Genomic DNA, 144,179 nt, shown 5'->3' on the forward strand with positions numbered 1-144,179 from the left:
ACAGTACAGGGCTGTGTCCAGCACCTAACAATCCAGTGAATTATTTTTTTGTACCTTTACAACTCCCCACAAACATATTAAATAATAATTCAAGTGGTTTAAAAAGCAATTCTTGTGGTCTACAGAAAGTAAAGGCTACTTTGTCTTTGTAGTTTCAAGTTAATATTAAATGACTTGCCAGGAGCTACCTTAAATGGGTCCTGGCAAAAATAGCAGATGTTACCAGACGCAGAAAAAATGTCTTTCTAAGCCATTAAAAAAGTCAAGCAAGGTTTTACTCAAACCTACCTGAGCCAAACATGCTGTAATTGAATTTTACCCAGAAAAATTGAGAGTTTTAAGAAATCTTTGACCTGTACCAGTTGAAGCAAAGTCAAACACTGTCACGCCTATGATTTCCAGTAACACAAGAAGAATCACCAAACATCCCAAGTCTCAGTGGTTGTAGAGAAGCCTGTCTGCAGAGGCCAGCAAGTCTTTAATAAATCAGCCACAAACACAACATGGTATTTTAAATATACAGTAGGAACATTTATTTTAACACTTCTAAAAGATATTTCTCCATGCCTGATGATTTGATATAAAAATCAAACCCATCATACTTTCCCCTTCAGTCTCTCTACATCAAGGGCAATCAAAATTTGTACAACATGAATATTTGCTTCTGAAACAAAAATTACAAATTAAGTGATAACAAAAATACACCAATCAACTGGACCCTAAACGAATTTCTAATGAATTTTTTCCCCTTTCCCCCAATCACCTAGAGCTTCTTTCTTCAGCCTCATTCTGCTCCTTTTCCTTTCTTTGCTTGGCCATGAACTTCTGTTAAAAGCAATTCATAATATAAAATATTTATTAGATGTTGCTTTGCTGTGTTACAAATGTATCTAATATATTTCACTGTATTTATAATTTAAAGAGCTTGATCCTACAGAATAAAGATTAGAAACACAGTGCCTTACATTAACATTCCTTCCTTCCATTTGTGAATCATCTGATATTTATGATATACTTATGCATTATCTTGATGCCTGGGGACTCAGTGGTCAAGAAGATAGATAAGGCCCCTTACCTCATGGAGCTGACATTCTAGTAGGGGAAGAGAAACAATAAAAGAATAAACAAGATAATTCAGGGGGTGGTGGTAAGTACTATAAAGGAAAGAAAGACTGTAAAGCAAATGAGATTGACTGCTTTTTGGGTTGGGAGGAGTGTTCTACTTTAGCTAGGTCTTTCTTTGTCAAAGGCCTTTCAGGGAAGCTGTTATTTGAGTTGAGACCTAAAAGATGAGGAAGAACCAGCTATACAAGGGGGGCTGGGAGAGGGCAAAGGAACAGCAATATAAAGGTGCAAAGGCAGCAAAGGGGCCTTTCGTGTACGAACAACAAGAGAGCCAAAAAAGCTGAAACACAGTGAGCAATAACAGCGAGGTCAGAGAAGTAGGAAAAAAATCAGATCATGTAGGGCCTTACAGACCCACAATAAGAAGTTTGCATATTATTCCAAGTGTAATATGAAGCCAGTGGAAGATTTCAAGTGGAAAAGTGACATGTTAAGAGCACAGGTAGCACAGCACAATGTTTAAGGGCATAAGCTTAGAATAAAACAAAGGTAGGTTCAAATCCTAAATCTGCCACTAACTAGCTATGTGATCTTGGGGATTAGGTACTCTTTAATCCTGTTTCCTCATCTTCAAAATTGGAACTGATAGCATCTACCTCATAAAATTGATTGGGGGACTGAATAAGCTTCCAGCAAATAACAGCTCAATGAATGTTAGATGAGTGTCTGTGCCACAAATTCAATACAGAGGATATATATAAAGCAACTCTCAAACATTCAGGAGGAATCAGAACCACTGTTTCAATTATGGCTAATGATGATTCTCTTGAGTTCTCATCTAAATGTGTCCCAAAGACATGTACAACTAAAAACAGGGGTGGTAGTAGTGAGGAAATGGATTAAATAAAGTTAAGTGGATTCTTTGGCTAGACAAGTCTGAAACTTTAACATGTTATGTGTCCATGACTCTGCAAGAGGGCATCAGAATATACAGTTTCCCACACTTTAATGGAGTGTCACATGGGACTAGTGATATACAAAATCTACTCTGGCAAACGCTGCCAGAGGAAAAGGAATAAAAACTAGGAGTTACTGGCAAGATACAGTGAAGGACATGAATAGTACTTTGAACTTAAGAGGAATAAACAAACCTTAAAAAGTTCTTCCAAAAGGAAAGAATGTACATTTTGTGTGGACACTTCAGTAGTTTCACTATAATACCACCACCTGAAGATTTGATGAGTTAAAAATAAGAAATATCTACCTCTGTATTTTGCTTATGACGTGTACTCCTGCAGTGATTTGTCATTGCTTTTTCACCTGAGTAGAAGAGGGAACAAATTGGACAGAAGAATCCAGCCTTCGGTACAAGAAAGTCTAAATCTAGAGGACAGGAAGAGAGAGGGGGAAGAGGAAGGAAAAAAATTAACGATAATTTATCTAGAGCTGTGTTAATTTATCTGAACATGATAAACATACTAAGCACAGTATACATTTATGTACAAACATAATACACACTGTTATGTATCTAGGGATCAAGAGCAATTAAGCCTCTAATCACAAAACAGAAGTCTTTATTTTTAAACAAATTCTGTAATATTCCAGAGCTTCCAGGAATGGCAGGGAATTCCTTCAGAATAGCAGTTCACTGGAAAAGAATCTGGTAGTCTTTGAAATAAACCTCTTAGGAATCCACTGTTAAAATAAAACAGGGAGAAGAGGCAAAATGATAATCAACTGTCTGCTTGAGGAATACAATGGGTAAACAAATAAGGTGCCCCTTAGCTCATCTGAGCTGGCCATGAACAAAGTTTGCTAGCTAAGCTTTTCCATCATGTCCTACTCAACTGGAATTTCTGCCTGGGCAAGTATAACTCAATTCTTACCAGAGCAACAAAGAGAGTACATATCCCAGACTTCACGAGTGCAATAAAAATATCTTTGTCAGGTAAAAACACAGCTTAATAAACTGTTCTCAGAAATGCCAGTGTGCAAAGCTTGCTAATTTCCACTCTAATCATCTAAGCAAGGTCATTGCATTACTCATCTAAACAACAGAACACTTATTACGGTTCTGAATTTTTATTTCACATGGATAAGGAAAAAATGTCATTTTTACTTTACCTTCAGGGACATCAGGTGCCACTGATTTCCCCAAAGAGTCCTCAATCTTCTTGCGTTTTCTTTCTGGTTCTGAATCCATTAATCCAGATTCTTCATCGACTAAAGTCATTAAATTTTTCAAGGAAAAAAAAAGTTATTCAAAATAGATTTATAGATTTTATACTAAGTGATGTTATCTGAAGCTAACATCAGATAATCTCTGCCTTCAAAGATTAATCTATGAAAAAAAGATTAATTTATGGATCATCTCTCTAAGTAAACCTTTCTTGGTTAATCCCACCCGACTATTCTTCCAAGAGTCTTTATATAAGGAATAAATGGGTAAATCTGTTCAACCTTATTAAATAGATTCAAGGATATGGGACTAAAGCTTAGCAGCATATTTTATTTACACATTGTTCAGGAAAAATTTTAAAGGTAATGGAAGAAGTTCAAGTTCTATATTACTGGCAAGAGTTAACATGTGTATGAAAAAGTGCTGGGGTGGGAGAAGAGTGTGGATTGAGGAGAAAAGGACACGAGCAGAGAATAATTCTGCGGTCCTGTATTGAAACCCTTCCAACCAAGAAAAACACTGAATCACAAGTGAAACTACAAACATTCAAACTCAGCAAAGTGAATTAACATGTAAGAAGCACTCAATGTTATCAGCAAAATGCCTAACAGGATCTCGGGGGAAGACAAAAACAAAAACTGGTTCCAAGCAATTCTGGTTACCCTCAGCAGCTGAAATACCTAACTGTTGTAAAGCACTGGACAAATCTCTCTCACATACATATCATTCATTTAGCTTTTATCTCGTGTGAGACAGGCAGGTCAAATCATTATTATCCCTATTTCTTCACAGATGGAGAAAAAAAAACCAAAAGAGGTAAGAAACTGATTGTGTCCAACGATGCATAGCCAGTAAGTGACAGAGACTTGTGACTTCAAGTTCAGTGCTCTCCCCATGTAACTGGGCTACTCTTTCCCAAATCTGAGGGGATGGTTAGAAACTATGAATCGTTATTTACTGTTCTCTTACTCCTTGCATTCTACCAGTCATCAAGTCCCAAAGAGTCGATTAAAAAGGCTGTCTCGCTTTTCTTGACCTGATGCTTAAAACAGCCTCCAGTGTCTTGCTACAACCCTCAACAGAGTAATACTTTCTCAAACACATTTGCTGCTACCACGCCAAAGGCACCTTTATCTAATAATAACAACAATAATACACATTATATATAATTACATAATTATTTAAGAGATTAAAACAAATATTTTAAGTTTAAAATTATTTAAAAAATGACTTTTTCTTAAGCTAGGTTCTTTCATCAAATATATTGTCTATTAATGAAAATAAATGGTTACAAAAGCAGTAAAGAAATGATTCTTTTTCTGTTCTTCTGTTGAGATGAGGCAGTTCTAAGCAAGCTGGTAGCTGAAGTTGCCCTATCACAACAGAAATCCCGAGTGGGGAAAGCCCTCATGAAATTATGCTAGAAGCATTTGTCAGTTAGTAAAACCATTGACTATGGCTTGGTATCAAGGAGAGGTTAATGGATAACAATAAACAAAGGAGGAGTACCCACTTAGCCAAGGGAGAGAGCATCAAGAAAGAGTACATAATCAACAGTAACAAATGATGCAGAGAAGTCAAATAAGACTAAATTAAGAAGAAAAAAACTTAATCCAGTATGACAACAAGCAGAAGGGTTTTAGGTTTTTATTACACCTGTTTAGGAAATGGGAAAGGAAGGAGGCCTAAATAAACTGTGGAGCAGCACTGAGGATCCAGCTGAGAGCTAGGTCAATGAGATTCCACTGAATCACAGGTGGTAGTTTTTCCTTAGAGAACACAGGATACAAAAGCAGGAGGGCAATGAGGGTGCTGTTTTCAAGGAGAATGGTACTAGGGATTTAGGATTTTGCTATGAATATATGGACACAAGGACAAATACTTGTTAAGTAACTGGAGTATTCTAGATACTGTTCCCGATTTCTTTCAACATAAATTGTATTAATGTTATTAAGACATCTTATTTAATTCATGGCTGCCTGCTTAGCAGCATCCACAAAGCAAGGGATCTGCTACACAAACTAAAGCTAGTTAATAAATAATTTTTACTTGATGCTGCAACATGGTCAGAATAACCTTTCGTAGATCATTTCCACGAAAATTTGTCACATTCTATTATAATAGGATCACATATTATTCTCTATTATCCCATTCCATTATGTTCCATTATCTCTATAATTGCAAAGATAAAAATCTTTATCCAGATCTAATCATTAATGGGCTGCCTTCCCTCACTCCCTCAACTCCCATCCCTGCTCTGTTGACTCTTTTTCTACTTTTCTTCTTAGACAGTAGATCTTTGGAACTTTAACCACCTCCTCATATTGTGTTACTCTCCCCCACTTCTATCGATCCTGCTTTACCTTCACTAATTTGGAAGGCCTCTTCATCTTTTGCTGGTTCTGCCGTAACAGCTTTTTCTGATGGTGGCGTTTTCCCAATTCTAACTCTCTTGGCTGGCACTTTAGCTTTAAAGAGAAAGTCTAATTTATTGCTACAGTAACAGTGTTTAAATTGCTTTTAACTCTGAGTAACAACTTTAACACCTTTTTTGCAAACAAGATAGATATTACTCAAATTTGGGAAGGAAACCTATTTCTAATATAAAATAGAAGAGTTCTGTTTTTAAAAATTCAGCACTAGTCTAAGCATTCTCCTTTTATTTTCCCACTTACCCTGATCAAAACTCCACCTTCCCACCTGCTTTTCTCAAGGAGCCTACACACATTTTTCTATTTTGTTCAAGACTGTGGGACCTTGCTAGTATTTTTTATTCTTAGTTTGGTTAAATCTTTCAAGATTTTTGTATTTGAAATTATTTTGATCTCCCTAAAGTACTGAAAGTGAGCTGACCTATTATTCTATACCATCAAAATATTACTTAAAAGTGAAATGGTACCTTCACAAATGTTCCCAAATCCTAAGTCTAAGCAAAAACTAGGAGGCAGGCTGGTATAAACAGCCTTCTACTTATCAAAAGCTGTATTTTCTCAAAAATACAAACATATCATTTTCATTCCAATTCTAATCTGGGTATTTTAGTTTGCTTTCTGGCTTTGTTATCTTTTCTTGAGATACAGTAACTTGGGGTAGGGTCTGAACTAAGAGAAATTTGTGAAACTTGAACATATTTCTTTGGAAAGTATCACTTGGCCATAACTATCTGTTGGCTTCTTATGTCAATACACAGTGAAATTATTGGTAATGCTGTAACATATATTTAAAAAAATTTTTAATGTAGTCCCCTCATAAAACAAAAGCTACCACTTCTGAATATCTACCTGCTAAGTGTCTTTCAATCATGGTTTTCAGATCTTCTTCCATAACATTCTCATTTACTGGACCCACTTGGGACAAAGCTTCAAGTTTTGTCTTCTTTGTGTCCATAGCTCTCTTTTTTCTATCCCCTCTTTTATCGGTGGGATGGTCATGTTTGCTTTGTGTTAATTCAACTTTTAAATCATTGTCTCCATCTTCCTCCTCTCCAACTTCATCAACAGTAACAAAATTAAGCTCTTCTTTAAGGTTGTTAAAATCTGCCAGAGAGTCTTCATCCTCTTCAGTTACTTCATCTAATGTCACTAAATGCAGATCACTGCTGTCATCCTGTATTTCATCTACAGTAACTAAAGCAGAAGGGTCTTCAGGCATATGAGAAGAAATGAACCCAATGGAATCCCTTCCAGTATTTTCCTCATCTCCTTTAGTATTTAAAGCAGCAAAACTTATGTCTGCTGACTCATTTAAAGGTAGCTCTTCCACTTCTCCAATTTCATCCACAGTTACCAAGCGTTCCTGTTTGAGAAGATCTTGTTCTTCAGCCACTGACAGTACAGTAACATCTTTAGGTTCACTGTGGGAAATGCAATCATCTTGATCAATTAACTCATCTAATGTAAGAAGTGAATTTGAATTTTTTACCATTTCTTCCATATTTATTTCTTCTTCATCAATTACTTCATCCACAGTGACTAGAGCTTGTGCTATATGTGCAGCTGCATCTTCTTCTTCCCCAATCTCATCCAATGTTACAAAAGATAATTCTCCCTCAACAACACGAGAAGCAGAGATTTTCCCCTTCTTCTTCTTCAAGTTAAGTTCAGAGGAAGGGGTATTTTTGAGAGCTTCTTTCCTTTTTCCCTTCAGTGGATTCTGCTTGGCTTGAAAAGGATTCACTTCTTCTATAACTTCATCCACAGTAACAAATTCATCCAAATTAAATGGAAATAAGGGTTCCTGTTGGAAAGGTAAAAAAACTCACAGAATTGTGAACAACTACTGATAACTGGCTAGATTCCATACAGTCTCAATAAATGTGCATGACATATCTATCATTTGAGAATTTCAGTATAGAGATGTTTCCAAAAGCTGAAATTAGTTATTTTTCAAAGCCCCACAAACAAATCCAAAGAGTAAACAATGCCAAAGGTAAAATCCTAACAATATCAATCTAATTCCACCTTTACTTAATTTCAGTAAGATTATAATTATTTCCTAAATGATGTGCGAATTGGAAATATGATGTACAAAAATACTACATTAAGAGCATTTATCAAACAATTAATATAATATAAAGAATTCACTATTCCATACATTAAATGATATCTAGCAAGTGTTTTGGAGACTTCATGGACTACTAAAAGCACCTCAAATGCAACTAGAAAGTTAATAGCTAACTAGATTGTTCCATCAATCAATTTATATACATATTTTAAGATGTGTAATACTAAGATACAGGCACATTTTGCTTTATTGCACTTTGCTTTATTGTACTTTGCAGATACTACTTTTTACAAATTGAAGATTTGTGGAAACCCTGTGATAAGTCTAATGGCGCCATTTTTCCAACAGCACTTGCTAACTTCATGTCTCTGTGTCACATTTCAGTAATTCTCACAATATGCAAACTTCTTCATTATTATTATATTTGTTATGGTGATCTCTGGTCAGTGACCTTTGATGTTACTACTGCAAAAAGATTATGATTCACTGAAGACTCAGAAGATGGTTAGCATTTTTTAGCAATAAGGTACTTAATTAAGGTATGCACATTTTTTAAAGACACAATGCTACTGTACACTTAATAGAGTACAGTATAGTATAAACATAACTTTTACATGTACTGGGAAACCAAAAAATATGTGTGACTCACTTTTATTGAGATATTTACTTTACTATTCTGGTCTGGAACAGAACTTGTAGTATCTCTGAGGTATGCCTATATAAGATTTATATTTTGAGAAAGTCATATGGAAAATTTATTACTAAGACTTAATGACAAATATGACTGCACTTGAAAAAAAAATATTATCTGTAATTTGAAAAATGGTGCCAATTACTAATGAAAATAAATTCCTGGCAGGCCTCCTACACATTTAGTACACTATCAATGGTCAATTACTAGTAAATATAATAATGGCATTATAATACATACCCAGTAAATTTAGGGCAGGAGGGGGAATCTGTAAGCAACTGTACTATCAATTTATTAAGCCATGGAAGAACCATAATCCTTACTTCTGCTTCTTAAACTACTAACATTTCTCCTTGCCCTAATAAAACAGACCCAAATTTATGCCCTACCAGGGGAAAAAAGTAAAATAACTGAGAAAATATTCTATGAATAACAGAAATCTAAAATATCAAACAGCCAAATATATTGTAACATGTTTATTTGGCAGCAGAAGTCAGTACCAAGGAAGTAAATCTTAAAGCCCATCTAGTTAGGATAAATTGAGCCATACCAAAAGGATAACAAAATGGAGAGGACTCAAGTCAAATGTCAACCTCCTTTACATAGATCATTTTATTCTGTGTTACAACCCATTCCTACTGATGTGAGACTGGACGTGTCTTACTACTCTAATCCCCTTTCCATCCCTGTGTAACTTTTTGCCCCACACCAAGAACAAACTATTTAGCCTAGCTCAAGGTCAGAAAACGAACTGGCGGTGGGGTCAAAAATATACTATCTCATTCCTGTCCCTTGCTCTATATCAAACTAATTATTACAGGAGAGACACAAGTTACAAGGTGGACGAACTCTTTTATGGAATGATGGAATAGATGGGTCTGTGTTAGTAGATTGTTTCTTACCTCTTTGGGTTTGGAACTTCTACCAGTGGTGCTTTTAGAAGTCTTAGTGTTTTGCCCAGTCAAAGTCTGAAATATTAAATAAGAAATACAGAATTTACAACTAGGTTATTAATGTTCTTTAAAACACAAAAAGAATTCAAACAGCAAATATTACCCAAACACATTCAATTATACAAATATTTAACAGGTATACCAAGCTAAGTCAACAATCATTTAACAGTATAGGCATCATCTCCGTAAGCTGTAGTTAAATTCAGTTTTACTGTCTAAGTTGGGCCATCAGTAAGCTGATAAAGGGAGCTTCAATTTAAAAGAGAAAACTGTTTCCCACTTCAGGAGCAGAGTGCTAAATCACCTCAGGAGATTCAATGCAGAATTTTTTTTTTTTTAAATACAAAGTTTTATTTCTGACCACACTTTATCCAAATAATGCTTTCACACCTGTTAATAAATTACAGACTTGAGCTTATTATTCTAAGTGTCTACTGGCTTAAATCAATGGAGTCATTTAAGAAAGGGAAAAGGGAGCTTGGGGGCGGAGGGAGTGAGGAGATGACAGCATAAAACAAGATTACACCTCCTACGCCTTAGCTACAACAGAGATAATCACTTCATAGATTCTCTGAACATTCTTCCTACCCTCCTCACCTTATTGTTGCTGTCATCCCGTTTCATGGCAGAAGGTTTAGCCTCTGTTTCCTGAGACTGTTTTGTAATATCCCTGTAATCCAGTTTAGAATCTTTGCCTTGCAGGGCTGAGATCCTTCCACTGCCTCCTCTGGTGACACTGCTCTGAGTGGGTTTCAATTTACTGCTGTTTTCAGCCAAGCCTGATCTGGCACTTGTAGGTTTAAGGAGACCCAATTCCTTGGCTGAAAGTTTCTTTTCAGCATTTATTTGATCTCTGAGTACAGATTTTAGAAAACTTTTCTGGTTTTCAGATTTTGAAGCTGTAGCTTTTGCCTTTAGAGAAGAGACCATACCAGCCTTGATGCTTGATTTACTGCTAGATGCATTTGATGCAGGCAGCATACTAATTTTACTAGTTTCATCAGACTTATTGGCCTGAACCACTCCTTTATTTGGGCATGCCTTGGTCACTGAGTTTTCTGCAGGCTTTTCTTTCATTGCAACCACAATCTTTTCCAACTTCTCTGCAACCATCTTATCATCATTCTTTTCAGCCTTCTCTATTCGTATTTGCAGATCCATTCTGGTTTCCTTGGTATTTAATTCATTCTCCTCCTTTTCATCCATATTACTTTTTGCAGAAATTCCCTTTGTGCTCACTGCCTGCTCATCCCCAGTGGAAATTCCAGGTACTAAGGCCACAACACAAGTAGATGGTACTATTTCTGAAACAGTTTCATGTTTGTCTACTTCAGCTACAGCTTCTATCATAGACTGTGTAATCTTAGAAAAGAAATCTTCTGCTTCAGATGGAGAGTCTTCTAGAATTCCTTTGATGTTCCTTTCTTCTATAAATGCACTATCAGATGATGATAATTCTGTTTCAGGGTTAATAATTTCTGCCTCTTCCTTCTCAAAGTCACTGGCATACACCTGCTGATTTAAAACAGACTGCTCTCCATTTTCAGTGAATAAGTCAATACTGGCTGGAGTGGATGCTACAAGAGGAATTTCCACTTTGACCTCCTCTCCCTGAGTTTCAACTTCAAATGTTTCAATAGCAAAGTCAGAGACACATAGTGCTTTTTCTGGTTCTTCCTCACAAGGCTCTTCCTGTTGTATAAAAGTTTCTATTTGAATGCTGGGAATAGATTCTTCTTCAACCTCACTAGGTTTAACAGAGGGACTATCAGCTGCTCCTTGCACCTCACTTTCATCAATGGGACGGTTTTTCAAGTCAGGGCTAAAAGTATTTAAAAACAAAAAGAACACAAACAAAAACACAAACAAAAATCAAACTATGATGAGAATTCAACCATCATAAATAGTCCTGTCGATGCTAATTGTTAAGACTTCCTGATACAAGAGCAATAAGCATTGGGAAATCCAGTCAATCAGCATTATAATGGTTAAGAAGTTTTGATGTAAATATACAAATAACATAAAATTTTAAAAAGATCCTCCACTGCACTAAAGATTTCTTTTTAGTTCAGAGGAAATTATGGCAATATTATGACCACTGATACAATCATTTTACTCATATAAGTTATAATCATTTTTTTTTCCTTCTGTGTCAAGTTTGCCCCTGAGACCAGAAGGCTGAATGTGAATTTGAGACATCTCAAATTATTATTAGGTCCTATCTCCCCAACAGTGGTAACTGAAATAATAAAATATGTTTATGGTTCGCGAAACTAATGGTCCATGCATTAAAATTTACAATTTTATAAGTGAGCCTTACCTAAAAGGAACAGAAACTGATAGGCCACAGTTATCTTAACCACGTCACCTCTTTCTTTTGGATGTGAAACAGATTTGTTTTCAATTTCCCAAGAACTGTATTTATTAGTAATACTTAAAAGAAAACTTTCTTTGGAAATGTCTTTTAAATACTCTGTTGGAGATTTAAAGTTAGAGGCAAAGCTGATACCATCACCTTAACATAAACATGTATTCTTATTATAAAGTATGTGCCTTTGGCTATATCACAAGAAGAAATTTGTTAAAAGAAATCCTTCCAGTTACAGAGACTAATTTAAGATTCTAATACACAGCTTAAAATCTTAAGTAAAATTATTTAGAAGAAATGGAGGAAATACATGGCAAATACATGCAACTGATCTAATTCATCAAGGTCCTCCCAAATCCAACATAAAAATAAAAGTGTGCGATACAACTATTTTCACTGAGACAGAGACAGAATAAACTGTTTTTATATTAATGCTCCATAGATAAGAGATTATCCTGAATAGTAATAAGGAAAATCTTAGCTTCTGAAGACACATCCAGCACGCTGTCAACACAATAATGTTTAACAAATACATCTGCTTAATTACATTAGAAGGTACAGCTTGGAAAAAGACTCCAGAAAGTGATCCTGCCATATCAATATCTCAGTGTTGACTTTTTCCTCCTACTCTTCAAGGAAGGAGGGGATGAGACATCCCTTTTGATATGCTTCTCAAACGGTGGCTATATACTCTTTAGTTACTGCAAGATGGTGTCCATGTCCTGAGACATTAATAATATTTCAGAAGTTTGGAAAAAGTGCTACCACATCAGGGTCTAATCATATGAGCCAATAAACTATTCCTCCCTCCTCCAATGATGGTAAGTTTAAACTTCCAGAGGAGAAAACTTTTCTAAGAGATCAGAGAAACACGTCTTAAAGAAAAGCCATTAAGGCAAAGAGTTTGAGGAATTTATTTAAGTTAAAAAGTCAGTAACCATAGACCTTTATCAAATAATATTCTAGTCAACTGTATAAGCTATCCTTTGTATGCTGAAAGGGTTTAAAGGTTTGTATTTGAAATGATTCACATCCCTTATATTAAAAAATACCAATGGGGGCTTCCCTGGTGGCACAGTGGTTGAGGGTCCGCCTGCCGATGCAGGGGACATGGGTTCGTGCCCTGGTCCAGGAAGATCCCACATGCCGCGGAGCGGCTGGGCCCGTGAGCCATGGCCGCTGGGCCTGCGTGTCCGGAGCCTGTGCTCCACAACGGGAGAGGCCACAACAGTGAGGGGCCTGCGTACCGCAAACAAACAAACAAACAAACAAACAAAAAAAACCAATGGCTGATTTTTGGTGTTCCAAATTCTTAGGAAAAGTAAAAAAAAAAAAAAACTTGCTGCCAAGCACAAGTATGACAAAGAAAAAGTTGTGATATTCAGTTAAAGCAGTTATGTAAATATTATTTCTCAAGAAATAAGCTTTCATTTTTAAGTTACAAGACTCATTTCCAATAATGAACATTAAATTCAAACTCCTGCCTCAGTACAGAACTGCATATTAACCCTAAAGGCTTTACAAACTAGAGCTATACAGAAACACCAATTTACTGGGCTTTAGAAGGAGAACAATGGAGATTTTGATTCCTGGCTCTAGGATATAGCAAGTCCTCCCCCTTCACCACATTTAAAGTTTGTCAGTAAATTTAAAAAGCTGTTATCTTTTATATAAAATGAATCACTATGCAGTTTCACACTTGAAACAGACAGCATGAACCTACTTAGGAAAATGGCTTAATTCCATATTTGTTCTTGTGTGCCAGTCTTTTAAAATTATAGTGCTTTCTTCATAGGATTTATTTTCCAAAAATTAGTACCTAGTTTTCTGGCTGATATGGTAAAAACCTTCAGTGTTCATCAAGTTAGCTTGGAAAGTCAGTTTGAGACGTCAAATAAATGAAATTATTAACACCAGAGTATAAAAAACAGTCTTTTAAAAGAACAAAGAAAACAAAATCATATTCTGGAAACTGGACCGAAAAAGGATTCCAGGAAGGCTGGGTTCAGGATAGGGTTATCTAATTTCCCACTCCCCTGTCCTACCCCACCCCTCCATAAAACCAGGGTTTCAAAATCTTCAGAGAAGGTATATGGTAAAAGCTGGACATGAGAACAAAGGTTAACACCATACCATACACTTTCTGAGAAACTTTAGACTGAGACATAACACTGAAGATCAGTATTTATTTCAGAGGGCCACTGAGTACTGCCCAACAGTATTAATGAACTGGTGAACATTTATTTCCTCTTGCACCCTTACTTGGAGCCTTAATCATATGATAAATAAATAATGTTCACATGGGGGTTGGTTAAAACAGGGAAAATGTAGAATTTTATTAAATTATTAATATATCCATGTGAGATTTCTTTTAAAAAGGAAACAAATACTCTACATTAACTATAAACAAGAGGATCATGTTAACGAATTAGCATCCACAAGTGCTTAAAAAAAAAAAAGGACCAGTATTTTCTCAGGATCAGCTTACTCCAATAAAGAAATGTGAAGTATTCAGCCACATCCCATGTCTTTTTTCTCTAATGTCATACAAGTCAGAAAAAAACTGCAAAGTGGGAATTAAGAAATTATTAGTGCTAGAACTTTAAAAATTAATAAGATTAGACAACTATTTGTAAATTCATTAAGACATATCTGATTTTAAAAGATAAGTGAAAACAGTGAAAGAGAAAATGACCAAACGCACACAATAACTATGCTTTTGGACGTGAAAGAAACTGTCAAATGAAATATATAAAATGGATTTTTGGAAGAGCCTACTTAATTACCAGCCAGAGTTACTACAGCCAAACTGCAGGTCTATCTATACTACTACATGCAGCATTGTTACTTATTCAGCCCTTTGCGGGCTTTTGTAGCAAACACTGCTTGCTGTTGGTTATTACTTCTTAGGCATGTAAATATAATTGGTATGCTGATGTGCAACTTAAAAAAGTCTGTGTGGATACATATAGCCAACCTATTGCTTAAAGTTACCGATATATTTTAATGTACTCATAATCATCTTTATCATTTAAAAGTCTCATTTTATAAAAATTAATTACTGAGAAGAAAAATCTATAAGACATCCTGTTTTTCAGGCATCTTATAATTAGGCAGTATATCAAATAAAATAAACTTTCCATATTTAAACACTCAAACTCCTCTTTCAAACTGATAAGCTCTTACTACACTGACTAAGAAATAAGGGTAAACCACTTAGTATGAAAGACAGAAAGAATTCTCTATCAGTGATTCCCAATGAAGAACAGTAAAAGGGAGGTTATTCATTGGTGGGACAAGGGTGGTGATAAGTGTGGTATTCATCAGGATGAGGAAGTCACTACGAACAGAATATACTATATGTGGTCAAAAAAAGTTGTGAGTTACCAGTTTGTATAGACTCTGAAGAACAACCTTTCAACCTCTGAAAATATAAAGCAGTGTACATATTATTTTGCTTTATACCAAAATACACACTAAATATTATCTTTCTGGTTTTAAAAACTCAATGAAAATTTAAAAGGATTATACAAACTTAAAATTTACACTGTGCCTATTTTGGAATAGAAAAATCTAACAAGAATATAATACTGATAACAGAGTTGAGCTGTTCAAGAGTCTTAGCAAAACATTTCATAAAGAAGGCAAATTTATATATTTAATTCAAACTGTGTGTACACATTCACTTCTCCTAAAAAAAAAAATCAGTAAATATCTGAAAGAGACCAAAAATAATAACAAAAAAAGCCCCTAGGTCAAACAGAGCCCTCCAAAAACCCCAAAACAAAAAACACCCTCATAACACTCATAAAAGATACAAACTTTCTGTTACTAGTGAACTACCATAAAATACAGAAATAATATTCAGTAATTAGCTACGTACTATAAAAATTGTTAGCAAACTTAAAGCAACATACCTTTTTTTCCCTAGTTCTGGGTCTTTCTCAGCTTCAGCCTGTAATATAATTCCACATTTTATTGGAGGTTATTCTACTGGATTTAAAATATTTAACTCATCAATGCAGTGTTTTCAGTTCTTAAAATCTAAGCTAAAAAAAAAACCCCATACCTTAAAAATATATCAAAACAGATAGTTTTCAGTGTCCACATAACCATCAGCTTCTAGAATTTTTTTCCCATTTTTAGATAAAGATCTCTAAATAAGATTATACAGAATAAATGACACACAGAAATTAATGAGAAAAATAAGTTTCCATAATGTTTATAATAAATAAGAAAATTTTAACTTTAAAAGCCTGGAAATACCACCTTTTGCTAAGAATAAAAACAATCAACCTGAAATATCAACATATTTTTTGTGCAATTATTATTTTAAAAGACTTCTATTTATGAGAGACTAGTTGACTTAGAAAGCTTTCTACTCAAAACACATAGAAGTGCTGGACAAAATTTAACAATAATCCTTTTAAACATGAATCTGAACCAAGAAAGCAATGTCCTGGGGCCCAAAATGAAAGGAGGAATTAAAATTCAGTGCTTATGTACCAAGCACTGATCCAGGTACTTAGGATACATCACTGAACAAACAGCAAAAATATCTGCCCTTTAGAACTTATATATACTAGCTGAAGGCTTTTTCTGTGGGGAATCGTGTGCTGAATTGAGAATTATCTTTCTCTAGATTTTCTCAGATTAAAAGCCGAGAATTATATTGTATAGAAACTGAATAATATTTCTAGAGAGGTTCCCAGTGGGGTGTTGGAGTCCCAGAGTAAAGACCTTCTTTACTAGGGTATCTGGTAAGGTATCCAGTCTACACTGTAATGGTATATAAAGAAAATTAAAGATGGCAGTTGATAAGTCCCATCCACAGTGCTTACAAGCGGTCTTCTCATTCACGGGAGAAACTTGTTAGAGGAAACCGAAACCGAAACCAACCTATATGCTAGTAGAGAAAATCTATACCAGATACCTGTATTAGCTAACCTGCTTCTTTATTCATAAATTAATAGAAAAGAAAAACAAATGCACAAGAGAGAACAAATTAAGGATACAAAACTGACTCAAGATATTTCAGAGAACTGCTTTAAAAACAACTCTAAAGAATACTCTCTAAAAAATTTTTCTAAAAAAAAATTCAATAGGATATAGCATCCATAATATCAGTACAGGTGCTACTTCCAGAAAGACAGAACATTAAAATTTGAAGAGAAGAAATATTCAAAGATATAAGAGGAAAATTTTCCTCAGGTGAAGAAACACACTAATTTTTAGATTTCATAAATTCAATGAATAATCTAAGCAGGATATAGGAAGTAAGTCCCACACCAAGTTAAAACCTTGCTCACTGCACTAGCCATACTGATCCCTCCTTGGAATTCCCGAACCACCAAATATGTCCTTAAGGCCTTAGCTCTTGTTCTCTCTAAAAACCTCTTCTCTTTGATACCTTAGTAGAGTTCGCTCTCTTACTTCTTTCTTTCAGGTCTCTCAAATAACTCTTTCTCAGAGGGGCCTGACCACTCTAAAATTACACATATCCCCCTGTACACCCCGCCATCCAGCACACTCTATCATTTTTTCTTGATTTTTCTCCACAGCACTTCATAGCACTTTTTACCACCTCACACTACGTATATATACGTGTGTGTGTGTATTTGTGTGTGTGTGTGTATATATATAAAATAAGCTCCTTGAAGATTGGGCCATTGACTCCTCTGTTTACCAATGTATTCCAAAGTCTAAAACAGTGCTGGCATAGAGAAGGAATTAGATAACTATTTGCTAAATGAATTAGGAATAAACGCTAAAAGGTTTCAAAGAGAAAAAAAAATTACATAGAGGTAGGATTGGAATCAGCCTTCTCCTTAACAACACTGGTTAAGAAAAACAAAACAATAAAAGCAAGAACAATCTGAGCACAGAATTCTCCACCTGGACACACCATCAATGAAACATGTAAGAGAAAAATAAAGTCATTTCTAAATATGCAGGGATTTAGAAAGTTTACTGGCCATACATACTTTCTGGGAAAATTATTTGACAATATATTCTGGCAAACAGAAAGTAATCCAAGAGAGTAGGCGATACAGAGTCCAAGAAATAACAGAAGTAACTCAGAAGAGCAATAAAAAGAAAATCAAAGGTATATAGATGCTTTACAAAGCAAATGGCCATAAATTTAGAAGAGGGTGTCAGAAGGATAGCTCTAAGAAGAGAGCATATTCTATTCAATAAATAGTAATTAAGTTATGTGACCCGAGTAACATGAAGACAGTCTTCTTTTTTCCTTTCGACAACAAAAAACAACTCCTTAACTGTACAGGGAAGCCATAACCCAAATACTGAACAAAAACACAGCATCATTTTGAGAAAAGACTGCGAGTATAAGAGAGTCACTTCCAAGTGTGCAAATTACACGTATTTCTTTCTTTATAGAACCACTCTCATTACTAAATTCTGCAGTAAATATCTTCATAATCAAGATATCAAAAATGCAGGTACTGGGTTTCAGTACTTAGAATTATGCCTTCATACTCTGTATGCAAGGTAACTATAGTTATAGAATTAAAGGTTGTAACGTATTACATGTAGAAGTAACATTACAGGTAACGAATATGGGGGGAGGATATTGAACAGAGGGTAACACAGGATACTAATTAACTCATTATAAACATGGTAAATTAAAAACTGTTATTAAAAAAATCTGGGGGCAGGATTTATTTCCACCTCATAGTCTAGCTTAGGCTTTCATTACCTCTCATATAGACTATTACAACACCTTGAAATTAGTCCACCTGCCTCTACTATCCAATTTATGATTTGTTAAATGGATATAATGGACATTATGTGACATGCTCAAGATTACAAGGCTAGTTTATCAGTGGTTGAGCTAATAAGTCTTTTACAATAAGTTAAATGTGCTCTTCAAGAATGAGGTTGAGTTAGGATGTGGGAAATAAAGCATTAATTTAGGCAGAAGTTTCATATAATTTCCACTTGTTTCATTTTCTTTAAGTCTAAGAATTTGGGACCACAATTCTGGAAGAAAAATTTCTGTGTAGCCTGTGTTTACTGTAATTCTGAACATAGTTGAAAGTAGTAACTTGAAACATACCACAACACAAAGTTTTAAAAATACAATGTTCTGTTGGGAAAAAAAAAAAGTTAAAAACTTCAAAAAATTTTCTTCTGAAATCAGGTTAAACAAGGCACATAAATTTGTGCTTAAGGACTTCCCTGGTGGCCCAGTGGTTAAGAATCCGCCTGCCAATGCAGGGGACACGGGTTCGAGCCCTGGTCTGGGAAGATCCCACATGCCACAGAGCAACTAAGCCTGTGCACCACAACTACTGAGCCTGCACTCTACAGCCTGCGAGCCACAACTACAGAGCCCTGTGCCACAACTACTGAAGCCTGTGTGCCTAGAGCCTGTGCTCCGCAACAAGAGAAGCCACCACAATGAGAAGCCCGCATACCATAACGAAGAGTAGCCCCCGCTCGCTGCAACTAGAGAAAGCCTGCACACAGCAACGAAGACCCAATGCAGCCAAAAACAAATAAATAAATTTATTTTAAAAAATAAATTTGTGCTTAAATCAGTATCATGATGCATTCATTTACTTATAGGTGATCTATTTAATTTGGATTTAGATGGTGGAATTTTCTCTTTCTTGAGCTAGCACAAGAGTTTGGCAGATTAACAAAAACCTGCAGACACCAAATATAAGGCCCTATTTACCTCTTGCTATTGAGATACAATGAAACTATTAGAAAGAGAAAACATCTGAGTTTCAATTTAATTCTTTCAAAGGTAAACTATTCATAGTTTTCAAAGATTACTACTGTGCAAGCCAAGAACCTGTAAAACCTTCTTTCTTATAAAAGAAGAGAGTATAATAATTTAAACAAGTAAAAGAAAAAAACAAACTTAACAGGAGGAAGTCAAAACGGACTCAATCTAGACTGCATTCTGGAGATAATCATGCTATGTATATGGCATCACTCTGCACATATGTCCATAGTAAGCATCAGAATGAATATGCTACATTTTCTAAAATTACCTCAATTTATTCTCATTTATACAAATTTATACTGTTCCATAAATCATGAAAATTGGAATAATGATTGCAAAATAAATTCTTAAAAGAAACAGTATCTAAACTCAGAATGAGTTTGACTACTGTCCAAGAATAATTCTCGAAATCAGCTTCAGAGTGTATCTTCTAGCTTTGGGAGAATGATCTTTATGCTTTCCTCATATTCTAAAAGCACAGAAGTTGATACAAAATAATCTTACCTCTGATGAGTCTAGCTTTGGAGATAATGTGCAGATCAATACATGGTTACCTATGTTCTGTGGATTTTGCTTCAGAAAGCTGTACATTGACTGAGCAGATTCAGGACTATCTAACTGAAGAATTGCCTTTGGAAAAGACAGAAAAGTATTAATTACTAGTTCCTAAAAAAATTAAAAGTACAATTACCATAAGATCCAGCAATTTCATTTTTGAGTATATACTAAAAGAATTGAAAGCCAGAACCGGAACAAGTATTTGTACACCCATATTCATACCAGTATTATTCACACAGTCAAAAGGTAGAAGCAACCCAAGTGTCGATCAACAGACGAGTAGATAAACACATGTGGTACATGCATACAATGGAATATTATTCAGCCTCAAGAAGGAAAATTCTGACATATGCTACAACACATGCTGGAAGACATGCTAAGTGAAATAAGCCAGACACAAAAGGACAAAAATTGTATGATTCCACTTATATGAGGTATCTAAAGTAGTTAAATACAGAGACAGAAATTTAAATTGTAGAATGGTGGTTGCCAGGGGCTAGGAAAAGGGGGGATGGAGAGCTGTTGTTTAATGGACAGGGAGTTTTAGTTTGTGAAAATGAAAAAGTCCTGGAGATGGATAGTGGTGATGGCTGCACAACAACATGAATATATTTAAATGCCACTGAACTGACACTTAAACATGGTTAAAGAAATTTCTTAAACATGTCAAAGAAATTAGTATCTACTACTTGGTCAATTAGGTATTTTTTATGAAGCAAATACTGTCAACTTTGCTATAAAACCCTTTCTACCTTTCTAGGTAATACATGGTTGACCAAAATCTAATTTTCATGGACACGTCTGAATTAAATAGAGAAGATAGAGGGCACAGAAAACGTAAAGGGACTTTAGAAATACCTGGTTGACACCCTTTCATTTTATAAATAAGAACTAAAAGTGTAAACCAACTTAGAAGGTAGTTAAGGCTAGATGAACATAAGTCTGCACTTCCCCAAAAGATAATGCTCTTTGCACGTATTACCCTTCTCCCTTGTGCAAGTTTTTATTTCCCCTTCAAAGTAAGAGTTCTTCCTCCTTCCTGCCAAAGCCCAGGAGAAAATATGATGGTATATCATAATTCTGCTAAGAGGCTGAATAATGTTTATAGGTGCTTCAGTTCAGAAGCTGAATTAAAAGTTACAGACCAGGGGCTTCCCTGGTGGCGCAGTGGTTGGGAGTCCGCCTGCCGATGCAGGGGACACGGGTTCGCGCCCCGGTCCGGGAGGATCCCACATGCCGCGGAGCGGCTGGACCCGTGAGCCATGGCCGCTGAGCCTGTGCGTCCGGAGCCTGCGCTCCGCCACGGCAGAGGCCCGCATACCGCAAAAAAAAAAAAAAAAAAAAAGGACCTTGTTACCTTGTTTTTATTACTCATGTATACGTGGTGATCCACTTTTCCAAACTGAAGTCCAACACAAAGTACACACTGAAGTCCATCTTCTGGTAAGTTATCAAGATGTACAAATCGATCGTAAATTTTATCTACATTTGCCTGTAGTTTTTGTTTTTGTTTTTTTTAAAGAGACAGCACAGAAAAAGAGAAAAACAGCTAAAGTATCAAAGTGTAAAACACAGATTAACAATTTATTTTTCAGAGGTCAGGTAATGTCCTCTCCCAAGAGTAAGAAAATGACCATATAGGTAAAGATAGTGAGGTCTTAGTACTAGATGTGAATAATCAGTGAAACAATATACTAAAAAAGGAAGTATACTCTTTCTTCTATCAACATAATATGTACCCAAAACACTTAATATACCGAATATTTACCCAAGTCAGTTAACATGGCTCCAGAATCTAAAAAATATTGCACATTAGGACTCCTTTACCCTCTATTTCTTATTTTTACCAAGAGAAGACTCATCTGACATCTCCATCACCTCAGTATTTTAAAGCTAGTGCTAAGATTTTCTTCAATTCTTGACAGGTGAACAATAAAACAACCAATGTTTCTATCAATTAAACAAGTGTACAAAAGCATTTAAATGCAAAACTCACCTCTGGGTCATTTTCTCTAATCAAGGTTGTAAATATAGCTTCCTAGAAAGGCAAACAGAGGAAGATTGAAGGTGTAAGCTCTTTCTTATTTGTATATTTAATTCGTCAAGATTTACTGATATAATAATCTATATGAATAAGCATTAAGAACTATTTCATAAAATGAGAAGTAAGCAAAATTTCTGTTCCTTCCAACAATCTTTCCCTCTTCCTAAAACAAGTTATCTAAGTCCCACCCTACCCACAGACTTTAATTCTTCCTAATCCCCTAAGTACATTAAAGACTAATAAGGTGGTACCATTTAGGGGAAGACACTCAAATTCATATACAAGGAATAAGAGATTTAATTTAGCAGACAGTAAGAGAATTCAAATTACACAACAAAAAGTCAGCTAAGCAAAATAGGGGATGAGGAAGAACAGAGATGTAGGCTAGTAAAAAAAACATCACAGGGTATTAAGTGTATAGTGATTTGGTGCTGCTGAATTATATAAAGAGGCCAAGACTGGCACAACACAGGGATGTCAAAGCTGGGAGAAGCTAGCTGATAAAAGGCTTAAATGTTTAGAAAAGGAACTTTATCTTATGAGACTATGGTTCTTAAATTTTTTTTTCTCTTCGACACTACTGATATATATAAGACCACCCCAGCAATTACATCACATTAGAATGATTCTCAGTGGAAGGCTTTTTCAAAATACATGCATTTTCAATGTACATTACAGCACTATTTACAATAGCCAGGACATGGAAGCAACCTAAATTGTCCATCGACAGAGGAATGGATAAAGAAGATGTGGTACATGTATAAAATGAAATATTACTCAGCCACAAAAAGGAACGAAATAGTGACATTTGCAGAGATGAGGATGACCTAGAGATTGTTATACAGAGTGAAGTAAGTCAAAAAGAGAAAAACAAATATCATATAATATCACTTATATGTGGAATCTAGAAAAATTGTACAGATGAACTTATTTGCAAAGCAGAAACAGAGTCACAGATGTAGAGAACAAACATAGTTACCAAGCAGAGGTGGTGGGGTGGGACGAACTGCGAGACTGGGATTGACATATATACACTATGTATAAAACAGATACCTAATGAGAACCTACTGTATATCACAGTGAACTCTACTCAATGCTTTGTGGTGACCTAAGTGGGAAGGAAATCTAAAAAAGAGTGGATATATGTATAACTAATTCACTTTGCAGTACAGCAGAAACTAACACAATATTGTAAAGCAACTATACTCCAATAAGTATTAATTTTAAAAAATACATGCATTTCCACCTTCCTCTAGAGATTCTAGCATCTCTGTTTCATGCCTCTTAGCAGTAAATGTTTGTAGGCCACACAGAAACAATGAAGGGTTTCTAAATCAGTTTAATTTGAAGAGGTTTGAATTGTATGCCAGTCTCATGACTTTGGGAAAAAGGTTTTGAGGGAGATAAAACTGAAGGTAGAGGATATAAAGAATAACTATTTTAGCCGGCATTTTAAAGAGGTGAGGCAATGGTGAATGGGATGAAGAGGGAACAAATTCCAGAAATATTCAGGAGTTAAAACAGACCAGACCTAGTGACCAGCAGGTTATGAAAAATGAGAGGAAAAAATTATAAAGGTAACCTCTGGAATTCCAGTTTGGATGACAGATAATGGCAGTGAGATAAGAATAGGGTTCTTTACAGACTACCGTTTTCAACTTTTTTTTTCCATTCCAACATACATGAGGGATTGGATTCCCTCAATATGGAGGTAACTCTCAAACAATGAGATGGGCAACTATGGAGAAATATAGGAAGATGCTTTCTCAGTGTTTGAGAGAAAATATGTGACCCAAAGAAGAAAACTAGAAAACATAATGGACTATAATAAATCTGTTTTAAAAATTTAATAATATTCTAGTGAATAAGATGGTAAGTCCATTATTTACCTCGTCTTTTAAATTCATGTTGTCAGGAGCCATACTTATTGAGAGTTGATTCCCATCCAGTGATATTGGGAAGCAGGTATAAAATTTTACCATAGAATCTGCAGATTTTCTGTTTATTTCTATAAATGCCTTTTAAAATACAAATTATAAGAATGAAAAAATAAATCTTAAGTTACTTTTTCTTAAAAAAATTTAATACTTAAAGAGTCAAATGAATTGAATAACTTAGTAAATGTTTTTAAGATAAAAAAAGCATTCCTTAGAACATTACGACCATAACCAATAAATAATGAATGACTGAACTCATAAGGTAATACTAAAGAGAAATAAGAAGGGACATTGTAGTAAATGACACTAGGGAAATCTTATTTATCTTATTCATCACTATACCCTTTGTACCTAGAGCAGTATCTAGCATGTAGCAAACATTTAATGAACATTTACTGAGTAAATAAATTTAATGATGGACAAAATATGAGAAATATGAGGAATGAAAGAATCAAAGAATCATGTAATGGTTACCAAGTTATTTTTTATTTTGTTGTTTTCATAAGTGTCAAATTGTAACTCCATACGTTTTGGTTTTAATTTTCATACCTGGGTAAGTAAAGAGATTGAACATTCTTCCATATGTCTGATAGTTAATGAGGTGGAAATAGTCCATATTTTTATTTATAGTTGTAATTTTTAAAAATAAATTCTCTTTATGTCATTTGCCAATTTATTTATTAAACTTTTAATATTTTATAGCATGTTTATATGAACCGTGTTTCTCATCTTACATAAATATTTTAAATTTTTAATTTCCATTTTGCTTTATGTTAATTTTAGTTTCACAAATGTTTATATGACTGAATCTGATATTTTTCCATATAACATCTAGAAAAATATTAAATCTCCAAATAATTAAATTAAATTTCCAAATAATTCTACTCAACTCTAATCAAAACTGGGCACAAATAATCTAGATTTTCTGTATTTGGATTCTATATTTATCTACATACACATCCACTTTGGTATATGATGCAAAGTATGAATCTGAATTATTCATTCCCAGGTTCCCACAATTTCCCCCTATTTTAATGTATCATCACATAAAATTCTTACATTAAAAAATGTATTCTTATTCTTGTCCATCTCTAAACATTACAAATAATGTGCTTTTTAGAAAACAGCTTTATTGAAATACAGTTAACATATCATAAAATTCACCTGTTTAAGTGTACAATTTAATGGGTTTTAATACATTTATAGAGTTGTGCAACCACTCAAATAATCTACTTTTAACATAAGGTAAAACTGCATATGACTACTTACACTTACTCTCCCCTCCTACTTTGTTTTCTTAAGCACACTTGCTTGACTCTCAAAAATCTCTAGTGATCATTAACTCCACTCCTTCCTATAGTAAGAACACTACTCCCCACCACTCTAACGGTGTTGTTTCCATTATTTAAACTTCCCTGAAATTCACTTCCTATAAAATACCTTCCAAAAGTTGTTCATTATTAACAATATTTTGTTTTGTTTTTAAATTACAAAAGCAATATATACTCATTATAGAAAACTGAAGACATACAGATAAATCTAGGTTGTTCTAAATACTGATGACTTCACTAGTCTGAGTCTGAAAATGGTTATTTCCCATTTGAGTATAACGGGTAAAAAAAACAAACAGAAATACTAGTAAAGAGTGCTCAACAAAATTTTAAAAGTTGTTTAAAAAACTTTGTATTAACATATTACAGACGTAAAGTATTTTCTGTTAAACTAAACGTTTGAGCATAACTTCAATGGGGAAATCCATCCTTCCCAACGTAAAACTACATCTGATTAGAATAATGTATTTTTAAAATAAAGGATTATCTGTGTTTTATATTTTAAAAATGCCTTAACTTGAGACAGCTTATTCTGAGGTGCTGCTCTTAAACCCTTTCGTCCTAGTTTTGTGAAGTTAATGTTTTTCAAAATGTGCTTGCGGACAACATGAATTCACAACTATTTTCAACTCTTACCTTTTTATGAGATGATAAAATCAAAATATCCTTTAAACCACCAAATGGTTTTACTAGGTTGTAAACTTCTTCAATAGAATATCCTTTATTAGGCAAATCAGAAATAAGTACCACACATATTTCTTCTGTTTCCTTCAAAACCAATTTAAGAATTGACATTAAAACTTAACTGCTGTTATATTTACTTAAATTTATACTGCAGATCATATGTTATGTTAGTATTTAAATTGTATTTAATACTAAATCTGATTAATTCAGAAGGCTGGTCTAAACCACAAATTAAAAACAAAACAAAATGCACTTTTCCACTCTTCTAGTACACAGAATAATTCAGTCATACCATCTGTCATCTAGTCAAGGTCTTCAGTTCTCTTCTGCAACCACTGCTTAAAAATAAATTTAAGAACACAGGTTTGCCTGTCTCTGACTACAGCTCCTTCCTTTCATGTACTGTTGCCATTCCTGTGCCTTGTGATGCTAAGATCCCCATGGTCCAAATTGGTGCATATTCTTTTATCTTACTGAGTAAAATAATCCCTTGCTGGCAATATAAAAAAGCTTACCTAGTCTCTTAGGATCCTTACCCCATAACCCAATCCCCACTACAAAGTAAATACTTTCATTTCTGCCTTCTCTTCTCTCAGATCTATTTTATTCTTCAAGATCACTCTCATAAATGCCAACTTTTCCTTTAGTGGATGTTGGCGAAATCCCCAAAGGCATAAATGTGGCAACTTGCAACTTTTCTTTTGGTGGGGGAAGGTGGGAAATTATAATTTTCATAAGCTAGTTGAGAATGATTTTTAACTAGCAAGTAAATTGTGTTCAAAAATGATTCCTGGGCTTCACTGGTGGCACAATAGTTAAGAATCCGCCTACCAATGCAGGGTACACGGGTTCGAGCCCTGGTCCAGGAAGATCCCACATGCCGCGGAGCAACTAAGCCCGTGTGCCACAACTACTAAGCCTGTGCGCCACAACTACTGAGGTTGTGTGCCACAACTCCTGAAGCCTGTGTGCCTAGAGCCCGTGCTCTGCAACAAGAGAAGCCACCGCAATGAGAAGCCTGTGCATTGCGACAAAGAGTAGCCCCCGCGCGCCACAGCTAGAGAAAGCCCGCGTGCAACAACGAAGACCCAACGTAGCCAAAAATAAAATAATAAATAAGACGAATAAATTTATATATGTATTAAAAAAAGATTCTTTCTAAAGTGCAGTAAGTAAATCTAAGATACTCTACTGGTGTTTTACAATATTCTTCTTAAAACAAAACAATAAGTTAACATATACTACTTACTTAGTTACTACTTGAAGAATGGAGCAACCAGTCTAAAATAAACTTACCCTGAGCACCTGAAGGATCTCAAGATCTTAACCAGTAAAGTCTAAATTAATGAAATCTTAATATATTCATAATAACAGATATAAGCACATGAAAACAATAAAGTGAACTTTATGCCCTTCAAATAGAACTGCAAACTCCACTTGCTCCTCTAAAAACACAAAAAATAAATGGTATTCTAAATACTAACATATCTAAATACTAACATATCTCTAATTTGCTTCTAAGGAAAAAGAAATTTCACAAAATTCCATGGGTTCTAATTTGACAACCTGTTATCTATTCAAAAACCCAACTGGCCTAACATTTTCTTCTCAGTGAAAAGTAATCCTCAATAACATGTACATTTATTGATAATCTGCACCTAAATTTTTGTAACTCAAGATTTTTTTTAGCTCAAACCATATTTTAGAAGTCTCCAATGACCAGGATTTTTCACCATACCAAATCTGTGTATTTTTTACCTAGGTTTATAGTAAGAAAAATACATTGTGTCAAAATTTCTTAAGCTTTATAAAAATAAGTAAAATATAAAAGCTGACCTTGTTAACTGGTTCATTTTCTGTAGCCTCCAAAGCAGCTTCTTAAGATACAAAATAAAATAAGAATTCATGCAGATATACTTTATTTATCAAGATCCCACTTTATTCCACAATGGATTAAATAGTAGCTACATGAAAATGTATACAGTGGGCAAAAGACTAGAGAATTTAAGTAGGATATAGCTACATAAGTAACACTGGCTTTTCAATAATACATTCAGCTTTATTCTTTCTGAGAGCAAAATTTCAGACTAATCAAGAGACAAGGTGAAGATGTGAATCATAATATTCCTAATTTCACTTAGGTATGACTCTGGTATTGAAATATATACGTATATATATATATATATATATACACACACACACACACACACACACACACACACATATATATATAATATATATATATGACACAAAATTATTTTCCTAAAATTTAATTTTCTATCTTTAAACATAAAAGAACAAAATAAAATTTCTATTAACCTACCTGAAATAGTTTCTTTAGCACCATTTTCAGTGGCTTTGACTTCCACACTCGTCTTTATTTCAGAGTTTTCTGCATGAAATAGTCTGCTTTAATAGTCTAGAAAAATACACTAATATAATTAAACTAATGAATCTAGAGAGGAACTTAAGCTAGTTTATTTTGTTACTTCAAGTCTCCTTAGGCTGACCTGATTTAAGACAAAGCTAATACAAGTTTTCCTTTGAAACACCAAATAATCCTTTTGAAGATTTTTAAGCAAAAAATTTTATTTCAAAATATACCTAGAGTGTATACTAATAGGATTTAATGAAAAGAAAGCACTGCATGACAGCATTTCAAGCTTACCTGGTACAATCACAGGTTTATTGGCGTCTTTGTATTTGACAATTCCAGCCTTTTTGACTTCTAGAGACTTCTTTCCACTAGATTTTGCTTTTAAAAGTAGAGTTGAACCATTATTCTAAGGGTCTATTCAGTCATTTAGCATGTTTCATACTAATATATTAGTAAATAAGTAGTTCAACTTCATTAATAAAAGCAGCTCTTTTCCACATATTTATTTCCATTTATTTTCAGTGTCTGTTTACCAATAAGATTAAAAGCAAATTTAAACTGAGATACAACTTTTGTTGAGGGCTATTAATGATTCACAAATTATGAAATCCTCATGTGGCAAAAGTACACCATAATCACACACATAAAAATCATTATTTTATAACTTCCACAAAGATTCTTTAAAATTACATTAGTCAATTGGAAAAATATATTAATAAACGGATCATGTTATTTTCAACATGTTACAATTTAGTGTTCCATTTCTTTATGGAGGATACATCCTTGTAACATGGAAAGAAAATCTTTAAAGTAACAAGTATCAGAGGAATTTTACAAGCTGGGGAAGGTAATATGAAATGACAGCTCTAAAAAAATGAGTAAAAAAAAGATTAAACGGGGGGAAAGTGGCAGAGCAACCTATGATTATATGGCTGTCAGAAATGTTTCCTAAACAAAAATGTAACCGCAATGGCAGATACTGTCAAAGACCAAATCATCAAAAAACACAAGTCCTGGGCTTCCCTGGTGGCGCAGTGGTTGAGAGTCCGCCTGCCGATGCAGGGGACACGGGTTCATGCCCCGGTCCGGGAAGATCCCACATGCCGCGGAGTGGCTAGGCCCGTGAGCCATGGCCACTGAGCCTGCGCGTCCGGAGCCTGTGCTCCTCAACGGGAGAGGCCACAACACTGAGAGGCCCGCGTACCGCCAAAAAAAAAAAAAAAAAAAAAAAAAAAACACAAGTCCTATGTGTGTCAGGTTCTAAATATCAAAGAATTATTTACTAAACTTTTCAAGATGTTATTACATACTACAAATTAAAACTTGCTTTTGATATCATATTTATTACATTCTTTAACGCAGAATTAAGAATAAACTTAATATAACCTCTCTTTTCCAACAGTCTTACCTGTTTTGATTGAAGCTTTATTACCTTTAGCAGCTACTGTTACCACAGATTTTACAGAACCCGCTGATTTCCCTAAATCACAAAAGCTTAGTCAAAACTGATTTATTTAACTAGTATCAACAATTCCCAAAGAACCTCACAAAGAATATAAGAGCAACAAACTATATTTTATTCAAAACAAAATGCTATCATCTTTAGGAACACAGGTCATTTGCTAAATTAGAAATGATAATTTCTTTAGGAAGAAAAATATCATTGAAATAAGAATTCACCTCCCCTTTGGGGTACTTAAAAACAGCGTTCAACCAAGTTACACAGATCTCTAAATGTGTGTATCAACTTAGTAATTAGAAGCAAAATTACTAACCTCAAGGATAAAAACACAATCCCATGATGCCTTTAATGGCTCCAAAAGCAGTTATATTGAGGACCTCCCAGCTCATGCTTCCTTGGCTCCCAGTTGATTAAAAAGCAGTTAAGAATACCTACATCATTGTCAGGCCACATAAAGACTATTTTGACTCATTCCTAATGGGCCCTATCTGAACAGGATTATTTAAACTGTCTGACCCTTCTTTCTACATATGTATATTACTGTTGCTTATATTCCAAAATGATGCTGTTTATAAAGACTGTGATCATCTAAGTGTCACTAAAAAGATTACCAGAGTCAAAAACCTCTGCATTCAGAGAGCAACAGGAGGTTTAGCTCTGAAAATCAGGATGCCCAATGAGCAAGGTAGTATAAGGAAAAAGCCCAGGATCACAAGTCAGTGAATTCAAGTTGAATTCCAAGTCAAGGTGTGAAGGCTGGGGGAATTTACTGATTTCTGTGCACGTTTCCCCATTTATAAACCAGGGTGGTAACTGCCTTAACTACCTAACAGGACCTTCTGTGAGAATATGACCATGCTTTTGAAGTTATTAAACAAAAAGAATTACCGACATCTGCAAAATTTAATCAGAATAGTTTACAAATCCACACTTTATATCCAAAGACAGACCTTAATTACTGCTCATAAAGAGAAATACCAATCTTTATAGATTGTCACTCAACCAGTCATTTCTTAGTAATTCCCAAGTTTTGTCACACTGCAGTAACCTTAGCCCCATGAGCTCTTAAGGTGTTTCTTTCACTATCCTGTGTTACTACCACAAGTCGATTCACTGTACTACTTCTAGTTGGGTACCAGAACTTAAGGAAAAAATATCTAGAATTAATTTCCAACACTCAAGGGGGAAGCTACTGGTTTTAGCACCCACTCCCCCAGATTTCCACCAATGACTCCTATAAACTTACTATTAAAGTAATATCAAACTGTTTGCTAAATAAGTGCATCTTCAAAACATGTTTTCTAGCCACACCTGACTCCCTCAGATTACTGCTTCTAAGAAACTACTATATGATAATTATGGATCTGCCACCAACAGTGGTTCAAGACCGCCTCCTGTCCTTCCTACCATTATAAAGACAATGTAATACATTGATCTCTATCCTCTTAAAAAGATGACTCTGAATTAACCGGCATTTCGCAGAAATGGGAGGAAAAACAGAAATGGGGATAATGCTAGAGGAAGGAGAAAAAAATTAATAATTACTTTAAAATCCACTATAGCCCATAAAAATGCAAAGAGAACATAATTTGCTGTAAGTTTGTTTATAAAAGAAAGTAAACAGAGAAGACCTCAATAAGAGAAAGACGGAAATATCGCCAATATTCATCATGAGAAACAGTTTGCCAGTTAAATTATTTTATTTTGATAATCACTGCAAGGAAAGAGCATTATCTACTAAACTTGCTTTCTCAAAACTTCTAGATGACTATAAATTTCACAGATTGGTATATACTCAGCACACACTGTGTCACATGAGATCCAAAACTACTGATAAAGACTGCTTAAATAATTTAAAGTTAACATGTTTAGGATCCTAATATAGAAAACATACCTGAAGATTTATTTACTTTGGCTGCAGATGTCTTGGTTTGTCCAGGTTTGGCTAAAATAACAAGAAAAATATATCAGTATCACATTACAAAAAACATCACTTAGATTTAGGAAAGAGCTAACTTAGCATAATTTTGGTAAAAACACTGCAAGAAACATCCTTACACTCATCTTTGTATGCCCATGGAACTATAACTATAGGCAAATTCTTAGCCATGGACTTGCTGAGACAAAGGGACAGATTTAAATTTTAACAAACATGAAACTGTCCTCCAGAAAGGTTGTACCAATTAATATTCATCAATAGTATACAAGAGTGGGGCTTCCCATTTCCACACAAACACAGTATGTAAAAGAAGTTATTAATCACTCCAATCTGAGCTAGAAACTAGTATGATTTAATCTTTGTTTCTTAAATTTTAAGTAAAGCTGTGTCAATTTTCATATGTGTAAATTTATCTCTATTCCTTTGTGATCTGTCTATTCTTAATATCTGCCAATTTGTCTTTTGGGTTTTGAGGGTTTTCTTATTAGAGTTCTTTATACATTAAAATTAATTTGTATCATATAGGTAACGACCTTTTAAAAAGTTATGAGAAATACTTATACAAAAATATTTTCGTGTAATCAATGTCTTCCTGATAGGGGAGGACTTTCTCATTCTGAAATTAAAAACAAACCAAAAAACCCTCCACATTTTCTTTCAATACTTTTAACTACTGTCTATGTATCATGTTAAATCTCTGATCCAGCTGTAATTTATTTGTTTATTTATTTGGCTGCGCTGGGTCTTCGTTGCTGTGCGCAGGCTTTCTCTAGTCGTGGCGAGCGGGGGCTGCTCTTCGTTGAGGTGCGTAGGCTTCTCATTACGGTGGCTTCTCTTGTTGCGGAGCACAGGCTCTAAGCGTGTGGGCTTCAGTAGTTGTGGCATGCGGGCTGCAGAGCGCAGGCTCAGCAGTTGTGGCGCACGGGCTTAGTTGCTCCACTGCAATGTGGGATCTTCCCGGAGCAGGGCTCGAACTCGTGTCCCCTGCAGTGGCAGGCAGATTCTTAACCACCGCGCCACCAGGGAAGTCCCTTGTAATTTATTTTGATACTATAAACTATATACTTTACAAAGAGGCTAGTCAATTTAATGAATAATTCATCTTTTCCCTGCTAATCTGAAATATTACCATAATGATTTACTGATATTCCATATGCTTGGGGGAGTATTCATGGAATCTATTCTGTCCTACTGATCTTTTGTCTATTTATGCAATTATATGAAACTATATGAATCTTTTAACTTTGTAATATATTTTAATATCTGTTAGTGCTGTTCTGTCCTAATTACTCTTCCTTTGCAGAATTTTCTTGTCTATTCTATGTATAAACTTTATTATCAGCTTATATAAATTCAAAAAATCTTTACTGGTATTAGGTTCCTAATATTTATCTTTTAATATAAGAAAAAAAGGCATATTATAATGGTGAAAGGCTTTCTATCCAAAAATGAGCTGTTTTCTCATTTAAGTCTTATTTTATGCCTCTTAGTATTTAAAAGTTTTCATAGCTTCTACCTTTTTTATTATAAATGGAATATTTTATTAGTATATTAATATTTTATTAGTATATTAGTATGAATGGTTCTTTTTTATGTAATAAAGCAATTAAAACTTTATAGTAATTTAGAGAATTAAGATGGCTAATTATTTAATAGCATTTCAATAGATTCTATTGGGTTTTCCATCATACGTATATATTTGCAAACAATAATGTTTTATCATACGTTCCAATTTTTATGCCTCTTGACTTGTAGTGCACCAGCTAATGGCTATTAGTTTTAGAACAATATTTATTTTAACTCATAGAAGTGATGTTGAGTATCCCTTGTTTTGGTCCCAACTTTAATGGGAATGCTTCTACTGTTTAACTCTTAAGCATATGCTGGCTTTTGACTTGATATATGCGTATTTGTTATGCATATAAATAAATAAAGTATGTATACACAAACACACTATCATATTAAGGAAGTAGTCACCTACTTTAAGAGTTTCTCAGCATTTATCTCCCTCTATTTAATATAGTAAATGGAATTGACAGATTTCCTAATTTTGAACCATCTTTATACTTCTGACATGACCCTCGTCCCCCTCTTGGGCATACTATGTTATTCATTTAACATACTTCCAGACACTAAAATTTTACTTAAAAACTTTACATCAAATATTCAGAAGTGAAACTGTTCTATAATTCCAATTTAGTATGATAGCTTTATCAGCATTTTAAAACATTTCTCTAACTTTTAATTTTGAGATTACTGTATATTCACATGGAGTTGTAAGAAATAATAGGGAGAGATCCCATATATCCTTCACGGACTTTCCTCTAATGGTAATATTTTGCATAACTAAGTATTATATCATAAACAGGAAACTGACATTGATGTAATTTACAAACATTCCAATTTCCCCAGATTGCATGCGCGTAACGTATATTTAATTCTATGAAATTCTATCATATACGTGTAGATTATGGTGATCATCAGTCAAAACAAAGAGGAGTTCCACCACAAGTATCTTTCCTACTACCCATTATAGAAAGAGCCATCTCCTCCCTCCCCTAGAATCCCTGACAACCACTAATCTGTTCTCTATCTCTTTAATTTTATCATTTCAGGAATGTTATGTAAATAGAAGCTTACAATACATAATTTTTTTAGATTGAGTTTTAAAAATCAGCACAATTGCTCTGTAATCCATCCAAGTTGTTGCATGTATCAATAATTCCTTTTAATTGCTAAGTGGTAGGTATTCCATGCTACAGACATAACACGGTTTATTTAGTCAGCCATTCACCTACTGAAGGACATTAGGGTTGCTCCCGGCTTTTGGCTATTAATAGAGGCTATAAATATTTGTGTACTGGTTTTGTGTGAACAGGTTTTGTGTGAAATGTAATTCACTTGCCTGAAATAAATGCCCAAGAGTGTAACTGCTGGGTCTTATGGTGAGCACATGTTTAGTTTTGCTAAAAAACTACAATACTTTTTTCGAGAATGGCTATACTATTTTACATTCCCACCAGCAATGTTCAAGTTTCTCCACATCTTCAATAGCATTTGGTATTACTATTTTCTTATTTTAGCCATTGTGCTAAGTGTGCAGTGTCTTTGTCAGCATTCGATGTTGGTATTAGCCTGTTTTTTCCTTCCTGTTTCCCCTCCCCCTCCATACTCCCTTTTAAAGAATGTTTTCCTTTCCTCTGCATGCTATGGAATAGTTGAAATCAGAACTAGAGTTATTACTTCCTTTAAGGTTTGCTGGAACTCACATGTGGGAACTATTTGGGCAGAGTGCTTTTACTGGGGAAATAACTGACTTAAACAAAAAAAGTCATTTTCATCTGGGAATTGAAAAGATAAAGAGACATGCACTTAAAAAAAAAAAAAAAAAAAAAGAGTCCGCCTGCCGATGCAGGGGACACGGGTTCGTGTCCCGGTCCGGGAAGATCCCACATGCCACGGAGCGGCTGGGCCTGTGAGCCATGGCTGCTAAGCCTGCGCGTCCAGAGCCTGTGCTCTGCAACGGGAAAGGCCACAACAGTGAGAGGCCCGCGTATCGCAAAAAAGAAAAAGGAAACCAATAAAATCTTAGAGAAGAAAAAAATCATTAATTAAAGAATGACAAATCAGAAAATTTTGGTTCACTATGTGTTTTTCCAAGGGTTCATTTTTTTTTATTGAAGTATAGCTGATTTACAATGTTGTGTTAATTACCGCTATATAGCAAAGTGACTCAGTTATACAAATATATACATTCTTTTTCATATTCTTTTCCATTATGGTTTATCACAGGATACTGAATACAGTTTCCTGTGCCATACAGTAGGACCTTGTTGTTTATCCATTCTATGTATACCAGTTTGCATCTGCTAATCCCAAACTCCCAATCCATCCCTCTCCTGCCCCCCTCCCCCTTGGCAACCACATATTCTCTATGTCGTGATTCTGTTTAATAAATAGGTTCATTTGTGTCATATTTTTGACTCCACATAAATGATATCATATGGTATTTATTTTTCTCTTTCTGACTTACTTCACTTAGTATGATTATCTCTAGTTGCCTTCCATGGGTTCAGTTATGACACTAATACAAATGTGATTTGAGTATCCCTATACTCTTCCTCCAGCAAATATTTATTCATTAACCCTTATACCACATTAGATATTAGGGTACAGAAAAATAAAACTACAAATATTCCCTTACCCAGCCAAGTGAAAGAGACAGACTTATTAACAACCTATTAATACCAAGTAATTTAACGTACACAATACAGTATTTCTAGGAAGGAGTTGGGAGCATTTAACTGCCTAGGAGTCAGGGAAGGTATCACAAAGAAGCTTCATCTGAGATGGGCCTTGAAAGATAAATTAGAATTTGCCCCACCTCGACCCTCCAAAAGGAGTCTTAATTGACTTTGTATTTTCAATACCTTGCACGAGGCCTGGCACGTACTAAATAGCTACTTCATAAGCGCTTACTAAGTGAAGTTAACTGGAATTTAGACAATGATTCCACACAAATGGATAGCATAAAGACCCGAGAAATGAAATAGCACAGCTGGAAAATAAACCATTCTGAGTAGCTTAAAAATAATATACAGTTGCGTGACAAGAGATTGAAAAAGTCATCTGGGCCAAAGGGGAAGGGGTCGTTATGAAGAATTTGGGTTTTCCCCTGTGGGTCACTAGGAGTGGAATGATCAGATCTGCTTTAAAGTGACCTCAGGGCAAGAGTGTTAATACCGGAGCAGAGTAGAATAAAAATCGCCAGTTGGGAGGCTATCTTCAAAAATTCAAATGTGAGTCTAAACTAAAACATTTACAGCTGTGATGGAGTAAAGGTGAGATAATTCGAGGTATATTCAAGAGAGAACTAATTTGAATCAGCCACCTATTGGATGAGAAGAGGAAGGATGTTATTTAAGTTTGAACTGGATGGGACAAAAAAGAAGACAAGACAGGGTAAAGGATCACTAATAGATTCCTACACTGGATAACTAGTGGTGTTGTTAGATAATATAAGAAAATGAGGCATAAACTTGAGGGGGCAGAAGAGGTTTATGTATGTATGGGAGATGTCACTGGTCCTTAAAGATATGGAAAGGAAAGAAATCAACCAGCAAGAAAAGTAGGACATGAGAAGAGGAACAGACATTTAGGGAAACAATGAAGGTAAGATAAAAGAAGAGCAATCAAAGGAGATATAGAACAAGTTTTCATTCTCAGAGAGGTACTTTAGTATAGGTGAAAAGCCTGGGAAGCATACAGTTTTGGGTTTGAATACTAACACTTCCATGTGACCTTGAGTAAGTCATTTAACCTCTCTGAATCTGTTTCCTCATCAAAGGAGAACAGTATGAACTATACTCATACGGTGGTCTGAAATATTAAGTGAAATAACAAATTGCCTACTATAAATAGTGTAACCATGGCAAGTTTCTTTCCCTTGTTTTCTGTCTTCTGGCACAAGTTAAACTATAAACTACTTAGAAATAACTCTCTGATGTATCCTAACCACTTTATAAAACGCATCTAATTATGGGCATATAGCCGAGTGCTAAGTAAGTAATTAGCACTGGGTAAAAGTTCTAAAGTTTCCCTTTCTGATAAAATTAGGCTTTTGCTCCCTCCCTGTACTTTCCTACATCCTTTTAGATTTGTGCTTATAACCAAAGTTCTCTTTGTTTTTTAAAAGTAAATTTATTTATTTATTCATTTATTTAATTTTTGGCTGCATTGGGTCTTCGCTGGTGCACGCGGGCCCTCTCTAGTTGCAATGAGCGGGGGTCACTCCCCGCTGCGGGGCACAGGCCCCTTACCGCGCTGGCCTCTCCCGCTGCAGAGCACAGGCTCCAGGCACACGGGCCTCAGCTGCCACGGCACACGGGCTTCAGCAGCTGTGGCTCGCGGGCCCCAGAGTGCAGGCTCAGCAGCCGTGGCGCACGGGCCTAGCTGCTCCGTGGCATGTGGGATCCTCCTGCACCAGGGCTCGAACCCGTGTCCCCCGCACTGGCAAGCGGATCCCCAACCACTGCGCCACCAGGGAAGCCCCCAGGGAAGCCCCCAAAGTTCTCCTTAAAACTACCCTGACTTCCTATCCCTCTTCAATCTGACATTGCTGATCTCAAAAAGCTATCTTATCTTTCTCACCTGACACTTTCTCAGCCTTGGGCTCCTCTCTTTCTACATTTATATTAGAAGGGAGGAAGTACTTAACTTGAAGCACTTCTCCCCCTACGCATTACTTTTATTATGTTAGGGCCATTCCCAAAATTCAAACCTTAAACTTAACAAAAAATTTTCCTAAGTATCCCACTTTCAATGCCATGTGATTGACTAAATGATATCTCCCATAGATATTCCTTGATACCTGATATTTAGCAATGTTCTCCCCCAGGTCAAAGAAATCACCGCAGCTAAATTTTATTATAATCAACATTACCACATTCGTTTAGAAAACTCCATCCGGCCTGAAACATTGAAATTTTTAAATTATTTTTTTAATTTTTATATATTATCCACTAAAAAATTCTGTATAATAAAAATTCAGATTTTAGCATCCCAGATCATTTTAATTAACCTTTTAATATCAGGTCCTAATTACCTGAAAGTGAATCCCAAATGTTTTCTCAACAGGATTTTTCAATCACTCCATGTATCCAATCTACATGAGAATCCTAAACAACTAGTGGTTCTTTATTCTCTAAGGAAATTTCCCAGAGTTTGTACCAATTATTACTAGGTCTTACACAGAAAAAATGGGGTGCACTTATCCAAGCTTTGGAAACAGTGGGTTAAACAAAGTTAAATAGGTTTCTTTCCTGCAGGATTTCGTAAAGTGAATGGGTTTGTGGATTATTTTTTAAAGGAAAAAAAAAGGTATAGTACATATCCTAACCTTCACCTGATCCAAAACATGTTCTATGAATAAGTCTTTCACGCAACACATTTTGAGAAATGCTGTTAATGGGGTCAAATTAAAAAACACCCCAGCACTAATCTTCAAGGCCTTTCTGTTACCTTTTTTATGTCATCTGCCTAACTGAAGTAATCTTCTGCCTCTAAATATTATCCGTTTACACGTTCACATTTAAAACTTTAGTAAAAATTTATTGCCTTCCAGAAGCCACTCATAGTCACCTCCACTAACTTCCAATAACTTCAGGACACTATCCAACTAAACATTATGGAAAATTGAGATATTCTACACAATCCAATTTTCCAGTCACTTGAATATTAGTTCTAATACCAAAAACTCTTTTATCTATTCTGAATATAAATCCATAAACTACCTACCTTTCAAAAAGATAACATACAAAACACAATTTAAGTTTCCTAATATATTGTTTATGTCTTGTCCTTCACTATCACAGTTTACTAGATTCAAGAGTGTATGTTTTGGCAATAACTTTTTTCTCTCGACATTTCCAATCCTAAATGGACTGAGAAAAAAATAAATAAACTGGGTTTAAAATTGTATGCAAAATTCATTTAGCTAGATTCATAATAAAGACCTGAAGTATTTGCCTGTGTGTAAAGAAATAACACATGAGTGTAATATCATCTATTTCTGTTTAGTCTTTTTTGTTTACTTTTTGGTTCTTAGCAGACTTTCAAAATCAAAGGGGACCACACAAGCAATCTTAACATACCTTTATGTTTTGTCTTACCAGTTTACTGGGAGGGAATGGAGACAGACACTGCAAAATTAACCTAAATAGCTATTAACTATGGAACTATGATAGGTACTTTGCATACATTATCTCATTGAGTCCTTATATTTATTCCACAAGAGATTTCATAATTAAACACTTAACATTAACCATTAGCTTAATACAGGAGCCAGTGTGGGTCCCCCTTCTCCTAAAGCACAATGAATAATGTTTTCCTAGCATCATCGTACAAGAAGTTCCTAGTCATCTGACAAAACATACTCATTTGGAGGAGTACTGAAAGTAACAACTTACTAGCAGAAGCTGAAGTCACAGTTTCAACAGCCTTGGAAGCATCTGTATCTTTTCTATTAAAAGGAGAAAAAAATTTAGCAAAGAATAAAATTCTAACTTCTAAAGATGCAAAGCTTAAATCTAAAAAAGTTTAAAATAATTCAGTTTGAATGATGCCCCATTTAAACTGGAGTCAGGATGATAAAATACATTAAAAATGTCATTGTAAAATTTAAAAATTTTAATTCATATGCATAGTCATTCTCACATAGGAGATGATGGAATTACTTACTTTAAAGTAGATGCAGATGTTTTCTTTGAATCTGATATCTTTTTCTTCACCTCTTTGTTCTATGAAAGAAAAATATTTTGAAAAATTTAGTTTCTTCCCCAATTATAAAAAACCATTTAGAAAATACACAAAAGCATAAGAAACACACACGTACATAAATCTAAAATATTCCTACCCTAAAGTATAAATGTTAATCACCGTTTTCTATTTATAGATAGAAATTCTTCAATTTGTGATCATACAGTGTAATTTTACATCCTGCCTTTTATCACTTATCTACATTTTCTTATCACTACCTTTCAAAAACATTATTTCAAATAGTGCTATACAGGGAGATCAGCTCGGAGCTTTGTGACCGCCTGGAGGGGTGGGATAGGGAGGGTGGGAGATGCAAGAGGGAAGAGATATGGGGACATATGTATATGTATAACTGATTCACTTTGTTATAAAGCAGAAACTAACACACCACTGTAAAGCAATTATACTCCAATAAAGATGTAAAAAAAAAAAAAAAATGGCACTGCCATGAGGGCAGGGCATTTCCTTTTTTGCCAGTACTGAGCGTCCGCGGTCTGGTGCCTAGCATAGGCTAAATACACGGCATTTTTGTGAACAGAGGCCGGGATTCTGGCTGTCATATTTAATGAGGAATTATAGTCTTATTATTGGGGGGGAGGGGGTGTAAAAAAAACACAAAAAACAAACAGTGCTATAATATTTCTGATGTCTAACTGCTATCACTCTGGTCCAATCTTTTCCTTTAATTACCGTAATAGACTCATAATGGTCTCTGCTTCTGTCTTTGCCTTTTCACCCACCCTCACTCCATTTTAAACATAGAACCAGATTGATCTTGCCATTCCTAAACTCAAAACCTTTCATCACACTCAGAGAAAAAGCTAATACTTAAGCGTTTACACCACACATGCCATGCACTCTCTACCCCCAAACTACCACATACTTCTCCCCATCCTCTACTTCCAATCCTAAAGCATCCTTTATACTTCTCAAACAAAACAAACTACATAGGCATGGACCTGAGAAGCCTTTTGCAGTTGCTGTTCCTTCTCTCTGGAATGCCCTCAATCCAAGGAACAGTTTGCTCCTTCACCTCCTTTAGGTGTCTGTTCAAATATCACCTATTCAATGAGAGCTTCTATAACTACCTTATGGAAAGTTGCACGGCTCCTCATTCCCCAAAAAGAGCACTTCTATTTCCCTCTTCTGTTACTTTTCTCCACAGCACTTGCTGTTAATAGACATAGTGTGGGTGTATATATATATATATATATGTTTAATTTCCTTGTGGTCTTTCTTCTCTTCACTATCACTGGTGCCTAAAATTATGCTTGGCAATTAGTGAACATTCAATAAATGTGTTAAACTGATCTGAACTTAACAAAAATTGTTGTCATATTATTTTATGTTTTCTGTTCTTTTGGGGCAACCTTGCCATTTCCTTTTGTTCTATATGGGATTTTATCCCAAACATCTTCCTCACCCCAATGGTTTAGAAGATAATCGTCCTCCTACTTTTATTCTACTAATGGGTATCTTCAGTGTTAAAATAAATGTGAATCCCCTGATTTCTTCTGTATAAATTTAAAAGCCCTTACACCTTGGCTTACATGCCACTTAAAAAAAAATTTATTTATTTATTTTAGGCTGCGTGGGGTCTTTGTTGCTGCGCGTGGGCCTTCTCTAGTTGTGGCGAGCAGGGGCTACACTTTGTTGCGGTGTGCAGGTGTGACTTCTTTTGTTGTGAAGCACAGGCTCCAGGCGCACAGGCTTCAGTAGTTGTGGCTTGCGGGCTCTAGAGCGCAGGCTCAGTAGTTGTGGCACGTGGGCTTAGTTGCTCCGTGGCATGTGGGATCTTCCTGGACCAGGGCTTGAACCCGTGTCCCCTGCATTGGCAGGAGGATTCTTAACCAATGCACCACCAGGGAAGTCCCCAAAATATGCCAATTTCTGATGACATATTTTAGACCAAAATTATTATTGTTTTTAATTTTAAGTAATTTTTTTTTTTACAATTTATGTTATTTTATAAAGATACGAACGACTATTTGGATCTTACTCTACACTTAAATGGTTTCATTACTCATCACCAATCATTTTATATCATAACTTCTCCATTTCTTAAGTTGTTCATTTTGATAGCAATATTCTCGGCAAGATAGACTGATGAAACGTTCTTCGAGCCCATACGTGTCTGAGAATACGGTCCTAACATACAACTTGGGATTTGACTTGAAATGCATGTACTGCATTACAATCAATCTTTTTTTCCACTCAACCTTGAGAATGTGTTGCTTGGCTATCTAAGGCTAGTCTACTTTTTACGTTTATACTGTTTCTGCCTGGATCACTATAGCTTGCACCTTTATAACTATGAAAATTAACATCTTTACCAGTTTTTAAGTGATGTTCTCTTTCTGAAATTCCAGTTATATGCAGATTGGGTCTCCTAGACGTATCCACCATGCCTTTCCTCTTAATCATTTTAGACTTTTTAACCTTCCTTAATAGACAATAAGTTCTAAGAAGAATGGAAGCACATCTGCCTCCTTCATCACTGCATCTTCTGCATGTACCATAATGCCGGACACATAACAGATGTTCAAGAAATAGTTTCTGAATTAAAGTAAAACTAAACTCTCTTCTGAATTGCTTGTATCTCTGCAGTTTTATCTCTGTTATTCATTAGATTTTCCATAACACTCAAACCACTGTTCACTGCTTCCCAGCACTGCTTTTGTTTCCATTCAGTCTTCTTAAATCTAAGCTGGCTGCTTGCTCTAGGTTTTAGATGTAATGTCCCCGTGAATCTTGCTGAAAACAGTAAATTAAAAATTTTAAAGTCTTGTTTGTTTTGTTTTTGCAAAGGGTTGACCTGCAGCACTATTTTACAATTACAAGGGTACTGTTTGTTGGAAAATCTGATTCTACTTTTTTATCAAGGGCTCCTGCTCCTTTAAGGAAAATTTTCAGTATCAACTTGTGTCCATTTCTCTGGAAAAGAAGAATGCTTGCTTTCAGGAGATTGGTTAAGAATCATTATTAAGGATTGAGGTCTATGCTGGCTTATGATTAAAAACAAGGTTACTGAGTTTGGCAGAGTTGTGCAGACCCATATTTTAATCTTTCAGGCTTAAATACAGGGATGTAGAAAATTTTAACCTTTTCTCTAACATTTCATTATTGACTCCAAGAAGTAGCAAAATGAAGAGAATGTTCTATGAATCACAGCCAGAGTCCAAGGCTATCCTAACATGAAATATCAAACGTGGGCAGAAAAGTTTCATCGTAGTTTTGACTGTTCATGCCAAAATTAAGATGTGGATCAAGAAAACTTTAGGGCTGCCCTTTCTTTTCTAGTTTGAGTTTCAAGCCTATTTTGGGCTTGCTCTATTAGGAAAACTTAATGTCTTCCCCTGTGATAACAGGCCAGGAAGATTGTCCCATATACTTCTAATCTGAAGAAGCCATAACCAGAGTTCTGTTGGGGATCCCCTCTGGTCAGTCACAACACAGAAGTCAGGAGTTAGCATTCTAAGGCTTCAGTTCAGCACCATTCAAACCATATTTAATTGAAGAACATCAACGTTTTTGACAGGTAGATGGCATGTTTTCTAGTTTCTAGCGCTGATACTTAGCCCATTCATTACCATGAAAATCAAAACAGTAAAATATGGGGACTTCCCTGATAGCGCAGTGGTTAAGAATCCGCCCGCAGGGGACACCAGTTTGAGCCCTGTTCAGGGAAGATCCCACATGCCGCAGAGCAAGTAAGCCTGTGCACCGCAACTACCGAGCCTGTGCTCTACAGCCCGCGAGCCACAACTACTGAAGCCTGCATGCCTAGAGCCTGTACTCTGCAACAAAGAGAAGCCACCACAATGAGATATCCACGCACTGCGACTAAGAGTAGCCGCTGCTCTCCACAACTAGAGAAAGCACGTGCACAACAACAGACCCAAAGCAGCCAAAAATAAATCAATATGATTGGGCTATCTGACTTGCACCGCTGCCTTACCAAACTTATCAATAAGTCACTCTAATACCCTAAATGTATCCTTAGTCACCCATTTTCCCAGATTAAACGTTTTAGAATTAAAGAAGACTATCTCCCCAGTTCTCCAAATTTAATGATCAGCCAGTCTTGCTTGAGAGTCACTGGTATAAGCTACTTCTCCTTTCTATTCTCAAGGTTACTATCTACCCCAAACCGTTACTATTATTAGTAACAGTCTGGCTGGCTAGATGAGCACTCTAACTGGATCAGTGATCTTTTCTTTTCTTTCCTTTAATCAATTTGCTAAGCTTTCTTTGCCTTCAGAGTCATTTGCCCAACTAATTCATTCTGCAGATCACTTCCTGATGAACCTTTCTAATCCATCCATTTCATTATGTCATAGCACTGCTGAAAACCTTGAGTAACATTTAACTGTCTACAGGATAAAGTTTAAATTTTTAAATTATGCATTCAATTCTTGATTCCCCTTATTATCCTCTGCAACTAGACATGGCCACGTGTCACAGTTCTGGTAAATCAAATGTAGGTTAAAGTTGCTGGGGAACTTGCTCTTCCTGGAGGGGTTGGGGGGGGGATAAAAATCCATTCTGCTCTTGATTTTTATTCCTTTCTTTCTGCTTGGAAGACAGAAACAATACCAGAAGGTACAGCAACCATCTTACAAACAAGAATGAAAGGTACACGCTAACGATAGTGGAGGAGAAAACCAAAAAGGCTGGGTTCCTGAAGATAGTATGGAGCTGCTGCACCAGCCATGGACCGCCTGCCTGCAGATTTCCTGTTATGAGATAAATAAACCTCGGATTTGTTTAATAAAACAATGGTGAAGTTTTCTGTTAATTGAAAATGAAAGAAATTCTAAATTGGTAATAACTAGGGTCACCACGTAATTCATTATTCAAATCAGGACAATGGGACAATGGAATGGGCATGTATATAGCGGGTGTTAGTAAACTAGGACGATGCGTTACTCTGGTAGTAACTAACCAGAAAACGTAAGAGAAAAAAATAAATAAAAACTCTTTTATCTAATAGCAATTGAAATAATATTTATGATGTATATAAATAAATATAAATAAAAGTTAAATTTAACACTTCCTCCAAAATGTACATTATGGAAACACTACAAAAGAATGTCATGGAAAACAATGTGGGACTTCCCTTGTGGTGCAGTGGTTAAGAACCCACCTGCCAATGCAGGGGACACAGGTTCGATCCAGGAAGATCCCACATGCCGTGGAGCAACTAAGCCTGTGCACCACAACTACCGAGCCTGCCCTCTAGAACCACCGAGCCACAACTACTGAGCCCTCGTGCCACAGCTACTGAAGACCACACACATAGAGCCCATGCTCTGCAACAAGAGAAGCCACTGCAAGGAGAAGCCCGTGCACCACAACGAAGAGTAGCCACTGCTCACCACAACTAGAGAAAGCCCGCGCACAGCGATGAAGACCCAATGCAGCCAAATATAAATAAATTTATTTAAAAAACATGTAAAACTTGCTGAGGGACACTAGATGAAACCTAAATAAATGGAGAGATAAACCACGTTTCCGACAGAAAGATTTAGTATTGTAAAGACATCAATACAAATTCAATATAGTATCATTTAAACTCTCAATAAGATTGTTCAGAGAACTTAAACTGATTCTGAAACAAATACTGAGGAGTAAATGTTTAAGATTAACCAAAATAAATTTAAATAAAGAACAAAGAAAAAGGATTCTATTAGAAAACTAAGCAAATATTATAAAGTTACAGTTGTTATAATAATTGAAACCATACAGTATTTGTAAAAAATAAACAGACTGAAACAGATCTGTGTGTATAGGATAATTTATACACATAAAGACAGCTTTCCAAATCAATGAGGAAAGACAAATCAGGCATAAATGGTGTTCAGTTAATTGGTTACCCATTTTGGAAACAATATTGATACTATTCACACATTATACCACAAATCATGGATTTAAAACATAATGGAAGCATATCTTTTTGGCACTGGTACAAAGGTCTTCTAAAACAAGATAAAAGAAAGAAAGCAAAAGCCATTAAGAGGAAAAAAGGTAATAAACTTTAGTACACTGAAATTACTTAAAACTTTATATATGTATACATACAAGCAATAGTCTAAAAGAAAATACTTCTCATTTATAACACAAAGTTAGTGTCTAGGATAATGAACATCTTCAGATGAAATTTTTTTAAAAGACAAATAACCTAAAAACAAAACAAAACAAAAAAGACAACCTAACAGAACAATGTGAGAAGATATATACAACAAGTAATAGAGATAGCTAGTAATTATATTAAAAGATGTTGAAGTTCAATAACAATCAGGAAAATGCAACTTAAAACTAGATACCAGATGGGATCAAATGGTGGGGGAGTTAAGACGTGGAATTCCCACAGGTACATCAAAAATACATCTACTATAGGGCTTCCCTGGTGGCGCAGTGGTTGAGAGTCCGCCTGCCGATACAAGGGACACGGGTTTGTGCCCCGGTCCGGGAGGATCCCGCATGCCGCGGAGCGGCTGGGCCCGTGAGCCATGGCCGCTGGGCCTGTGTGTCCGGAGCCTGTGCTCTGCAGTGGGGGAGGCCATAGCAGTGAGAGGCCCGCGTACCGCAAAAAAACCCCAAAAACCAAAAACCAAAAAACATCTACATGTGGAACAGCTCTCACAGAACATCTACTGAACACTGACAGAAGACCTCTGACTTCCAAAAGGGCAAGAAAATCTCCAGGTAACTGGGTAGGGCAAACGAAAATAGAAAAGAAAGAAAGGAAGAATCTGCCTGCCAATGCAGGGGACAAGGGTTCAAGCCCTGGTCTGGGAAGATCCCACATGCTGTGGAGCAACTAAGCCCGTGTGCCACAACTACTGAAGCCTGCGCACCTAGAGCCCATGCTCTGCAACAAGAGAAGCCACCGCAATGAGAAGCCCGTGTATTGCAACGAAGAGTAGCCCCCGCTCGCTGCTACTAGAGAAAGCCCGCACGCAGCAACAGAGACCCAATGCAGCCATAAATAAATAAACAAACAAACAAATAAATAAAAATTTTAAAAAAAGGAAAGAAAGAAAGAAAGGAAATCGGGACAGGACCTGTGCCTCTGGGAGGGAGCTGTGAAAGAAAAGGTTTCCACACACTGTGAAGTCCCCTCGCTGGCAAGTACATCTTTCAGATGGGTAGGCTTCAGAGGAAAGCACAGCAACAGGTGTGTGGAGTGCAAAGCGCGGAGAGACCTGCACAGAGGCTCATACCGACTGGCACTCCCCAGCCCGAGATGCTTGTCTGCTCGCTCACCTGCTGGGATGGGTGGGGGCTAGGTACTGAGGCTTGGGCTTCAGAGGTCAGACTCTGGGGAGACTACTGGGGTTGGCTGAGTGAAGACAGCCCTGAGGGGGCTACGGTGTAATGCACCACAACTGAGGAAGTCCAGGAAGAAAGCTGGGCCCACCAGAGAGGCAAGGCACCACTGTTGTTGGGGGGTACGCAAGGAGGAGTCTGGCCCACCATAGGAGCTTCTTTCTCTGTGCACTCGCAGGCGGCAGGACACTGCCTACACAAGCTCCAGGGTCGGGTGTGCAAGCCACTGCTGATGCCAAGGGCCCTGTGAGTGGGTACAGGTCACTGCCCCCACCTTCCCAGGAGCAGGCACAGCCCACCACTGCTGAGGGTCCCATGATCGGGGCCAACTGCCCTGGGAGCGTGCATGGCCCGCCATTGCTGCTGAGGGTCTCACGACCCAGTGCCAACCACTGCCCCCACCTCCCCGGGGGTGTGAAAACCACCACTACCACTGTGGAGTGACCCACAACTGGGAGCCAACCACTGTCCCTGCCTTCCTGGGAGCTTGCAGGAGCTGTGCACCTGTGCAACCCCTATCAAGGGGATAACAGCCAGCACATGCTAAGGAAAGAGACAGCAAGCATCCAAACCAAAAACAGCCCTCATGCCAAAAAAATATTAAACCCACACCAGCTACACAGGGACACTCCCACTTATACATAGCTCCCCAAGACTACAGTAGATAATTGTTTCCCCTACACTCACAAACTAAGAGATACATAAACAAAATGAAGAAGCAGAGGAAACACTCTCAGTTAAAAGACCAAGAAAATTCCCCTGAAGGAACCAACAACGAAACAGACCACTTCAGTCTAATAGATACTAAGTTCAAAAGGAGGTAATGAAAACACTGAAAGAGTTAAGAAAGGCTATTGACAGAAATGCATATTACTGTGAAAACGAATGAAACTATACGGAGGAGCCAAGAAAAATGAGAAACTTCATTTGCTAAGACAAAAGCTGAGCTCAAGGCAATGAATAGCAGAATGAATAATGCAGAAGAAAGAATAAGTGACCTGGAAAAAAGACTAACAGAAATTACACAACCAAAACAGCATACAGAAAGCCAAATGAAAAAGAATGAAAGCAATATACGAGACCTAAGGGATAACATAAAGCGGGTCAATCTACACACAATAGGGATTCCAGAAGGAGAAGAAAGAGAAAGGGAATTGCAAATGTATTTGAAGGTATTATGGCTGAAAATTTCCCAAACTTAAAGGAGGAAACACATATCCAGATACAGGAAACACAGAGGGTCCCAAACAATATGAACCCACAGAGACCTACTCCAAGACATAATAAAAGTGGCAAAAGTTAAAGAGAGGATTCTAAAGGCAGCAAGACAAAAACAAAGAGTTCATTACAAGGGAACCCCCATAAGGCTATGAGCTGATTTCTCTCAGAAACACTGCAGGCCAGAAGGGAGTGGCAAAATACATTCGAAGTCTTGAAAGAGAAAAATCTGCAACCTAAAATACTCTACCCAGCAAGACTATCATTTAGAATAGGAGGAGAAATAAAGAATTTCTCAGACAAGCAAAAACTAAAAGAATACAGCAATACTAAACCTATGCTAAAAGAATATTGAAAGGTCATCTCTAAATGGAAAAGAGGCAAGAAGAAATAGGAGGGAGGAAATCACAATTGGAAGGTAAATCACTTAAATTAGCCAGTATACAGATCAAAAAGAACAAAACAAAACAAAACAAAACACCCCATTTGTGAAAGCAATGATAAACACAAGGAACAGCAAAAGGATAAACATGAAGATATAAAAAGGGACATAAAATGTGGGGAAGGAGAGTAAGAAAATGCAGATTTCTTTTTTTTTACAATGTGTTTGAGCCTATCTGACTATCAGTCTAAAGCAAGCAGACATAGGAGGGGGTTAACATACTTGAAAAACAGGACAACCACAAATTAAAAACATACAATAGATTCACAAAAACCTAAAAGAAGAGAACACAAGCATAAAATAAAAGGAAATCATCAAACCACAAAAAGAAAAAGAAAGGAACAGAGTAGAAACAAAGAATCAACTGAAAAACACCATTTGTAATGGCAATAAATACATATGTATCAATAATTACCTTAAATGTCAGTGGACTGAATGCTCTGATCAAAAGACATAGAGTGGCAGACTGGATAAAAAAACAAGAGCCTACAATATGCTGCCTTCGAGAGACCCACCTTAGGGCAAAAGACACACATAGATTGAAGGTGAGGGGATGAAAAAAGATATTTCATGCAAACGGAAATGACAAGAAAGCGGGAGTTGTGATACTCATATCAGACAAAATAGACTTTAAAGCAAAGGCTAGAAAGAAAGATAAAGGACACTTATATAATGATAAAAGGATCAATACAGGAAGAGGATTTTACACTTATCAACATATATGGACCTAATATAGAAGTACCCAAATACATAAAACAAATACTAACAGACATAAAGGGAGAAACCAATAGGAATACAATAATACTAGGAGATTTTAACACCCACTCGCATCAATGGACAGATCTTCAAGACAGGATCAATAAGGCAACAAAGGCACTAAATGATACAACAGAACAGTTAGACTTAATTGATATTTTCAGGACACTACATCCAAAAAAACCAGAATATATATTCCTTTCAAGTGCACACGGAACATTCTCTAGGATTGACCACATCCTAGGTCACAAAACTAACCTCAACGAATTTAAGAGTATGGAAATTATTTTGAGAATCTTCTCTGACCACAGTGGCATGAAACTAGAAATCAACCACAGGAAAAGAAACGAGAAAAAAACTATTACGTGGAGACTAAATAACATGCTAGTAAAAAACCAATCAGTCAACAAGGAAATCAAAATGGAAATTAAAAAATGCCATGAGACAAACAACAATGGACAGAAAACACAACCATACAAAATCTATGGGACACAGCAAAAGCAGTTCTTAGAGGGAAGTTCATAGCGATACAGGCCTTCATCAAAAACAAGAAAAATCTGAAGTAAACAACCTAACCTACCACCTGACAGCATTAGAAAAAGAACAAGAAACAAAACCTAAAGTCAATTGAAGGAAGGAAATAATAAAGATCAGGGAGTAAATAAATAAAATAGAGATTAAAAAAAAAATCAACAAAAACAAGAGCTGGTTCTCTGAAAGGGTAAACAAAATTGACAAACCTCTGGCCAGGCTCACCAAAAAGAAAAGAGCAAGAACCCAAATAAACAAAAAAAGAAATGAAAAAGGAGAAATCTCAACTGATACCGCATAAATACAAAAAACCATAAGAGAATACTATGAACAACTATATGCCAACACATCTGACAACCTAAGAAGAAATGGACAACTTTCTAGAAACATACAGCCCACCAAAACTGAATCAAGAAGAAATAGATAATTTGAACAGACCGATCACTATAACTGAAATAGAATCTGTAACAAAAAAACTGCCTACAAACAAAAGTCCAGGACGAGATGGCTTCACAGGTGAATTCTACCAAACATGTAAGGAACTTATACCAATTCTTCTCAAACTCTTCCAAAAGATTGAAGAGGAGGGAACACTCCCAAAGACATTCTAAGAAGCCACCATCACCCTGATACCAAAACCAGACAGACACCACCAAAAAAGAAAATTACAGGCCAATATCTTTGATGAATGTAGATGTAAAAATTCTCAACAAAATATCAGGAAACCAAATTCAACAACACATAAAAAAGATCATACACAACAACCAAGTGGGATTCATCCCAGGTTCATAAGGATGGTTCAACATATGCAAATCAATCAATGTAATACACCACATTAACAAAAGACAAGTCAGAAACCACATGATCATCTCAATAGACGCAGAAAAAGCATCTGACAAAATTCAACATCCATTCATGATAAAAACTCTTACCGAAGTGGGAATAGAGGGAACATATCTCAATATAATAAAAGCCATTTATGACAAACCCAGAGCCAATATAATGCTCAGCAGTGAAAAGCTGAAAGCCTTCCTGCTAAATCTGGAACAAGACAAGGATGCCCACTCTCACTCTCTCTTCAACATCATATTGGAAGTCCTAGACACAGCAATTGGACTAGAAAAAGAAATAAAACATATCTGAATTGGAAGGGAAGAGGTAAAATTGTCACTACATGCAGATGACATGATACTATATATAGAAAACCCTAAGGACTCTACACAAAAACTACTAGATCTAATAAGTGAATTCAGCAAATTAGTAAGATACAAGATTAACATTCAGAAATCGGTTGCATTCCTTTACACTAACAATGAAATATCAGAAAAGGAATGTAAAAAAAAATAGCTTTTAAAAATTGCACACAAAAAATAAAATACCTAGGAATAAACCTGACCAAGGTGAAACACTTATATGCTGAGAACCATAAAACATTAATAAAGGAAATAAAAGAGGATTCAAAGAAATGGAAAGCTATACCATGCTCTTGGAATGGAAGAATTAATACTGTTAAAATGGCAATACTACCCAAAGCAATCTACAGATTTAATGCAATCCCTATCAAACTACCCATAACATTTTTCACAGAACTAGAACAAATAATCCAAAAATTTATATGGAACCATAAAAGAGCCAGAATTGCCAGAGCAATCCTGAGGGAAAAAAAGAAAGCAGGAGGCATAACTCTCCCAGACTCAGACAATACTACAAAGCTACAGTAATCAAAACAGTGTGGTACTGGTACAAAAACAGGCATATGGATCAATGGAACAGAATAGAGAGCCCAGAAATAAACCCACACACATACAGTCAATTAATCTTCAACAAAGGAGGCAAGAATATACAATGGGAAAAAGACAGTCTCTTCAGCAAGTGGTGTTGGGAAGTTGGACAGCTGCATGTAAATCAATGAAGTTAGAATACACCCTCACACCGTGGACAAAAATAAACTCAAATGGCTTAAAGACTTAAACGTAAGACGTGACACCATAAAACTCCTAGAAGAGAGCACAAGCAAAACATTCTCTGACATAAGTCATACCAATGTTTTCTTAGGTCAGTCTCCAAAGGCAACAGAATAAAAACAAAAATAAACAAATGGGACCTAATCAAACTTACAAGCTTTTCCACAGCAAAGGAAACCAGAAACAAAATGAAAAGACAACCTACAGAATAGGAAAAAATATTTGCAAATGATTCGACCGACAAGGGCTTCATTTGCAAAATATACAAACAGGTCATACATCTCAACCACAAAAAAACTAACTGAAAAATGGACAGAAAACCTAAATAGACATTTCTCCAAAGATGACATACAAATGGCCAATAGGCACATGAAAAGATACTCAACACTGTTAATTATTAGAGAAATGCAAATCAGAACTACAATGAGGTACCACCTCACACCGGTCAGAATGGCCATCATTAAAAAGTCTACAAATAATAAATGCTGGAGAGGGTGTGGAGAAAAGGGAACCTTCCTATACTGTTGGTGGGAATGTAATTTGGTGCAGCCACTGTGGAAAACAGTATGGAGGTTCCTCAGAAAACTAAAAATAGAATTACCATATGATCCAGCAATCCCACTCCTGGGCATATATCCAGATAAAACTGTAATTCAAAAAGATACATGCACCACTTTGTTCATAGCTAACTGCTGGACAACGATCATCAAAAAAATGTTGGAAGCTACCAAAAAAGATACCCAACATCCAGAGACTGAGAAGAAGCCACAACGAGGGGGCAGGATGGGTGCAATCGCGATAAAATCAAATCCCATACCCACTGGGTGGGAGATCCACAAACTGGAACCTGAGCCCCATGTCAGGCTTCCCAGTCTGGGGGTCCAGCAACAGGAGGAGGAGTCCCCAGAGAAACTGGCTTTGTAGGCCAGCAGGGTTTGATCACAGGAATTCCACAGGGCTGGGGGAAGCAGAAACTCCACTCTTGGAGGGTGCACACAAAGTCATGTGTACACCAGGACCCAGGGGATAAAAGCAGTGACTCTATAAAAGACTGGGTCAGACCTACCTGCCTAGTATTATAGGATCTCCTGCGGAGGCAGGGGGCAGCTGTGGCTCATTGCGGGAACAAAGACTCTGGCAGCAGCAATTCTGGGAAGTACACACTGGCATGAGCCCTCCCAGAGGCCACCATTAGCTCCACCAAACATCCTGTAGGCTCCAGTGCTGGGTCGCCTCAGGCCAAACAACCAACAGTGCGAGAACACAGCCCCACCCATCAGCAGACAAGTCTCCCTGAACACGGCCCTGCCCAACAGAGAGACAAGACCCAGCTCTACCCACCACTAAGCAGGAACCAGCCCCTCCCATCAGAAAGCCTGCACAAACCTCTTAGATAGCCTCATCCACCAGAGGAGAGCAGAAGCAAGAACTACAATCCTGCAGCCTGCAGAACGGAAACCGCAATCACAGAAAGTTAGAAAAAATGAGACGGAAGAGGAATATGTCCCAGATGAAGGAACAAGATGAAACCCCAGAAGAACAACTAGGTGAAGTGGAGATAGCCAATCTACTAGAAAAAGAATTCAGAATAATGATAGTGAAGATGATCCAAGATCTCGGAAAAAGAATGGAGGCAAGGATCAAGAAGATGCAAGAAATGTTTAACAAAGACCTAGAAGAACTAAGGAACAAACAAACAGAGATGAACAACACAGTAACTGAAATTAAAAATACACTAGAAGGAATCAGTGGCAGAAGAAATCATAAATGACCTGAAAGAAAGAATGGTGGAAATCACTGCCACAGAACAGAATAAAGAATAAAAAGAAATGAAGACAGTCTAAGAGACCTCTGGGACAACATTAAATGCACCAACATTCACATTATATGGGTCCCAGTAGGAGAAGAGAGACAGAAAGGACCTGAGAAAATGTTTGAAGAGATAATAGCTGAAAAATTCCCTAACGTGGGAAAGGAAACAGTCACCCAAGTCCAGGAAGCGCAGATAGTCCCAGGCAGGATAAACCCAAGGAGGAAAGCTGAGACAAATAGTAATCAAATGGACAAAAATTAAAGACAAAGAAAAAATATTAAAACAAGGGAACACCCATAAGATTATCAGATGATTTCTCTGCAGAAAGTCTGCAGGCCAGAAGGGAGTGGCATGATATATTTAAAGTGATGAAAGGGAAGAACCTATAACCAAGAACACTCTACCCAGCAAGGCTCTCATTCAGATTTGATGGAGAAATCAAAAGCTTAACAGACAAACAAAAGCTAAGAGAATTCGGCACCACCAGACCAGCTTTGCAACAAATGCTAAAGGAACTTCTCAAGCGGGAAAGAGACCAGCAACTTAAAACAACCTTGTACATATATGGACTGCTATATCAAAACCTCATGGGAACAGCAAACCCAAACACTACCACAGATACACACACAAAAAAGAAAAAACAACCCAAATCAAAACTAAAGATGATCATCAAAACTAGATACCATTTTTTACATACTAGATTTTAAAACTGCAAATATTAAGATGTCACTGATAATAGAGAAACACCAGTACTCACATAAATTATTAGACTATAAATTATTAGTCATTTAACAGGCAATCTAATATTATTTCTGTATACCCTATAACCCAGCAATTCCACTGTAGATATCACCTTAAAAAACACCATCATAAATGCATTAAGAAAGGCCCGTGAAAGCCATATACAAGGAAGTTAACTGAAGTCCTATTTATAGCAATTTATAGTAAACTAGAAATAACCTAAATAGCAATCCATAAGGAACTGGTGAAATAACTGTGGTATATTCATAGGAAGTAACACCACATATAACCTTAAAAGAATAAGGAAAATCTATAACGTACTAACATGGTTTGATCTCCAAATCAAATTAGTAATTGAAAAATGTGTGCTCCAACGCAGGCATTCTTCAGTAAATAAGAAAATAAAATAAAAAGAACACATATACACAAAGCAAAACTTACTGGATATTTTAAAGTACTTCTATAGACATTATCTATGGATATATAAACTAAAGCAAAGAAAATGATCTACAAAGACTAAACTCCTAAACGTTGATACTTCTAAGGAAGCAAAAGGCCCAGAAGAATATATACACTATGATTCTGTTTATAGAAACTTCCAAACAGGCAAAACTCAAGTACGGTATTAGAAACCAAGGTGGGGTTACACACTCCCTTCTGCCCCGGAGTAAGTATTCAAAAGAAGTATGCAAGGGGCTTCCAGGGTGTTGTTAGTGTTGTAGTTTGTGACTTAGGTAGAGGTTTCACAGACTTTTGCTAATTCTGTTAAGTATTTTCCCCTAGTCTATTGCTTATCATTCAATACTGTTTACAGTGTGATATATATACGTATGCATAAAGATGTTGCTAAGTTCAATGTATTTGAATTTATACCTAATCTGTGGAGTGAACATTTTTGTTTTATGCCTTTTTCTGTATGTGCCATACTTAAACAAAAAATTAATCAACAATGAATCACATAAGAACTTAATTCAGTTTACCTGTGACTTTTTCTTTCCTGGAACACATACTTTCACACTTTTCCCATTTATCAGAAGTGGTGTTGTTTCAATGTACTTCATGACTGCAGTAATTGCCTCTTTAAATTCCATTTCCAAGTAAGCCTAAAATGAAATGTATTCCACTTTTAGTCAAAAAAATCTACCTTAAATTTCTCTGTATGACCTAATATAATACTTCTTTGTGGAATATAAAACTGAAATTACCTCAAGTCCTGGTTGCGTTCACCTCTTTTTGTTTTGCTGAAGTGTAATGTGATGTTTAGGATGTTTTCACACATGAAATGGACACTTAACCTTATAGAATTTCTATACCATTACCAAGGTAAGAAGGAAGCATGGGTCCATGGCAGGATCATGGAACAATAAGAAATGGGAAGGAGGGCTCACTGAACAATCGAAGAGAAGGCAGGATCTGGTCTAGCTGCTGTAAGTCTGACCTTTTTAAGGGTTCTTGCAACAAAGAAAATAATACCAACTATGTTCCTTTGTCTTACCTCACAATTTTTTACGTTCTGCTTAACCTAGGGTTTGTAGTTCTGGTGAACTCTACTATGTGAGTTATAGGAATACAACTCATATGTAAAAAAATACTGTACAGACAAAATCATTTTTTTAATATGACCTTACTGGTGTACTAAAGCAATGAATGGCAAACTATGGCCTGCCACCTGTTTTTGTAAATAGTTTTTTTGAACACAGCCATGCTCATTCATTTATATATTATCTAAGACTGTGTTTGTACAACAGAGTTGTATAGCAGAGTTGAATAGCTGAAATCCTATAACATGCAACGCCTAAAATATTATCTGGCCCTTCACGGAAAAAGTGTGCTCTTCTAAGAAAACAGTGTGCTGTTTGAAACGATATAAAGCAGTATTTAGGGACATTGTTCATTCAAATCCGAACATTTACATAATTCAATAAACAATTGTGTATGCAGGAAAAGCAGCTAAAAGATCCAACAACAGTCTTTATAAAATAATGACTTTGTATGAATTTTAGAACAGACTAAATAACTCACTTCCTTTCTATATGGAACAATCAGGACATCATTAACTTTTCCAAATGGCTGAAATATTTTTCTAATATCTTCTTCAGTACAGCCATCCTCTGGTAATTCAGATATAAGAAGAACGGGACCATAATGTGAAGACTGATCTTTCCGAAGCTTTTTTTGGGATGAAAGAAAATTAAACCAAATTAAGTGACAAAGTACAGTAATAATAATTCCCAATATAATTTCTTCTACCATTAATTTTAGTCCTTTAAGCAGTCTTTTCAACATATTTTAGCATATTTAAAAAAATTTTAAAGGCCAAAGAAAAGTAGTAAGAAATATGTTTTACATTTTACCACTCAAACCCAACAGTGGTCAGTTTATGGGTAACCAATCACAGATGCTCTTTTCTGTTTAGAAGCATTTTGTAACAAACAAGACCTATGAAATGAAATGGTCCAAAACTATTAAACAGTATTTTTCTATATGAATCTGCATGGCACATCACTAGTGAAGCTGAAATTATAGCTTTATTTACTCTGTGTTCTAATAATTAAAAATGTTATCTAGATAGGCATAATATTTTAAAAGATTTATACTACATACAATTTGAATATATTTTATCAAATTTGCCACCTATGTTAAAAATTGACTCAAAAAAAAAAAAACTTTTTAAAAAGTTCCACTGCCACCATCTAGAAGTCTAGAAACAAAATGAAAGAACGTTACAGAATAATTAAGCCTCTTTGAGATTAATTCCCTGTACTCAACATTTCTTCCTAATTAATGCTCTTCAAAATCCTGTAATTGCAGGTTGATTATTTTAAGTTTATCCTTCTAAATATAAGCTCTCTGGGGCAGGGAACTGTAGTTGTTGAAAGTTAAGACAATGTTAAGAGAAATGTATACCTAAATACTTGAAGACTTGTTATTATTACAATATAATAAACATTTGAAAATCTGGCCTATCAGGAGTTACTCTGATAGTCTCTTTATATATTATCTGCTATAATAGTAATGTCATTAACATATACAATAAAGCAATACCATCAAAATACACCAATAAGTTAGTACCCAGAAAAGAGACTAGTATTCTACACTGGATAATGATTTAACTTATGAACTGTACTGCAAAAAGTATAAAACAGATTAAAAATGACCAATTCTCAGCAGAGACTCACTAATAACTTACTAACAAAGATTATAAAACCTCATTAATGCTGCTGATTACATCCACTTCCCCAATAAGGGAGCAAAACTTATCACAAGGATCTGTTTGTATGGTTAGCCAAAAACACCAAACTGTCAAAATGTTCTCACTTTTGATATATCAAATGCCGAACTTCTAGGATTTGTAATCTACAGGACTTTAATTATTGGACTTTTATTATATTCAGAAGAGAAACCAATGAATATTCCATATCAACATAACAAGTCACGATTTCAAACTTTTGGAAATATGAAAATTAAAAATTCTGAAAACTTTGTTTTCTCTTTGTCATATTAACAAATGTATGCACACACTTCCAGTAACAAAGAACTACTGACCTTACGTTGTAGAGAAACAGCTTTATCAGACACCTGTTTACTTTCTGGTGAGGTGTCATCTTCAAGATTCTTTGACTTGTAACGAGTACCATGTCCTATATTTGAATCACTCTTTGTAGAGCTCGTAGATTTAACTGATGGCCTTGCTCCACTGACAGTTTTAAGTTTTTGTGCTGGTGAGTGTCCTTTATCAACTGCTTCAAGATGTTTCTGTTTACTGAATTCTGATCCATGCCCAGACCGTTGTACTACATCTTCTAATGCTTTTTTTCTGTCTAGTAAAAAGGACATAAATACTACTTCAACTGAAAAGAACTTAAGGTAGGAAACATCTCATCACATTATAAAAAAAAAAAGAATCATCTCTCAACTGTCCAAATATTTACCACATTGAGCTACTGTTCGGCCAAACAGGTGGCAAACACACACACACACACAAAATTATTATTCTTTAATTCTTCACTCAAAAGTGAAGATGTAAAAACATGAAGATCCCTTATTCAGTGAGCTTCTCTTCTACCAGTGGTACTCAAACTTTGGTTTCAGTATCCCTTTACACTATTAAAAATTGAGGACTCCAAAGAGCTTTTGTTCAATTTATCAATGTTTACCATATAAGAAACTAAAATAGAATTTTTAAAATATTAATTCATTTAATAATAAACTCCTATGTTAATATAAATAATATATTTTTATAAAAAACTTTAATTTCAAAACAAAAATTAGATGAGTAGCACCACTGTATATTTTCCAAACGCTTTAATGTTGGGCTTAAAAAAAGTCTGAATTCTCGTATCTGCTTCTGCATCCAATCTGCTGGATACATTATTTCAGCTGAAACATTTAAAGAAAAATCCAGCTTCACAAAGACATGTAGTTGGAAAAGGAAAGACCTCACAGACCTCTGCAAAGATCTCAGAAAAGAATTACGTAAGAGCTATTTCCAGAAAGGTCACTAAACCAATACAAAGACACAGGTTGAAAATACGAATAATTTTTTAATGTTTTAAATTAATTCACCGAAGACAAGTCTATAATCAATTACTAAAGCAAACTAAGATGTTTGTATATCCTTGGTTTTTAAGTTTGATGTTGGGTGGATAGATACAGTCTCCCACACTTCTTCTGATACATAATAAAGGGAAGAAGAATGAAATAGGTTGGGATGTGGGTTGGATTTCATATAGAAATTCTAAAATTTAATAAAGTAGAACATTCCATTTCTTAAAAACCTTGAAAGTTTTAAAAAGAGCTGAGCCAAATACCTCAAAATGTCAACATTTAAAAATATCTTGACAGTAGTATATAAGTCACCATTTCAAGCTTAATAGAAATAAAAAATTCAAACAAACAAAAAAGCTAAAAAAATTTAGTCAAAATAAGTACTTATTATTCACAACCATAAGTGTACCTGATGATCTCACTGATCTCCTTGATGTCCTTTCGGGGCTAACTGATCGATAGCATTTTGGACTAGCTCTAAATGGATTTCTCATTCGATACGGTGAACGGGATCTGGATCTGTATCTAGGAATGAAACGATGGCAAATTCTTGGACTTCGACTTCGTGGTCTGTACATATAACGTATTGGGCTTCGGGATCGACGGAATCTGTGACTTGAGCTTGATCTCCTAGAATGTCTAGGACTGGGAGAATGAGATCGTCTTCTTGGAGTTTCGTTTTCTTTTCTATTGCCTTCATTTCTACAAAGTGCAGGAAAAAACCACAAGATTCATCAATTTAACAAAAATTTAAATCTATACTAAATGACAGATTTATCTTCTTAAAAACAGACTATTAACAATGCCAAATTCTGATACCATGTATTTACATAAAGCAAAAACCTGTTTGACATGATGCAATTCAGCCTTGTAGATGAGTAAGAAACAATCAGAGCAGATGATCACCTCTCTCATTGCTTAGATTCCTCTGTTTTGTTAATTTACAAAAGAATATTATCATCCATTTCTTGCATTTTTCCTATACCACTATTATATCCAATTATGTTTTGAAAGTATTATATTACATGAAGAATTTAGGAAATGACTTACATAAACAAATGTTTTTCAACAATTTTTCCTGAAACATTATGCCATCCACAAATATTTCTTTGACTGTTGTACTTGTGTACCTACACATTGAACCGGGAACCCCATTCCCAGCCTTCAAATCTAAGATCCCACAAGCATAAAATAATAGTAAAAGTACAAAGTATTTTCAGAACAGACTTAAAAAAAAAAAAAGTTCACAGATGGGAGCTATCACACTTAAACTGGGGTAACTAAAGAAAGATTCATTGAGCTGGTTCCATTTGCCTATTGTTTAAAAGTAAAAATGGTCAAAACAGGACTCTATTCAAAACAGTACCTTTAAAAAAAAAAAAAGTACTTGTTTACTTTTAAAAGAAAATCAAATTTCAATAATACCACTATTAAAAAAATAACTACCTTCTTGATGGGAGGATCTCAGGATTCCAATCGGGATACCTATTTTGAGAATAAACAATATTAATGAACAGTTAAAATAAGATTATAAGGCTCAATCTTTCCCTGCAATATATCAAGAGGACTGTTCAAAACCAAAGTTAAGGGAATTCCCTGATGGACCAGTGGTTAGGACTCCGTGCTTCACTGCTAAGGGCACGGGTTCAGTCCCTCACTGGGGAACTAAGATCCCACAAGCCATGTGGCGCAACAAATAAATAAAAATTTTAAAAATTTAAAAAACAAAAAAATTTTAAAAAATTTTTAAAAATTTAAAAAGTATTTTTAAAAAGATTAAAAAAGGATAAAAAACAAAGTTAACACAGTGATTTATTAGTATATTAAAATATGAATATTTTCTTCAAAGTAAAATATTTTGAGTGTCTAATTCAATAAATAAGGTATTAGGCAATTCAGGGAAAAGAAACACATTCCCTATACTTCAAAGGCCTCGACGTTTATTTAGGTAAAACAAGCAGTACATATAGAAGTGTTGAGATGTATAGAAGAGGTATAAAACACAAGCTTAGGTTGGGGTTAAAGACAGTTCTCCCACTTTGCAGAACTCCAGGGGACACCACTCTACAGAATAAGACATGAATAGTGCCCCTTACACTGTACCAAGTGCTCCTCAAGAGAGGATCTAGTGGGAGGATTCAGGGGAGAATTCAAAGAAAAAGGTTGCTTTTCAGGGGAACTAAGATCCCACAAGCCATGTGGCGAAAGGTCTGTTAATAGGCATGGATCAGGTTAGGTTTCATACAGTGGTGATACATAAAAGAAGCACTGGAGGCAAAACATGTGTTCTATTCCAGGAACCGGTATGGCTGCAGCATGGAAGTGATGAAAAGCAATTATGAGGGGGAAAACCTGGAAAGGCAGCTCAGAGACAAACTATGAACGTCCTTGAAATCAGGTTAAGGAGGCTGCACATAATTAAAAGGCAACAGGGAACAATAAACATTTCTGAAATGAAGGGAACATAGGAATGTTTTCAGAACAACTGGAAATAAATATCTGGATTAGAGAAAAAGATGAGGGCTGGGATATTTAGAAATCAGGCATCAGCTATACTACTAAGAATGAGTGAGATAAACAGAGAATAGAGTTTGTGGGGAAAAAAGAGGGCTGAGGACAGAATCTTATGCACACTAACACTTAAGAGTAAAGCAGACAAAGATACACCAATGAAAGAGATTAAGGGTTAATTACAGAAAGAAAAAGTAGGAGGAACAGTAACATCATAGAAGCCTAAAAAAAAGACATCTTTATCCTCATCTTTTCTAGATTTTCTGGACTCTTAAAAGTTAACTGGAAATGGTGATTAAATTAAATTATTGAATCACTGATGTTCAAAAATACAATTTCAGTAACCAAGAGGAGAGCCAGGTAAGGAAATGAAGGCAGCAGACTCAACAAGTCACCTGGCAGGAAAATAAAGTGAGGTCAAAACCTTACTAAAAGTAAAGTGGTTTTTATTTGTTGATATTTGTCTCAGACATCATTAGCAGGTTAACTCAAAAGCAATTCTCAACTCTCTTTTCCCATGCCTGCCTCCACAACAAAGGCTTAAAAAAGCTAAATATTTGCTTTCTCAGCCTCCTTAGAAGATAGCCAGTGATAGGTTCAAACCAATGAGACAGACACAGGTACAAAACCACTGGCAGACTTCTGAGAAAGCTTCTGTCCACTTCTTCCTGCTTTAAGAGCAGACATGATGCATCTTATAACTACAATGTGACAAACTATGAAGGCAAAAAAACTTAACTTTCAATCCAATGTATCTATCACCCAGCATCAACAATTGTTAAAACATGAACAATTTTGTTTCATCTACTACTACATTTTTTAAAACTTTTGTTACTCTGTACCATGTAAGAAGATACATTTCCGGTCTTACGTTACTGTGTTTAAAAGCAAGACCTTTGAGAGTTCCCTGGTGGTCTCCTGGTTAAGATTTGGCACTTTCACTGCTGGGGCCTGGGTTCAATCCCTGGTCGGGGAACTGAGATCCCACAAGCCAAGCGGTGCGGCCAAAAGAAAAAAAAAAAAAAAAACTAAAGCAAGACCTTTGGAATCAAACACAGCTGGGTGTATAAGTGTAGGTACTGCCACTTAATGACCATGTATCTGAAAGCCAGTTACTTACTATGAGTAAGGCTTAGCTTTCTCTTATGTACAATGCTGGAAATACAGCTGGTTGTCGACACACAGAAGTTATTAAATTTCCAGATCTTTCCAGTTCAAGAGTGGGTAACAATGTTTCAGATGTGAAATGATGTTTCAGATCTAGGTTAACTGCTAGAATACATATTCTTGTCTCTGCTGCCCAGAGCAGAAAGATAAAGCATACATACTATTCTGCAAATAGAGTTTGGACTGCCTGTATATTGCCTAACTAGTTTTTGTGGGTTTTTTAAACATCTTTATTGGAGTGTAATTGCTTTACAACAGTGTGTTAGTTTCTGCTTTATAACTAAGTCCATCAGTTATATATATATATATACATATATCCTCATATCTCTTCCCTCCTGCGTCTCCCTCCCTCCTACCCTCCCTATCCCACCCCTCTAGGTGGTCACAAAGCACCGAGCTGATCTCCCTGTGCTATGCGGCTGCTTCCCACTAGCTATCTATTTTACGTTTGGTACTAACGAGTTTTTTTAAATGTGTTTCAGAAGCATGATACATAAGCAATATAAACATAATGGCTATGAACAAGGACCTAAGTAAACGACATTATCTGTATCCCAACGTGATGCAGTAAGTATACACATCACCTATAAAGTTTTTGTGACAAAAATGTTCAACCTGAATTTAATGAAGAGGAAAAAAACCAGAAAGGTGCAGAATGTGGAATATTCTACAAGACAACTTTTGTGGACATTTCAGAAGTCAACCATTGTGAAAATATCCTCCTCAAAATGATACTGGGATTGACATACATACACTATTGATACAATGTATAAAATAGATAACTAGTGAGAACCTACTGTATAGCACAGGGAACTCTACTCAATGCTCTGTGGTCACCTAAATGAGAAGGAAATCCAAAAAAGAGGGGATATGTGTATACATACAGCTGATTCACTTTGCTGTACAGTAGAAACTAACACAATATTGTAAAGCAACTATACTCCAATAAAAAAAAATTAATGCTAAAAAAAAAGTGTAGGGGCGGGGTAGGCAAAGATAGTTATAAAGGCATTTTGGAAACAAATGGGAAAATTTGAACTTGGCCTATGTATTGGAAGGCATTATGAAATCATTGTTAATCACTGTGTTATACTGTGGTTATAACAGATAACCACTGTAGAAAAATTTCCTTATTCTTAAGAGACAGATGTTGAATTAAGGAGTAAAGTGTCATAATGTCTAATTTATTTTCAAGTAGTTTTCAAAAACTATAATATTAAAAATGTGCATATAAAGATATAATAGATATGTCAAATGTTAATAATTGGTTAATAAAGACAAAGACTCTATGAATGTTTATTATCCATTCAACTTTTTTGCGGCTTAGAAACTTTTCAAAATAAAATGCTGAGAGAAAAAAAAGAGCAAAGATCCATGAGTTAGATTAGTTGTGCCAATTATTGGCTGTGTTATAGTAGGGAAGTTGCCTCTCAGTTTCCCCACTGGTAAAATCACAAATAATCATTATACATATATAGGGGTATCAAACCAATCTCATATATATACATATATAGGGGTATCAAACCAATCTCATAGGGTTGCTTTGAAGATTAAAGACACTGTGTAAAGCACTTAGAAGAACACCCAGCACACAATAAGCATACAGCTCTTATTATTTATTATTTTTAATACTAAAACTTTAATGCACTGTATCTTTTCTCAAGTTAACCAACTACTCTTATGTCATAATTCAGAAAGATCCAAGACAAAGAGAGAGAAGAGATAATCCGCCTTACGAAAAGGAGTAAGAACCTAAATATACATCAGCAGAGGAATGACTAAACAGATTAAGGTTTAGAAACACAACGCAGCTTAAAAAAAAAAAAAATGAAGTAGCATATATTTTGCCATGGAAAGATCCAAAGCACCTAATCAAATCTAACATATTTGTTAAATTTTTTTTTGCAATAGAGAGAAAGCCATAAAGAAACTATTCAAGAGCATATAACCTGAAAAAGATAAAAATGTAAAACAAGCAATGAAGTAGCAGGCATGGAAAGCACATGCTTTAAAATCAGCGTCCTGGAGACTTCCCTGGCAGTGGTTAAGAATCCGCCTGCTAATGCAGGAGACACGGGTTCGAGTCATGGTCCAGGAAGATCCCACATGCCGCGGAGCAACTAAGCTCGTGTGCCACAACTACTGAGCCTGTGCTCTAGAGCCCATGGGCCACAACTACTGAGCCTGCGCTCTAGAGCCCATGAGCCACAACTACTGAAGCCCACATGCATAGACCCCGTGCTCCGCAGCAAAAGAAGCCAGCACAATGAGAAGCCCATGCACCGCCACGAAGAGCAGCCCCTGCTCGCCACAACTAGAGAAAGCCCACACGCAACAAAGACCCAATGCAGCCAAAAATAAAAATAAATATATGTATATTAAAAAATCAGGGTCCTGTGTGCATTAAAAAAAAAGGCTTGTCTACACAAAAGTCTTTAAATAGGCATAAATGCCATGTGATGTAGTAAATTAATGGCAGTGCATGTAGCTAGAATCCTCTTACTAGCATTAATGCCTACCTACAGCAACTAACTAACTCCCACCTAAATCCCTTACCTTCATAAAAATGAGACATCCCACTGGGTATCTGTGGGAAAATTTGTGGCTTAGGAGAGATTTTCCACTTACAGTGGCAGTAAGGCCTATCCAATTCAAGTAACAAATTATCTCCGCATGATAACCAATGTTTGTGTGCACACATCTATACAGGTAAGCAACTCTATTATTAGTCTATACAATTAAGGTAGGACTTATATCACACTCAACACATGACACCAACCGAGGTACAGTATCCTATTCCTGCAACCATTATAACTGGTTTAGAGATGGACAACTAACCCACAGTGAACCAAAAGAGTCAAACCAAGGACTTCTGCAGAATTTATGAGGAAAGAAGTGTTTTTATTTATTTTTTAACTCCTGGAATTGCTAGCTATACATATCACTTAACTCTGGAACTAAGGGGGTCGCTGCTTTGTGGAGAAAGGTGTGCCTTTCTCATGAGGCTAAAGCAGAAGAGAACAGCCAAGAAACGAAAATATTTCTGACACTCTGATTTTTGTTTGAGCATCTAATTCAGCTGTTCACACTCCTTAAGCTTCCCAGTTAAATGAGCTAATAAATTTCCTTACTTTAAAAAATTGGTCTGAGTTAGGTTTATCACATATGACTAGAAGAGTTCTGAATATTCTCAAAAAAATTTTGTTGGTATTTTCATAAAGAACAACAAGAAAAAACCAAAACATCTGCCACAAATCCATTTGCTCAAGAACATGTTATTATCATCAGTATAGTGACCGGGAATTTGACACACAACTATATCAGCATATTTAATGATGTTAAAAGGAACACAATTTAATTTTATGTAACTCCAGGTGATATTAGAGAATACTGTTAATATCACACTTTTCACCTTCATAGGTGCCCTGTCTTAAAGAAGGAAAAGGTCAGAGAATTGAAGAACCAATGTTGAGGAAGCACCATATCTAGCTTGTTCATCTCCCACTTAAGGTTTTTTCTGAATATAGGTTCTAAACCTGGAGAGGTTTAGATCTGAAATTAAAGACTACTGTTTGGTTTGGGTGGTTTTTAGTTTTTTATCCTTTGGGAAAGGGGTGGGGATGAGGGGGAAGAAGTATAGGAGAAGGGTAGACTATGTGCTCTGAAAAAGATAAACCATCCCAAGGGAAGGTTAAGCCAGCAGGAATGAACCAATGATACTAAAGTTACCTACTGGGATTAAATTAGGAAGGAGTCAGAAGAAAGGATCATATTTAATTCTCTCCTTTGGGAAAAAGATTAAATATATTTGTATATAAATATTTCAAATAGACAATAGCTTTCTAGAAAAATATTTTTCTCCAAAGTACCACACTAAAGGTATTAAGCAGTCATACCTGAAACATTATTTTGTAAATTTGCTACTTATAAAAAAGGAAAAAATTGTTCTTACTGTTGACGTAACTGTCGGCAGCTCTCAATATGAGTAGATGTATTTTGATGCTGAATCCAATCCTATTGTAAAAGGAGAAAAGTGCACAAATTAGAACATTCCTTATTTGACTAATGAAATTAGGCTTTTTAACATGACACAGCATACTTTGTTTTATCAAAAATTAACCAAATCTAGTTATAAATACCATTTGGCTACAACAAAATTTTCACAAACAAAAATAAAAGCCCTCCAAATAAAAGCACTTAATACCAACTCACTGATACCATTTTAAAACATTTTAGTATAGAAAACATTTTAAAAATCATACCCATGGATACTCGTTTTGAAGTCAAATATACATGTAAACTTGGAGAAAATAAAAGCATGGATCAGAAATAACTCATCTCAAATATAGAACACTACTACAGAGAACACCAAAAACTCTATAAATAGAATGGTATCATTCTATAAAATACAGTCTAAAATACAGTCTCTAAACTACAGTCTCAATGCCTTACAACTCTAAAATTCAAGCTAACAACATTAACAACAAAAAATCCTACCTCTTAGGCCAATACTATTCCAAACAAGGTACTCACTATGTATTGGCAAAGGATAAGATTAGTAAAAATAAGAAAAAATGCTGCTGATCAAATCTAATTTATTTTCAGGATATAATGGAAAGTAACATCATTTCAAAGACATAATATCCCTTACATATAGAGCTTTACAATGAACAAAATGCTTTCTTATACATAACTTCATGTGTCACAAAGCTGCCCTAAAATTACATTCCGTATCCATAAAAAGCTCCTGGAAGATACATCTGATTTTTTTTTTTAAAGGCAATACAGTTTTCAAAGATACAGTCCCCCAAATGAAACAGTTAGTTAAAAGCAATGTGCATATTACTCAATGTTTTATTGTTTCTCCAACATTTGGAAAGGCAGAAAACTTACTGAACAGTTCCATATTTTAACGCTTTCCTTGAGGAAAATGTTATTCATTTCCATTTCAAAAACATTTTAGTTTGTCATTGCCAAAGACGAACTAGAAATATCCAGAGTTAAAAACAACAGTTGACACTAATTTTGGAATCTGCCTTGTCGAGAACTATTTGAAAATAAGTGCATGCTATTTGCAATGCTCAGCAGCAGGTTATGACAAACCCTAAATTATTTCATTAAGCCATGAAACTCATTGTGGATTGCAAAAAAGAAATGTCTGTATATCCTGCTCAGTGATACAAATATTTAGAGAGCTAGAAGAGATTGGCAGTTAAGAGTCTTTAGTACTGTTAAACCCATGTCTTTGACATTAACTGGATATTGTTTACATCAGACACACTGGCAGGTATCAAGTTGGGCATGATTTATTTGGACCATAAAGTGTTTTATTTGAATAAGTTGCCGATATTTAAAAATCCAGAGATTTCCAGCTTTTCTTGAAAAAATATGAAGATGTAATTAATACTAGACACGTATTTGATATAGCAACCATCAGGTGATGCTGACAGCTAACTTACTTAACGTATACTCTCTCCAGTTCTACACACACACACACACACACACACACACACACACACACACCCTTTTAACAGGCCCGCTTTACTCACTGACATCACTCGTTTTTAAGCTCAGTAAATATATGTACACCACCCCAATTTCTAGACTCTCCAGTAAGACAAGGGTCCAAGAGCAGTACTCCTCTCCAGAGAAAAAGTGATAATTATCTACTAAGCAGGAGATGCTACAAGGACTGTAGACTTGAGTGGGCCCAGAATCAAACTGTGAAAATACCTACCCCTATCAGAGCTCACTATCCACCAACTATTCCAAAAATCTTTTGTCAGTATTTTCTCAAACTGAATTATTTCAGTCAAAAAGACATGGCTGGGGTTTCCCTGGTGGCACAGCGGTTGAGAGTCCGCCTGCTGATGCAGGGGACGCGGGTTCGTGCCCCGGTCCAGGAAGATCCCACATGCTGCGGAGCGGCTGAGCCCGTGAGCCATGGCCGCTGAGCCTGCGCGTCCGGAGCCCGTGCTCCACAACGGGAGAAGCCACATCAGTGAGAGGCCCACGTACCACAAAAAAACAAAACAAAACAAAAAGACATGGTTTCTAAACCCACTGTGACAGTCAAAAAGACGTAACTTCTAAACTAAGGTCGGCTCCTCCTCTGTCTGAAACCCAATTTAGAAAAAACATAATTTCACATTTTCTTGTGGTCTTTTTCAGGCTATAGTTTTAAAGACTCAGAGATGGGGAACATACTGTCAGATATTACTTAGCAAGAAAAAATTTGCAGTTGGTAATTTATATTTATTGGTTACATATTTATAATGTCAAATACATGCACACTTACAAGGCAGCAAGATACATCACAGAAACAAGAGAGGTAGTTTGTACTACCTAAGTCCATGTTCACAAATCCCTATGATTTGTCATCCAGTAGTGAAGAATTCATTAGTTAGGTCCATTGTGTTGTTCTGACTATTAAAAGGTATCTGTTCATTTAAAATGGCAATCAATCTCTGTGAATTCTAATAATCATTAAATGATTTTTCCTCTCTAACTTTTACTTTTATCATAGTAATCCATACTTTCACCAACTTATACTTGAATAACTAGGGAACCTCGAATTAGGTGCCCTACCCTATCTCTTCTCATTTCTATTCATCTTGTACACGTCAGTCAGACTTATCTCCCTGAAATACATTTTTAATGTGTTACTTCACATATCAAGAACCTTAATTAGCTTCCTAATGCCGCTCAACCTCAAGTCTAAACTCCTTAGGCTAGCTTTTCAAGGCCCCTCAAACTTACTGTTGTTGCTCCTATCTGAAATGTCACCCCTCCTCCCCTGGGTATATCTAAGCCTACTCATCCTTCAAGACCCATCTTCAACCTACTCCATGAAGTTTTCCCTCCCAGACCACTCTAATCCAGACAGACTTAGCGCAGTAGTCACTCATTTAGTCTTCTTTAACTAGAATACAGAAGTCTTCTGATGTCAGAAAGTATATTATACTTTCTAATTACATACTGCTAAATACACAAGTGTCAGTAAATTGATAATGCTAGCCTGAACTGATATAAGTCTGCAATCAAGATAGAAATATTAAACATCTCTCCCCCTACAGCATATCTAAACAAGTTAATTATGAACCATTTGTTACCCTCCAATTTTTAAAAAATTCTTTAGGTGTATAATTTTTCTCCTCAGTGAGACTGTAAAAACTGCTTAGGAACAACATGTAAACTTTATATAGTTCTTTATTTCCATCCCAGCACCTAATATAGCCATGTACAAAACCAGTAATCAGTAAATAGTTACTGAATAAATGTATACCTTTTCTATTCACCAGATAAAAAATTAAAACATTTAAGATATTTTTCTTGGGTTTATCATGACTAACTGAAAGTTCAAAATAAATGGAATACAGGGGACCTAACACTCAATTCAGTACTTAGCCCAGGACTACTTACAGATTTTAACTAAGTGCTATGAATTATTCTGAGATTTTTCAAGACTTTGCTATTGCTATCCCCTGTGATAGGGCAAGGCAATTATTATTTTATCAGAACTCAGCAAATATGGCTAAAATGAGGTAGAATGCTGATTTCGTTTGCTGGCATTAACCTTTATGACAAAAGCATCAGTTTTAGGTATCAGATTCTTGTTGGCTGAAACCTGGTGAGTGGGTAATAGAAAGACAATAAAAGGGCAGCACTGGAAGGAGAAAAAACAAGAGAATTAACACCAAAAGACTTTTAGGCCTATTCAAAGTATACAACCAATGCTATGGCCTTGAATCAAAGGCCAATCATGGGCCTTTTTCCCATGAGAAGTACATTCCTTCCTGACCACTTGTATTGAATAATATACATCTTCAAATCACATTAGTAAATAGAAGAAACAGTGGTTTCCAAACATATGTAAGTAAATAAAACATACTTGGAAATTTCTACTCAAATCCACCAATGACTACTATAAAACAGTATAGTCTACATTCCTCTTTGGCACCTCTGTAAAACACTTCATTCTAACTATACTAGCCATGAAGACACCTAAGGCTTCTTTGTTTTTTAAAGACTCTTCTCTCTAAAGTTCTATCATTCTATAATCTATGCTCTGAGCCCACAGCTGGTCCGAATAATTCATCCTGACTGAACTTTGCTATGGATTAAGTTATTTTAGGAAGCTCCTTCTCATGAAATGCTAAAAATCCTATTTCAGACAGAATCAGAAAATATTTAAATCAACATTAATTGTCTTTAGCTCAAGACCGATAGATACATGCAAGGCTACAATAGACTGTCTCTTAAAAGTGTGCAGTACAAATGTTTTATTCCAAGTTTTTATTTTTATACTAACAGATTCTCTTATTTAGATAAAGGTAACTCATGTGACATTGTCTTCTAAGTACGGTTCACGTCATATCAATTGTATGTTGCATTTTCTGGGATAACTTCTCAGAAGCTCAAAATAAATGGACAGACCCATGTGGTGTGCCCAGTCACAGGAATACAGAAAGCCTAACACCCAATTCAGTACTTAGGCCAGGCTACTTAAGATTACAACTAAGTGTTGATGTTGCAATCAAAATTTCTGCCTTTTCCTTAATGACTAGTTAACACCAGCATACATGAGAATTTAGAGGAAACTTGGGCGCTGAGTATCATGATACAGTGATCTTTAAAAACACTCACCTTCAAATGACTACATTCTACGTTACACAGAGAACACAAATGTGGAAATATTCTTGGAGACGCTGCATAATAATCATTCATCATAGAAGGAGTTGGAAGTCTCTTCATCTTCTGGGCATCAGCATGTGAAAACTTTGGTAGCCATGATGCTTTCACAATCCCAAAGGGAGACTGAATGGGGATGTCCGCCTCTGACTGGTAATTCTTTTTACTTCCTCCCGATCCATGTACATTAGATGAATTAATGACAGGCTCACGCGGGATCCGATCTTGTTGGCTTACAGCTGAAATTAATTCCGATGAAAACGGTTGCTGGTTCATAGGAGGAATCAGAGACTGACTCATTGTCTGGTTAACTGGCTGGCTAATGGATTGGCTGACAGATTTTACAGGTTCAAGGACTGACTGTCCTCCTGAAATGTGTAAGCCTGACATCTTGCTTCCACTCTCAACTGGGAAAAAGGACTGATTATTGGAGGACTCACTGGGGAAGTCCATCTGTCGAAACACATCTTCAACAGGAAACATAGAATTACATATCACATTTGGAGCGGGAACAGATGCAGAAATGCTTGGCTGTGACCGAAATTCGTTCTTGACCTCATCAGTTGGAATTTCAGGATCGTAAATACGTACTTCAAGTGGATCTTCTGTGTAGCCATATTTGCTTGCATGCCCATAATCAATCACATTACTCGAAACTGCCTCACTACCAAGTGTTTCTTTATTTCTGCTCTGAGAAGGTAAATTAGGTAATCGGCGCCCCATTTTTCGCATTCTTATATCCCTCAAAATTAATGGCATATTTTCAGGAGTTAGTTGTTCATCAGGATAGCGACTGAGCTCTTCTAAGTCTTCATTAGATAATCCAAAACTTGCTAAGATACTTGAGGCACTCTCTTTCGTATAGCGGCTCTGTACTTTAGGACTCTGCTCTGTAACCTGCGTTACAGAACTCTGTTTCACTCCCACTGATGCAGACATATGAGGCTCATCATCCCACCGGCTACCATGAGGCTTCCCCTTCTTTTGTTGTGCTTCATGAAAATCCAATTTTTCTTTGGTCAATCTTGGATCAGTTCGGTGCTGAGTTACCTGAACATTCATTCTCTGTGGTCCCATGTTCTGGTAAGATTCATGGCCAGCAAATCTGTGTGGTATCCCACGGGCTCTCCCTGCTGGGTAAAATCTTGGAAGACCCATAGATCCAGGCCTCATAAATGGTCCTGGAGGCCTCATCCCAGAAGGGTTAGGTGCTCGTGGCCTCTGAAGTGGAAAGTTTCCTCGAGGATTAAACCTGGGTCTCGACATGGCTATTTTCAAGAAAGCCTGATTTAATAAAGTATAAGGTGGTGTTGAACTATGTGAGGCAACGGCATTCAGCTGCTGAAGCGCCAACTGAGTCTTAATCTGAGCAAAGTGCAAAGGAGATGGGCCCAACAGAAGTGGGTTTGCAATGCCCAGGTTCAAGGAATTCACAAGTGGTGCGAAATTTTCCAAGAATAACACAAAGCTGAAAGTTAAAACACAAATATTAGATCATTTTAACTCAAACTACTTCATGAAGTGGGTTCTACAGCCAGTGTAAAACATTTTGAAACAAAGCCATGAAACCATTCTGCATTTCATACACTTTTAGGGTGTTTACGAGGATATTAAACTTTCCCCAAAACTTTCTCTTCTTTTCTTTCCCGAATCCAGAACACAAACCCCAAACCTCAAGCCAGAGTTCATGTACACTGTGTTGCACTGGGTGCTGTCCTAGGTGCTGAGCGGTAATTACAACTCCTTTTAAAACTTCTTAGAAGTGTCCAAATCCTGCATGCCATTGGGGGATGGGGTGAGAATATACATTCAGTTGCTGTGGTCAGTAAGTTCTCAGAAGTTGTTTCTTTATCATCATAGATCTTTTTCCCCCTTCTTTCTGATTTTAGTGGAAAGGAATGAGTACAGAATCATTCAATTTATTAAACATTTTTTGTCTAATGTGACAGTCATTATGGAGTTTTCAAGCCAAATAAAACATGATTCCTGCCAAAGTGCAAGCAATCTAACAAGAAAAACAAAATAGAGTTTTTCATTATTACAACAATGCTAAAAAGCATCATAAAAGGATTTATTTCTGGAAGAGGTCATGAATGCTTGAGTTGAGTTTTATGAGTATCTTCTAGAGTTTTGAGGGAACTGGGATAAGACAGATTTCAGGTAACAAGGTCTTATTAAACATGTGTTTATCAAATTTTTTTAAATGTAGAATAGCCTAGGTTAAAGCTTCTGAACAAAACACTGTAATAAGATGAAACAGCTTGCTGGGATGATTTAAAATTTTTAAACTAATTAAACTTATTAACTGCGTGTTTCTGACAAAGCTATAAAATTCTGGACCAAGACAAAATATAGTTTCAGTTAAGACACGTGATTCTTCATTAACCCCAGGACTACTTAATAAAATTATCTATGAAGACAGAAAAAATAAAAATTGCCAAGAACCTCTCTCCCTTATGCCAACTTTTAGCTACTGTTTTTACTAACTTTGGAACTTTCTCCCAAAACTATCCATTTTCAACCCTCTGTTCTCTACACCAATTCCTTTAGTCAATGAGGCTCAAAAACATTTTATTCTCCATTTCTAACTAAACATAAAATTCTACGTATTCCTGTCAATGTCTCTAACATATACTTTCCTTTTTCCTTTCACCACCACCATTACCCTACTGCAAGCTCTCATCACTCTATACCACAGCTGGCCTCCACCCCAATTCATTCTGTCGTTACTGATTAATATCCCTAAAACACTTTTTATTATCACTCCTCTACATAAAAATCTTCACCACTTTTACTGCTTCTCGTAAGATAGTGTCCAAACTTGTCAACCTGGCATTTAGTATATAACCTAATCCCAATCTACCTTTCACACTTTCCTAGCCTATACTTAATGAAAAATTTTTGCTACAGCCAAATTGGTCTATTTGCAATCTCCTGACCACTTTCAACACATTCCATACTTTATTCATACCTCAGTACCTAGAATACTCCTAGGTCTCTGAATCAAACTCAATCTTCAAGATTGTTTCCAAGTCCCACCCCACAAGAATCTCTTTGATCATCTCCTATGGCACACATTAAGCTGTTAATCTAATAAATGCAGTAATACATGCCATGTTCAAATTCATTTCTAAGCTAGTAATGTATCTCTGTATGTCAGATGAGAAGGGTTTGAATTTTACCAGATTCACCATTTACTATTAAGATTTTGGGCAAGCTACTTAATCTCCAGAGCATCAGTTTCCTCATCTGTAAAAAAGGAAAGTATCTTCCTCCACAGATTATTGTTAAGGACTAAGATGAAATACAAATATGTACAGTGTCTAACAAATGAGCTGCTCACTAACTGTCAGTTTCACTCTCCCTCCCCTCATTCCACTGAGCAGGGGTCTTTCAGGCAGACAAATCTCACTCCTAAGCATCAATATCTTTTAATCTCTGCCTCTGCAAAGCAGAGGGTAGCTAAATTTAGGGGGGCAAAAAGGGTAAGAGATGAGTAAAAGCAGAAATCATAAAAATAATTTCTATCTCTATTCACATACAACCTCTTTCTATCTTAACAGATTCAGAAGAATTAGAGTTAAATCTCTTGAACACAAAACCTATCCTGGAAGAACTACAATATAATAGATGCTCTGTAAGCCCAAAAGTAAAAGCAATCCAAAAAGTCAGCTGTGCTTTATAAAAGTATTTGGAAGCAATTAATTCCTGCTAATGTCAATGTCTTAAAAAAAAAAAACAACTCAAAATGCAAAAAGATCAGAAAAAGGCAAGCTTCCCAGCTACACAATAGTATGCTCCAGTCTAAAGTTAACACTTTTTCCTTGGCTGTTATAAACTGAAAATCTACAGTTATCCACATAGATTTGTTGATGCACTGGCATTTAAAGAATCAAATGTTGACTCAAGTATCTAGCAAGTGAAATGATGAATTTGGGATTTTCATTAAAATAATCTAGGAAACAAAGGGTGCATGTCGGCGGGAGTGAGGGGTGGGGTTTGGTGAGTGAGAAGTTAGATGAAGCACAACTGGCAAAAATATCTGTTGTGGAAGCTGAGTGACGGGTCCAAAAGGATTTATCACCTTTCCTCTCTACTTTTTTACATGTTTGAACATTACCAAAATAAAAAATTAAAGTGCTAAATATTAAGTATGACATTTTTAACAAAACAAAAGAGGAGGGTGGGAGAGTATAAAACCAACGTAATTTCATACTTCTCAATCTAATCTAATATTATCACACCAAAGTCTAACAAAAGCCAAAATCAGCTGATTTGCTATGATTAACAGGCAATGTATAAATAACATGCAGATTTAAGTCTAAAATCTCATTTTAGTTCATTCTCTCCTACATCATTCCTTCCCACCTGACTCAACTGACTTATTAGTTATTAAACAGTTTCATATTTCACTCTTTCTCTGTGTGGAAAAAAAACTATTTGTGAGATGAAAAAAGTAAAATTAAGCAAAACAAGCAAAGGACTCTTGATATGAAACCCCTGATTAAGAATTAGGTTATGCCACACCAAAGAAAATAAACCCTCAGTCTTTTGAGAATGAAACTGATATAACCTAAAAACAATGTGATAAGAAACAAGAACCAGGAAGACAAGGGTAAATTTGGCATTAACACCTGGAAAACAACTGAACAAATAAAGACAACAATTATAAAGCCTTCTTCACTTAACTCTAGGAGTTCTGGCCATAAAGAGGTTCATTCACCTAATGGAATTTACAGAGAGCCAACACATCAAATCATAAAACTAACTTGGAAAAATCTGAGTTGAGGTCTGAGTTCTTAATTATTAACTCCACTGAACACAACTGCAATTAAATAATACTTACCCTTTAAAATAAATTTTTATTCCTGATGATATAACAGATGTTTGTTAAACAATGAAAAGTAGTAAATGAAATGCTTACCAGTAAAACCATTACCAACACTGAACTAATATTCTGATGTAATTTCTTCTAGTTTTGTGTATGTGCATACATACATGGATGGGAAGGGGAAGAGGGTACACCAAACTTTATCGTATGAACTACACTATTGGCTATTTTCAATCAACATTTTATTTTCCTAAATTTAATGGTTTTCAAAAACAGGATATTTAATGGTCACAAAACATTCTCAACTCCTGAAGGATTATTATTTTGATAAGTAGCAGTTAAAAACTCTTTTCTATGTCCTATCAAGAACTAAAATATGCCACTCTGAAAAGAAATGAAATATTCAACAAAATGTCAACCATACAAATTCTTTTAGAAGCATCTAGTAGAAACTGAGTTCTTGAGGCAGACATGAAGAAATGGCTTAACAGATTTTTTAAAAATCGCCATGATATCCCATGAGATATTTCTGTGATGTCCACTACCTATTTTGATACATTCTTTCAGATGGAAGGGGATCCTTAATTTTCTTTACAGATATTCATAAAGAAATCTGAAATCTAAAAATATAAAAGCATCATCGAAAATTAGTCAGCCAGATCATAATGGCTCCATTAGATTCATAATGAAAAGACTTATCAAACCCCATACTTGAACTTTATAGCACTCCACTGTTTAAAAAGCAATTTGATATCCGTTATCTCATCTGAGCCTTACAACAACCCAGTGAGCAAGTGAATCCAAGTTTACAGGTTAAGTAAAGCCTTAGAACTAAGTGGCAAGGTCACAAACAGAACCTGTGACTCCTCTCGGTGTTCTTTCCATGCTATATTCTAGATATATAAAATTTAAATTTTATAGCTTTGTTTTTTCTAATTATTAAAAAAGGCAATACATGTTCATTAACACCCTCCCCCAAAAGAAAGATCATCCCCTTGACAAGCAGAAAAGAATTAAAAGTCTTCTATAATCTTACCATGAAGGGAAAACTACAATTAACATTATTTTCTAGGTATATACCCACATACTTCGTTTGATACCCTGTGTTAGAGCAACTGTTTGTCTCAAAATATATAAAATTTACTTTCACACCTAAGAATGCAAGTATTACACTGGCCAGTTAATACAAGAGTACATGTCATTCCGTGCTTTTCTCAGTTTGACTGGTACTCAATCTTCTAATCTCCTCTAGTATATAGGTAGATCCACTCAGCCAACTCCTTTCTACCTTTAGTTTTGTCCCCTCATGTCTCACAAAAGGTACACAAGTCATAATTCCGAAGGTGCCACGAGTACCATGCTGGATGTTAAAAATGCCAAAACGTGGTACACCTCAATGAAAACCGTCAAAGAAACAGAAAGAAAAAAATAAGCAGAAAACTAGCAACTTTGTTTTTATCATGAAGGGCATCATCAAACTTCACTGCTACCTGGAAGGATTGGTAACCATCATGATTTCAGATCTGAAAGAAAACGGAAGATCAACTTGCTAATAATGCACAATACCAGGAACAGATCACCATTAACAACCTTATACAGCAATGATTTAACAGTTATTATTTCCAGGAAGACAACTTTTTTGATAAACAGGATATGTGAGTATAATCAGATGCTTTTTTCTTTTTCAGGAATATGTATACTGCATACATAAATGGGTCTCTACAGACAACACTGTATTCCCACAGTAAATGATGCCCCCCTGAGATGTTCACTGGTGGTCCTGCTTATTACTTTGCCACCCTCAACAAACAGAACACATTAGTCCAAGAGAAACCACTAGATCCAACTTGGAATAAAGAAATCTTTTCTGAGATTTTTTTTTTAAACTAGAAATGAGAAAAATGGTGAATACTGATAAAACTCTGTTGTCAAAATGCTGTTGACGGCATACTCACTGCCTTAGTGAGAAAGCACGAAAACTGAAAAAAGGAAAGCCAGTAAAATAGGTAAGCAGGACCAAGAGGTAAATATAGTACTGAAGACTACCAGTTCCAACTGTTCTTGAAGTCAGACTGCATTCCTACCCTTCCTGCCATTTGGTTGTTCACTTCTTTCATGAAGTGCATGAGCCAGAAAATGTTCCCATCTGCCTAAAATGGTTTTCCAAAATCGTCAATTAAGTGTACCAAAATTATCTGGCCAAATGACTTAAAATGCCAAATGCCTTAAAGTCTTTACAAAGTACAAAAGAGCATATATAATGTTACTTTATATAAAAAATGGAAATGAGAAAACACATGTATCTGCTTATGGTTACAAAAAGAAATATAGGTAGGATAACACAGAAAACAGGACTGAAAAGAAATAAATGGGAACCATATTTCATGGAGTATGTCTTACTATATAATTTTGACTTTCAGAAGCATGTCAACAAACTAAAGTTTTAAAAAAATTAAATCAAGGATGGGAAGAAGGAAAAAAGCTAAAACTGAAAGCAAACTAATTCATTTTTCAAATGAATACCATAACTCACTGAAGGGGAAAAAGAAAACTAAACTAAAAACAAGTAATTTATGAACCCACTATTTGATTTATACGCTCTGTTTTGGTGGAGCTAGGAGAAAACTGAGAACTACAAACAAATCCTTACTCTTTTTACTAGTTTGTTTTGTCTTTTGCTTTTTTTTTTTTGCAGTGGTATGGATGAAACAATTCTTAAATTACTTTAGCTATATCATGGGACTGAGCATATAAGTAAATGTTTTGATAGTGCTGGGGACCAGGGTTCTCACTGTGGAAAACAAGATATATACATGGAATAAGATAAAGCAAGAAAGGACTGGGCAGTAACCACTGAGAAAGCCAGGAGTCCGTAACACCATACCAATCAATCACTGTAAATGTGGAGAAAATGCTAAGTTGGAAAATCATTTTATAACCGTCACAGTAATGTAAAGATTGGTTCAGGCAAGAATCATCCGTGCATGTTAAATCCTGAGTGAAATTCTGATGAGGAACAGGGCATTTCCATGGTCTTAAAATATCTCTCCACAGATCAATTCGTTCAAGGGAGAAAAAACCTCAAACATTTTGACCAAACATGTGATCAAACATCATATTATCCATGAGGGGCAGATGGACTTCCTGCACCTCCAGATCTGATACCATGGGGGAACAAAGCAATTTGATTTTTCTCTCCAGGGATGCATAATCTGAATCTATTCAAGAGGAAACATCAAAAAAATCCAAAATGAAAAATGTTCTAGTAAAAAAAAAAGAAAGCAAATAGTATTCTTCGAAAATGGCAATTTCACAAAAAGATTAAAAGACTACAGAAATATTCCAAAGCAAGGAAGACTAAAGAAACACGACAACTAAATGCAATTACCTAATCCTAGACTGATCCTGTACTGGAGGGGAGAAAAAACTGCTATAAGAAACATTATTAGGCCAACTGACAAAATCAGAATATGGTAAAAAATATTATCAATATTAAATTTACTGAGATTGATAACGGCACTATGACTACAAAAAAAAACATGCTATTCTTAGGAAATAAACTATTATGCTAATTAATAAACTAATAAAGGGTAAAGGAACACAATACATGAAACTTACTCTCAAGATAGTTCAGGAAAAAAATAAGGGTGCATGCAAGCACGCAAAACGATAGATAAAGGGAAGGGACATACGGAATTCCCCTGTAAGCCAGCAGTTTAATTCATTCAAATAGTAAATGACCCAATACCACGCTATCTAACACCTTAGTACTAGGTCAAAAGGGGACTATAAGCAAGTATGGCAACAGGCAGAAAGCTGGCAATGATAAAGAGCATCAGTCCTAAGCACATTTTTGGATTTGGCTATTCTTCTGCAACATGTTCACTCCCTAACTATTGACTGTTAGCCCATTATGCAATCCATAATTATCTCATTTTTGGGGAAATTTCCACTTATCTGAAGATATCCACCCTGCTACAAGGAGTGCCAGCAAGTGACTTCATGCAAAATTGGGTAACTCCCATAAGTAAAATTTAACACTAACATAGCATAGCGTTTTTTAAGAACTTAGACCCTGGACTCAGTGCTTTAATTCTGATCCTGTTGCTTGCTAAAAATGTGAGCCTCAGCAAGCTGATTAACCCAAGACTCAGTATAACAGCACAGAATGTTGATGTGAAGAATGATTAAAATTATACCCCATGACATGCAACAGATGCTCAAAAAATGTTAAGACAGTAAACAAAATGCTTTACCTAAGAAGCAGGTAGTTGTTTGTTCCTTTTATTAAGACATGGGTAATTTCTGAAAATTTCAATATGGTAGTAGAAATAGAAATTAAATTAATACATGTATACACAGACACGTGTGTGGTGTATAAGAAACAATTAGGGAGATTTGAAAACTGACTGAATCTCTGATATTAAGGAACTATTATTACTTTAGGTGTGATATGCATGTTTTTTTCTAAATATTTTGGAGAAAAATTCTAAACTATAAATTGATGAATGATATGTTATGGGATTTGCTTAAAAATAACAGGACGGAGGGTAGAGACAAGACTGACCATTAGCTTATAATTGTTGAAGCTGGGTGATAGGTGAATCATTATAAAATACTCTCTGCTTTCGCGTATCTTTAAAATTTTCCCTAATAAAAAAAAATTTTTTTGAAAGAAGTGAAGAAATTCAAAAGAATAGAAAGTTGGCAACATTCACTCATTAGCAAGAACAACAGGGAAATCAGTTGCAAGGTTAATAAAATGAAGACTGTGGAAGTAAGGCAAGAAAAAAGTATGAAAACTTAAGAATGACTGTAACAATAAATATACTTTGTTATTTAAGGGGCTCAAAAGAGTAGAAAAATAATCCAAAACGTACGTACCCCAAGGTAAGCACTAAGAAAACATCAAAATATATGCACCTTAAAACCCCTTCTCCTATACTCCCTGAACATTTCTCTTTTCAATACAAAGCCCGTTACTCTTGATCCTCACTGATCATAAGAGCTGTGTTTTATTTCTGTACCTCACCTTTTCCCTACCATTATTTCTTCCTTTCCATTATTCTCTTATTTTCCATATACCTATCTTCCTTCCATTTTCATTTCAATCACAAATTTCAGACTACAGTAAACAAAGTTGAAGCAATGAAAGAGTAAGTAAAGTTGGATACAAAGAAGGCTTATTGGCTTTAGCCACAAGTATAATTACTTTCAGTTTGGAGGATCTCTAAAACCACATTTCAACATTCAGTAGCTTGTTTCCTTGCACAACAGCCCAAAATATATTACTGGGTACCCATACTGGAAGCACTGTTTCTCAGTATATAACGCATTTTATTAATTATTTGGACAGATATTTTCCAAACCTTGACCAGTATACATTAAGTCACAGTAGAAAGAGCACGATTTGCACTCCCAAGGGCCTGTGTTCTTATCCAGACTCTGGCAACCACCACCTGAGTTCATTCACTCAACGTAGGAGCATCTAATACATACCAGGCACTGGGACAGATACAAAGATGAACATAATAATCATATAAATAAATGGATACAATATTATTTTGATAAGTTTATATCAATAGATGAACAAAATATTTTAATGAAAGATTATATGATCTTTCAGCTCCAAAATTCTATCAATTTAACCTAAATTCCTTTAAGCCTCTTCTTTTTAATTAAGAGGTAGTATCCACAGGTTGCAATTTTCTATTAAAAGATGCTGCCTAAGCACTTAAAAATTTGCAACAATAGTAACAGCTAACATTTATTAAGTACCTACTATGTGCCAAAGGATAGGGGCTTTTTATACCTTTTCTAACTTAATCCTCACAATAATCCCAAGCAGGAAGTAGTGGTACCACCATTTTACAGATACGGAAACAAAAGTTCAGAAAGACTAAAATAACTTACCCCAAATCTCACTCATACAGTTAAGAGGAAAACAGGGATTCGAAGCCAGATCTTCTGATTCCAAAGCCTATATTCTCTTTCCACTAAACTATTTGTCTCTCATTTTCTTTCACTACATAAAAAAAATTTCCAGAGATCACCTTCCTAAGAGCACCCAAGAGAAAAATTTTAAGACAGCCATGAAGTACAAAGTGATCCCTGATTGTAAGAAGTATTTTTTAAACCTGAGTATATGCTGTATACGCCCTCCATAACAAAATACAAGAGATTACAAAACTAAAATACAACCACTACTCAAGGTAATAAATATGTGTGACATGAAAACTAGTTAATAAAAACGAACGAGATTCTGTGGTTTCTTCCAACTGTTTTATCTTTACCCTCACTTGGTTTCAACACAATCAAGAAGGCCCAGCATTATTTCTGTGTATTAACATGTTAATTTCACATGATTATTTAAGTGTATATTACCGAGTATGAGAATATAGTGTATATGAAATGCTGTCAAATGGAAAAAGAATGCAACATAAGCCCACTAAGTCTAGAATACCTAATCATCAACAATATTTAAAGCTATGTTGAAATAATGTAAATTATGTGTTCATTATTCTGTATAAACTTCATTAAACTCACTTTTTTTGTAAATTGTTTTTCAGTACCAATTTTAATTGCAAATCTGAGCCAGGAAACATCCTTGAAAAAATGAGTTAACCCTTTATAACAAATAAAGGAAAAAAAAATCTTGTGCACAGTTCCAAAGCTGGTTAGAAAAAGAATCTGAATCAACAGAAGTCGCCGGATCCTGCTAACAAATTTTTCTTCAGAACTCCTCCAGATTAAAATATTACTTTCCCCCCAAATTTTGCCTCAGAGCAAATTTTAAAATTAAGAGAAAACAGCTTGAGGAAGCCTTCGTTGTCTACTTCAACTAAAGATCTTGTAATAATATGTCTCCCTTATTCACAGTTATCCCAAACAACAAAAGATCTGTTTCAGATGTCCTCCAGGATTCTTGTGTGTGGTACACATTCTCCCCCCACCTTGAACAGAACGGGGCCCAAGCTAGGAATCACGCAAACCTTAATCACTAACGATCCGCATTCTGGATTCCTCTGAGTAATTTGGAATTAAGTATCAGAGCAGTTCACGAGCCCTCGGTATCCCGCACAGAGGTGACACTCTCTTTGCTTTCAGGCCCGCACAAGGCAGGGAGAGAAAACCCCGACCAGCAAAAGCCGCTGGATCGTAGGTTCCCTCTTCACCCCAACTCCCCCTTCCCCAGCCCCAAACACAAACACGCTCTTCTCTCCACGCTTCTTGCACAATATTGCTCGCCAAAGGGCTCAGCTCGAGCTCCACCGCCTCTCTTCCAGGCCCGACGGGAATGGTTACTCCCTCCGCGACGCTCCCTCACCACCGCTTCCTCCGGCTGTCAGGCCTGGTGCGCTCTCGGCAGGCCCTCCGCGGATGGGGAAGGGGCCGCCACGGCCTTGCCCAAGGGCTGTTTTCGTTCCTCCGCCCAGTGCAAACGGCGTCAGGCGGCTCTTCCTGAAGTAGGGTCCTAGCACGGGCCCCGACCCGGCCCTCCGGGGGCAGTGCGGTGAAACGACGCGGTGGAGAGGCAGCCGAGCTCCCTTCCCATCCCGGGGGTCCCCCAACCTCCTCCCGCCCCCGCCGTCAGCCCGCCGCCATTTTGTGCGCAGCCGCTGCGACACAGATACAATAGTCGGCCCGGATTGCAAAGGAAAGGCTCAGGACCCCCACGCTACGGACTCCCGCCTTCCAGCCCCCTGCTCCCCACAAGGCAGCCGTCCTACCTATGCCTACCCGACTAACAGCCGGATCCCATTTGCGCCCCACACAGTTTAGACTCAGCCTCCAGTCTCGACGCCGAAGAAGCTACCGCCTCCAAAGAGCCGCACGCATGCGCGCCGGTCGAGCCTTTGCGAGCCCTCAGCTGCTCGCGGCGCCTGCGTACCGCCGGCACCGCGCTCGCCCGGAGGCACGAGAAAGGGGCAGGAGGAACTCGGTTCCGGAAGGGGGCGCTCTCTCGTGTGGCGTTCCAGGCCTCCCCGGCAAAACTCAGGCACCGATATCGGTGCCTCTGCCTGTTATGTGCCTGTCCTCTATTGTCCTGTTCAAATCATGCGCATATGTGAGACCTGCATTGTCTCACCTCCATGAAGTCTTCCCTGATCATTTTTGCCTTCAATAATACATTAAAATACATGGTATTCATCTGGCATTGGATATCGTAATGCTTTGTATGATTAAGATTTCACCTGCCTTTATCCGTTAAACATAGATATAGAAATACTTAATATTTCAATATCAAATCAATAGATATAAATTTACAATGATGCGAGGTATATCATAGCCACTGAAAAGGTCAAGAAATTTGAATTCAATTAAAGCTAATTGAGCTAAAAGCTTAACACCTGGAAAATCCTTTGAGTCGTTTCATAATAAAAATACCTACCTAACGTGGTAGATATTTTTTACCTTTATTTTACCGATTAAAAACGTCGAGTTAAGAGACTTTGAGTAACTTCTCAAAGTACCTCTACTACACCAACAAAAAAATTCAATCATTGGGCAAAATCTGGTAGAATTCACAAGTCCCTGCGCCTTGGATACCATGCAATTCACATCACCTGCGAGCAACTGCTAGTTGTGATGCAACACAAGTAGATGCATTTCTTTTATTCACATTAAGCATAGAAAAGGCTGAAAGAAAAGTCTTTTATAAAATAATCTTACCGGATTTTCTTTTCAAACTTAAAGTCCTGATAGAGGCAACAAGCCAAAAACAACAAAGAAAAAGCCAAGAAGCTCTCCCCAAACTCCAAATAACCAATGTTAAAGTGTGATTATTTCCTTCCATATATTTCTTTATATTCATACAAACATACCCAAACGTGTTAATTGCATGTAATGGGAAATGTTCTTCATTCTTTTTTTTCCAAAGATTTACACATTGGCCTGCTATTTACTTTCCTGATTACTGACATTTCTCCAAGTAAATCATATAAATCCTCTTTTTTTAATAGTTGCATAAGACTCACAGTATGACTCTATCATCAATTATTCAACCTGCTGAACACTAAAGTTGTTTTCAGTCTTTTTGATACTTACAAACATTGTTTTATACAAACAGCCTTACCAACTAATATTTTTATTTCCAAAGGCAAGTGAGACAGCTAGATTAAAGGACATGGATAGACAGATATTTAATTTTACTAGATATTGACAGAATACTTTCCAAAAAGCTTATACAAATTCCCACTGTCACTAAATATGTAAAAGAATGACCATTTCTCCACAACCTTACTTCTTTTTCTAAACTGACGTAGTTTAAAAATCAATGACCTGTCTGCTTTCTAAGTTTGGTAGAATTCATCTTTGAAATATCTCTTCTGGTGCTTTCTCTAGGGGCTGTTCTTGAACAACTTTCTCTAGATTTTTTTTTTTTTTTTTTTTTTTTTTTGCGGTACGTGGGCCTCTCACTGTTGTGGCCTCTACCGTTGCGGAGCACAGGCTCCGGACGCGCAGGCTCAGCGGCCATGGCTCACGGGCCCAGCCGCTCCGCGGCATGTTGGATCTTCCCAGACCGGGGCACGAACCCGTGTCCCCTGCATCGGCAGGAGGACTCTCAACCACTGCGCCACCAGGGAAGCCCTCTCTAGATATTTTATGATACATAATTTGATTACAATTTTTCTCTCTCCTCCACAATCATTCCTATAATTTACATTCTCCCAGAAAAGCATCCATTTCACCTAGGTTTTCTAATTCATTTCCCTAGAGTTGGGCAAACTAATTCATTTCCTTTATGCTTCCCCCTTACATGGCTTTATTTCTATAGCACATATCACCTTCTAACATACCATATAGTTTATCTCTTATTATTTCTTATCTAGCTCCCTCCACTAGAACATGAGCTCTATGTTAGGGATATTTGTCTGTTTTCTTCACTGCTTTATCTCTAATACCTAGAACGATACCTGGCACACAGTAGAAAATCAGTGTATATTTGATGAAAGGGTGAATGGCCCTGATGGGTAAAAAAAAAAACCTTTAATATTCTTTGCTGGTATTTCTAATGAGCTGATTGTCTCTTTTTTTATCAGGAGATGGTGCTTGTATGTAAGGAATATAACCCTTTGTCAAATATGTTGCAATTGGTTTCTCCACATTGATATTTTGTTTCTGAGTGTCTTTTGCCATTATAAAATTTAAATGCAATCAAACTTGTCATCTATTCCTTTATGACTTCTAAATGCTGTGGGTTTTTGTTTTGTTTGTTTCTGGTCTAAGAAGGCTCATCTCACCCCCTCCAGAAGCATATACACCCGGAAATTATACAAAAATTCTTCTACAATTTCTATATTTTTGCTTACAATTTTATAACTTTATTTTTTACAGTTAGATATTCAATTAATTTAAGATGTATTCTTTTTGTGACATGAAGTAGCAACCTAACTTTGTTTTCTTCCAAATGTATTAGATCCATCATGAAGCTTCCAGATATTAAATAAACAAACCACCATTTTCCCCCTTCACTGAAATGCTCCTTGCCCTTAAAAAACAACCACAAATTATTAAATTCCTGTATATAAAAATGGATTTAAAAAAATGGATTTATGGACTCTCTAGCCTATCCTACCAATATATTTGTCTACCTATGGGCCAGTACCATTTGTTCATTCATTAACTGATCCAACAAATATAACTCGAGGGCCTACTCTATGCCAGAAACCCTTCTGGGTACCAAACGGTCAGTGGCAAACCAGACAGCAACGCTAACTCCTGCCCTCATGACACCTACAGCCTTGATTGGGGTGACAGACAATAAACAAGTAAGTATGTAGTATGTCAGATGGTGTTAAGTGCTATGGATAAAAACAAGCATAGGGATCAGGACATAGGGAACCAGGAGGCGACAGAAGCTATAATTTAAATAGGATGTTCAAGGAGGACTTCCGGGAAGATGGCAGAAGAGTAAGACGCGGAGATCACCTTCCCCCCCACAGGTACACCAGAAATACACCTACACGCGGAACAACTCCTACAGAACACCTACTGAACACTGGCAGAAGACCTCAGACCTCCGAAAAGGCAAGAAACCCCCCACGTACCTGGGTAGGGGAAAAGAAAAAAGAATAAACAGAGACAAAAGGATAGGGACGGGACCTGCACCAGTGGGAGGGAGCTGTGAAGAAGGAAAAGTTTCCACACACTAGGAAGCCCCTTCGCGGGCGGAGACTGCGGGTGGCGGAGGGGGAAAGCTTCGGCGCCGCAGAGGAGAACACAGCAACAGCAGTGCGGAGGACAAAGCGCGGAGATTCCCGCAGAGGATCGCTGCCAACCGGCACTAACCAGCCCGAGAGGCTTGTCTGCTCCCCCGCCGGTGCGGGCGGGGCTGGGAGCTGAGGCTTGGGCTTCGGTCGGAGCGCAGGGAGAGGGCTGCGGTTGGCGGCGTAAACACAGGCAGTGGGTTAGTGCGCCACAGCTGGCCGGGAGGGAGTCCGGACCTGCTGAAGAGGCAAGAGACTTCTTCCCTCTTTGTTTCCTGGTGCGCGAGGAGAGGGGATTAAGAGCGCTGCTTAAAGGAGCTCCAGAGAAGGGCGCGAGCCGCGGCTAACATGGCGGCATGAGACGCTAAGGCTGCTGCTGCCGCCACCAAGAAGCCTGTGTGCGAGCACAGGTCACTATCCACACCCCCCCCTTCCGGGGAGCTTGTGCAGCCCGCCACTGCCTGGGTCCCGGGACCCAGGGACAACTCCCCCTGGAGAACGCACGGGGCGCCTCAGAGTGGTGCAACGTCATGCCGGCTTCTGCCGCCGCAGGCCCGCCCCGCACTCCGTGCCCCTCCCTGCCCCTGGCCTGAGTGAGCCAGAGCCCCCGAATCAGCGGCTCCTTTAACCCCGTCCTGTCTGAGCGAAGAACAGACGCCCTCCTGCGACCTACACGCAGTGGCGGGGCCAAATCCAAAGCTGAGCCCCCGGGGAGCTGTGAGAACAAAGAAGAAAAAGGGAAATCTCTCCCAGCAGCCTCAGGAGCAGTGGATTAAAGCTCCACAATCAACTTGATGTACCCTGCATCTGTGGAATACATGAATAGACAACCAATCATCCCAAATTAAGGAGGTGGACTTTGAGAGCAAGATTTATGATTTTTTTCCCCTTTTCCTCTTTTTGTGTGTATGTGTATGCTTCTGTGTGAGATTTTGTCTGTATAGCTTTGCTTCCACCATTTGTCCGAGGGTTCTATCCGTCCACTTCTTTTCTCTTAATAATAATTTTTTTATTTTAATAACTTTATTATATTTTATCCCACTTTATTTTATTTTACTTTACAACCTAACCTTGCACCTAAAGCAATTAGAGAAAGAAGAACAAAAAACCCCCAAAGTTAGCAGAAAGAAAGAAATCATAAAAATCAGATCAGAAATAAATGAAAAAGAAATGAAGGAAATGATAGCAAAGATCAATAAAACTAAAAGCTGGTTCTTTGAGAAGATAAACAAAATTGATAAACCATTAGCCAGACGCATCAAAAAAAAAGGGAGAAGACTCAAATCAATAGAATTAGAAATGAAAAAGGAGAAGTAACATCTAACACTGCAGAAATACAAAAGATCATGAGAGATTACTATAAGCAACTTTATGCCAATAAAGTTGTCCAATAAATGGACAACCTGGAAGAAATGGACAAATTCTTAGAAAGGCACAACCTGCCAAGACTGAATCAGGAAGAAATAGAAAATATGAACAGGGCTTCCCTGGTGGCGCAGTGGTTGAGAGTCCGCCTGCCAATGCAGGGGACACAGGTTCGTGCCCCGGTCCGGCAAGATCCCACATGCTGCGGAGCGGCTGGGCCTGTGAGCCATGGCCGCTGAGCCTGCGCATCCGGAGCCTGTGCTCCGCAACAGGAGAACACAACAGTGAGAGGCCTGCATACTGCAAAAAAAAAAAAAAAGAAAATATGAACACACCAATCACAAGCACTGAAATTGAAACTGTGATTAAAAATCTTCCAACAAACAAAAGCCCAGGACCAGATGGCTTCACAGGCGAATTCTATCAAACATTTAGAGAAGAGCTAACACCTATTCTTCTCAAACTCTTCCAAAATATAGCAGAGGGAGGAACACTCCCAAACTCATTCTACGAGGCCACCAGTACCCTGATACCAAAACCAGACAAGGATGTCACAAAGAAAGAAAACTACAGGCCAATATCACTGATGAACATAGATGCAAAATTCCTCAACAAAATACCAGCAAACAGAATCCAACAGCACATTAAACGGATCATACACCATGATCAAGTGGGGTATATTCCAAGAATGCAAGGATTCTTCAATATACGCAAATCAATCAACGTGATATACCATATTAACAAATTGAAGGAGAAAAACCATATGATCGTCTCAATAGATGCAGAGAAAGCTTTCGACAAATTTCAACACCCATTTATGATAAAAACGCTGCAGAAAGTAGGCATAGAGGGAACTTTCCTCAACATAATAAAGGCCATATATGACAAACCCACAGCCAACATCGTCCTCAATGGTGAAAAACTGAAAGCATTTCCACTAAGATCAGGAACAAGACAAGGTTGCCCACTCTCACCACTCTTATTCAACATAGTTTTGGAAGTTTTAGCCACAGCAATCAGAGAAGAAAAGAAATAAAAGGAATCCAAATCGGAAAAGAAGAAGTAAAGCTGTCACTGTTTGCAGATGACATGATACTATACATGGAGAATCCTAAAGATGCTACCAGAAAACTACTAGGGCTAATCAATGAATTTGGTAAAGTAGCAGGATACAAAATTAATGCACAGAAATCTCTGGCATTCCTATACACTAATGATGAAAAATCTGAAAGTGAAATCAAGAAAACACTCCCATTTACCACTGCAACAAAAAGAATAAAATATCTAGGAATAAACCTACCTAAGGAGACAAAAGACCTGTATGCAGAAAATTATAAGACACTGATGAAAGAAATTAAAGATGATACAAATAGATGGAGAGATATACCATGTTCTTGGATTGGAAAAATCAACATTGTGAAAATGACTCTACTACCCAAAGCAATCTACAGATTCAATGCAATCCCTATCAAACTACCACTGGCAGTTTTCACAGAACTAGAACAAAAAATTTCACCATTTGTATGGAAACACAAAAGACCCCGAATAGCCAAAGCAATCTTGAGAACGAAAAATGGAGCCGGAGGAATCAGGCTCCCTGACTTCAGACTATACTACAAAGCTACAGTAATCAAGACAGTATGGTACTGGCACAAAAACAGAAATATAGATCAATACAACAGGATAGAAAGCCCAGAGATAAACCCACGCACATATGGTCACCTTATCTTTGATAAAGGAGGCAGGAATGTACAGTGGAGAAAGGACAGCCTCTTCAATAAGTGGTGCTAGGAAAACTGGACAGGTACACATAAAAGTATGAGATTAGATCACTCCCTAACACCATACACAAAAATAAGCTTAAAATGGATTAAAGACCTAAATGTAAGGCGAGAAACTATCAAACTCTTAGAGGAAAACATAGGCAGGACACTCTATGACATAAATCACAGCAAGATCCTTTTTGACCCACCTCCTAGAGAAATGGAAATAAAAACAAAAATAAACAAGTGGGACCTAATGAAACTTCAAAGCTTTTGCACAGCAAAGGAAACCATAAACAAGACCAAAAGACAACCCTCAGAATGGGAGAAAATATTTGCAAATGAAGCAACGGACAAAGGATTAATCTCCAAAATTTATAAGCAGCTCATGCATCTTAATAACAAAAACACAAACAACCCAATCCAAAAATGGGCAGAAGACCTAAATAGACATTTCTCCAAAGAAGGTATACAGACTGCCAACAAACGCATGAAAGAATGCTCAACATCACTAATCATTAGAGAAATACAAGTCAAAACTACAATGAGATATCATCTCACACCAGTCAGAATGGCCATCATCAAAAAATTCAGAAACAATAAATGCTGGAGAGGGTGTGGAGAAAAGGGAACCCTCTTGCACTGTTGGTGGGAATGTAAATTGATACAGCCACTGTGGAGAACAGTATGGAGGTTCCTTAAAAAACTACAAATAGAACTACCATATAACCCAGCAATCCCACTACTGGGCATATACCCTGAGAAAACCATAATTCAAAAAGAGTCACATACCAAAATGTTCATTGTAGCTCTATTTACAGTAGCCCGGAGATGGAAACAATCTAAGTGTCCATCATTGGATGAATGGATAAAGAAGATGTGGCACATATATACAATGGAATATTACTCAGCCATAAAAAGAAACGAAACTGAGCTATTTGTAATGAGGTGGATAGACCTAGAGTCTGTCAGAGTGAAGTAAGTCAGAAAGAGAGAGACAAATACTGTATGCTAACACATATATATGGAATTTAAGAAAAAAAAATGTCATGAAGAACCTAGGGGTAAAACAGGAGTAAAGACACAGACCTACTAGAGAATGGACTTGAGGATATGGGGAGGGGGAAGGGTAAGCTGTGACAAAGCGCGAGAGAGGAATGGACATATATACACTACCAAACGTAAGGTAGATAGCTAGTGGGAAGCAGCCGCATAGAACAGGGAGATCAGCTCGGTGCTTTGTGACCGCCTGGAGGGGTGGGATAGGGAGGGTGGGAGGGAGGGAAACGCAAGAGGGAAGAGATATGGGAACATATGTATATATATAACTGATTCATTTTGTTGTAAAGCAGAAACTAACACACCATTGTAAAGCAATTATACTCCAATAAAGATGTTAAAAAAATAATAAAAATAAAAACCAGTAAATAAATAAATAGGATGGTCAAGAAAGGCATCACTAAGAAGGCAGCATGTGAGCAGAAATCTGAATGAAGTGTGGGAATAAGCAGTAGAGATATCCAGGAGGAAGTGTATTACAGGCAGAGTAAATGTAAAACACAAAAGCACTGAGGTGAACGCCAGCTTGGCATATTTGAGAAACAGCAAGAAAGCCAGTAAGGCTGCAACAGCATGAGTAAGAGGAGACAGAGGAGGTAAGTGGAGGGGAACAGGGAATACTTACAGGCTGTATTAGTCAGCTTGAGCTGCCATAACAAAATACCGCTGGCTGGGTGGCTTAAACCACAGGAACTTATTTTCTTACAGTTTTGGGGGCTGAAAGTCCAAATCAAGGTGTGGACAGGTTTGGTTTCTCCTCAGCCTTCTCTCCTTGGCAGCTGGCCACCTTCTTGCCACGACCTCATGTGGGCTTTTCTGTATGCCTACACATCCCAGGTGTCTCTCCCTCTTCTTATAAGGACACCAGTCATATTGGATTAGGGCCCACCCATATGATCTCATTTAACTGTAATCACTTCTTTAAAGGAAAATAAAGGAAGTAAGGGAAAATGATGAAGCAGGGGCTGGGTAATGCTTTCAATAAGGTAATCAGAGAAGTCCTCCCTGGTGAGGTGACAGCTAAGCAGAGATATAAAGGAAGGGAGGAGGAAAGTCACACAGAGATCTGGAAGAAGAGCTTTCCAATAGAGGACACATCAAGTGCAAAGCCCTGGGACCAGAGCATGGTGGGTGTGTTTGAGGAATAACATGAATGCCAGCTCAGCTGAGGTGAAGTGGTGTAAAGAAAGGACAAGTTGAGGTAGCAAGGAACCCGATAATGCAAAGGCTTATAAACCCCTTACGGCAATATAGAACACTGAATAAAACCCTAGAATAGGAATCAAAAGAGTTACCTTTCTAGTCCCTGCTCTGATACTAATCTCACTGGATTTCAACTTCTTATAAGGGAGGGGACTAGATTAGCTTGCCTATAAGATGTGAGCCTGGAAATCTGTAAACTGAAAGATGCTCACCAATATTCATGGCATTCCAAAGCAAAATATATTTTTACCCTTAGAGTCTACTGTATTCATGCTTTTATGCCAAGCTTTTATGTCATCTAGTCTCTTTGGACCACTTACAGAATTTCTCATTCCCATCTAAAAATGTCAATTTTCTTAACAGAAAAAAATGTATCCTACTCCACATCTTCTCACCATTACTCTATTTTACAATTCCCCATCCTCTACTTTTACCCACTCTGTTTTCTGATTGGCCAGACAAGTCCTGAGCAGCTCTATCCAAAGCTCAGCTTCTGCCTGTTCAGCATAGCCACAGCTCAATGCCTGAACGTATTAGAAAAAGAATAGTCATCACAAACTGTTTCCTGTGATTTGTTAACATAAATGGGGCTTTGTTTCAATGACATAAAGAATCTCATCACCATTTCATCTCAATTGCAACTGTCCTAATAAACAGGATTTGGGGGCAACCATTGCCTTCCTTCTGTCTTTAGAATCCAAATCTAATGACTGAATAGACACAGGGCCATGATGAAAGTTTGAGAAATCCCACAACATTTCATGTCCTGCAATAGAACATAAACATCGAGAATACTTAGTTCTGATACTTGAATTTTGCAGCATTCATGCCAGACTATAAGGTGTGTACCCAGGTGTAACATATATAGAATTTTAGAAACTAACTCAAGAAAACAAGCAGTTGAGACTTCCCTGATGGCACATTGGATAAGACTCCGTGCTCCCAATGCAGGGGGCCTGGGTTCAAATCCCTGGTCAGGGAACTAGATCCCACATGCATGCTGCAACAAAGGAGCTGGCGAGCCGCAACTAAGGAGCCCTCCTGCCACAACTAAGACCTGGTGCAACCAAATAAATAAATATTAAAAAAAAAAACAAGCAGTTATTTTTCTGAGGTTTTGTCAAAGCTAGTGCAATGGTGACCAGAAATCTGTTTGCCTCTTCTTGTTAAGGCGGTTTCTAAACCTGTCTACAAATTCTTTGATACATTTCACTTCACAAGGTGGAGCCTAATTCCACTTCCTCTGAATGTAGGTCAGACTTAGCAGATTGTTTCTAATGAATACAATGTGGTGCAAGTGATGCTATGTGACTTCCAAGGCTAGGTCATGAAAAGGGTAGCCTCTGACTGACCCTCCCTTCTCTCCCTTGGATTACTCACACCAGGGAACGCCAGCTGCTATGTCATGAGGACATCCAAACAGCCTTTGGGAAGCCCATAAGGAGAGAAATTAAAGCCTCCAGCCAACAACTACCACCAAATTGGCAGCCATTTCATTGAGCCACTTGGGAGACAGAACCTCCAGCCTCAGTGAAGCATAAATGACTGCAGCTTAAATCAACATCCTGAAAGCAATCTCATGACGGACTCTAAGGAGGAACTACCCAGTTATGAATTCCTTATCCATGGAAATGGTAAGGATAAAAAAGTATAGTTTGGGGACTTCCCTGGTGGTCCAGCAGGTAAGACTAAAAGCTCCCTATGCAGGGATCCCCGGTTTGATCCCTGGTCAGAGAACTAGATCCCATATGTATGCCGCAACTAAGAGTTCGCATGCCGCAACTAAGAAGTCCACGTGTCGCAACACATGCCACAACTAAGAAGCCTGCATGCTGCAACTAAGATCCTGCGTGCTGCAACGTAGACCCAGGCAGCCAAAAATAAATAAATAAATAAATAAAATAGTTTTTAAAAAGTATATTTTTGTTTTGCGCCATTAGGTTTTAGGGTAATTTTTTATGTAGCTGTACATAACTAATGCATTTGTTATCTGAAGATTAGGGTCTCAATTCATTAAAAATACAAATCAAAAGCATGATATATCAATCAGTGAACAAAGACCTGGGATTTAGAAACAATAGAATTTTGACTTGAACTCTAATTTAAGTGATAATAATAGCTTCCACAAGCATAAAATGAGAATAATTCTTTCCCTTCAGGATTTTCATCTTATGAATTCCTTACCCCTGTACATTCTGTGTAGCGTCTACATACCAGCTACAAAAGCAATTCCAGAAAAAGATCCACTTCAAGAGTGGAAGCATGAAGGGTTCTATAGACATACTCCCCAGTGAACCAAACATACTGGTGAAAATTATTTTTAAAAAACAATCATTTAAAGTGTCTGTAAATTGTCCTAAGTTTAGACGCCAAATGAAGAAATATTTATTTAAGAAAATCTACTAAATTTTGATAAGAAGTGAGCGTTTGTGGCAGTTTACCCATGGCCCACTCACTTGCCACTCCCACCAATCTCAGTGTGATGGAAGCTCTACTCCAGTTGCTACTGATAAGAGGATGGGGTTCCCTCTTCCCCTAACTCCCAAGGGATATGGCATCCCCCCCCATCAAGAAGGATGGGCCACCAACATTTCTGTTCCTTCCCAGCTCTGTGTTATAGAGGCTAAATTTCAGGCAAGTGCAGCACAGAGGTTTAGGGCTCCCTTCTTAAGCCCAGAACACACTCAATCCCAGATGAAGCCCAGAACACACTCAATCCCAGATGAAGCAGGCCAAAAATACAGTGGCCCTAATTGCCCTCGTCCCAGTCTGTTGGTAGGACAGAGATTTTACTCCAGGAGAGGCAAGCCAAGAAGACCAGAGGCTACTGCCCCCACCCAAAGTCCTGTTCATAAGCAGAGGTGTCATTCCAAAAGAAGTGGGCCACTGTCCCCAACACCTGCTCTGGAGCAGTGGCTCAGAGATTTTGCCTAGGGAGGAAGGCAGTCATAACAACAGAGAGCTCTTAAGCTCTCCTCAGAGGAAATGACTTTATTTAATACAGTGTAGGGAACTTCAAACCTACACTGGCAATCTCAGAAATAATGGAGAAATTGGGTAAGAAATTAGGAGGAAGGCTGATAGCTTCATAGTATCAGCAAGCTAAACTGGCAGATCAGCAAGTTTAACAGAGAGAACCAGGGAAAGAAAAAGTTAAAATAGCCTCCTGGGGACAGAAGACATGTCAGAGACTAGTCTCAAAAAGTACACCAGCCAAGGAGCCCAAATTGAATTGGACCAGATTATAAAGAAATTTATGTCTGAAACAATACAGAAATCAGCCTAAAAGCTGGATGTGATACCAACAGAGGCAGACAGCTTAACAGAGAGATCAGGGAAAGAGACAGTCAAAGAGAGCACTGCTAAAACACTGTCATCCCAGAGCAACTTGTGCACATTGAAGGCTATAATCTCTAAGGAGCAAGTACAGAGTCTGCACACTGCAGGGGCAACAGTCTTCACTAAAATAGTTAAGTCACTAAACAAATAAATAAACAACAAACAAGTCCCAGGGGAGAGGGATAATCAGTATCAGATTTGCTACAATATATTACCTTAAGTGTCCAGTTTTCAACAACAAAAAATTACAAGACATACAAAGAAACAGGATGTGTGACTGACTCATACATAGGAAAATAGATAGGCAACAGAAACTGGCTGTGAGAGGGTCCAGATATTGGATTTAACAGACAAAGATTTCATAATAACCATTATAAACATATTGAAAGAGCTAAAGAAAACCATGCTAGAAGAAGTAGACAAAGGTATGACAACATTGCAATAGAGAATGTCGATAAAGAGAGAGAAGTAATTTTTAAAAAGAACTACATGAACATTGTGGAGGTAAAAAAGTACAATAACTAAAATGACAAGTTCACTAGAGGGGCTTAACAATAGGTTTGAACTAACAAAAGAAAGAATCAGCTCTCTTGAAGATAGACCAATGGTAATTATGCAACCCAAAGAACAGAGGGAAAAAAAGAATGAAGAAAAGTTAACAGAGCTTCAGAGAAATGCTGGATACCAGTAAGTGCACCAACATATGCATAATGTAAGTACCAGAAGAAGAGGAAAGATGAGACAGAGAAAAGAGCAGAAAAAAAAAAGTTGAAGACATAATGTCCAAGTGCTTTCCAAATTTGATGAAAAACATTATTCTACACGTACATGAAGCTCGACCAAGTCATGTAAACACAAATATATCCACATACAAACATATCATAGTAAAAATGTTGAAAGACAAAGACAAAAAGAATTTTGAAAGCAGCAGTACAAAAACAATTCATCGCATACTGATTTCTCATCAGAAACAATGGGGGCCAAAAGGCACTGGAATGACATATTCAAAGTATTAAAGGAAAAAAATTGTCAACCAAGAATCTTCTATCCAGCAAATCTTTCAAAAATGAAAGTGAAATAAAGACATTCCAAACAAACAAAAACTGAGAATTTGTTGCAAGAAGACCTATCTTACAAGAAATGCGAAATGAAGTTATTAAGGTGGAAAACAAGAGACTGCAGACAGTAATTCAAATCCTTATGAAAAAGCAAAGATACCAGTAAAGGTAATTATGAAAGACAATATAAATGCCTATTTATTCTTCTTTCTTCTCTTAAGTGGTTTAAAAATCAACTTTTAAAACAACAGGTATATAATTGTTTTGTTGGCCTACAACACATAGAAATGTAATCTATTTGACAATAATAGAAGGAAGTGAATGGAAGCAACTTTGTATTTCAGTAAGGTAATGACACCAGGTGGTAACTTGAAAACACAGGAACAAATGAGGAGAACCAAAAATGGTAAATAAGAAGATTACTATAACAAACTCTATAAATATACACTTGCTGTCCTTTCTTCTCTCAGCTTCCCTAAAAGACATAAAATTATATAAAATAATACTTATAGCAATATATTTTGGGGTTTGTAACATATATAAAGTAATGTTATTTTAAAAGCACCAAAAAGGGGAAGAGGCACTAGAGCTACACAAGAGTAATGCTTTTAAATAACACTACAAATAAGTCAGTATAAATCTGAATGGATTCTGAAAAGTTAAAATGTACATGGTAAACCCTAGAGCAACAACTAAGAAAATAATTCAAAAATATCTATATAATGAAACAATTATTAAAAGAATTAAGATATTACAGTAGGAAAACATCCACATAATACAAAAGAAAGCAATAAAGGAGGGAAATAGTTATGAGACTAACAGAAAATTAAAAGTAAAACAGCAGACATAAATCCAAACACATAAATAATAACATTGTATGTGAATGGATTAAAGAATCCAATCAAAAGGCAGAGATCATCAAAATAGATAAAAATATATCTCCAAATATATTTTGTCTATGGGACACACACTTTAGACTCAAAGATACAAATAGGTTGAAAGTAAAAGGATGGAAAAACATATATCAAGCAAATAACAATAATAAAAAGCTGAAGTGGCTATATATATATATATATATATTTATTTATTTATTTATTTATTTTGTTTGTGTTTTGTGGTACGTGGGCCTCTCACTGTTGTGGCCTCTCCCGTTGCGGAGCACAGGCTCCGGACGCGCAGGCTCAGCAGCCATGGCTCACGGGCCCAGCTGCTCCACGGCATGTGGGATCTTCCCGGACCGGGGCACGAACCCGTGTCCCCTGCATCGGCAGGTGGACTCTCAACCACTGCGCCACCAGGGAAGCCCATGAGGTGGCTATATTAATATTAGATAAAATAGACTTTCTACCAATTCAGTGTTGATTATATTAAAAAACTCTGCTTGTTTACAGCTCCACCCTCCTTATGTTGCTGCTGTCACCAACTATATACAATGTGTGCCCATTAATACAGATTTATTGTTATTGCTTTACACCATATATTTGATTTTTAAATTATATAGGAAGAAAGGTTACAAACCAAACTTGCAATAATGTTGACTTTTACATTCACCTATGTAGATACTTCTACTATTTTTCTTTATTTCTTCATATAGCATTAAGTTACTGTATAGTGCTCTTTCATTTCACCCTGAAGGACTTCCATTAGTATTTCTTATGGGGCAGGTCTACTAATAACTAATTCCCTCAGTTTTTGTTTATCTGGGAATATCTTCATTTCTCCTTCATTTGGTTTTTTTTTTAACCTTCAATAAAATAACTTTGGAAATAACATACATCTCCATGACACCAACACTATAGTTTTCAGAGTCACAGTAAGATACACAGAATTCCATCTGTAATTAATACAAATGACAACTTTTTTTTTTTTTTTTTTTTTGTGGTACGCAGGCCTCTCACTGTTGTGGCCTCTCCTGTTGTGGAGCACAGGCTCCGGACGCGCAGGCTCAGCGGCCATGGCTCACGGGCCTAGATGCTCCGCAGCATGTGGGATGTTCCCGGACCAGGACACGAACCTGTGTCCCCTGCATCGGCAGGCGGACTCTCAACCACTGCACCACCAGGGAAGCCCACAAATGACAACATTTTAAGCAGTAGTTTTTGTTACAAGGCAAACAAAATCAAGAAAGCAACCACCAAACAAAAGAGAACCAATGCTTCAGAGAAGGCATATCCAAGAATAGCACATGAGAACAGTTATTGTTTCATGAAGGGTTTCTGACATAACCAATGATAAGGTCACCAAGGACTGTTCCAATACCAGCACCAGACCAGTATTCCTACTGTTGCAGCACCTGCATCGATAAATTTGGCTGCAGTATCAATGTCTCTGCTGATTGCACCGGTTGGAAACTCCCACTGGATTAGTTGAGACACCATTCTGGGCCCCATTAAATACTGTAGAGCTCTCTCCAGTCAAAGAGCATATCGATGATGCAGAAATTCCTCTGGATGCAATCCTGGATCCAGCTTGGATCAGAGTTGGGGTGCAGACAAGCTTGGCATAGGTGAACTATATCTTTGGGGTGACATAGTTGGAGGACTTGGGTGACAGGTGACATGGGCTCCTCTCCCACTTTCCCTCTTCCTGGGGGTGGCAGCAGTGGCAGTTGAAGGAGTGAGGCTCTCTTTCATTTTTCAAGGATAGTTTTACCAGATATAGAATTCTTGGTTGACAATTTTTTCTTTTAGCAGTTTAAGTCATCCCATTGCCTGCTAGCCAACATGGTTTCTGAAGAGAAACTGGTTGCCAGTGTTGCCGAGGCTTCCCTGTACAAGATAGGTCCCTTCTCTCGTTCTGCTTTCAAGATTCTCCCTTTGTCTTTTCTAACAATTTGGCTATATTGTGTCTTCATGTGTATCTCTTTGAATTTATCCTGTTTGGAGGTCATTAAACTTTTTGGATATGTAATTTCATGTCTTTCACCAGATCTGGGAAGTCTTTGTATATTATTTCTTCAAAACGTCTTTCTGCCCTATTTTCTCTCTCCTCTCTCTCTAGGAATCCTATAATACATTGGTACATGTGATGATGTCCCACACACTTCTTAGGCTTTGTTCTTTTTTAAAATTTTTATTTTTTCTTTCCTGCCCCTCAGACTGGAAAATCTCAATTAACTATTTTAAAGTGTGTTGATCAAATTAGCTATTGGGCACTTTGTTTTAATTTCCTCCTTAATCACCCATTAGTGAGGGTGGGACACCCATTCTAGAATTAAGGGCATGCCTGAACACATGACAACCAAAACAGGACAAATGAGATTGAGAGCAGTTTGTTACACATATACTTACAGCCTGGGGGAAAAGGACATCACACACCACACAGGACCCCATAGGAGTTGTACTCAAGAACTCCCATGTGGGAGGTAGGCTTTGCAATTTCAAGAAGGTGGGTTGATACCTGGTTCCTGCAGTAAGTTGTGATTGTCTTGTTTGAATACTTTCACAGACTTGCAAAGAAAGGAAATCTGTTACTCAGGGATAAGCAGGAACTGTGCCTGGTCCCTATAATAAGAAAGGTTGTTTGGCTATGGGCATGGAGTTTCTTTTTGGAGTGATGAAAATGTTTCTAATATTGATTGTGGTTATGGCTGTATAGCTCTATGAATATACTGAAAAACAATGAATACTTTCAATGGATGAATTTTATGGCATATTAATTATACCTCAATAAAGCTTTTATATTAAAGGTTCCTTTCATAACTAATGAGAGTTTATCTTAAGGCTACACAGAAAAGAAAAAAAAGTATAAGTTTTCAGGTCAGCTACTGGAAGGCCAGTTTTCAAGGAACAATGGGCTATGAGCTTTTCATCATTCATGATCCGACAGCAGCTCTGCTGACTTCTCTTTTCATTCCCTCTGAAACAGGCAATTGTTGTCCCCTACTTTAATAAATCTACCACACAGGTGACTCAGTATTTCTAGATTTCTCCTTCACTTCTAATCTTGGCTTTCGCCTCTCTTCTTCTTCTTTTTTTTTTTTTCGGTACGCAGGCCTCACTGTTGAGGCCTCTCCCGTTGCGGAGCACAGGCTTCGGACGCGCAGGCTCAGCGGCCATGGCTCACGGGCCCAGCCACTCCGCGGCATGTGGGATCTTCCCGGACCGGGGCACGAACCCGTGTCCCCTGCATCGGTAGGCGGACTCTCAACCACTGTGCCACCAGGGAAGCCCGCCTCTCTTCTTTTTGAGAGTCTCAGATTCAATTTTTTCGGATATTCTTGTCCCCTTTTCTGCTGAGTTCTCATGCTAGTCCCCTCATAAGTCACTGGTCTGGCTAATGTAATATACCTTTTAGCTAAGGCAATTACCCCTGATTTAATTAGCTGTGGCAAGGGCAGTAGGTAATATGATACATTGCTGGTGGGAATGCAAAATGATACAGCCACTCTAGGAAATGGTTTACTCCTTTCTTGTAATGCTAAATGCATTTACTCTATAACCCAGTAATCCCACTCCTGAGTATCTACCCTAGAGAAATAAAATCTTATGTTCACACAAAAACTGTACACAAATGTCCATAGCAGATTTATTTATAATGGTCCCAAACTGAAAACAACCCAAAGGGTGTTTTCTTCACCGTTTTCTTCATTCAACTTCAAAGGGTGAATGGATAAAGAAATCGTGGTACATCTATACAGTTAACACTACTCAGCAATAAAAAGGAACAAATTACTGATACATGCAACAACTTGAAAGAATCTCAAAACATTACGCTGGGTGAAAGAATCCAGCCTTAAGATGTTACACACTATACAATTTCATTTATTTGACATCCTCAAAATTACAAAACTATAGTTATGGAGAGTAGATCAGTAGTTGTCAGAAGTTATGGGTCGAGGGAAAGTATGACTACAAAGGGTTAGCACAAGGGAGATTTTTGGAATGATGAAACAATTCTTTATTCTGATTATGGTGGTAGTTACATAAATCTACACGTGTTAAAATGCAAAAAAAAAAAAAAAAAAAGAGTACACCAAAAGAAAAAAATCAATTTTTCTATATAGTAAATTAAAAAAACTAAAAACTAATGGGCTTAGAATATTGTTATGGACTGAATGTTTATGCTTTCCTCCCACCAAAATTTCATAAATTTAAATCCTAATCCCAAATGTGATGGTATCAGGAGGTGGGGCTTTTGAGAGGTAATTAGGTCATGAGCGTGGAGCCCTCATGAATGGGATTAGTGCCCGTAGAAAAGAGACCCCAGAGAGCTCTATAGCTCTTTTTCTGCCATGTGAAGATACAACAGGAAGATACAACCTAGAAGATGGTTCTCACTAGACCTGACTATGCTGGCACCCTGATCTTGGACTTCCAGACTCCAGAACTGTGAGAAATAAATTTTTGTTGTTTATAAGCCATTCATTCTATGATATTCTGCCAAAGCCCAAACTAAGACAGGTATTAACAAGCAAGATATAGAAGAAATGCAAATAGCCAACAAAGAAAAGATGTTCAGGTGTATTGAAAGTCAAAGGAATGCAAATTAAAACAGCAACAAGGTATTGTACATTTTTCAGACTGGCAAAAATGAGGAAGATTGATAGTGTCTATAGTGGTGATGAGCATGTGGGGAACTAAGCAGCCTCACATGCTGGTGAATATGTAAACTGGTAGAGCCGTTTTTAGAGGGCATTCTGATGGCATCTTTAAAAATATGCGGGCTTCCCTGGTGGCGCAGTTGTTGAGAATCTGCCTGCCAATGCAGGGACACAGGTTCGAGCCCTGGTCTGGGAAGATCCCACATGCCACGGAGCAACTGGGCCCGTGAGCCACAACTACTGAGCCTGCGCGTCTGGAGCCTGTGCTCCGCAACAAGAGAGGCCGCGACAGTGAGAGGCCCGCGCACCGCGACGAAGAGTGGCCCCCGCTCGCTGCAAGTAGAGAAAGTCCTCGCATAGAAACGAAGACCTACACAGCCAAAAATAAATAAATAAATAATAAATAAATAAATGAATTTTTAAAAATATGCATATAGCCTTTAAACCAGGGAGTATAATTCATTTAAGCAATTCCAGTACTTACCATGGTACTTACCTGGTATATAAGGAAACCATTCTTTATTCTGATTATGGAGGTAGTTACATAAATCTACATGTATTAAAATGCAAAAAAAGAAAAAAAAAGAGTACACCTTATATACCAGTTCCTGGTATATAAGGAAGTATTAAGCATGTGAAAATAGAGATTATCAGGTAAGATTTCCTGGAAAAGACGAAAGTTTGAGCTGAACCTTCAAGGATGGCTAGGGTTTGAATCAATGAAGAGAAAAAGAAGGATATTCTAGGAGAAAGAAAAGATGAGTCACAGTGGCTCAAAGAGGCAGGATAAATATGGTAAATTGGCATCAGCCAGGCTTCAGTGAAAAAGAAAAGTAGGAAGTTAGAGAGTACGAAATGGAAATTTCCTCACACATGAGGTCCACCTCCTACTTTAGGACCCAAATAGATTCCACCTCCCCTAAGAAATCCCCCCATACCCAGAATTAATTGCTAGCTCCATTGCACTTCCATAGCCCCTGAGGAAAACCTCTTTATCACTGGATCTCAAACTTTATCCTGTATCAGAATCACCTGGTGGGTTTATTAAACACAGATTGCTGAGTTTCTGATTCAGTAGGTCTGGGGACCACAATTTGAGAGCCAATGCTCTAGCCAAATTGACCTCCTTTGAATTGCTAAAATACCATTATAGTGAGCAGCTGTTACTTTTGCCTTCCCAGCATTCATCCTGCCTTCTTCCAGTAACCAAACCTTTTTCCAGAAGGGAACCACTTCTAAATAGTTTAGGTGTGGCTGATCTGCCTCCCCTGACCATAGTAGACACATGACCAGTCAGAATATTCCATTCCCATGGTCACAGTAGTTGATTCAGGAATGAGGACACAGCCAATCAGAATCTTCTCTGGGATTTTTCTGCCAGACTTATCAGAGAAGATGCTCTCTTTCTGCCAAGGTTGCTAAGCTGATAACATGTGAGTCTTGAGCTTCTGATGGCTCTCATGACTACCAAATGGAGAAAACCTCTTAGAGAGAAAAGGAGGACATAGATGACATCACTTGAGCCCTTATATCCAGGCAAATCCAGTCTATTCCACAGCCCTTATATCCAGGCAAATCCAGTCTATTCCACAGCCCTGTCAGTTCCATGTGTAAATAAATTCCCATTTTCTTTAAGCCAGTTTGAGTTGGGTATTTGTCACTTGCAAACCAGAGTCCTAACTAATATATAAATTGATATGGAAAAGGGGAGGGGTGGTAATGATAGGCCTTACAGTATGGAATGCCATGAAGATTCTTCTATTCCTGGCTGGGAAGTAACAAGTCTTATTCTGTGGTTACAAAGGAGCTCGTTAAAACTGCTGTAACTTGGAACACTGACTTTGTGCCTATCACACCTAAAGCTTTAGAGGATTTTAGAAAATTTTAGATGTGAACACGTGACTTAGGTTGTTCCAATCAGACTAAGGGAAAAGATTTCTTTCATTTTAGTTGAAAGACCCTCCCTGCCTCTATTCCAAGAAATCACCAAGGAAGTCTCTGGTGCTCTCCACAGTTACTGGCAGCTTCCCTGCCACCACAAGAAGCCAGTTTTAGGATGAAGCCTCTACTGTAGGATGAAGCCTCTACTGATAATAGCAGATGAAGAGAGGAATAAACCTGGGTCTATAATGACATAAATGAGCCATTGCTGATGTTTAGCAGTTTGAAGCCCACCCTACTGCTGAGAACTTTCGGTTACATAAGACAATAAATTTGTTTGAATTGTTTTTTTCTGTATCTCAAAGTCAAAAACTATTCTAAGTCATATAATTGGCAACTTCTGGCATATAATTCTTGCAGGAAAGAACAAGCTTCAGTCAAACTGGTCCATCTGAAAGAAAATAGGAAATACGATAGATAGCCCTGCAAAGAGGTACATTAATTGCCTAGACAGAAATCCCAAAATGGTGTGAGTCAGATATAATAACCTTACTAGGGTGCAAAAGCCAAAACTTCTACTGCATGCTAAAGTAAAGAAGGAGACAAAATGGGAGATCTGACCAGGATCCAGGAAGAGCCAAAGAACCAGGACAGCTGAAGGGCCAAGGTCCTTCCTGCCTCCTCCAGCCCACCCCAAAGGGCTCTAGGTGGGACGAAGGTAAATACCACATAGGTGAGCCAGTCTCTGGGATGCAGACTGGGGACAAGTGGAAGATAAGCTGTGCCTCCCCACCTCAAAGCTGCCTGAAGACAGAGGCCAAGACCGAAACAGTCAAATTGATTGAAGGAGCTTAACAGAGAAAGAGGCCTATTCCTAAGGAACAGAAATGAGCTTTCCCCTTCAATATCGATGGGGATGCAGTCTTTTTAGAAGGCAATTTAGCTTAACAAAAACGTTTTTTAAAAAAATATTGTGGGGCTTCCCTGGTGGCACAGTGTTTGAGAGCCCGCCTGCCGATGCAGGGGACACGGGTTCGTGCCCCAGTCCGGGAAGATCCCACATGCCGCGGAGTGGCTGGGCCCGTGAGCCATGGCCACTGAGCCTGCGCGTCCGGAGCCTGTGCTCCGCAACGGGAGAGGCCACAACAGTGAGAGGCCCGTGTACTGCAAATAAATAAATAAATAAATAAATAAATAAATATTGTGGCCACGCCTCGTGTCTTGAGGGATTTTAGTTCCCCAACCAGGAATGGAACCCGGGCCCCCAAAGTAAATGCACTGAGTTCTAACCACTGGACCACCAGGGAATTTCCAAAAAAAAAAACCTTTTTAAAAAATGTATCCACCCCTTGGACCTAGAGTCTATCATACAGAGTGAAGTAAGTCAGAAAGAGAAAAACAAATACCATATGCTAACACATATATATGGAATCTAAAAAAAAAAAAAGGTTCTGAAGAACCTAGGGGCAGGACAGGAATAAAGACGCAGACGTAGAGAATGGACTTGAGGACACGGGGAGGGGGAAGGGTAGGCTGGGACGAAGTGAGAGAGTAGCATGGACATATATATACTACCAAATGTAAAACAGATAGCTAGTGGGAAGCAGCTGCATAGCACAGGGAGATCAGCTCGGTGCTTTGTGACCACCTAGAGGGGTGGGATAGGGAGGGTGGGAGGGAGACGCAAGAGGGAGGAGATATGGGGATATATGTATATGTATAACTGATTCACTTTGTTATAAAGCAGAAACTAACACACCATTGCAAAGCAATTATACCCCAATAACAATTTTAAAAAAATGTATCCACCCTGGATATAGCAATTTTATATATAAGAATTGATCCTAAAGAAATGAAGACTTATAAATAACAAATGCTGGAGAGAGTGTGGAGAAAAGGGAACCCTCCTACCCTGTTGGTGGGAATGTACATTGGTGTAGCCACTATGGAGAACAGTATGGAGGTTCCTTAAAAAACGGAAAATAGGGGATTTCCTGGTGGCGCAGTGGTTGGGAGTCCGCCTGCTGATGCAGGGGACACGGGTTCGTGCCCCGGTCCGGGAGGATCCCACATGCCGCGGAGCGGCTGGGCCCGTGAGCCATGGCCGCTGGGCCTGCGCATCCAGAGCCTGTGCTCCGCAACGGGAGAGGCCACAACAGTGAGAGGCCCGTGTACTGCAAAAAAAAAAAAAAAAAAAAAACCCTGAAAATAGAGCTGCCATATGATCCAGCAATTCTAATCCTGTGCATATATCCAGAGAAAACCATAATTCAGAAAGATACACGCATCCCAATATTCATTGCAGCACTATTTACAATAGCCAGGACGTGGAAGCAACCTAAGTGTCCATCGACAGATGAATGGATAAAGAAGATGTGGTACATATGTACAATGCAATATGACTCGATCATAAAAGAGAGTGAAATAATGCCATTTGCAGCAACATGGATGGACCTACAGATTGTCATACTGAGTGAAGTAAGTCAGACACAGAAAGACAAATATATGATATCGCTTATATGTGGAATCTAAAATATGGTACAAATGAACTTATTTACAAAACAGAAATAGAGTCACAGATGGAGAAAACAAACTTATGGTTGCCAGGGTTATTATTATTTTTTTTTTAGTTTATTTATTTATTTATTTTGGCTGTGCCGTGTGGCCTGAGGGATCTTAATTCCCCACCAGGGATTGAACCCAGGCCCCCTGCAGTGGAAGCATAGAGTCCTAACCACTGGACAGCCAGGGAACACCCGTATTTTTTATTTTATTTTATTTTTATTGGAGTATAGTTGATTTACAATGTTGTGTTAGTTTCAGGGGTACAGCAAAGTGAATCAATTATACATATACATATATCCACTCTTTTTTAGATTCTTTTTCCATATAGGTCATTACAGAGAATTGAGTAGATTTCCCTATGCTATACAGTAGGTCCTTATAAGTTACCTATTTTATATACAGTAGTGTGTACAATATATGTCAATCCCAAGCTCCCAATTTACCAAGTAAGTCAGAAAGAGAAAGACAAATACCATATGATATCACTTATATGTGGAATCTAAAATACGACACAAATGAACTTATCTACGAAACAGAAACAGATTCACAGACATAGAACAGACCTGTGGTTGCCAAGGGGGAAGGGAGTCGGGGGAGGGTTGGATTGGGAGTTTGGGACTAGCAGATGCAAACTACTATATATAGAATGGGAAATACATTCAGTATCCTGTAATAAACTATAATGGAAAAGAATATGAAAAAGAATATATATATGTATATATATATGTATAACTGAATCACTTTGCTGTACACCAGAAACTAACACAACATTGTAAATCAACTATACTTCAATTAAAAAGAAATGAAGACTTAACTATACTATGAGAACATTCTCATAGTATTCAAAATGGCCAATCACTGGAAACAACTTAAATGTCCCCAAATTGCCAAAGTTATATCTTTAGTTTCACAAATACTTATTAATTTATTTATTCTATATGTCTTCTATATGCCAGGCATTGGGCTAAGCACTGGGGATGCAACACATCAAGTTACGTGCAAACATCAAGAGTGTTCAGAAACTTTTATACCAATTTGACAGAGCAGTTTTATGTCTGTTAAATCTAATAAAATGTGAGGCTTGTACTTCGTATATCTTTGTTAATTATTTCATTTTTTCCAGTAACTTATTTTTATTGTATCTTACAAAAAATACCTGATTGGGTCCAGGAAACCAGCTGGTCTGGCCAAAGATCATAGCAGAGACTAAGACGCTGGCATTGAAAACAGTAAGACAAGAAAGACTTGAGATATTTAAGAGGAAAAATTGGTATGGTTTGGTAATACAGTAGGTAGAGGGGAGAGGTGAAATATGCAGCAATGGTGATTCCTAAGTTTATGGCTTATTCAGTGGGACAGATGATCTTGCTATTCACTTAGACAGGGAACACTGGAAGACTGCCAGGTTTGGGGGAGAGGGGATTCATTAGTTCTGTCTAGCTTGGATACGCAGAGTTTGAGGTGTCTTTGACACAATTAGAAGTGCTAAATAGGCAGTTAGATATCTAGGCTGGGGCTCAGAAGAGGCTTAGGAGATGTAAATTTGGAAGTCACTGGCATGTATCTAATAATTGAAGCTGAAAACCATGGATGAGATTACCTGGGGAGATAATATTGAGTGAGAAGAGCAGATGGCCAAGGCCAAGTGTTGAGAATAGGCAATAATGAATAACTATGAAGAAAAGGATGAGCATGCAGCAATAATTGAGGACAGACCACATAACTGTTTTATATTCATATAATAGAATACTATTAACCTATTACAGTTTTTAGATTTGTACTATTAGCTGAAAAAGTTTAAAGTATCTATAGTATGTTCCCATTTTTAAACAACAAAATATATATGCAATTATATATCCAAAAGTATATGTCATAAAAAGCCTGGTGTTAACAGTGGAAGAGATTGAGAGAGTTTTTTTCCTGCTTATTTTTATTTCTACTTTTTTTTTTTAACAATGACAACAGTTTTTCCCTCGTGCCAAAGCAAACACTGCAAAACTTATGTGTCCATCAAGATACAGTTCTCAGATTTAAAATTTTACCTGAAACACAGAATGAGAGCCCTCAAGTTTTAACTAAAGATTGCCGAAGTCACATAAGGATTCTTTGAAAATACAATCTCTCAGGCAGGCTAAATTTCTATTTTTTTCTGGCTTGACACCTATCACAACTACATACTAGCACCAAGGGAAAAAAAACAATTTACAAAAAAATTCACAAAATCAGAAAGTGTGGAAAACGTTATTAAAGAGTAAATTATCAAGGAAAATATTTGTAAAGCATATTTCGAACAAAGGACTAGTTTCCCAACACAGCACTATAAATCAAAAAGGAAAAAATATTGTTATCGGATTAGCATAGATCAAAAAGTATGACTTACGTTGGTTAGAGTGTGGGTGATCAGCACCCCCATATATATATTTTTTTTCTTCAGCTAAGATAGCAAGAGAGAGAATTTATTGTACACATGTTACATTCAGTCACAACTGAGAACAGAACTAGTCCAGAATGTCCCGGGTCCAGGGCAGAGGACCAAAAGAGGCTGTTTTGATAAGAGCAAGGTGGGACTCTCAAAGGTGGTCAAGGCCATCAGAATGGCCATAGATGTTTCAGATCCATTGAGACAAGTTCTAGACAGTAGGCATGCAGTCCAACAATTTGTACCAGCGTCCCTGGCCTCTGGCTTCCCTTGTTTCTGCTCCTGTGGCTTCCATGGGTGTAAGAGTTTACTCTGACATCCGCTTCATCTTTCTTTTGCGCTTCGGCATGCGCATTCGCGTCTTCCTCCACTCCGGTCCTATGGTGCGGAGGTTTATCAGAAGATGGCGCTAAGGCCGAGAGCAGCACCCCCATATATTTCTATTTGGAGTGTAAACTGTTGTGATCTCTATGGAGGACAATTTGGCGATATCTATCAAAATTACAAAAGCACATGCTCTTTGAAACAACAATTCCTAGGAATTACTAGGAATTCTACTACTAGGAATTTATCCTGGAGATGTACTCATAATTGTACAAACATATAAGATTATTCATGAGCAATAGTTGTAACTGCAAAAAAACTGAGAACATCCTAAATATCCACCAGTAAGGAATTAGTTTAAAAACTACGGTACATTCAACAAATAAAAATACTGTGAAATTGTAGAAATGACCAAGGAATCTGTAGAATAATCAAGAATAATCACTGAGCTATATTTAGTGACAAGCAAAAAATAAGAGGCAGAACAGTGTGTGCAGTGGGTGGCTGGAGTATAGCCTTTATACCTTTTAAATTTGAACCATTTAAATACGTTGCCTATTCAAAATAATTTTTTAAAAGAATGTAATTTTTAAAAGTTCTCTCAGATTTAAAGCTAACACACACACACCGCGCGCGCGCGCGCACACACACACACAGACAGAAAAAAAGATAAAGATGCCCATTGCACTAGTTTCCTGGGCTGTAATAGTAAATCACAAAATGGGTGGCTTAAAACACAGAAATGTATTCTCACACTTCAGGAGACCAGAAATCGAAAAGCAAGGTATTGGCAGGGTTGGTTACTCCTGAAAGCTCTGAGGGAGAAACAGGGACATGACCCTCTTTCCTAACTTCCTGTGGTCGCTGGCAATCCTTGACTTGTAAATACATCACTACAACCTCTGTCTTCATCTTCACATCACCTTCTTTTCTTTGTGGCTGTGTGTGTCCTTTCTGCCCTTATCAGAATGCTTTCATTGGAATTTGGGTCCACTCTAATCCCAATTATCTCATCTGGATCCTTGGTTACAGCCTCAAAGACTCAATCTCCAAATGAATTCACATTCTAAGCTTCCAGGCAGACATGAATTTTGAGGAATGCCGTTCAATCACTATACCCATTTTCCCTGCTTTTTTTTAGCATTACATTGCAGGTCCTAGCTAATGAGGTAAGACAAGAAAAAAAAAAAACCAGTATAAATCGTAGCAATTTTTTTTTTTTTGGATCTCTCTCCTGAGGCAAAGAAAACAAAAATAAACAAATGGGACCTATTTAAACTTAAAAGCTTTTGCACAGCAAAAGAACCATTGACAAAATGAAAAGACAACCTATTGAATGGGAGAAGATATTTGCAAATGATGACTGATAAAGGGTTAATATCCAACATATATAAACAGCTCATACAACTCAATATTAAAAAAAAAAAAAACAACAACCAAACAACTTGATTTAAAAATGGGCAGAAGAGGGCTTCCCTGGTGGCGCAGTGGTTGGGAGTCCAACTGCCGATGCAGGGGACATGGGTTCATGCCCCGGTTCGGGAAGATCCCACGTGCCGCGGAGCGGCTGGCCGCTTGAGCCCTGGCCGCTGAGCCTGCGCGTCCGGAGCCTGTGCTCCACAACGGGAGAGGCCACAACAGTGACAGGCCCGCGTACCGCAAAAAAAAAAAGGGCAGAAGAACTGAATAGACATTTTTCCAAAGAACACAAACAGACGACCAACACGCACATGAAAATATGCTCAACATCACTAATCATCAGAAAACGCAAATCCACAATGAGATAGCACCTCATACCTGTCAGAAAGGCTATCATCAAAAAGACCACAATAACAAATGTTGGTGAGGATTTGGAGAAAAGGGAACCACTGTATACTGTTGGTGGGAATGTAAATTGGTGCAGCAACTGTGGGAAACAGTATGGAGGTTCTTCAAAAAACTAAAAATAGAACTACCATATGATCCAGCAATTCCACTCCAGGGTATGTATCTGAAGAAAACAAAGACATTAATTTGAAAAGATATATGTACCCCAATGTTCACAGCAGCATTATTTTTTTTAACATCTTTATTGGAGTATAACTGCTTTAAAATGGTGTGTTACTATAACAAAGTGACTCAGCTATACATATACATATATCCCCATATCTCCTCCCTCTTGTGTCTTCCTCCCACCCTCCCTATCCCACCCCTCTAGGTGGTCACAAAGCACCCAGCTGATCTCCCTGTGCTATGCGACTGCTTCTCACTAGCTATCTATTTTACATTTGGTAGTGTATATATGTCCACGCCACTCTCTCACTTCGTCCCAGCTTACACTTCTCCCTCCCTGTGTCCTCAAGTCCATTCTCTACATCTGCGTCTTTATTCCTGTCCCACAGCGCATTATTAGCAATAGCCAAGACAAGGAAGCAACCTAAGTGTCCATCAATAGATGAATGGATAAAGAAGATATATATGTACACAATGGTATGCTACACAGCCATAAAAAAGAATGAAATTTTGCCATTTGCAACAACATGGATGGACCTGGAAGGTATGTTTAGTAAAATGAGTCAGAGAAAGACAAATACTGGATGTTTTCACTTATATGTGGAATCTAAAGAAGAAAACAAACAAATGAATTTAACAAAAAAGAAACAGATTCACAGATATAGAAAACAAACTAGTGGTTACCAGAGGGGAGAGGGAAGGGGAAGGGGCAAGATAGGGGTATGGGATTAAGAGGTACAAACTACTCTGTATAAAATAAGGGGACTTCCCTGGTGGCACAGTGGTTAAGAATCTAGGTTTGAGCCCTGGTCCGGGAAGATCCCACATAACGCGGAGCAACTAAGCCCGTGTGCCACAACTACTGAGCCTGCGCTCTAGAGCCCGTGAGCCACAACTAGTGAGCCCGCGTGCCACAACTACTGAAGCCCGCGCGCCTAGAGCCCGTGCTCTGCAACAAGAGAAGCCACCGCGATGAGAAGCCTGCTTACTGCAACGAAGAGTAGCCTCCGCTCACTGCAACCAGAGAAAACCCGCACACAGTAACAAAGACCCAACGCAGCCAAAAATAAGTTTAAAAAAAAGTAAAATAAAATAAATAAGCTACAAGGATATATTGTACAGCATAGGGAATATATCCAATATTTTATAACAACTATAAGTGGAGTATAATCTATAAAAATTTTAAATCACTATGTATTTCAATTTTTAAAAACCCTAAAAAAATACTATCCTGAAATGGTTAAATAAGTAAGTATAGTATCCTTTAAAAAAAAAAAAACCTTCTGGATTATTGAAAATGTCTTTCCTCTATACAGATAGCAAATATCTATAAAATAAAAATCTATTCTGCTTTAATCTTTTTATTTTCTTGTTTCACTTTCTGGAATATAACAACCCTAAACCCTTTAATAAAAGCCTTCCATATAAATAAACAAAATTCATGCCATCGTCTCTTCAGTGACTTATCTAAGGGTGGAAAATAGGAAAACATGACTGACAGAAAAAAAAAAAGCTATTAAATGCCACCTACACCAAAAGCAACTATTTGATTTAAAAGTTTGGTTTTTGGTGTGTTTTTGTTATTGCTGCACCACGTGGCTTGCAGGATCTTAGTTCCCCGATCAGGGGTCCAACCGATGCCTCCTGAAGTGGAAGTGTAGAGTGCTAACCACTGGACCACCAGGGGATTCCCTAAAAGTTTTTTTGTTTTTTGTTTTTAATGAGAAAATCCTCAAACAGTTAACTCATCTGCTTAATAAATTAAAACAATGTAACTCTATAAATGAGTAGAAAAATTTGAAACCTTAATTCCATAAAGATTTAACATTTTTCTACGCCAGGCATTGTTTTAAGTGCTTTTACACATATCAATTCATTTAATCCTGAGAATAAGCCAATGAAGTGGGCACTATTATTATCCCTATTTTACAGACAAAGGAACCAAGGCAGAGAGTTAAGCAATTTGCTGAATGTCACACAGTTAATAACTGGTGGTCTCTAATTGAACTCAAGCAGTAGGGCTCCATAACCCATGCCCTTCACCACTTCGTTATATTGTTTTCCTCTGGTAACGTCTTGGTGGAAGCAGAGAAAGGGTCAGAGGTCAGAAAAGAGAGAAAAAGAGGGCAGAAAGCTAAGGAGGCAATACTGACACCTGTTAAAGTCTGAGAAACAAATCTCTAACTCATTTAACAATATTGCTTTTTTTTCCCTCAGCTTTGTTGAGGTAACTTGACAAATAAAATTGTGTAAGACTTTTAAAGTGTACATCATGATGATTTGACATAGATATAATTGTGAGGCTTCCTCCCACCTAGTTAATTAACAGTGTCCATCACCATATAACATCCATCATCATATATGTGTGTGTATAGATACATATATATTGATATATTTAAATTAACACAACAAAGTTTATTTTTTGCTTGTGCTACCTGTCCAATGCAGTTTGGTAGAGGGTTCTGTTCCAAGTAGTCACACAGTGTCCATGTCCATGGAACCAAGAAATGGTTCCATCTTCTTGTGACACTGTCATCTCAACATGTGGCTTTACATATATATTTTTTACTAAGATCCTTATGTATATATATTTTTATATATTATATATATTATACTCTATATAGTGATGGATATATTAATTAACTCTATATATTGTATATATCTATATAAATGATATATATACTAGATTCACACACATATATATTATGAGAATATTTGTTTCACTCTTGGTAAATTTCAATTATACAATACAGTGTTATCAACTATAGTTACGTTTTATATTAGATCCTTAGAACTTATTCCTCTTATAGCTAAAAGTTTGTACCCTTTTACCAGCCTCTCCCTATTTCCCTCACCCCCCAGTCCCTGGAAACTACTTTTCTACTCTCTGTTTCTATGAGTTTGAGGTGTTTTTTTAGATTCATATATAAGTGATACCACAATATTGTTCTTTAACATGTATGAAATCCTTCGCCTAAACAATAAGCAAGCATTGCAAAAATTTACCACAGCAAGTATTTTGATCATTTCATAAGTTTTAAAATATAGACATTCTTTTTTTTAAAATTTAATTTTATTTAGTTTTTTATACAGCAGGTTCTTATTCGTCATCAGTTTTATACACATCAGTGTATACATGTCAATCCCAATCGCCCAATTCATCACACCACCTAAAATATAGACATTCTTAAACTCTTTTTCTTGTTTTCATCAAGGAACATCTGATCTGATAATCGCCTCTCCCAAATCTAGCTTTAAAAAAAAAAAAGTGGCATGTTAGAGTTCTTTTGTTGCCATCTTGTGGTCTTTTATAGTATCACTACTGAAAACTTTAAACCTTTGGGCTGGGCTCTGATCACCTTTCCACCGGCTCCTGAATTTATCTACATCATTTTAAAAGTGTAGAAACCAAAACTGGGCATAATCCAGTCTATCACTGAAGTGCTAGATGAAGGATTGCCATGCCCAAAACCATAAAGGGAAGTCCCACCAAGCCCCTTCTGAGGGGAAGTCTGTGTGACTTTTCACAGTTATAGGAGTCTCAAGACAGTTCTTTATGCAGAATTCATTCGGGGTTTCCTTAGTTAACACGAGTAACACATTGTATCAAATTAGAAATCTTAAATTAGTCTCCCCCTCAAGGGTATTTCCCCTTCCCTTCTTCTGGGAGGGAGGAGGGACCGGCTGGCACTGGGGAGACAAGGCAAGTGCAGGTCTCAGGGGAACACTTCTGAGTGAGGGTCAGGAGGGAAGACTGATGAGTCCCTTAGGCACAAGTCCATTTCCTGGCAGCTCCCTGGTGTTGGCAACTGAGAGCCCAACTTAAGCCCCAGAGAGAACTTGAATGAACCCACCTTACCTGCTTTTCTGCCTTGCTTATGGTCGAAATAATCTTTGAAAATTGCTTATTCAAATACAGCATTCACGGTTTTGTGCAACCAATGCTAAAGACCAGGTGGTCAGTTCCTCTAATTCTTCTTCACTCAGCTTTCTTTCTCTATGACCTTATATTCTTTCTTCTTTTGTTCTTCTAGTGTTCTCAACCTGAGACAGTATGCTCCTAACCCCTGCCCTACCCACTAATGTTTGAAGATCTGTAAGGGTGGTTCTTTGAACCAATAACTCAGGAACTACTGGCATTTAATAGTTGAGGGTCAGATGTACTAAAAATCCTGCAATGAAAGAATGTATATATATATGTATAACTGAAACACTTTGCTGAACAGCAGAAATTAACACAACATTGTAAATCAACTATACTTCAATTAAAAAAAATAAATAAAAATCCTGCAATGGGCGAGACACTCTCTTAAAATTAATAATCCAGCACGATAGTTAAGGAAACCACTACCGTTCATTTGTCTGGCCTCTCAAATCATGCATAACTCTTCTTTATAAATGGTTAGTAAAACCCTTAAAATTATTCACACACTATTTCCAGAGACTGTTATAGAGTGGACTATATATTCAAAAAGTGGGAAAAAGGCAACGGCAGTCCCCTTGGCCCTCTCTAATAATATATTATTTTTCTTTCACTTCCATGAATTGGTTGATTTTGAGTAACTTAAATGAATTTTGATGAAATTCCACTATATCAACCCATTTTTAAACACTGTTCTGCACCTTCTTTTTGACTTAATTCTTTTTTTTTTTTTTTTTGCGGTACGCAGGCCTCTCACTGTTGTGGCCTCTCCCGTTGCGGAGCACAGGCTCCGGACGCACAGGCTCAGCGGCCATGGCCCATGGGCCCAGCCGCTCTGCAGCACGTGGGATCCTCCCGGACCGGGGCACGAACCCACGTCCCCTGCATCGGCAGGCAGACTCTCAACCACTGCACCACCAGGGAAGCCCCTGACTTAATTCTTTGAAATTATTCTATACTAATACAAAGGGCTCTACCTCATCCTTTTTAATGACTGCAGAATATTTCATTTTATGGAGGTATCCTAGAATATACTTAACCAGTCTTTGTGGAAGGATTTTAAGCCAAAGAGCATAATCAGATGTCTGTTTTGAAACGGTCATTATTCTGACTGATAAATGCCAGGTATCAGTGTGGAGAATGGTTTGAAGGTTTGCAATAGTTTATGTGACAATACCTGTGAGAGGATACTATCATCATATTCCTGGTGAGCAATGATTTCTTTTTATTTTTGCTCTCTAATATTTCCCCAGCAAGGCTAAACCTTGGAAGGAAGGAAGGAAGGAAGGAAGGGAGGGAGGGAGGGAGGGAGGAAGGGAGGGAGGGAGGGAGGGAAGGAGGGAGGAAAGGAGGGAGGGGGGCTCTTTGAGAAATGTGACATATATACACGAAAAAAAGACAAAACAGAAATGTATAACTTAATAATTCATGACAAAGTAAATACCCATATAACTGTTACCAAGGTCAAGAAATTAAACATTGCAAAGATGGTCCTTGCCCCTTCTCAATAATATCCCTTCCCTCCCCTTCAGAGGCCCACTATTATGGGCCTGGCAATTATGATAATCACTTCCTTGCTTTTCATTATAGTTTTGCCACCTAATCTTGCATTCCTAAACATTTTAATTTCATTTCTTTATTTTTAAACTTTATATAATTAAAATCATGCAGCATGTATTCTCTTGTATATAGCTTCTTTCACTCAATGTTATGTTTGTGAATTTCACCTATATGGTTACATTTTCATTGTTCATTTTTATTGCTGCATAATATCTCATTATTTGAACATATTATAACTTAACTGTTCCACTGTTGGAGGGCATTTGGGTTTGTTAAAAACAAGACAACAGGCTCAAAATGGAGTTACTTACGCTAAGCCCCACATCATCAAACCAATACTTGATTATACTTTCAGTTTTTCTGGAAACAGAATCCTAAACCGGTCAATCTGGAATTACCTGGTCAAGGCTAGTGAGGTAATCTGTCACAGAGACCCCCACCATCCCCTAAAGGAAAGCAACCTTGACACAGTCAATCCACTTTTTGCTAGAAGTTCCTTGTCCTGCTCTCTTCTGCCTATAAAAATCTTTCATTTTGTACAGCTTCTCGGAGCTCATTTCTATCTGCTGGATGGGATGCTGCCCGATTCATGAATCATCGAATAAAATCAATAAGGTTTTTAAAATTTACTCATTTGAATTTTGTTTTTGAACAGTTTGTTTGCAGTTTGGAACTATTCTAAATAATGATACGATGAACATCCTTTGAATGCTTCCTGGTGCACATGTGTATGCATATCTCTTGATTATACACTAGGAGACCAAATGTCCTGGGGGGCCTAGAACTCTCACAGTTTTAGCACTGAAAGTCTTATGTCCAGGGAACATTTCCCTTCATCCCAGGCAAACTGGGATGGTTGATTACCCTAATATAAACCAAGGGAGTAAAAATTCTCGGTCAACTTTAGTAGATAATGCCAAATAGTTTTTCCAAAGTACTTTCTACCAATTTACACATGATGGGGTTCAGGACATGCCACCCCAAAATGTGGATCTTAAGCTGAAGGAGTTTGAGAAGACGGCAGAAGCAAGATCACTCTGACCACCCCCTCAGCCCCCACCCCTGCCCTTCTTCCCTGAAAGCAAGAGATAAATCTTTTTATGTGAAAGGTATCCTCCCTGTACCAGGAGGAAGGGAGAAATCCCTGTCAACCAGAGTCAAGGAATATAGGGACCAGAAGGCTGCAGAAACCTTACTTCTTCACCATTTACTGTCCCTAGCCCAAACCTCTGCCTTGTCAATTCTTCACAAATGTACTGTTTCTTTGTCTAAATGTATAAAAGCTTCCTCTTGCTCTGGTCACTTCTTTGAGACTCATATCTTTGAGTAGCATATTGCAGAATTTCCTTCCTTTTTAAGGCTAAATAATATTTCACTGTATGTACATATCACATTTTGTTTATCCCTTCATCCGTTGATGAACAATAGGGTTGCTTCCACATTTTAGCTATTGTGCATAATTCTGCTATGAACATGTGTTTACAAATATATCTTTGAGAACCTGCTTTTTAAAATTTATTTATTTTATTTTTGGCTGCGTGGGGTCTTTGTTGCTGCACGCAGGCTTTCTCTAGTTGCAGCGAGCCGGGGCTACTCTCATTGTGGTGGCTTTTCTTGTTGCAGAGCACAGGCTCTAGGGCACGCGGGCTTCAGTAGTTGTGGCGCAGGGGCTCAGTAGTTGTGGCTCGTTGGCTCTAGAGTGCAGGCTCAGTAGTTGTGGCACACCGGCTTAGTTGCTCCACAGCATGTGGGATCTTCCTGGACCAGGGTTCAAACCCATGTCCCCTGCATTGGCAGGCAGATTCTTAACCACTGCACCGCCAGGGAAGTCCTTTGCCCAGTTTTGAATTGGGCCATTTTTGTTGTTGAGTTTTAGTTCTGTATAGTTTCTGGATATTAATACCTTATCAAATATATAATCTGTAAATATTTTCTTACATTCTGTGGGTTACATTTTTACTCTGCTGATAGTGTCTTTTGATGCACAGAACTCTTAAATTTTCATCAAGTCCATTTGTCTATTTTTTTCTTTTGTTACCTATGCTTTTGGTGTCATATTCAAGAAATCATCACCAAATTCAATGTCGTGAAGATTTTGCCATATGTTTTCTTCTAAGAGTTTTATTGCTTTAGGTCTTACATTTAGATCCTTGATCCATTTTGAGTTTTTTTTTTTCTTTTTTTTTTTTTTGCTGTATGTGGGCCTCTTACTGTTGTGGCCTCTCCCGTTGCAGAGCACAGGCTCCGGACGCACAGGCTCAGCGGCCATGGCTCACGGGACCAGCAGCTCCGCGGCATGTGGGATCTTCCCAGACCGGGGCACGAACCCGTGTCCCCTGCATCGGCAGGCGGACTTGAGTTATTTTTTTATATGGTGTTTGGTAAAGGTCCAACTTCATTCTTTTGCAATGTGGATATCTAGTTTTCCTGACACCATTTGTTGAAAAAACTATCCTTTCTCCATTGAATGGTCGTGGCACCCTTAGCAAAAATCATTTGATCATATATGCAAGGGTTTATTTCTGAGTTCTCTATTCTATTCCATTGGTCTATATGTTTGGCTTTATGCCAATATCACACTTTTGATTACTGTAGCTTTGTACTAAATTTTGAAATCAGGAAGTCTGAATCCTCCAGTTTTGTTCTTCTTTTTCAAAATTATTTTGGCTATTTGGGGTTCCCTTGAGAGTCTGTATGAATTTTAGAATGGGTTTATCTATTTCTGCAAAAAAAAAGTCATTGGCATTTTGATATGAATTGCATTGAATGTGTAGATCATTTTGGGTAGTATTGACATTTTTAAAATAGTAAGTCTTCCAACCCATGAACATGGAATATGTACTCATTTATTTATATCTTCTTTAATTTCTTTCAGTCATGTTTTATAGTTTTCATTGTACAAGTCTTTTGCCTCCTTGGTTAAGTTAACTCCTAAGTATTTTATTCTTTTTGATGCTTTTGTAAATGGAATTGTTTTTGAAATTTCCTTTTCAGATTGTTTATTGTTTGTGTGTAGAAATGCAACTGATTTTTGTGTGTTGACTTTGGAACCTGCTACTTTGCTGAATTTGTCTACATACAATTTTTAAATTAAACTTTTCATAATTGTAGATGCATATGCAGTTGTAAGAAATAATACTGAGAGGTGCTTTGTATCCTTTATTTCATTTTTCTTAAGGTAACACCTTGTAGAACTATAGTACAATATCACAGCCAGGATACTGACATTGATAGAGCCTAGATACAGAGCACGTCCATCACGAGGATCCCTCTTATTGCCCTTTTATACCCACATCTACTTCCCTCTCACAATCACCTTCTTCCATGTAAGGGACAATCACTAATTTGTTCACCATTTTTGTATTCAAGAATGTTATATAGGGGCCTCCTTGGTGGCGCAGTGGTTGGGAATCCGCCTGCCAGTGCAGGGGACACGGGTTCGAGCCCTGGTCCAGGAGGATCCCACATGCTGCAGAGCAGCTGAGCCCATGCGCCACAACTACTGAGCCTGTGTGCCACAGCTACTGAAGCCTGTGCGCCTAGAGCCCGTGCTCTGCAACAAGAGAATCCACTGCAATGAGAGGCCTGCACACCGCAGCGAGGAGTAGCCCCCGCTCACTGCAACTAGAGAAAGCCCGCGCGCAGCAACGAAGACCCATGCAGGCAAAAATAAATAAATAAATAAACTAAAAAATAAATAAAAATTAAAAAAAGAATGTTATATAAATGCAGTCATATGGTGTGTAACTTTTTGGGATTGGATTTTTCCATTTAGCATCATTGTCTGGAGATCTACCTAGGTTGTTGCACATATCAATAATTCAGTCCTTTTTATTGCCCAATAGTTTTCCATAGTATGGATGTACCATAATTTAAATATTTACCCTTCAAAGAACATCTAGGTTGATTCCAACCTTTATTTATTATGAATATAGCTGCTAGGAACATTGGTGTACAGGATTGTGTGTAAACAAAAGTTTTCAGTTCTCTAGGATAAGTAAATGCCCAAGTGCTACTGCTGGGTTGTATGGTAATTGCATGGTTGGTTTTATAAGAGATTGGCAAATTGTTTTCCAGAATGAGTGTACCATTTTATATTCTCACCAGCAAAGCATGAGTGATCCAGTTTCTTGGCATCCTTGCTAGTATTTGGTGTTTTCACTATTTTTTATTTCAGCCATTCTAATAATTGTATAGTGATATCTCTCTGTGGTTTTAATTTGCACTTCCCTAATGGCTAATGATGTTGAACATCTTTTTCATGTTCTTACTTGCCATCTGCATATCCTCTTTGTTGAAATGTCTCCTCATGTCCTTTACCCATTTTCTAATTTGACTGATTTTTGTTTAACTATTGAGTTTTGAGAGTTCTTTTTATATTCTAAATATTAGTCCTTTGTCAGACATGTGGTTTGCAAATGTTTTCTCCCACTCTGTAGCTCGTTTTCATCCCCTAACAAGGTCTTCTGTCGAGCAGAAGTTTTTAATTTTGATGGATTCCAATTTATCAATGTTTCCTTTTCTAGACTGTGCTTTTGGTATTAATTCTAAGAACTTTTTGTCTAGCCCTGGATCTTGACATTTTCTACTATGTTTTTCTTTTCCTATAAGTTTCAGAGTTTTACATTTAAGTCAGTAATCCATTTTAAGTTAATTTTTGTATAAGATGTGAAATTTGGGTCAAAGTCCATATTTTTGCCTGTGGATATCTACTTGCAGTAGCACTATTTGCTGAAAAAGCTATCTCCCCCATTAAATTGCTTTTGCATCTTGTCAAAAATCAGTTAGACATATTTGTGTAGGTCTATAACTGGGTTCTCTATTCTGTGCCATTAATCTATGTGTTTCTCCTACCATCAATACCAACAGTCTTACTTACTGTAGCTAAAGACAGTAAGTCTTGAAGTCAGGTAGCCTGACTTCTCCCATTTTATTCTTATTCTTCAAAATTGTAGTTATTCTAGGTTCTTTGACTTTCCATATATACTTTAGAATAAACTTATCTAGATTTTCCAAAAAAAAAAGCTGCTGATATTTTTATAGGAATTGCATTAAACCTGTATATCAATTTGGGGAGAATCAACATCTTCACTACGCAGAGTCTTCCAATCCACAGTATTTCTTTCCAAAGAAGTATTTAGATCATTTTTGATTTCTTTCATCAGTGTTGTACAGTTTTTGGCAAACAAGTCCTGTACATTTTTTGGTAGATTTACACCTAAGTATTTCAGATTTTTGGAGCAATTGTAAATGGCACTATATTTTTAATTTTGGTGTCCATGTGTTCACTGCTGGCATTTAGAAATACAATCGAGTTTTGTATGTTTTTCTTGTATCCTGCAACCTTGCTGAACTCAGATATTGTTCTAGTTTTTCTTTTGATTCCTTGGGGTTTTCTATGAAGACAATTATGTCATCTGCAAATAGAGACAGTTTCATTTCTTCCTCTCTGATCTGTATGTCTTTTATTCTCTGCTATAACTCCCAGACCATTCTTGTTCCCAATCTTAAAGAGGAAGCATTCAGTCTTTCGCCATTAAGTATTGATATGATTTTTGCTGTAGGCTTTTTGTAGATTCTTTTTACGAAGTTGAGAAAGTTCTCCCCTCTTCCTATTTTTTGAGAGTGTTTATTATGAATGTATTTTACATTTTGTCAAATGCTTTTTCTACATCGATTAATATGACCATGTGATTTTTCTTCTTAACTTGTTAATATGATTGATTACATTGATTAATTTTCAGGTGTTAAACCATCCTTGCATCCCCAGAATAAACTCTACTTGATCATGGTGTATAATTCTTTTTATATCTTGTTGAATTCTAATGCTAATATTTTGCTAAGAATTTTGCATCTTCAATATCACGAGGGATGTTGGTCTGTACTTTTTTTAAAATTCTTTGTCTAGTTTTGATACCAGGGTAATACTAGCTTCATAAAATGAATTCGAGGGGGAAAAACCACATGATCATCTCAATTGACACAGAAAAAGCACTTGACAAAATTCAGCATCCTTTCACAATAAAAATACTCAACAAATAAATGTATTGGAAGAATTAAAATTGTTAAAATCTCAATAATACCCAAAGGGATCTACACATTCGATGCACAGGTAATAAAAGATAAAAACATATAAACTGGACTTCATCAAAATTAAAACTTTTGTGCATCAAAGGACAGTATAAAAAGTAAAAAGGCAACCGACAGGATGGAAGAAAATATTTGCAAAATGTATATCTGATAAAGTATTAATATCCAGAATACATAAAGAACTCCTACAACTCAAAAACAAACAAACAAAAAATAACCCAATTAAAATAATGGGCAAAAGACTTGAAGAAACATTTCTCCATAGAAGATATCCACATGACCAATAAGCACAAGAAATCAATATTACTAATCATTAGGGAAATACAATCCAAACCACAATAAGGTACGACTTCACACACATTAGGGGGGCCATTATAAAAAAAAGAAAAAAGAAAAAATTTGGAAAAACTGGAACCTTTGTGCCTTGCTGGTGGGAATGTAAAATAGTGCAGTCACTATGGAGAACAATGTGAGTCCCTCAAAAACTAAACATAGAATTACCATATGATCTAACAGTTCCACTTCTAGGTAAGTACTCAAAAGAACCGAAAGCAGGGGCTTGAACAGGTATTTGTACACCAGTTTTCAAAGCAGCATTATTCACAAGAGCCAAAAGGTAGAAACAACCCAAATGTTTACCCACAGGTGAATGGATAAACACAATGTGGTATATACATACAACGGAATTCAGCCTTTAAAAAGTATGAAATTCAGACATGCTACTGTACATGAAAGAACCTTGGAGACATTATGCTAAGTGAAATAAGCCCGACACAAAAGTACAAAAATTGTACGATTCCCCTTATATAAGGAACTTAGAATAGTGAAATTCATAGGAAAGAAAGTAGAATAGTGGTTACCTGGGGCTCCAGGGAGGGAGGAATGGGTAGTTATTGCTTAATAGGTACTGAATTTTGGTTTGGGATGATGGAAAAGTCCTGGAGGTGGATAGTGATGATAGGTGCACAACAATGTGAATGTGCTTAATGCCACTGAACTGTACACTTGAAAATGATTAAAATGGTAAATTTCATGTTACGTATATTTTACCACAATAAAAAGAAATTAGGCTTCCCTGGTGGCACAGTGGTTGAGAGTCCGCCTGCTGATGCAGGGGACACGGGTTCGTGCCCTGGTCTGGGAGGATCCCACATGCCGCTAAGCAGCTGGGCCCGTGAGCCACGGCCGCTGAGCCTGCGCGTCCAGAGCCTATGCTCTGCAACGGGAGAGGCACAGCAGTGAGACGCTCGCGTACTGCAAAAAAAAAAAAAAAAAGAAATTAAACACACGATTTTGCATGCAAAGTCATATACTCAGACTTTCTTTTTTCTCTAGTGAATTACATACACTAACTAATCAGGATGAGAATAATTGGTCTTGGCCATGTCTCAAAACTAGGTTCCCTTCTGATCAATAGTTCCTGGGATGCCAGACCTAACTGACTTCTGGAAGTACCCATGGCATCTCTGTCTCATCCACTACCTCACCAATCAGTTTTATCATTCAAGGCAGTTCACTGAATGCCGGGACCACAAAGTCCCAGCCAGCTAGGATAAAGGTCCCCGGCTTACCACAATATATATACTTTATCTCAGACTCCCAAAGCAATGAAAGGAAAGCACAAAGACGCTAAAGGAGTTTGAAAACTTTTCTAGGTTTCCATGTACAAAGCTAAGAGAGGTATAATTCAAGTCATATAGCACGGTGGTTCTCAAACTTTATTGTAAGCCACAATCACCACACATTGCTGCCCACATACACCCCAACAGTTTTTCATTCAGTAGGTTTGGGATGGCCCCCAAGATTTTGCATTTTCAGTTAGTATTCGCACAGGGACCACACTTGAGAACCACTGAAGAACAGATTCAGAAACATAACTCCCGTTTTACCTATCTGACCCCAAAGAAGGATCAAAAGGGAGCGAGGAGAAATGTGAAGAGTGGAGAGTTGTCATTTTACCCCTTGATATTGTCATTTCTTTAAATAAACGTATTTTTTCTAATCAGTCAGCAAAGTTAAAATTTAAACACCCAAATAGACACTGAACTTTAGGGAAGAACAAAGGAAATATGAATAGTGACAATTCAGTACCTACAAATTACATAAGATTTAGAAAAACTTTTTCCATCGTCCTCTTTTTCTGTTTTCATTGGACCAGTTTAGAAACTAGACAAAACCTTTTTCTTCTGTGGTCAAAAGTTTTACTACACTCTTTAAAGTCTATAATTCTATGAAAAGGCAACACACAGCAAGCAATTGAGAAGGCAGAGCCATAGCTGCATTGGAGCCAAGGCAAGGATAGTGCTGCCAGGGAGAGAGGAGTACCAGGCAGCTTCTCACAGACGTCATACGACTGATCCCAAACCAAAGAATTTCAATGAGGCAACGACAGAAACTCGGGAGTTATTACAAAACGTAGCACAGCCTCTGGTTCCTCACCTGAACAGAATTACCCATCTAAACAGTCTGGGTGGAGTCTCTGATCCTATCACAGCTTACGGGTGTTATTTTTCAATGCTTTGCCCAGAAGTTTTCACAGGGAATTTTCCCTGAAGATTCTACAGGGGGTGAGAGAAGGGTGAAGGGAAAAGCTCTTGTCCCATGATACTGAGTTGTCTAATATGTACTTACAATGTTGAAATAAATAAGCATAAATGCTCAATTTTCAGTTCCTAAAACTGCCACCATGAAACAAACCACCATGAAAATACATTTAATGCCTAAGTTAAGGAAAAGTGGTAACAGTGTAAAATTAATTAGAATGATGTGATCACCATATTTTCACAGGCATCTTCCCCAAGGACACAGCTAAGATTTTACCTTTCAACTATGACAAAGGTCACAAACTCAAATACCTACAGAGGACAAGCTAGTAACATAAATAATTGAAGTGATCAAGATAACAGAAAATTCAATGCCAGAAATAGAATCAAACATTATTTTTAATGAACTATGATTTAGGCATGTAACATAATGCAAGCATTTATGATATAAGAGATCATAAATTTGAAACTCAAAAAATACAAATTAAAAAATAGGAACTTAATTATTAAATTTTTCTTGTAGCTCATATATTTTTGATATAAAACTGTAGCAAGATGTCAATGTAGTTAGCATGCAATGTATAATATAGAATTCAGCCCTGAATCCTTGAACTAAGAGCAGTATGTTTTTTAAAACTGAGTTTCATAAGAGAAAAAAACTCTTCTTAAACACAGGTACTTTCAAACAAAGATGAAGTTCTTGCATAGTTCTTTAAATTTAGGATAATTCAAAGCTATTTGCAGAGTTCTGTGCTCCGATGTTATAATATTTAGTTTTTAATACTTTCATTTGTAGCTATCCATTCACCTTATTGCTATTAATTGAAAAACGTTCATTTTCATAAAGTGTAAAATCAAAAAGCCTGCTTGGAATTCAGTCTTAAATTCCATAATTTGGGGAATGAAGTTAAGGCCATAATTTTCATTTCTGGAAACCAACTTCAGCATATGAAAGTGATCCAGATTGTTCCTTAAAAAACTGTTTGCCAGGGACTTCCCTGGTGGCCCAGTAGATAAGACTCTGCGCATCCACTGCAGGAGGTGCGGGTTCCACCCCTGGTGGGGGAACTAAGATCCCACGTGCTGTGCAGAGCAGCCAAAAAAAAAAAAGTTTGCCAAAAAGGCATATATATTTACTACATAGGGGAGAACTGAACCATATAAATGCTGCACTCCTTGTGAATGCCCCAGTATTTGCGGTAGTTAGATGAGCTGTAATGTCAACCAAACGAGACAAATCATTGAGCCATTCATCACTGGTAAACGGAGGGCAAAGATTTTCCCTTGAATGACAAGTACAGATTGATTTCTTTGTTTTTTATCCTTTTACATCCTTGCATTTTATTTTATTTTTTATTATTATTTGGCTGCACTGTGCTGCATGCGGGATGTGGGATCTTATTTCCCTGGCCAGGGATCAAACTGGTGTCCCCTGCGTTGAGAGCGCAGAGTGTTAATCACTGGACCACTGGGAAGTCCCCAGATTGATTTCTTATAACAGTTAAAAAAGCACTATGAGTTCTAAACTACATATTGGAAACTAGAGCTGTGCATACCATAAATCCTGCAAAGTCTTGAAATATCTTAAGTTCAGGAATCAATATCCAATTTATGGTGATAATTACTATAGTGGTTGCATTTTTAAGCTTTTGGTCTAAAATTATTCCTAGTAAAATCTGCAATAAACAAATTATTAAATCTATGACTCCTCTTTCCAACATGGTCCAGTATTAACCCCAACTATTCACTATTCCAGGAGCACTACCTGTAATCAAGTTAATATATTTTTACCCATTTACATTAAATTTCCTTTTTAATGTGTGGGTTTTTTTTCTTTTTTATAAATTTATTTATTTTATTTCATTTTTGGCTGCTTTGGGTCTTCATTGCTGCATGCGGGCCTTCTCTAGTTAGGGTGAGTGGGCGCTACTCTTTGTTGCGGAGCGTGGACTTCTCATTGTGGTGGCTTCTCTTGTTGCGGAGCAGAGGCTCTAGGCACACAGGCTTCAGTAGTTGTGGCACGCAGGATCAGTAGTTGTGGCTTGCCGGCTCTAGAGCACAGGCTCAGTAGTTGTGGCGCATGGGCTTAGTTGCTCCGTGGCATGTGGGATCTTCCCGGACCAGGGCTCGAACTTGTGTCCCCTGCATTAGCAGGCGGATACTTTTTTTTTTGCGGTATGCGGGCCTCTCACTGTTGTGGCCTCTCCCGTTGCTGACACAGGCTCCGGATGCGCAGGCTCAGCGGCCATGGCTCACGGGCCCAGCTGCTCCGTGACATGTGGGATCTTCCCAGACCGGGGCACGAACCCGCATCCCCTGCATCGGCAGGCGGACTCCCAACCACTGCGTCACCAGGGAAGCCCGATTTTACCCATTTTTGAAAGTTTCCCTCCAAGAGCACATATATTTAGGACAAGAGGGATTGATTGCGTGATCTTAACCAAAGTTTTTAAAAAGCACAGACTGTACAATTACACAAACCTGGATTCAAATCCTGGCTCTTTGAGGCACTCAGGGCCCCTGCACTGCGTACCTCCAGTGGGAGCCATTCACATTGCAGTTTTTGTGAATGTGCTTCACTGCATAGTGCTTTGCACAGGTCTGCACTGCATATATGGCAACACCACCTCCACTTCACAAGTGTGCATGGGTGTGTGCACTAGGAAAGACTGTCCTGTCCCTTTGCCTTGGTGGTGATGAAATGTTTTATGAACCAATAATATATGTATATGGGCTCAGCTATCGTAATGTAAGCAGAGCATGAGGGTAGAAAAGAATAAGGGGAAGAGATAAAAACAGCTTCTAAATGTTAACAGCTTTGATCAGCACTGTCCAACAGAACTTTTTGCAATGATGAAAATGGTCTAGATCGGTGCTGCCCAATACAGTAGCCACTACCCACATGTGGTTACTGAACACTTGAAATTTGGTTAGTATGACTGAGAAACTGAATTTTTTATTTTATTTCATTTTAATTTCATTTTATTTTATTTATTTATTTCATTTCATTTCATTTTATTTCATTTCAGTATGGCTACCATACTGGACACACAGGTACAGATAGACAACGAGTAAAAGGACAAATTGCTAGACTCAGAAGAATGGGAAATGTAGGTTTCTCAAGCTTTTGGGTCCAAGGATCTACGTATTTAAAAAGCATTGAGACTCCAAAGAACTTTTGTTTATGTGGGTTATATCTATCTAGATTTATTATCTTAAGAAAAACGGAGAAATTCAAATTATTTTAAATTTTTACTCCATTTAAAAATAATAAGCTAATGATTTTTATGAAAAAAAACCCGTATTTTCCAAAACAAAAAATAAATTAGTTAGAAGAGTGGCATTGCTTATAATTCTGCATTCAGTCTACTGTAACACTCTATAGCCTCTAGAAAACTCCATTGTATGCTTATAAGAAAAAAGCAAACATCATGTAAGTATTATTATGAAAAGGGTCTCAGGAGCCCCCTGAGACCACACTTTGAGAACCAGTCACATAGTTATAGGACAAGTAAACAGCAAAATGTTGGATATTCACTCACCCAGGGCCACTCTCTTACCCTGTTGCAAACAGGTGACTTTGTCACCTACAGCAGGTGAAAGGCTCTGGCCACCAGGTTACCAGTAGAGGGCAAGGATAGGGCACCAGGCAAAGATAAGGAGGTTAAGAGAAAGCCTATACAGTTGACCCTTGAACAATGTGGGGTTAGGGGCACCAACCTCCCTGATGCAGCAGAAAATCAACCTATAACTTTTGACTCCCCCAAAACTTAACTATCAATACTACTAGCCTACTGTTGACTAGAAGCCTTACCAATAACACAGTCAATTAACACATATTTTGTATGTTATACGTATAATATACTGTAGTTTTACAATAAAGTACCTAGAGAAAAGAAAACGTTATTAAGAAAATTATAAGGGAGGGAAAATACATTTACAGTACTGGACTGTATTTGCTGATACTGTAAGTTTACAACTGTTTATAAGTATCTACATCATATTGTCTTATAAGATACAAAACACTGTAGATATTATATGTGTTACTAACACCAGACATCAAAAATGAAAAGATAATGTGAAAAAGAAATTTATATTTATTTACAGGTATAACGATTCATGCATTGATAATGAAGAAGCAACATGATTGTTTTATGGTAGCCTAGTGTAATCAATGTGATTATTTCATGGTAAGCCTAGTCTATACACTAATAAATAAGTCATTATAAAATTTTTATGGCATACAGTAATACAGTCATATTCATAATACAGTACTGGAAACATTGTTACCTTTTTAAAGAAACCACTTACCTGTGATGATAGGCTGATACACAATTTCTCCAATTAGGAGAGAGGAAGAAAGAGAGGCATACTGTATGGTAATGTAATTCTTTGAAGTCAAAGTTATAAAACAGTAAGAAAACTAACCCATTATTAATTTTATATTAAATATCAATCACCTTATGCCTAGTAGCTACATATATTTTATGCATACATAACATACATTTTTCTTAATTTTTTCCATGTTTCTAGTCTACAGAGTTTGTCTGCAAGTTTTTCAAATTGTCATAAATCTCCAAAAATTTTTCCAATATATTTATTGAAAAAAACACGTGTACAAGTGGACCTGCGCAGTTCAAACCCATATTGTTCAAGTGTCAACTGTATATTAAACTGTGGGGCCCTCAGTTCCTATTCAGGAAAGAATTAACATAGCAGGCCTAAGACTGCTATTCTTTGAAAGGCCTGTTTGCAAGGCTAGCCTTTGGCTGGTACCTGGAGACTCTGATTTCAAGAAGGTTCCCACCATTCCCTAACTGACAGAAGCGGTTTAATGTGCCTAAACACAAACAATGTGGTTTGTGCCGAACACCTGCTTTCCTTCTGGGAGTCTAGGATTTTGGTGCATAAAATTCAGCACAGCCTGTGTGACTCCAGTGGGAGAGGACTCTGGAAGCTGGTGCCTGCTTTCCTCTGGACTTTGCCCCACCTACATTTTTCCTTTGCTAATTTTGTGTTGCATCCTTTCACTGTATTAAATCATAGCTGTGAGTATGACTACATGCCAAGTCCTGTGGGTCCTCTTAGTGAATCACTGAACTTGGGGGTAGTCTTAGGTAATCTCGACATATTCCACTTCATTGGCCCTGCTCCCAGAATGTCGACACCTAGGATTATATCCCACACTACAGAGGACGGGAGGCTTCTCCCTGAAGAAACTGAAAAGCCAAACAAACAGGAAAAAGGACCACAAAGGGCAGAAACAATGAAAAAAGCAAAACTCCAAAAATAAAACTACAATTTATATCTTTAAAAAGATAAGAGGGACTTCCCTGGTGGTCCAGCGGATAAGACTCCGCGCTCCCAGTGCACGGGACACGGATTTGATCCCTGGTCAGGGAACTAAGATCCCACATCCCACATGCCACACGGCGCAGGCAAAAAAAAAAAAAAAAAAAAGATAAAATATATTGCATCTATAAAATGCAAAGAAGCAATCAGAGAACAAGAAAGGTTAAAATTTTAAATATGATAATCAAAAATAAATACTGAATAGAAGTGGAAGTGCTAGAAGATAGAGTTGAAAAAAAATTGCCTTGAGAAGTTTAAAAAAAAAAGGAGAAGGATAAAAAACAGAAGAGAGAAGAAAACTAAAGGATCAATCCAGGAGGTCTAAAATACTTAACTAAAGAAAAAGAACGGGAGTTCTCTGGTGGCCTAGTGGTTATTTCTGGGCTTTCACTGCTATGGCCCCAATTCAATCCCTTTTCCAGATCACGCAAGCCACGTGGTGTGGCAAAACAAAAACAAAAACAAACAAACAAACAAAACGAACAGGAAAAAAAAGAGAGAGGGCTTCCCTGGTGGTGCAGTGGTTAAGAATCCGCCTGTCAATGCAGGGGACACGGGTTTGAGCCCTGGTCCGGGAAGATCCCACATGCCGCAGAGCAACTAAGCCTGTACGCCACAACTACTGAGCCTGTGCTCTAGAACCCGTGAGCCACAACTACTGAAGCCTGTGCACCTAGAGTTTGTGCTCCACAACAGAATAAGCCACTGCAATGAGAAGCCCATGCACCAAAACGAAGAGTAGCCCCCACTCACTGCAACTAGAGAAAGCCCGCACGCAGCAACAAAGACCCAATGGAGCCAAAAATAAAATAAATAAATTTATTTTTAAAAAGAGAGAGAGAGAGAGAACATTTTAAATGGAAAGAAAAAAACTTATTGAAATAAATTTCACCAGACTAGGAAAAAACAGGCCTCAGGTTGAAAGAGCCAAAACACAATAAATGGAAAAAAAGAACCACAGTAAGGTCACATAACCATAAAATTTCAGAATACCAGAGAGGAGTGTACCAGAAAAAGCATGCCAGAGAAATCAAGTGTAAGGGTAGAATAAAGACATTTCTGAGACACACAAAGACTTAGAAAATTTATCCTTTCTTAGAAAGTAACTGGACTAAGTGCTTCACCAAAGTGACTGAGTAAACCAAACCAGGATCCAAATAAAGGATCCAAACTAGGAGAGACGTGAAGGAAAGTCCCAGCTATGCACCAAATTGAGAGAACTTTATCTTCTCCCTTCAGTTCAAAATTCCATCTTGGCTATCATATTTTTAATTCTATAGAGCACTTTCCCCTTCTCTGATTGTTCCTTTCCACAGTATCCAATTCTTATTTCATGGGTGCAATCTCCTTTCTTATCTCTTTAAAGATCCTACTCTTTAGGTTGGTGCAAACCTAGAACCAGACCAGATCAGAGTATGAAGAATGAGATCTAACAAAAGTAAAGGCAAAAACCACATGATCATCTCGATAGACACAGAAAACACATTTGACAAAATTCAACATCCATTCATGATAAAAACTCTCATCAAAGTGGGTATAGAGGGAACATATCTCAACATCATAAAGGTCATTTATGACAAACTCACAGCCAGCAAAATACTCAATGCTGAAGAGCTGAAAGTCTCCCTGCTGAATTCAAGAACAAAATAAAGATGCCCACTCTCACCGCTTTTATTTAACAAAGTATTGGAAGTCCCAGCTATGGCCATCAGACAGAAAAAAAAAAGAAATAAAACGTATCCAAATTGTAAGAGAAGAGGTAAAACTCACTATCTTCAGATGACATGATACTCTGTAGAGAACCCTAAAGTCTCCACACAAAAACTACTAGAACTAATAAATGATTTCAGCAAGGTAACAGGATACAAGATTAATATACAGAAATCTGTTGCATTTCTATACACCAGTGATGAAATATCAGGAGAAAGTAAAAAACAATCCCACTTAAAATCACATCAAGGGAAGAGATATGGGGATATATGTATATGTATAGCTGATTCACTTTGTTATAAAGAAGTAATTAACACACCATTGTAAAGCAATTATACTCCAATAAAGATGTTAAAAAAATTAATTAATTAATTAAATAAAATCACATCAAAAAAAAAAAAACCTAGGAATACACTTAACCAAGGAGGTAAAAGACCTATACACTGAAAACTACAAAACACTGATAAAAGAAATTGAAGATGATTCAAAGAAATGGAAAAATATCTCATGTTTTTGAATTGAAAGAATTAATATTGTTAAAATGGCCATATAATCCAAAGAAATCTACAAATTTAATGCAATCCCTATCAAAATACCCATGACATTTTCCACAGAACTAGAATAAATAATCCTAAAATTTATATGGGGACTTCCCTGGTGGCACAGTGGTTTAGAATCTGCCTGCCAATGCAGGGGACACAGTTTTGAGCCCTGGTCCAGGAAGATCCCACATGCCGTGGAGCAACTAAGCCCATAAGCCACAACTACTGAGCCCGCATGCCACAACTACTGAAGCCCGCACACTTAGAGCCATGCTTCTCAACAAGAGAAGCCACTGCAATGAGAAGCCCATGCACCTCAATGAAGAGTAGCCCCCCACTCGTCGCAACTAGAGAAAGCCCGTGTGCCACAACAGAGATCCAATGCAGCCATAAATAAATAAATAAATAAATTTATATTAAAAAATTTACATGGAATAACAAAATACTGAGAATTGCCAAAGCAAACCTGAGAAAAAAGAAAAAAGTTGGAGGCATAACCCTTCCAGACCTCAGACTACACACAACAAAGCTACAGTAATCAAAACAGTATGGTACTGGTACAAAAACAGAAACATAAATCAATGGAACAGAATAGAGAGCCAAGAAATAAGCCCATGCTCAATTAATCCATGACAACTAAGGCAAGAATATACAATGGAGAAAAGAGAGTCTCTTTAACAAGTGGTGCTGGGAAAGCCGTACAGCTATATGTGAAACAATGAAATTAGAACATTTTCTCATATACAAAAATAAACTCAGAATGGTTTAAAGACCTAAATGTAAGACATGACACCATAAAACTCCTAGAAGAGAACATAGGTGAAACATTCTTTGACATAAATCACAGCAGTATTTTCATAGATTATATGAAATCTATCTATATAGTCTCCCAAGGTAAAAGAAATAAAATAAAAAATAAAAAAAATTGGACCTAATCAAACTTAAAAGCTTTTGCACAGCGAAAGAAACCATTAACAAAATGAAAAGATAAACTACGGAATGGGAGAAAATATTTGCAAATGATGCAACAAACAAAGGGTTAATATCCAAAATACATAAACACCTCATATAGCTCAATATCAAAAAACCCCAAATAATCCAATAAAAAAATGGGCAGAAGACCTAAATAGACATTTTTCCAAAGAAGATATACAGATGGCTGACAGGCACATGAAAAGATGCTAATTATTAGAGAAATGAAAATCAAAACCACAATGAGGTATCACCTCACATGGGTCAAAATGACTACCATCAAAAAGTCTACAAAAAAATGCCAAAGAGAATGTGGAGAAAAGGGAACACTTGCATACTGTTCGTGGGAATGTAAATTAGTGTAGCCACTATGGAAAACGGTACGGAGGTCCTTTAAAACCTAAAAATAGAACTACCATAAGATCCAGCAGTTTCACTCCTGGGTATGTATCTGGAAAAAAAAAGTGAACACTCTAACTCAAAAAGATACGTGCACCCAATGTTCGCAGTAGCATTATTTACAGTAGCCAAGATATGGAAGCAACCTAAGTCCCCATCAACAGCCTACTGGCTTAAGAAGATGTGATATATATATATATATATATATATATATATATATATATAATTCAGCCATAAAACAGAATGAAATTTTGCCATTTGCAGCAATATGGATGGACCTAGAGAATATTATGCTTAGTGAAATAAGTCAGACAGAGAAACACAAATACTATATGTTATCACTTATATGTGGAAGTAATACAAATAAATCTATATACAAAACAGAAACAGACTCACAGACATAGAAAACAAATTTATGAGTATGGGATTAACAGATACAAACTACTATACATAAAATATATAAAAACAAGGATTTACTGCATAGCACAGGAATTATACCCAACAGTTTGTAATAAGCTATAATGGAATGTAATCTGCTAAATAAATAAAAAACAGGAAAAAAAGAATGAGGTCTAGAGAAAGGAAGTCTTAAGGAAAGAAATGAAATTGACAGATTTCTGCATTTGTTTAACTTATCTGAGTAACTGGAAAAAATCAACCATACATTAATAAAAAATTAAGTAAGTGAAAGAAACAATCTTAGTTTATCTTAGTCATAATAATATAAAACCTCACTACTGATTTAACTAAATATTGAGATAAAAATCTCAATTGAGAGGATGGAAGAAGTCAAAATAGAATACAGAGAAAAGGAGCTAAATCCTCATCTTCATTTATTAGTTCTCAATTTATCAAAAAAGCCATTAAATCATTTAAATCAAGAAGTAGTTATAAAGTATACTTTTTAGAAAGACAGAGGTAAATACTACTAGGAAAACTTGCAAGAGTTGAAAGTAGTTGCCTCCCAGGAAATAAACAAGCACTCAAGAGGAATGTGTCCCACATTTCTGTAGTAAAATTTTAAGAATCGATTTATTTTTTCAATGATGTATATTATTACTTCAATGTTGAAGTAACATTTAAAAAATAATTTATTGGCTAACTAAACTGGAAGGTTTTACAATTCCTTACATCAGTACTCAGAGCGATTTCCTCTTCACTAAGCAAGGGAGTCTTGTACTCAATACCCCAACAACCATGAAGAAAACTCTTCTTTTAACTGTTTTTTCAATTTTTTGATCGAGGTGGGACTTCCCTGGTGGTCCAGTTGGTAAGACTTCATGCTCTCAATGCAGGGGGCCCAGGTTCGATTCCTCGTTGGGGAACTAGATCCCACATCCACAGCTAAGGAGTCTGCATGCCACAACTAAGAAGTCCGCATGCCTCAACTAAGTAGGCTGCATGCAGCAATTATGAGCCTGCGTGCTGCAACGAAGATCCCGCATGCCACAACTAAGATCCAGAGCAGCCTAAATTAATTAATTAATTAATTAAATGAACATTCTTAACCAAAAAACACAAAACAAAAAGAAGTTTTGATCAAGGTCCATTTTCTGTCTTTATTCTCTCTTTCTGTTCTGATCATTTTTTAGAAAAACACTTTTAGAGTCCTGAACCAAGATGGCGGAGTAGAAGGATGTGCTCTCACTCCCTCTTGCAAGAACACCAGAATCACAACTAGCTGCCAGACAATCATCGACAGGAAGACACTGGAACTCACCAAAAATGATACCCCACATCCAAAGACAAAGGAGAAGCCACAATGAGACGGTAGGAGGGGCGCAATCACGGTAAAATCAAATCCCATAACTGCTGGGTGGGTGATTCACAGACTGGAGAACACTTATACCACAGAAGTCCTCCCACTGGAGTGAAGGATCTGAGCCCCACGTCAGGCTTCTGAACCTGGGGGTCCAGCAACAGGAGGGGGAATTCCTAGAGAATCAGACTTTGAAGGCTAGCACGATTTGATTGCAGGACTTTGACAGGACTGGGGGAAACAGAGACTCCACTCTTGGAAGGCACACACAAAGTAATGTGCGCATCGGGACCCAGGGGAAGGAGCAGTGCCCCCGGGGGAGACTGAATCATACCTACCTGCTAGTGTTGGAGGGTCTCCTGCTGAGGCGGGGGGGTGGCTGTGGCTCACCGTGAGGACAAGGACACTGGTAGCAGAGGTTGTGGGAAGTGCTCCTTGGCGTTAGACCTCCCAGAGTCCACCATTAGCCCCACCAAAGAGCCCAGGTAGGCTCCAGTGTTGGGTTGCCTCAGGCCAAACAATCAACAGGGAGGGAACCCAGCCCCATCCACCCATCAGCAGTCAAGCAGATTAAAGTTTTACTGAGCTCTGCCCACCAGAGCAACAGCCAGCTCTACCCACCACCAGTCCCTCCCGTCAGGAAACTTGCACAAGCCTCTTAGACAGCCTCATCCACCAGAGGGCAGACAACAGAAGCAAGAAGAACTACAATCCTGCAGCCTGTGGAACCAAAACCACATTCACAGAAAGATAGACAAGATGAAAAGGCAGAGGGCTATGTACTAGATGAAGGAACAAGATAAAACCCCAGAAAAACAACCAAATGAAGTGGAGATAGGCAACCTTCCAGAAAAAGAATTCAGGATGATAGTGAAGATGATCCAGGACCTCGGAAAAAGAATGGAGGCAAAGATCGAGAAGATGCAAGAAATGTTTAACAAAAACCTAGAAGAATTAAAGAACAAACAAACAGAGATGAACAATACAATAACTGAAATGAAAACTACACTAGAAGGAATCAATAGCAGAATAACTGAGGCAGAAAAATGGATCAGTGACCTGGAAGACAGAATGATGGAATTCACTGCTGTGGAACAGAATAAAGAAAAAAGAATGAAAAGAAATGAAGATAGGTTAAGAGCCCTCTGGGACAACATTAAACGCAACAACATTCACATTATAGGGGTCCCAGAAGGAGAAAAGAGAGAGAAAGGACCTGAGAAAATATTCAAAGAGATTATAGTCGAAAACTTCCCTAACATGGGAAAGAAAGTAGCCACCCAAGCCCAGGAAGTGCAGCAAGTCCCATACAGGATAAACCCAAAGAGAAACATGCCAAGACACATAGTAATCAAATTGGCAAAAATCAAACACAAACAAAAATTATTGAAAGCAGCAAGGGAAAAATGACAAATAACATACAAGGGAACTCCCATAAGGATAACAGCTGATTTCTCAGCAGAAACTCTACAAGCCAGAAGGCAGTGGCATGATATACTTAAAGTGATGAAAAGGAAGAACCTACAACCAAGATTACTTTACCCAGCAAGGATCTCATTCAGTTTCAACAGAGAAATCAAAAGCTTTACAGACAAGCAAAAGCTAAGAGAATTCAGCACCACCAAACCAGCTCTACAACAAATGCTAAAGGATCTTCTCTAAGTGGGAGAAACAAGAGAAGAAAAGGACCTACAAAAACACACCCAAAACAATTAAGAAAATGGTCATAGGAACATACATATTGATAACTACCTTAAATGTGAATGGATTAAATGCTCCAACCAAAAGACACAGGCTTGCTGAATGGATACAAAAACAAGACCCATATATATGCTGTCTACAAGAGACCCACTTCAGACCTAGGGACACATACAGACTGAAAGTGAGGGGATGGAAGAAGATATTCCATGCAAATGGAAATCAAAAGAAAGCTGGAGCAGCAATACTCATATCAGATAAAAGAGACTTTAAAAGAAAGAATGTTACAAGAGACAAGGAAGGACACTACATAATGATCAAGGGATCAATCCAAGAAGAAGATATAACAATTATAAATATATATGCACCTAACATAGGGGCACCTCAATATATAAGGCAACTGCTAACAGCTATAAAAGAGGAAATCGACAATAATACAATAATAGTGGGGGACTTTAACACCTCACTTACACCAATGGACAGAGCACCCAAAATGAAAATAAATAAGGAAACACAAGCTTTAAATGACACAAAAGACTAGACAGATTTAATTGATATTTATAGGACATTCCATCCAAAAACAGCAGATTACACTTTCTTCTCAAGTGCGCACAGAACACTCTCAGGATAGGTCACATCTTGGGGTCACAAATCAAGCCTCAGTAAATTTAAGAAAATTGAAATTATATCAAGCATCTTTTCTGACCACAACGTTATGAGATTAGCAATCAATTACAGGGAAAAAAACGTAAAAAACACAAACACATAGAGGCTAAACAATACATTACTAAATAACCAAGAGATCACTGAAGAAATAAAAGAGGAAATCAAAAAATACCTAGAGACAAATGACAATGAAAACATGATGATCCAAAACCTATGGTATGCAGCAAAAGCAGTTCTAAGAGGGAAGTTTATAGCTATACAAGACTACCTCAAGAAACAACAAAAATCTCAAATAAACAATCTAAACTTACACCTAAAGGAACTAAAGAAAGAAGAACAAACAAAACCCAAAGTTAGCAGAAGGAAAGAAATCAAAAAGATCAGAGCAGAAATACATGAAATAGAAACAAAGAAAACAATAGCAAAGATCAATAAAACTAAAAGCTGGTTCTTTGAGAAGATAAACAAAATTGATAAACCATTAGCCAGACTCATCAAGAAAAAGAGGGAGAGGACTCAGATCAGTAAAATTAGAAATGAAAAAGGAGAAGTTACAACAGACACCGCAGAAATACAAAGCATCCTAAGAGACTACTACAAGCAACTCCATGCCAATAAAATGGACAACCTGGAAGAAATGGACACATTCTTAGAAAGGTATAACCTTCCAAGACTGAACCAGGAAGAAATAGAAAATATGAACAGACCAATCACAAGTAATGAAATTGAAACTGTGATTAAAAATCTTCCAACAAACAGAAGTCTAGGACCAGATGGCTTCACAGGTGAATTCTATCAAACTCTTCCAAAAAATTGCAGATGAAGGAACACTCCCAAACTCATTCTATGCAGCAGCAACCATCAGCCGGATACCAAAACAAGACAAAGATACTACAAAAAAAGAAAATTACAGACCAATATCACTGATGAACATAGATGCAAAAATCTTCAACAAAATACTAGCAAACAGAATCCAACAACACATTAAAAGGATCATACACCATGATCAAGTGGGATTTATCCCTGGGATGCAAGGATTCTTCAATATATGCAAATCAATCAATGTGATACACTTCATTAACAAACCGAAGAATAAAAACCATATGATCATCTCAGTAGATGCAAAAAAAGCTTTTGACAAAATTCAACACCAATTTATGATAAAAACTCTCCAGAAAGTGGGCATAGAGGGAACCTACCTCAACATAATAAAGGCCATATATGACAGATCCACAGCAAACATCATTCTCTATGGTGAAAAACTGAAAGCATTTCCTCTAAGATCACGAACAAGACAAGGATGTCCACTCTCACCACTATTATTCAACATAGTTTTGGAAGTCCTAGCCACGGCAATCAGAGAAGAAAAAGAAATAAAAGGAATACAAATTGGAAAAAAAGAAGTAAAACTGTCACTGTTTGCAGATGACATGATACTATACATAGAGAATCCTAAAGATGCCACCAGAAAACTACTAGAGCTAATCAATGAAATTGGTAAAGTAGCAGGATACAAAATTAATGCACAGAAATCTCTTGCATTCCTATACACTAATGATGAAATATCTGAAAGAGAAATTTAGGAAACACTCCCATTTACCACTGCAACAAAAAGAATAAAATACCTAGGAATAAACCTACCTAGGGATATAAAAGACCTGTATGCAGAAAACTATAAGACACTGATGAAAGAAATTAAAGATGACACAAATAGATGGAGAGATATACCATGTTCTTGGATTGGAAGAATCAATATTGTGAAAATGACTCTACTACCCAAAGCAATCTACAGATTCAATGCAATCCCTATCAAATTACCAATGGCATTTTTTACAGTATTAGAACAAAAAATTTTTAAATTTGCATGGAGATACAAAAGACCCCAGATAGCCAAAGCAGTCTTGAGGGAAAGAAAATGGAGCTGGAGGAATCAGACTCCCTGACTTCAGACTATACTCCAAACTACAGTAATCAAGACAGTATGGTACTGGCAGAAAAACAAAAACATAGATCAATGGAACAAGATAGAAAGCCCAGAGATAAATCCACACACCTATGGTCAACTAATCTATGACAAAGGAGGCAAGGATATACAATGGAAAAAAGACAGTCTCTTCAATAAGTAGTGCTGGGGAAACTGGACAGCTACATGTAAAAGAATGAAATTAGAACACTCCCTAACACCATACACAAAAATAAATTCAAAATGGATTAGAGACCTAAATGTAAGACTGGACACTATAAAACTCTTAGAGGAAAACATAGGAAGAACACTCTTTGACATAAATCACAGCAAGATCTTTTTTGATCCACCTCCTGAGTAATGGAAATAAAAACAAAATAAACAAATGGGACCTAATGAAACTTCAAAGCTATTGCACAGCAAAGGAAACCATGAACAAGATGAAAAGACAAACCTCAGAATGGGAGAAAATATTTGCAAACGAATCAACAGACAAAGGATTAATCTCCAAAATATATGAATAGTTCATGCAGCTCAATATTAAAAAAACAATCCAATCCAAAAATGGGCAGAAGACCTAAATAGACATTTCTCCCAAGAAGACATACAGATGGCCAAGAAGCACATGAAAAGCTGCTCACCATCACTAATTATTGGAGAAATGCAAATCAAAACTACAATGAGGTATCACCTCACACCAGTTAGAATGCGCATCATGAGAAAATCTACAAACAACAAATGCTGGAGAGGTTGTGGAGAAAAGGGAACACTCTTGCTCTGTTGGTAGGAATGTAAATTGATACAGCCCCTATAGAGAACAGTATGGAGGTTCCTTAAAAAACTAAAAATAGAATTACCATATGATCCTGCAATCGCACTACTGGGCATATACCCAGAGAAAACCATAATTCAAAAAGACACATGCACCCCAATGTTCATTGCAGCACTATTTACAATAGCCAGGTCATGGAAGCAACCTAAATGCCCATCGACAGACAAATGGATAAAGAAGTTGTGGTACATATATACAATGGAATATTACTCAGCCATAAAAAAGGAACAAAATTTAGTCATTTGTTGAGACGTGGATGGATCTAGAGACTGTCATACAGAGTGAAGCATGTCAGAAAGAGAAAAACAAATATCGTATATTAACGCATATACGTGGGACCTAGAAAGATGGTACAGATGAACCAGTTTGCAGGGCAGAAATTGAGACACAGATGTAGAGAACAAATGTATGGACACCAAGGGGGAAAGCAGTGGGGGGGTGGGGATGAATTGGGAGATTGGGATTGACAGGTATACACTGATGTGTATAAAATTGATGACTAATAAGAACCTGCTGTATAAAAAAAATAAAATTCAAAAATTCAAAAAGAAAAACACTTTTATTGAGGATGCTCTGTATGTACTGATACAAAAAGGTCTCTATGATACACCGTCAAGTGGAAAAAGCAATGGAAGAAAACTGCAAATATATCTAAGAAGGAGAAAATGTAAATCTATTTTGATATGGAAATGCATGAAATATCTCTGGAGGACAAGCAATAAACTGGTAATAATGACTACCCAGGGCAGGCAAATTGAAGGAATAGGAATTGAGGAGATGAAGAACAGGGGAAAGAGGGAGCCTTTCCATTGTATACTGTTTTTTAACTTTTTGATCTTTAACCCTGTGAAATGATTGCCTACCTGAAAAAAATTTTTTAAATTTTAAGTTATACCTCTTTATCTTCGTGTAAAATTAAAATATAATAATTTTCAATATTTGGGGAAATAATGAAAATACAGAAAACAATACCCCCAAATCCCATCTCTCCAGAGATAAAACATTTTGATGTACATATAGTGCAATCTTATCACATATTTTGAACTTGCACACTTACATGCCAACCTGAGAGCCTACTTGCCAGTCTTTTAATCCTCACAACAGTAAATCTACTAACCTATGCTAAGATTATAGAGGCTCAAATAAAATAAAAAGGAGTAAACCTTGTGGATAAGCAGGGACACTTAAAAACTCCCCATTCATCTCTAGTAGTCAATGATTATTTCAGAGATAGAATGGTTTCAGTGCCTAGATATGTGAATACAGCCTTTCCTTTTTCCTTCTTGCAGTCTAGCACTATACTATGCAGAAGAATTTCTCTCAAAGTGGCAAGCCTGAATCAAGTATTATCTTCACTACAATTCAATCTTTTTATACTTCTTTTACCCAAAATGGGATAATATTCATAAATTTAAAGAAGTTGTTCTTTTTTTACAGATATTATGACCATTTTCTCATTTTGTCAAATTTCTTCCACAACATGATTCGTAATGGTTGTATAGATTTACATTGTATTAATATATAGTATGAATTATTATATTCCATGATTTAAATTATTTTACCATTTCCCTTTTTAGGGACAATTAGTTTTTTCAAAGTTCCATCATCATAAATAACATTGCAACGAACATCCAGTAACTAACCCTGTGTACATATCCATTCCTTAGAATAAATTCCCAGAAGTGGAATTGCTGGGTCAGATGTATCTAAAATATTAAAGAATAATAAGTATGAGTGATATGC

The 144,179-nt window shown here is 37.1% G+C and overlaps 1 protein-coding gene and 1 pseudogene across 7 annotated transcripts; both read right to left on the reverse strand.

Annotated features, from left to right (window-relative positions):
* Positions 1 to 247: 247 nt before the first annotated feature.
* On the reverse strand, positions 248 to 84,542 carry ZNF638 (zinc finger protein 638). Of its 7 annotated transcripts, none has more exons than XM_060026404.1 (28): positions 84,439 to 84,540; positions 71,833 to 73,345; positions 67,139 to 67,200; positions 60,955 to 60,993; positions 59,918 to 60,210; positions 58,507 to 58,781; positions 56,983 to 57,129; positions 55,941 to 56,063; positions 40,086 to 40,144; positions 39,815 to 39,867; positions 31,803 to 31,853; positions 29,855 to 29,926; positions 28,738 to 28,824; positions 28,393 to 28,461; positions 27,906 to 27,943; positions 26,022 to 26,153; positions 24,007 to 24,135; positions 22,070 to 22,111; positions 21,431 to 21,565; positions 20,020 to 20,145; positions 15,677 to 15,714; positions 9,989 to 11,213; positions 9,341 to 9,406; positions 6,526 to 7,480; positions 5,608 to 5,712; positions 3,190 to 3,288; positions 2,330 to 2,448; positions 249 to 825 (listed from the first exon to the last, which is right to left on the reverse strand). In XM_060026404.1, the coding sequence occupies exons 2-28, from the start codon at positions 73,141 to 73,143 to the stop codon at positions 760 to 762; spliced, it is 5,916 nt and encodes a 1,971-aa protein (XP_059882387.1). In that variant the 5' UTR covers positions 73,144 to 73,345; positions 84,439 to 84,540; the 3' UTR covers positions 249 to 759. The 7 variants fall into 7 exon arrangements, with proteins under 7 accessions (XP_059882389.1, XP_059882387.1, XP_059882388.1 ...); XM_060026403.1 differs by having other exon boundaries at positions 250 to 825; positions 27,906 to 27,946; positions 84,449 to 84,542; XM_060026402.1 differs by having other exon boundaries at positions 250 to 825; positions 27,906 to 27,946.
* A 15,265-nt stretch (positions 84,543 to 99,807) lies between these two features.
* Positions 99,808 to 110,546, reverse strand: LOC132435349 (ATP synthase F(0) complex subunit C3, mitochondrial pseudogene; annotated as a pseudogene).
* Between the last annotated feature and the right edge of the window lie 33,633 nt (positions 110,547 to 144,179).

This window comes from Delphinus delphis, chromosome 12 (genome assembly GCF_949987515.2).
Source record: "Delphinus delphis chromosome 12, mDelDel1.2, whole genome shotgun sequence".
Lineage (NCBI taxonomy): Eukaryota > Metazoa > Chordata > Mammalia > Artiodactyla > Delphinidae > Delphinus > Delphinus delphis.

Bases quoted from the DNA above. Each gene is read 5' to 3' on its own strand.
- ZNF638 (XM_060026403.1), bottom strand. From the start codon at position 73,143: ATGTCGAGACCCAGGTTTAATCCTCGAGGAAACTTTCCACTTCAGAGG. The intron at 28,462-28,737 runs GTAAGCTTGAAA...TATTTCATGCAG, and splicing joins TAAACCTGTGATTGTACCAG to AAAACTCTGAAATAAAGACG. The intron at 26,154-27,905 runs GTCAGCTTTTAT...TTGGTTTTGAAG, and splicing joins AAAATGAACCAGTTAACAAG to GAAACAGAAGAAATATGTGT.